Source organism: Pezoporus flaviventris, unplaced genomic scaffold (genome assembly GCF_033815535.1).
Source record: "Pezoporus flaviventris isolate CSIRO_AGI_PZ_B2104156 unplaced genomic scaffold, CSIRO_AGI_Pfla_v1 ptg000083l, whole genome shotgun sequence".
Lineage (NCBI taxonomy): Eukaryota > Metazoa > Chordata > Aves > Psittaciformes > Psittacidae > Pezoporus > Pezoporus flaviventris.
Genome location: NW_026892631.1, coordinates 6,376,476 through 6,520,654, shown reverse-complemented (window position 1 = coordinate 6,520,654; position 144,179 = coordinate 6,376,476). Strand labels below are relative to the sequence as shown.

The 144,179-nt window shown below is 41.9% G+C and overlaps 2 protein-coding genes across 5 annotated transcripts; one reads left to right on the top strand and one right to left on the bottom strand.

Moving 5' to 3' along the window:
* Positions 1-23,310: 23,310 nt before the first annotated feature.
* FBXO11 (F-box protein 11) lies at positions 23,311-99,947 on the top strand. Of its 3 annotated transcripts, none has more exons than XM_061475367.1 (23): positions 23,311-23,825; positions 63,394-63,521; positions 63,636-63,717; positions 69,547-69,688; positions 70,984-71,113; positions 72,165-72,248; positions 72,331-72,463; positions 76,527-76,633; positions 76,732-76,843; positions 81,719-81,825; positions 81,914-82,051; positions 90,843-91,060; positions 91,643-91,728; positions 91,812-91,906; positions 93,305-93,427; positions 93,532-93,617; positions 93,968-94,044; positions 94,157-94,300; positions 95,235-95,345; positions 96,474-96,581; positions 97,728-97,836; positions 98,422-98,520; positions 98,599-99,947. In XM_061475367.1, exons 1-23 carry the CDS (start codon positions 23,717-23,719, stop codon positions 98,726-98,728), a joined length of 2,658 nt encoding a protein of 885 aa, XP_061331351.1. In that variant the 5' UTR covers positions 23,311-23,716; the 3' UTR covers positions 98,729-99,947. The 3 variants fall into 3 exon arrangements, with proteins under 3 accessions (XP_061331351.1, XP_061331350.1, XP_061331352.1); XM_061475366.1 differs by having other exon boundaries at positions 69,544-69,688; XM_061475368.1 differs by lacking the exon at positions 23,311-23,825 and adding an exon at positions 29,557-29,755 and having other exon boundaries at positions 69,544-69,688.
* MSH6 (mutS homolog 6) lies at positions 99,914-115,576 on the bottom strand. 2 transcript variants are annotated; one of them, XM_061475359.1, is made up of 10 exons: positions 115,274-115,576; positions 113,496-113,698; positions 110,891-111,069; positions 105,877-108,418; positions 103,912-104,177; positions 103,301-103,418; positions 101,828-101,917; positions 100,777-100,931; positions 100,434-100,633; positions 99,914-100,085 (listed from the first exon to the last, which is right to left on the bottom strand). In XM_061475359.1, exons 1-10 carry the CDS (start codon positions 115,513-115,515, stop codon positions 100,004-100,006), a joined length of 4,077 nt encoding a protein of 1,358 aa, XP_061331343.1. In that variant the 5' UTR covers positions 115,516-115,576; the 3' UTR covers positions 99,914-100,003. The 2 variants fall into 2 exon arrangements, with proteins under 2 accessions (XP_061331343.1, XP_061331344.1); XM_061475360.1 differs by having other exon boundaries at positions 105,877-108,415; positions 115,274-115,575.
* Positions 115,577-144,179: the final 28,603 nt, after the last annotated feature.

Genomic DNA, 144,179 nt, shown 5'->3' with positions numbered 1-144,179 from the left:
TGCCTGGCTGTAGAGACAGAGCTAGCAAATCAGGAGGGTCTTATTCTTTCTGTACGTACAGACAAGGAGATTTATCGCTTAGTGGAGTATTGCCTCCGGGGTTGGAATTGGATATCTCCCCAAACTGTTACTTCATTCCACGTCCCTTTCAAGCTCCTCTTCCATGCAGAAGATTTTAGGAGGAAATGCCACTGGATTACGCAGCTGCTGTCTGCCTGGGCTGTAAATGTGCCAATTTGCATCAGCCTGTAGGCAGTGCTGAGAACAGACTGGAAGGGACTGCAGCCTTCCTCTGCTACTAGTAGCATCTTACTTGCAAATCTGAAACAACTGAAGGGAAAAGGTGCAGTAGAACTAGAGATAACCAGGTCTGACCTACTAACAAAAAATAAAAATGAATCCTTTTTTTCTTCTGAGAAAAGCATGTGTGAAACACAGCGCTCTTGAGGGATGCCCTGAAAGGTGTCAGCATGAAGCTACTGTAATCGATGGAAGAAAAATGAAGTTCACGAAGTAAAAATGTCCCTGTTTGTGCAACTGATCAGGCTGGGATCAAAAAGTGCTGAGAACAAACCTGTCACTAAACACACTGGAAACTTTTTAAAGATATATGGAAACAACACCAGTGTGGTATGAGAAAGCTGATTCATATCCTTGTTTTGCAGACAGAAATAATTTGGACTAGAAACCAAATGTAGAAATGCTGGCCAAAAATGAAGCTCTAAAGCTTTGCAGTTATCTTCTGTGTTAATAGGTAAGTAGGCATATCATTATCAAGAACCACAGAATGTTTAGAGTTGGATGTGACCTTAAAGCTCATCCAGTTCCAGCCCCTGCCATGGGCAGGGACACCTTCCACTAGACCAGGTTGTTCCAAGCCCTGTCCAACCTGGCCTTGAACACTGCCAGGGATGGGGCAGCCACAGCTTCTCTGGGCACCCTGTGCCAGTGTCTCACCACCTTTACAGGGAAGAATTTCTTCCCATTGTCTAAACTCAATCTCCCCTCTGTCAGGTTAAAGCCATTCCCCCTTGTCCTGCCCCTACAGGCCCTTGTCAAAAGCCCCTCTCCAGATTTCTTGTAGCCCCTTTAGGCACTGGAAGCTGCTCTAAGATCTCCTCTGAGCTTTCTCTTCTCCAGGCTGAACAAGCCCAGGTCTCTCAGCCTGTCTCCAGAGCAAGGGGCTCTGTTACGGGAAGCATCACCACGTAGCACCACTATAAAATTTCCTAATATTAACTTCACAGTGTGCAAGAAGGTTTTCATCTTTTACAGAGACCTGCTATCTTGCTGTTCAGTCTTTGGGTTATGCAAGGACTTTGTACCCTGGCAGACTCAGAAGAGGAGGAGGCAACGTGAACAGCCTGAAAACTGGCTGTCTGCCTTGCCTCTCATTAAATCAGTTCTGGTGTTAAGAGCTGTCTCTTGGGAACCAGACAGAGATGTCACAGTAGGATTCCTATATGAAGGGACTGCCTTGCATGTTGGCTGCACGTCCTCATTTGGGGACTGGTATATATGTGTGAATAAGGCGACTCAAATTTAGAATACTCTCAGACTTCTTTTAGGCCCAAAAGAAAGGCATAAGCCTCTGCTAGTGATGCATAGAGCACACAGATGTTAGAAGACAAGTCAACAAAACTTTAATTTACTGTCATTTACCCTTCTTAGTATGAGAGACTTTTAAAGGGTAGAGTACATGAAAAACACTGTATGTGTTCAGTGCTTCCTTAGAGGAAGGTAATAAACCCTTCAGCTACATCCTCTGTTGAACCAAGTTAGTAAAGTGTAAGATTATTTAGTAACCACTATTTTAGAGGTGCCAACCTTTGCTGAATGGTAACTACTATTATTTCAAGGCATTTCTAAGTATTTTTATCAACAATACCATGATTGCAATGTCGACTGCCCAGGGGTGCCTCACTCCTCAGTTATATGCTTCATTGCAGTTGGCATATTTGAGGAGCTAGGTGTTGAGTATCACAATCTGAGCCTAGAGGCACTTAGAATGTCTTAGCTAGTAAATTAACAAAACATCCCTGTTTTTAAATGGCTGTGTAAGTGGAGAAAAAGACTCTTGAGTTAACACTTAAAAACTTAAGTAAAGATCATACAGACTTTTTGAAGAAACTAACTTGGACAGCTGCTGCTATGATTATCTTGTGGGATTCATCAAAGGCCTGTTTGACATTCAAGTAAGTTCTTGTTTCTGGCAGCAAGAAAGAAAGAGTGTGTACTTTAAAGAAATTACAGGATTTAGAAATGAAGATGAAAGATTCACAACTATCCTGTTGTGAATCCTCTGCTCTCTCTCTGCCCTCTTCTAAACTGGAAATACTATGACAAGAGGCACAGTGGCCTCTGAGCTACTGCACAGACGGAAACGAGAAAGTTAATAGGGAAAGCACCGAATTAGAAACCTGAAAGAGAAGGATTAAAGAATGAATATTAGATCGCTTGTCAGCACAGCATTAGAGAGTCCAACTTCATCCTTTTTTCATAGGGCTACTTCTTTCACAGACCTGTGCAGCCCATTAAAGATGCCAGTACTTGCCCACCAACAACACGCAAGGTCTAAAAATTATTTCACAAACAACAGAAGTTCCTAAGGATTTGTATCTTACATCTCTCCCCCTCATCCTAACTAGATATAACTTTTCCCTGTAGCCCATTCTGTGAGTGGGACTGAGCAGAGTCCCACCCCTGCTGCTGAACAACTTCATAGCTGCTTCACAGGCATTTCTGCAGCCGAGGCACACCTAATCCTTGTGCTTACTTACATACATACATAAATGAAGAGGGTTTGTATCACATAAGCTGCCCTTCTTCCTGCCCTGGCTCTCCCCGCCAGTCATCCCATGATATCATGTAAGATCAGCTAGAAATGTCCACTACAGCTTTAGGAGGAGCATTTCAGCCTGGAGAAAGCTCTGAAGAGAGCTTATAAGAGTCTTCCAATACCTAAAGGAGGCCTACAAAAAAACTGAAGAGGCACTTTTGACAAGGGCCTGTAGGGACAGGACAAGGGGGCATGGCTTTAAACTGACAGAGAGGAGATTTTAGACTAGATACTAAGAAGAAATTGTTCCCTGTGAGGGTGGTGAGGCCTTGGCACAGGGTGCCCAGAGAAGCTGTGGCTGCCCCATCCCTGGCAGTGTTCAAGACCAGGCTGGATTGGGAGTGGAGCAACCTGGTCTAGTGGAAGGTGTCCCTGCCCATGGCAGGGGGCTGGAACTGAATATGCTTTAAGGTCCCTTCCAACCCAAACCAGTCTGGGATTCTAGCATTTTGCTCCTCAGTTATCATTCAGCAGCACTCAGACTTACAGTGTAGACCTTACTGATGCCAGGTCAGAACCTGATGCATCTTGAGCAAATGCTTACAAGTGTTGAAGACATCAGGCTCATTACTCTTGGGCTCCCATTTGTTCCCAAATATCTACCAGCAATATACAAGAGTCTTTCATTCCATATGGGGGCTGTAGGAGGTAATGCTCAAATACTACGATGAAGATAATCTAAAAATACACAGTCTGAGTAGGTTAGACTAAAACACTGATGAAGATGTTTTGGGAGATGATCCTTTTACTTGGAACTTTCACCTTAGCGTGGCAAGGATTGAGATTTTTCACTCTCTTGGACCACCTGCCTTTTCCCTGGACAAAAAGATGGATTGTGAATAGTATCTGTGGGTGAAAAATGCAAGACTGAAAGTCATGGAACATGTTCTGCTTTTTATCAGCTTATTATGCAAGTTTTATATTTAGGTTTGTGCTGGTTGTATGGCTGGGAAAGATACATTTTATAAATAAAATAATCAGAACCCACCCCAACATATTGCAATATATCTTCACCTGTTATATTCAGGCAAACTTTCTGTAGGAACAAGTTCTCACGTTCTCAGTGGATTTTAAGAAGTTGACTTTGACCTTTAAAACCAATTTTAGCTGTAAAGATATGTTGAAGCTAGACACATTAAAGACTGAGGCGGTCAGATATTGTAGTTACGAGACTGACTGGTACAATATATAGGTATCAGAAACCAATAGGATTTTCCTCTTTCTTTTCAGATCATACCAGTTTGCATTGCCTGACTTCTTGCTATAAAATTTAACTGGAGATAAAGCTCAGTCAAAACTCACTCTTACCAGAATGAATTCCAAGTGGTTTAGAAGATGGTTTCATATCCAAGAGCTTCCATTTCATCAAGCACTCTTTTCCAGAAGTAAGAGACTGAATTTTAAGTTAATTAAAAACATCAAACAAGATTCCAATGGGTTTGATTTTCTTTCACAAGACTTGATCTGCACTTCACAATTTCTGGCACTTCCCCCTACAAAAGCAATGTGTCACATCCCTGTTGTCATGCTGCACTGAGGGACTAGATAAGCAAAGCCTTGCAGTTACAAAGGGGTGGTCAACTAATCTCTAGTTCTACCTGTATGATCCTACTTGATTTACTGATGCCTGCTCCCTTAGATATCTGCTCAACTTGTTTGAATCAGCTCATTGGAAACCTAATTCTTGGCATACTATTAAAAACAAAACCAAACCAAACCAAAAACAAAAGGAAGAAGCAGAAGAGTGGAAGAAAAATGATCAGAAAAAAGGCAAAATATCTGCTCTGTACTAGTTAATCCAGCTTTCTTTTACCTTGCATTTTGTCACCACATACCTCTCATAATTACTCCCATTTTTTTTTCTTCTTTTAGTTTTACAGGGGCTGTGCAGATTGATCCAGAGGATCTCTATTTTGGATGCCATTAAGAAAGTATTATCTGCTCATTCTGACAGCTGATCTACAATAAGAAATCAGCTGTTACTGCTCTTCTCTCTTCCTCTTGGGTTCAGAAGGAAACGTGTCTCTTGAAACATCCTTATTTCAAATTTCAGAATTTTCCTTTACACCTGACATTATCACACACATTCTTGCCCTCCAAAAGAAAAAAATCCCAGGCTTATTTTTAACATCTTTGATCCAGCCTACGCTTCAATAAAGATGAAATATTGTCTCTTTAACTTTTATGCCTGGAACACATTTATACAACAGGAGAGTGCAGTAACAGAGGTGCTACAGCAAGGAGGTTAAATACCCACAGATGTGTCATGCCATGGTTAAGGCATCCAACACTTCTTTTTACGTGGGGATGTTCCTAAAGGAGTATCTTGTACTTTGGGAACACTCTTATCTATGTGATCTGAATTAATCTTCTCTTATACCACATCCTGTAATTTGTCTTTCCATGCTTTCCATTTCTTCTGCTGAAAGAGTTTCCTTGAGAATCACAGTAAGTCTTGTTTCTTTACTGTTTATCAAGGCCACTCTCTCTCGGAAGGAAAATACCATAGCAAAAATCTCCAACTCATTCACTTTTAGATCCAAGATCCACGTGGGCATCAATTTCCAAAGATAAAACCCCTTTTAAAGCATGTTTCTTACTCCCCTGGACTGACACTAGGAAATCATAGGCTGCTCAGCACAGCCTCCTGGGTTCTCTCCAGCTTTCAGCTACATCTTGCAATTGTAGGGCCTCCAGAGCTGCCACATCCATGCAGAGTCACACTCCTTCCCATCTCTAGCCCTCTGCAACAAGCCCACCCCATCGGGTCCTCATTCACTTCAGTGTGACATCCCTCCCTAGACATTCTGATACCTCAGGCTTCATCTCTGTCTATCAGGGAAGACTTCAAAGCAGTGCTGGGGTCAGAGTTCAGATCCTTCTCTGGATAAATAAAAGAAGATTGTAAATGTAGCTTAAGAGGAATGATGCAAAGCAACTGATTTCATTTTGTCAAGGAGAATGAACTATGCACAGGCTATCCAATATACAAATCACTTTAAACAATTTGCAAGGCATATTGACTCCATGCTCTTTTAGGAGGTGCTCTGAAGGATTTTAGGGAGACACTTATAGAGGAGTTGTACCTACCAGGAAACAAAGCACTGACTCATACACTAAAAGACTACAAAAGAAATATAAGCACTTCCTTACTGGAGGGAACTTTCTTCCTTTTCCTGAAAGGCAGAAATTTCAATGTGCAAAAGGATTTCTAGAGCACAAGCAAAGCCAACAACAGTAGGGTAGCTTAAATCACTACTTCCGAATCATGGAATCCATCATGGAAAGAAGTAGTTATACAAAAGAGCAGGAAAGAAAAATGTTGCAGAAAAGGAAGAGGAACACAAAAAACTAAATATTAGCTATATACACTAGTTCATTGATGAGTTCCAGCAATTAACACACAGCAACACCAGAGAGGATTACTCCTCTATAGCCAATCTTCAGAATATAAGGAGAGCTGACCAACTTCCCATATCATGACCAGACCACACAATTATCCCTTGTGCCTGGATAAAATAGAGCAAGAGCAATACAAAATATCCTGAAGGATGCCAAGATGTTCAAAGAATGTTTGCCACTTTGACAAATGGAAAGCAGCAGAGGCAAAAGGGCAGGGGATACAAGCCAGATCTGAGATAGCTGGGAAAAAAGGCTGGTATTCTCAATGATCCTTCTGAAGCCATGTGCTTACAGAAATAATAACCCGAATTCCTTGGAAAAAATTCCCTTGACTTCATGCCAATTTGCATTAATGACATTAAATCTTGTTTTGAAACCAAGGAGGTTATATAGGGTAAGGGCACAAATTGAATCCCCATTCAAGGAGATGCTTACAGTTCTCCAGAAGTAATAACACAAATACAGCTTTTACTCTTTAAACTTGACATTAATGCTAAACTAGCCCTCTTTCCACACTATTACAACTAGTTTTGTTATTAATAGTAACAGCGACTGGTAATGCAGTAGTGCCTCGAGATCTTAATTGAGATCAGTCCTATTGTGCTACTTACTTACTTCACAACACCTAAGAATATGAAACTTGCAGAATCCTCCTGCCTGCTAGCTCAGCTCTCAGAAGACAACGCAATCAAGTGATAAGAGACCAGAACACCTGAAAGACGGGAAGGGAATCAGGCAAAGGTCACATCTCATAGTTGGAAGGAAAAGCAAAATGAGGCAGTGGGCTGGATGCTTACCAGCGCCAGCTTGTGTGAGCAGCAGCAGCCCTTGAGCCCCAGTTGATTCACAGGGGCACCCTGGTGATACTTTTCCAGAGACCTGACTCTGATGAGGCTGGTTCTTTCAAAGCAAAACTTGCACAGAATTGCTGGATTTCCTGCCCATGCTTTCATTTTGTGATGTGGGCATTTATTGGCTTCCAACAGATAGCACAGCCCACCTGAACAAGCTGATCAAATTTTTACACTGATGCCTGGTAGAACATCGCTCTTCCCCTCTATTCAGTTCTGGTGAGGACCCCCCCCACCCTCGTAGTCCAGCATCCAGCCCTGGGCCCCCAACACAAGAGGTACATGGAGCTCTTGGAGCAAGTCCTGAGGAGGCCACAGAGATGCTCTGAGGGCTGGCACACCTCTGCTCTGGAGACAGGCTGAGAGAGCTGGACTGGTTCAGTCTGGAGAAGAGGTTCTGAGGAGACCTTAGAACAGCTTCCAGTGCCTAAAGCGGCTACAAGAAATCTGGAGAGGGGCTTTTGACAAGGGCCTGTAGGGACAGGACAAGGGGGAATGGCTTTAACCTGACAGAGGGGAGACTGAGATTAGACATTTGGCAGAAATTCTTCCCTGTGAGGGTGCTGAGGCCCTGGCACAGGTTGCCCAGAAAAGCTGTGGCTGCCCCATCCCTGGCAGTGTTCAAGGCCAGGTTGGATGGGGCTTGGAACAACCTGGTCTAGTGGAAGGTGTCACTACCCAGTAGCAGGGCACTGGAACTGGATGAACTTTAAGGTAACTTCCAATCCAAACCAGTCTGGGATTCTAGGAATGTGAGCCTATGGTATAGTTAATGAGAACAGCTTTGTCTGTTTTAATCCATGCATCCTCAGTTCTCTCCTGTTATAGGCAATTATTTGACACAGCCAAGCAACTTTGTCTCCTCAGCTCCAGCTGAAGGCAACGAATGCCCAGTGAGAAATACAAAAGCATGCTTGCTACAGCCCAAACATCAGTCTCTCATCTGAAGGGATTGCAAGGCACTTTCCAAGACCAGTGAAAAGCTCCACTCAGCTGTGGGAGCCTGGGAGGCAGCAGCCGGGCTGACAACTGGCACACCCTCACTGCAGAAGGATGGGCAGGTGGAAATTTCAGTCAAGGATATGAAAACAAATCCTTGTTGCTACCAAGAGTCATAAAATCTGAAGCGAATCAAGGGAGAACAAACAGGGTTTGTGCTCTTTTTTCAACCCCTGAGAGAATTTCAGCTGCTTCTTGCCTATAAAATACATGAAAATAAACTTGAACACTCTGGAACAAGTTAGAATAGATACATTTCAGAGAACCTAAATGCTACAATATTGTTAATCCCTCCCCCCCCCCCAACAAAAAAAAAAGGAGAATTTTCTAGAAAGCAGTATTTTAACATGATTAAATGATTGTTGAAGCGAGAAGCTTAATAAAAACACCAACAATGAGACACCAATACTGGTGCTGCAAAAAAAACACTAAGCCATTTCATCTAACTGTGCAGCATAGGAAACAAAGGCCTCTGAACTGCTAACAAGTTAGACCACAAACAGTAGGTTTTACTATTTAATATAATATACCACAAGAAAATTTATCACAACCGATTAGAGCCGGCATGAATGTGTGCTTGGCTTCCACAGCATAAAGCCCAAGTGCACCCCTGAGAGGGGAAATCCTTGTGCCTGTGGAAAATAACTGCGAACTTTGCCCTATGGTGAGTTTGCAAGAGGCTGACACAGGAAAAAAGAAGTGACTGGAAAGGATCTGACTGGAAACACAATAGCAGACTTAAAAGGCTTTGATAAATGAAAAGTCATTCCAAGATTAGGGTCTCATTCAAAAAAATAACAAAGACATTTTCTGGTATGTGGCTGAAAACAGATTCCATATGAAAACGCTTAGCGGAGCTTATCAATATTTTTCATTCCCAGCCCTCTTTGAATAAATGTAGCGTTTCCAAGAACAAAAACGGCATTTTTAAAACTTCCTGAAACGTAGATGCAAAAGCTACACAAGTAATGTTTTCGTTTTTCAAACCAACGATGCAGATTTTAAGCTTTTGATGTTGCAATTCCTCCACGTTTTTTCCCCTTCCATCTGACTCTATCCTGCCCTCACTTCTCATAAAAATACTACAAGCAAGGAAAAAGAAAACAACTTTCCTTGCCTGAAAACTGAACTAAGTTAGACTCAGTCGATTCAAATGTTCCAGAAGCTTTGTGGAAAATTTAGAGAAAGCACCAAGCTTTCTCAGATATCAATGAACCTTTAAATCTCTCTTCTCAGGACACATCTAAGATTTTGACCTCTGTAAAGGACTGTTGCAGATGGAATGTGTTTTCCTTTTCTAGGAAAAATACCCTGACAGAATGAAGCTGAATCAATTTTCAAAAGACAAAGCAAATAAGTGAAAACTCAAAGTTGTCTCAGGTGCCTAACATCTGTTCATGGTACAGCACATACAAATTAATAATTCATTTGTTTAACACTAAAAACACAGCTGGGAAAAAGCTATTTGTTGACACATTAGATATTAAAGCCTTGCAGCACAGAGTTAAACCGCTCGTAAGTACAGGTTTAACACCACCACGTTTCTTAGAGTCCATTAATCTGGGAGCAGAGATGGCACAAAGGCACTCTCTCATTTCACGATTCTCAGCCCAAAAACTACTACCCACTCTCTCTAGAGCAGTCTTCCTCTTACAAAGTCACTCCAGTCCAAAGGGGTAAGAGATGCTGCTGTCTAAGCTTTTTAAACTCCCATACTTCCCTTCCAAAATAAACACCAGTTGAAATCTTCCAGCCTGGGCCACTCACGCCCTGTCAAGACGAAGGCAGAAGACCATGTAGGAGAGCACCACCTAGTGACTAACTCTACAACAATATCACTGGTGGAAACCACATAAACAAATACCAAAGTTTTAATAGCAGTGTGCCACGTCCAGTTTATATTTCTATTTTTTTTTTCCCTCTTTTTCCCTTGGAGGTGTCTCATTTTGACCAAATGTTAAGTCAAGAGGCGATGTCATACAAGTTCAAAACACTGAGTTTTGGTAAAACGTACCTTTTATGTTTTAAACCAGGTAAGTCGTCTATTAGAATTTGCACTTCAAATATGCAGTGTAGGAAGCTGGGAATCCAAAACACCAAAAACTCAATTCTGCAACCATGACTCAAGTGAATAATCATGAGACATCTGTGGGACTACTTCCAGGAGTAGGAAAAGCAGCATATGTCTCAAAGTGCTTAGAGCAGGACGATTCTGCCAATTTTATCATGAATCTCCGATCTGCTGGTTGAAGCTGCAGCTTCTGGAGTCAAGTGCTTCCATGTGAATTGGAGTTTTAGCCTTAAAAGAAAAACAAATTTCTAACTCTGAAGTTCAGAGAAAAAAAAAACAACTTGGGGAAGTGTAAGACACATGAACTCCCAAAACTAGAAATCATCATGAGAAATAACACAGCCTATTTATAATCTGTTTGAATGCCACTGAGAAAGCATGGGCATGGTGTCTGGAGATAATACTGAGAGCACTCTCTAAACCTCACCCTTGGGTCCAGCAGCTGAGGAAATCAGCCTTTCAGGAAAGGCCACCACACCCAAATTCTACTGGCTTGCTCTTCTGCTATTTCTGAACAACCCCGTGCGAGAGGCTGGAAAAACAGTTCTGCATTATTCTGGAGAGGTGAGGGGATACTGACAAATCCTATTTACCTTCACAGATCAAATGTGACAACTGCAGGTAATTACAGTAGTACGGACTCATACAACTTGCAACTACAATGCATCTTCTTCAGCAGAGATGTAGCCTAAGCACATATATGGCTGCAAGATCACCATGTACTGTGTTACTCCTTTGTCCTTCCATTAAAAGAGGTAAACTAACAAGCAAATCTAATTATATGCCTTGTTTCTTCCCATTTCCACAATGATCCCAAGTCTTCTGGGATAATGGAATGAGGCAACCTGAAGTAGCAAACATTTCCTCTCCATTGTCTGAAGTCCAGCAGGTCATATGGTTGTAACATGCAATAGAAAACTTGTTTTACTGTGTTTCTGTTGGTTTTCACCATTATGTGAATGTTTCGTAGCTGTTTATGCCAGTTTGCATCCTTCAGCGGCAATTCAGCATGGCATCTAGACTGCATCTCCAAACAAAGGACTTCAGCAAGCTGATGCCCATGGCAGCTCTGGAGGTTTGCTCTTGTGGGGGGAGTCAGCAAGTCTTCCTTCTGGTCGCTTCTGAAAGCATCTTTCTTTGCTGCACTTTCCATCTGCAATCTCTTTTGTTTGCCATTAAGGTCAAGTCTGTGATTTCTGCCCACTCTGCCTGTTGCATTAGTGGCACCTGAAAGGGAAACTTTGGCTGGGAAACATTTGGTGAATTTTTAAATACCACTATTGATTTCACATTAATTTTCTTTACAAACCAGGAAAAGCTCTTAGGAGAGGTTGTAACAGCCAAGAAATATCTGACAGGTTGTTTAAAATCTACTGCCTGTAAACAGTATGATTATTTTATTTTCCTTGTAGAAAGTATAATCTTTACTGATTAGTATTGTCCACCCTGAAGCTCATGGCACAAAACTGATCACGTATTACCTGTAGCAGAAATAGACTTCTTATACAGAAGGTCTGGATATTTTGCCCAAAGCTTTTTTTTCCCTTTCCTTCAATGGCACATAATCAGAACATAATAGTTTTGCCTCTGCACCAGCCAACACCACTTCTGTAGCTTCTCTTTAAAGGCATCAAACCTGGAGAAGGGCAGATTCTTTCATGTAGGGAAACTTCTTGCCTATGAAGTCAGTTTATTTCACATCCCATAAGTCTTCTTTTGGATACAGACTGACTGCTCTTTAGTGAATAACTTTTTAGTCATTCTTTGGCCTCAGAAAATTACCTTTGAAATGTTTCATGCAAGAGTATTCATTATGAACAATTAATGTACTGAAAACGTCAGCACCTCAAGAAGGCATTATAAAAAAGATGAGTAAATTTATGTTCACACATCAAACTTCCTGTACTTTTCAGTCTTCTAAAATATATGCCTTACACTGTAGTACAATAGCTTATATGAATTTGATGACCCGCGTTGAACAATGTCAAAACTTGCCACCATAACTGTGTGTTTTAGAAAAGGAAAGCAATCATGTAAGGTTTTTTCCCCACCACTATTTTTAGGTAAGGCATCTGGCAGCTTGATAGTAATTCAAAGTACTTAAACTGGAACATCTCTTTACATATTTTTTAGTCAGAAGCCAAAAAAAATGGTTAAGAGGAAAATGCAGTCTATAGAAACATTCATGCAAAGTGAGAAAAGTCTTCTGTATCAATTGAGGGGGTGAAAGGGTTGCTTGTACCCACTTAGCCTAACAGTTTTGTTGAGTTTTATGATGAGGAATAATCCAAATACAAAACTCTTCAACTCCTCCCCTTGACATGTGTATCTTTGATTGCTTCCCTTCATTTAGCGAGGTTTAAGTCTTAAAAGTGCTTCATGTTTCGCACTACAGCGCAAAGGCTCCAGAGATGCAATGATACTGCCAGCTAATTAAACAAATCCAGGAGCAGCAGATTCTAATCTAATTTGTAGTAACATGTAACATAACAGCATGGGCCACTTCATTTGGTCTGCACTGCTGGAAGGGAGATTAGAGCATAGGTCACTCTACATGACTTGTTGCAGTGACAGGTAGAACATACTTCACTTGCCATGTCACAGCACCACACCTAGGAGAAAACAAGCAGAGAAGTTCAATGGCTGGTTCCTCCTCAGCAAGAACAAAGTCCACCAATAAACAGCAGAACCTCCAGCTCTGAGCTCTCCCAGTCATCCATCAACTTCCTTCTCTGGTTTACTGCAGTCACTCTTCCAGAACACAATACAAGTGTCACATTTTTACTTTTTTAAGGGGAGAGGCATAAGAAGGCTTGTGCTCATGAGAAAAAGGTTTGTTGATTGGGCTTAATTTTTGGCTGACAGATTATTGTGAAGTTTAATACTGAATTAATAGTATTAATTTTAGACAAAAGTCATTAGAGTACAGATCAGGGAAATAAAATGCCAGCTGTGTTTCTCTCATACACTACAATAAGGAAAACATTGTTGGAATAGATCTGTATTTCAACTCAATTATATTTGGCAGGTCAATTAGAACTGCTCATTAACTAATACAAATATTTCTTCTTTGAGTGTGCTACAATAATGGTTCTTTTCAATTTTCATCTCACAATATGAGTGATGAACAGCATGATTCTAATTAAAACCAACACCAAGCATTCCATTCCCCAATCATCATCTTCTTATGTTCCTTCACTGACTACTCTTCCACACCCCCAAAAATTTGACTCATAAGTCAGACTGCTACCTTCTTTCTCCCACACCTCACAGGTTGAGCATGGAAATAACATTACTACATAGTCCAACAGAGTGTCTTGCAATAGAACATAGCTGTCAAGACAGCCAGCCAGGCTGCCGAAACTCTGTGACTGGGATACGTACCCAGACATGTTCAGAGCTAGATCCCAGCACTGCGCTGCCACAACCCAGCACTGTCAGACATTGGCTGCTGCAACTAACATCATGTTGGCATGCAGTTTTACTACAGAACACTGAATCTCTTTATTCACTTACTACTAATAAAACGCCTAACTTCTTTTTTTCTTTTTTTTTTTTTAACAGATATGCTAATCCATACTGAAAGTTGTTCACACAAGTAGTGATATCAACAGAGATGTAAGTCTAAAAACCACCAACCTGCATCAAGATGAGCCTGGTTTTGCCAGGCAACAATAAAAGTCATTCACTGAATCACACACAACAATAAGATCATCAATTTGATAAAAAAGGAAGACAAAGATCAGCTGTTAAGAAGCAAAGATTATAAAACAAACAATAAAAGCTGAACTTACTAACTTCTAGACAGCTAGCCTACCTATCTGAAACATGCACTTGCAACAACTGCCAATAGCTTAGAGCACAGAGACATTGCTTCCCTTCATCCCATTCCTAATAGGAAAATTCTCTAAAATATTAGGCTCGTCTTGTCTTAACTCAAGTTTTCCTTCTAATCATTGGCTAACTGAGCCATGAAAACACATGATGATCTTCATTCTCCATTTTCCTCTTCTGCTTTGCTGTAAAGCAAGTCATAAAAACTTAAGCTGAGGAGCAAGAATACACGAGATTTTCAGTGACAGTAAACAGGAGTTGGTAGTACTAGACACAGACAAGTGGAGAAAAAAAGACTTTTATTTCATATATTTAAAATAGTTTTGTAATGTGTCCTTACAATAAATACATATTCACCTATGCTATATAAATTTGAGAACTAGATCACACTGATGCTCATCACCAACAGTCAGTGGAGAGGATTTTACAGTGCTATTGATTTCATTTATACACAATCTTCTGAACGGATCTGTTCTCCATCTCTGCTTGTCAGCATAAAACTGATGAGATCAAGACATTAACTTTTAGGTAACTGGGAGAGGAGAGCATTTCCATACATAGCACAGTTACCCTTTATCAGTTAATTCATGTGAATTCTTGGTTTACTGTCCTTTGCATAATGAAAAGGTCATGTATCTTTTGGTATTTATGTTCACAAACTGAGTAATACATGGTCAAGACTGGAGAATACACACCTATAGGGCATATACCACACACTCGGCTAATGCAAGCATTCAGTTCCCTTCAACTGCCAAATCATCAAGTCTTCCTCAAGGAAGCAGCCTACCACTCCACCACTGCCCTTGGCAAGCATAAACACCCATCATCTCCAGATTAGCTAGTTACTGGCAAATACATACCGAAGACTCTTTATATAGATTGTCATCCTGAAAGTGAAACAAATCAATATTCCATATAAAACAGCCTTTACTCAAAGTCCTGGAGTCTCAAGATGAGCAGGAATCAGACTAGATGGATTGAGACAGACTATGCTTCAACCAGCAATGCCACAGTGAAAGGCATTGAGGACAGTACAACAGCTGACCTACAGAGGACAAGAGAACAGAGTTCAGATCTCACCAGAGAAACAGGGTCATTGTGGAGACAAAACTGTCACAACCAAGCCTTTAACTGAGGTGATAATGATAGGATAGGAAAACGATCTAGAATAACCTAGGATGACAGCCAAGCAAAGATTCAAAAGTAGGCACCTGCAGCGTGCTACCCTGAAAATCTATTCTGTCAGCTGTCTTTAGCAAAATATTTTCTGGCACCAATTAGCTGACCCTGCTAGCTGAGGTGTAGGAATGGTTACATGTAAAACGGAGAACAAATAGAAGCAAATATGTCCCCACCGTGTGGATAACTGGAAAAAAACATGCAGCACTGGAGACAGTAATTCATAGATATTGACCTGTAAGACATTCCTTGTCTATTTATATGCCACTTGCCTTCACTTTGGAAGTCCAAAGCTCCGTGAAGCCACCAACCAACATCACCACCACGTGGCACTAAAGAGAAATGAACTGCTTAAAGTCATTAAAGTCTCTACTTGTGGGATCCCAAGTTGGTCATCTTTTAAGTACACAATGCCACCTGGTTAAACAGATAGCTCAAACAAGAAACCTAACGTGGTGCTTCAAGAGCAGCCAAACAGATGTTTCAGCATAGCAGCTACTGCTGAGAGCATTCCAGTAAAACATCTAATTAAAGATGGTTTTCACCTGAAGGCCCAGGGAAATGCTGAAGGCATGCGTCCACAATCACAGTAAGCCAATCTGTATGCAGTTCAGATTCCTTCACCACACCGGGGCAATCCTTTCTCACCACTTTTCTGTGCTAACACTTGCACATGTGCCTGAAAAATTGCTGTGCTTTCAGCTGGATTAGTCTGCAGTCAGATTATCTCCTTGATCAGCCTGTGCTGCTGCATAAATGCTAGCTGACAGAACAGAGGACAGGGTAAAGGCAGCAAGAAGATGCCTGGGAAGAGCAGGATTGCTTCTTAATAGCAATGACAGTTTAGACCCTAAGTACAAAACACTCCTCAAGACATTCAAAAACCCTTTCTAGGGAAATCTTTCAGTCACAAGGATAACTAGATATTTTCGACACACTCATTAGATAAACCATGACTGAGAAATCTGAGACTGAGATGGAGAAAATGGACCTAGACCCCTCTCTTCTAGCTGCCCAACCTAGAAGGAGCAAACTGGCAAGATACACACATACGACATGCTAAACTTTTTTCTGCATGAAGTTAATGGAAATGAGATTTCACAACCTTTCTGTATTTAAAGAACTCATCTGTAGAACAGGATATAGGTTTGGAGCAGGACATTTTAAAAGGCATTAGTCTTCCAGACAGCAAAGCAAAAGCACTGTAGTATTCCTCATATTTTCCCTTTTTCAGTGTGAAGAACTCTTTCCCACCAGTCAACACAATCAGCTGTTAGTAGGGTAAAACTGTCAGATAATACAAATAGCTCCTACACCCACCTGCTCTCACAATTTGAAGTGAAGGCAATTGTACCACATGTAGTCACATGCTTATGGAGAGACTACAGACACTTTCAGTTTCTCATCTCCAGGACTGAAAGAAATACCGCTTCTCACTGCCAACCCTCCTCTGTATGGAGATACTGAATCCTATTGAGAAGCACCCTTTGGATGCTCTACAATGCTGCCAAGTTTGACACATCGAAAATGAAGACTGGGATTTCTCATGCTCATTTCAGATTTAGCTGCTCATCATGAAGGTAAAGCAAAGTGTCCTTATCTGCTCCTGCCAATCTAGGCCTATCTTGGATAACATCAAGGAGCATGAGAGCTTTGTAAAAATGGGAAGCTCAAAATCCCACTGAGAGATTTTGAAGGAAGAACCAAAAACTTCCCTAAAGAAGCCATTTTTCTCTCTTTGCTAGGTCTAAATCTGGACCCTGGCCCTCATAAAACTCCAGCCTCTTGGTATTAAACAGCTGATTTTTCCAGTCTGTAGTATTGGATGTACTTCTTGTAAACCTCTCTCACTAGGGGCCTCAATTCATTATGTTGAAAGATCTGCTCAGGCTGTATCCTCTCCAAGGCAATATAAGCAATACACACCAGCCATATCTGGGGGCAGGAAGCCCCAGCTCTAAAAACAGAACTTGTCATATGGACACACTGCTGATGCAATGAGCAGAACAAAAAGACTCCAAGAAACAAAAATTGAGCCCAAGACAAATTTGAAACTAGAAACTAACTAATTTGGGAAATTTCCTAAATCTGAGCCACAGATTTGAGAGGAACTACAAGTGTACAGCCCAAGCTTTTTAAATCTCTGTACAGTCATGTTTGAAAAGGAGTCATGCGAAACAAACCTTTAGTGAATGACAACCACTGAGCCAAAATATTTCATTATTATATTATGTCTAGACAGATCATTGAGGAGAATCATGCTATTTTGCCAGGTCCCCAGTAAAAAGGTGTGATTTATACCCAATACACTTTAATTCATTTTAGCAATGAAGCTTTGCATCAAGGAATAAGACTTGTTTGGGCTGGAAGGGACCTTAAAGCTCATCCAGTTCCAACCCCCTGCCATGGGGGCACGGACGCCTCACACTAAACCATGTCACCCAAGGCTCTGCCTAACCCTCCACTAGACCAGGCTGTTCCAAGCCCCATCCAACCTGGCCTTGAACACTGCCAGGAATGGGGCAGCCACAGCTTCTCTGGGCAACCTGTGCCAATGCCTCATCACTCTTATAATAAAGAATTTCTTCTTAATGTCTAATCTAAATCTCCTCTCTGTCAGTTTAAAATCATTTCCCCTTGTCCTGTCACTACACATCTAAATTCAGTACAAGAGGACCAAGCCTGACAACTTCATTGGAGGACAGTGGGTATCACTGGGGAAAAAAAGGCTGAAAATATACAGTTCCACCTTCATGTCACAGATGGCATCCACACTAGCTCCTCAACATAAATTCCTGTAACTGACCATAGGCTGGTCCGCACAGTGACATCTCTGCCCCAGTGCTATCTTAAAATTGTCATCCAGGTTTCATCTCTAGTATAAGCTGTTGCTCCTGTCACTCTGAGCTCCAGCCCTCTCAACACTCCTGATTTATAACCAGGACTGAACATACCATTTTCTCAAAATTTCATTGACACAAGGGTAGCTGCTGATCCCATTTCCCACATGCTCCCATGTACAACACATCAAGCTGCTCAAGCAAGTGTGATACCAAGCCCTGCTGCAAGCCTTCTTCTGACTTCCAGGGCCCAAGAGGGTTAGACCCTATGAGACAGCCCTGCAGCAGCCACAGCTCTGTGTTAACAGCCCACAGGACCACTCTCCCCATCCAGTGCTTCCCTCCTTGCTAGGCACCCAACAATATAAAACTGGGTGCTTTTCCCATCAGTTAACATCCCTCAGATGGACAGAGGCTTCATATCCCCTCTTCCTCCTCTGAAGATACTCCCCAAAAGATCTAGAAGGCAGGTGATGTGCATATATATCCATCTGGTTTATAGCAGGACAGCCAATAACGCTTTAAAACTCAGACAGCATTCCTTCAGGGCTTTTTTTTTAGCAGTTAGCTTCATTTAAAAGAAAAAAAAACTGAGAAATGAAGTACCATTTGGGCTTCCAGAGCACTTTTGTTAGAGCAGAATCAAAATGAACATGTTAGATAAACATGCTGTAATAGTCATGTGAACTTACAGGAAACAACACACCTCTCCCCACCCTGAGGTCTTTCTTCTTTGTGCAGAAACCAGGTTGGTAGAGCAACAGAAAACATCCCAGCCACAGACATTCACCCAGAAGGCAACCCACTAAGATCAGCTAGCATCAAGCTAGATTTCGAGAGACATGGATCCCAGGTAAATGAAGGGGAGATTTAAGTCTTTTCTGTAAGAGTGGGAAGATTTAGCTGCATTATATGGGATGTAAAACACAACTAAGGAAGTCAGGGTCAGAGAAATCATAACAAAATGGCATTAATATTTGTGAGCTGCAAAGTAAGCAGGTTCAACCAGTTTTAGATATTGCTGTTTCTGAAAGGCCCACTTCTAAGCTTGAGAAACAACCCTCCGGGTTTAAGAATTTAAAGTCAGTAGTCCACATAGGATTCAGTTCTGAATCTTCAATGCAGTATTCTTAGTCCAGGGATATCTTAACAGCTTCAAAGATGGTCAGAAATAATATGCAAAAGTCTTATGCTTCTGAAAGCAGTAATGTGACACTGGAGAAAGCCTTAGATAAGGCCTCCTGTACCCCGAGTTCTATTCCTGGCCCTGTCAATAGCCTGTAAATGCTCTTGGGCAAGTCATTTCAGCCCTTTTTGCTTCAACTTTCATCTGTAAGGAGAGGGAGAGACATGTGGCTCCTTTGCGAAGCCACATGAACCGATTAAAAAGCACTATAAAAACTGACTTCTTGTCCTTCTTGGTCAAACCCATGAGCTAAAGGCACTGCAGCGGGCTTTGCATAACAAAGTGCAACAATGCCCTCAAAATGTTTCTTGTTCTCTCACAAACATTAGGAAGCAAAACTAACTTACAGTAAAGTTACTGCACATTTTCCACTTAACTGCAAGCCAGCAATGTGGGGTTTCTTTCTTCAGGTTTTTTTTTTTTCCTAATTTGCAGTTTCTGAACAATCTTTAAATAGAGCTTTAGGCCATCACGTACAAGTTGAAGTCTGTTCTTTCTTACCTTTTGTGAGCCCCTTAGAAGCAATCCACAGATCACCATTCACTAAAATCTATTATCCTACACTTTTTTTGATCAACTGTTAAAGCAATACTCGTATCCTTAGGACAAGTAAGGACCACAACTTACATGAAGCTGTCCCACATTCAAAGCATTTCTAAGAGTCTCTGAAGCAAGGCTTTTCAGGTTGCTAGTAGGTATGTACATTAAAGAGAATAAAACTGTAGATTCCTGGAGCTCACCCTGGCCAGAAGCAGCCTTGCTGACATAACAGTTTACACTGCCCCACATCCGTTTGCCAATCCTACTTATTCCATGGTCCCACCATCTCTAGTCTCTCATCTATTCTCTACTGAGACTCTAGAAAAGGACTACTTACCTGTTCCACTATCTTGATCGGATCTTTAACTGCCTTTAGAGCAAGTCAGCTCCTCTCCCCTTTGCCCTCACAAAGAGATGGCAAGCCCTGTATCAGTATTTCCTTCACTGTAACTCACACTACTTCTGTGAAGCGGCCTCATTAGCTACAAAGCTCTAACTATTCTATGTTAACACATAATTAATAAGTTATTGTTGTTATTGCTTAGCACTCTGTGGCATCCTTTCCTCCACAAAGAAGGAAGGTGATCTCTTCAAAGCAGCAGTCAACTCTCCATTTACATACAGAGAATCAAGTATCATTAGTGTTTAAATACATATACATTGAAGTTCAGTGCAGCCTAGAAGATAGTCTCAATATGATGAGCTAGCACTTGACAACTCTGCCAAAATTGCTTATGCTGTAAATGCTCCAAGCAAACTCTTTACCCAGGTCTTATGCCTCTCTGTTTATAATGTGAAGTTGTTCATGGGTCACCAAGAGGTGATTTGTGGCCAACATAACCAGTCTAGCAAGCATTTACATTGCAAACAATTATGCAAAAAAATCACAGTATAGTTTAGATCCACTTCTCACCCCCTCTCTTCCCAACTTAAATAAGGAAAAAGCTGTCTTGACAAAGGCAAACTTATATTGCCAGCATGAACTGCCCCCACATTCAGGAAAGGCTTATTAGCACATCATACAGGATAGCTTAAAGCATCTCCACAGCAGTCAATACAATGAAGCCTGAATGTTAGTTTGGACTCCCCGTGTCATTTTCATCATAGAACAGTTCTTTTCCTCCCAGAGACTGTACAGAAACAGAGGCACAGGATGGCTAAGTATAACCTTTTAAAGACTGACTTGGGAGATGACATATGGGACCTGTTGTTTTCTCACATTTTTCTCAGTTACAGTAAGTTTTGCTAGATTCTCTCCATCATGTCCTTAACACAAGTTACCCCCTTAAGGAGTTAATGACAATAAGCATTTTGTTTGGATTTTTTTTTTTTTTTGGCCAAGTGGTCATTTGGGTTCAAACTAGTTCAAGATTTTTTAAGCAAGTCTAAAGCCTGCTCTGATTAAAGTTCTCAATAAAATTTTATCCAAGTATTAGACACTTTAGATTCTTACATGTTTTAGGTGGTAATGAGCTCACCATCCATCTTGATCCTTGAACAGGTTTTCAAAGACTGAAGTGTACTAAAAGTTTGGAGTACATCAATACTGAGCAATTTCAGGTAGCCTTGTGACACTAAGAATTCATTTGCTAGATCCTGGTAAAGAAAGCACAACTAAAACGATTGCACAGAAATGCACTTAAGCTACTAAAATACTGTGTTTTAAAGATTGTGGGTTTTTAATGATGTGAAAATCCTTAGCCATGACACTAAGTTCAGCAAGGTTCTTGGGTATGGTCATTGTTCCCATTCAAGAGTTAAAGCAGTTTCACAATGCTATCAGAAGAAAAATATTTTTATGATATGTACTTGTACAGCTCTGTTCAGTACACTGGCCTGGTAATTGTTACTGATGCATAGAACAGATAGGGTTGGAAAGCACCTTAAGATCATCTAGTTCCAACCCACCTGCCATGGGCAGGGACAACTCACACTAGACAATGTCACCCAAGGCTCTGTCCAGCCTGGCCTTGAATACCACCAGGTATAGAGCATTCACAGCTTCCCTGGGCAACCCATTCCAGTGCCTCACCACCCTTAAAGGGCTTCCTCCTTATATCCAATCTAAACTTCACCTGTTTAAGTCTAAATCTGTTACCCCTTGTCCTATCATTACAGTTGCTAATGAAGAGTCCCTCCCCAGCATCCTTAACTGACAGAAACTAACCGCAGAGTGATGATATTTATTCTATGAGGTTCTTTTCACAAGTGCTTACCTTTATTATTTCTTCTCCTGCTACCAGAGGTGTTAAGAATTGCTTTTCTCAGGCACAGAAAATAATCCTCCACTGTTTCTCTAGTCATTCCTCAATGAAACAAAATACTAAGCGTAAGAAATGCTCCTTAACAGCTACTGTGAGCATTTTCATACGTTTATTTCTGGTCCAATATGAATTTAAAAGTACAATTTCACTATCATTTACTTTAGAGGAATAAACAAGTGGTTCTAAAGTGTTTTTTTTTTAAGCTGTCATTTTCTATAGTTACACCTTCATTTGTCAGCTTTCAACAAGCTCCTGCCTAATGTATTTTTAATTACAACTATTTATTTACATTTCATACCAGATAACACACTTTTGGTTCTCAGGAGCAGACACAAGCCCTAGTTCCACATATTCCACGGGGTCATTTTAAGCAGGACTACACACAAACCCACCTTTGAAGCATTAGAAGCAGGCTCCAAAGCAACCCTGTAAAGAGAGCTTCCTTACTGCTTGGGTCTTGCCATCTATTTTATTAAGTAATTTCTGTAAAAGAAGAAGAGCACAGCTAACTTCAGCTGTGGCCTAAAAGCAGAAAAATTATTAAGCACCCATATGACAAACATAATAGAGCAGGAAAAGCTTCAATCATCTTGCTTGCCCAAGGCTGGTAGTACACTGCTGCATTAGCAGAAGGTAACACTGACCAAAGAATAGGTGGATTCCCTGAGTGAAAAAATTGTTAACAACCAGCGAAGAAACAAACAGTTAGTGCACATAAACCGAAGTAGGCCAGTACCCCCTGCCCAAGGCGTCCCACGGCTGACCCCCGCTCCAGGCCGGCTACCCGGCCCACAGAGAGGCAGTGCCACCTGCCTCCCTCAGCAAACACGGCCTCACAGAGGTCCGCGGGCGATCAGGACCCGCCACGCTCCCTCTGCTGCCGGCCGGCTACCCGCGGCGGCCCCGGCGGCACTCGTGGTGCGGAGCGGCCCGTGACAGGCACCCGAGCCACCCTCACAGAGCCCGCTCCCGCCGCCTGCCGGCCCGCCCCCTTGGCCTCAAGGCGGATCCGGCGGCGCGGGGCCCTACCAGGCCCAGGCCCAGGCCCAGGCCCAGGCCCCGCGGCCGGCTCCCGCGGCTTCGCCTCACGCCCCCAGCACACGCCGCCATAGCCGCCTGCCTCACCCCACACGGCACAACCCCCCCCGCGCCCTCCGCCCCGACCCTTTATATCCTGCTCCACCACCCCACCCCGCTCCGCGCCGCTCGCCCGCCCCTCCCCACCCCGCTCCCTATAGAAGCGGTGCGGGGATTGGCTGCGCAACCGCGGGCCGGCTGTGTGGGAAGCGGTGATTGGCGGAGTGCGGCCACCAGCGGCTGCCTCCCTGTGAGTGTGTGTCTCTGGCAGTGTCAATGGCTCCTCCTGCCACGGAGCAGCGACGGGCTTGAGACGGGCAGGACCGCGGGGCTCCTTTAAGAGAGGGATTTTCGGGGGGGCTGGGGACGGGGGCCGCGGTGTGATCGTCCCCCACAGCCAGCGCTCGGGAGAGCCAGAGGCCGGCGGCTCCTCTGCCTCTCGAGCGAGCCGGCGAGGAGGCGGCAGCGGCGGGACCCGCGCCTGGAGACTCTCTCCCCCCCCCCCTCCTTCCCTGCTGCCCGCTGCTGCGAGGCGTCCGCCCCGGGGCTTCCTCCTTTCCCCCCTGTCCCCGACGAGGCACCGGTTGCCGGAGGATTCCCCCCCTCCCCTCCCGCCACCCACACGAGTCGGCAAATGAACTCGGTCCGAGCCGCCAACAGGAGACCCAGGCGAGTGTCCAGGCCGCGCCCGGTGCAGCAGCAGCAGGAGAGGAACAACGCCGCCGCCGCCGCCGGGGATCGGGGTAAGTCAGGCGCCGCCGCGCCGAGCGGGGGCCTGCGCGGGGTTTGCTGGCGGCGCGGGGCCCCGCCGCGCCCGGCCGGGCACCGGCAGGAAAAGCCTAGGCTGCTTCACCCCCTGGCTCCCGCTCAGGCCGCGCTTTGTTTGGCTTGGGCTCTGCCCCGACTCGGGGCCGCCGGGCCCTGCCGCCGAGCGGGAGGGAGGCGGGGGCTCGGCCCCTTCCCTGTCCCTGCTCCCACGCCTGCTGGGGAGGGAGGGAGCTGATCGCCACCGGCCCCCTCGGGAGCGGAACGGGGCGAACGACCCCCACCCCTCCCCGAACTCCCCGCCCCGTCCCCGGGGGCTGCGGGGAAGCCAGCCGGTGCCTCCCTGGGGGAGCGGCAAGCAGGGCCCCGGGGCCGGTGGAGGGGAGAGAAGGCGCGGGGGGAGCGGCGCCCGGGGGTCTGCGGACCTGGGGGGGGGGGGGGGGGGGGGGGGCGGTGCAGCTTGCGCCGGCACCTTCTTCACCGCCGTGGCGAAATGGTGTCCGGGGGCGGCGGCCCGGGTCTCGCCGGGCCCCGCGGCCCGCCGCGCCGCGCAATGTTTGCTGCGCAGTTCGGCTCCCGGGCTTCGGTTACAGCGCCCGGCGGGGGGGCGCAGGCCGCGGCTGATCGGCCATTTATTTAGCTCAGCAACCACCCCCGTCTGCCCCCTCCACGGCACCCGGCGGCCCCGGGCCGGCTTGAACGGAGCGGGGAGCTGCGGCCCCCAGCGCCTTAGCGCGGCCCGCCGGGTCCGCCCGCGCCGGTGGGGCTGGGGCCTAGCGTAAAAATGTTGACAATTCGGAGCTAATGGGGGAAAAGCACCATTGTCTGAGGGGATGAGGAAACGGCGAGGTGCGATCCCTCCCCGAATGGAGCCCGGGTTGCCAGTGCAGGCGTACGGGGGGGGTGGTATGCAGAGGCTGGCGGCCCCTCAGCCCTGGCTCCCATGGCTCTCGGGGGTACGATGTGCGTGTGCTCCCTCTTGTACAGGGCTGGCTTTTTTTTTTTCCCTTTTTTTTTTTTTTTTTTGAAGGCGAGATGGGGGTGGGATTGGAGGAGACATTTTGCATGTCTTATCTGGTGGATTGGATTTTAATTTTTCATGCATTCGCTGTCACAACTCTGGCATGATAAAGGAGACTGATCCGTGGTGCAGTTTTAAGATGTACAAATGTCTTTTTCAAATCAAAAAGAAAGAAAAGGGAAAAAAAAAACCAACCCGCCTTCATTGTCATCTGAATGTCTTTTGTTTGAGTATCTAGGATATCACATCGAGAATGAGGTATTTTAACTACGGAGATGCATCGTGACTAACGTTTTAGTGCGTTTTAAGCCATCAAAACATTTTAAGCGAATGAAGTAAATTTAATCTGAGAAAGTATTTTTAATTCTCCATTCCTCCCCCCGTCCCCGTCTCCGTCCCCTCCCTCCTCTTCCTTCCCCCGCCCCCTTTCCCCCCCCCCCATTGGTCAGAGCAAAGAATGTTACCCGGACCAGATTGCTGTGTATATAACCAGAGGATGTGATGTCTTTTGCCCAATTATGGGTCTTGTGTAAACCTTCCAAAATCTTCAGTAATTGTATCATTAAAATGACTTCTCTGGTATATTGACATTTAAAAATTAAATAAAAAAAAAAACACAACAAAAATAAAACCCCAAAAGAACTTCCTCCTCTCAATGACATGCACTGAGGATTTTCACCATCAGTGTTCCATATACAGAATATAGACACTCTTTTCAACCCCCCAGTTTACTTTTAAACAGATGAAAATAAAACTTCTAAAAGGCATCCGGAAAGGTGTGCTTATGGATTAAATGCTATGATTATTCAGTTTTACCTTGGATGGCTTGTCTCAGGCTGTTCGTATGTTATTAATTTGCTAAAGATACAGGCAGAAACTTTTTTTTTTCTCTTAAAATATGAGGCTGCAATTTCTTTGTATTATTCTGATGCTTTGTGGAACTCTATATTTACCTAATTTTATGTTATTTTTACACTGATCATTGCCGTCTACCAGAATATGACAAAATATTATTACAAAATCAAGCGCCACAGATTGCAGGAATTACGGATGTTTTTTCTTGCGTTTTGAAGGTCAGTTGCATTAGGTCTGACTTGCTCAGAAATGTATCAAACGGCATGAGGGTCTTTTGTCATTAGCATTACATCCGCATTTGGGTTGTCTCTAGTGCAGTTCCTATTCCTGGCTCGGAACTTCCAAGGTCTAATCCACTATATCTGGAAGCTAGTGCCAGTTTTACCTGTGACTTTGAGTGCTTTGTGCAGGGCTGTTACTGTAAAGGATGGTGAATAATGCTACTAAATTATAAACCAATATATTAGGGTTAGACTGTACCACACAAGTCAGTGGTGACTTTTTTCACCTTTATTCCCAAGCAATGTAGGTCATCGCAAAATAAGGCTGCACAAAAATGCAGTGTAAGTTACTAGGAAATGGTTTCAATTAAACTCAGATTTAAATCTGTTAAAAAAGTTACTAGATGATGTGAGTGCAGCTGTGATTAAATGAAGAAAAAATATTATTTATTATAAATTTCTTTCCTCCTTCGTATTACAGCACAGCACTTATAAGTACATATGTCATTGAATGGAATTGATAACGTAGGACGTAGTTAATCTGTGGAACTTCTTGTTTCATATCATGGAAGTAGATTGCTTAGTAAAAGGTGTACTAGGTCTTGAGGTTTATTTATTGTTTAATGCTGCATAAATACAGTGTTTTGCAACTGTGTAACAGCTGTCACGTTTTCACCACTGGGTAAAAATTGAGTTATGACTTCTGTTATTAATAAATAGATCCCTAGGAAAAAAATGGTTTTATAGAAGTCATGAAAGGGCTTAAGTGTTCCTTATAAGGGTTTTATGCATGCAAAGCTGTGATTTATACTGTCAAGCAATTCTCATTTAAATGTATTTTACATATGTAGTATGAGAAGATCTCATGAATGTATAATCATGGTATCTATATTATACATTGATAAACAGTGATTGTGTCCCTGTGATTGCAGATAACAAATTTTTCTTCCCCAAACTCACTGTGTTGTACAGGCAAGATGAGATGTCATCGGGATATACTTCCCAAGATGTTTTGCCTTATGTTCTGCTGTTCACACCTCCCTCCATCTAAATTAGCCACTCTAGCTACACTATACCATTTCTGTTTTACCTTCTCCCTCCTGATCTCTCCCCGGTCACCAATGGGGTTGGCAGTGGTTTGTTCTGTGGTTTTGGAATTCTGCATGAAGGTTACAGAATAGATGGGTCCTTTCATTTTCTTCAGGACAATGGTCTACCCAAAAGAAATCTGGACTGCGTGATGTCTCTATTTAAATATGTCTGTGTTTGCTTATAGTGCTATTTTATTTTTCTTGAGCATCCAGGTTTGGCTACGGCTTTAGGAAGAAGACAAGGTTAGGCAGTTATTTAAATAAATAAATAAAAAAAAATCTTGTCCAGAGTGCAGCTAAAACTGTCAGCCTCGGAGCTGTCACACACGATTTTATTTTTTCTTGTTCCTGTTCTCAAAATAAGAACTACATAAGTGCCTGTGCGCTGCTTTTTAACATCAGAACATTACTGGATAGGCTACTAATGAGGTTCTGCACTTTATGTCCAGTATTAAGTGCTTTTAGGATGGGATCCTGTGTAGTACTGAATGCATAGCACCATGGCAGCTGCGTTTGTCACAATCCCGTGCGTTCCTTTTACGTGATGTCCATGTGACAAGGCAGGGAACTGGCTCCCGAGCTGCCTGTGCCAAACACTTAACTGATTGCCTTTTTTTTTTTTTCCCCAGGTTGATTTTTGGACAAGTGCCGGTTACAATGGGAGGGATAACACTGAATTCCTGTGGGTGTGGTGGGACTGGCAGCTCCAGTTTAGATTGGGTTAAGTTGGGTCAATACTTTTGGAGTTGGAGCGTATTTAATACATACAGCCTATAAATCTACCTTGCAAGTCTGTTTTTCCCCCAGTCTGTCTTCCAAAGAAAACAAGACTTTCACTGTCTGTCACTCTGCAGCCTCTGAACTTGCTAGCTCATTTCAACCCCATTTGACAAAGGGGTGTGAAGTTTTTAAGTTTTGTGGAAATTATTGGCAGGGCATAGGAAGAAGACAATGAGAGAAAGACATTTCTAACTTACACTCCCTACCCATGCCAAGAAGCAGAGACCAGCTGGCCTGTCAGCACACAAGGTAATTGAATTAGTCATTTGTCTGTAGAGGGCTCCAAGTACTGAGAGAAAGAGTAGGTTAGGCTGTGTAAGACAAAAACATGTAGAAACTAAGCTCAAGTAGATTCCTTGCTCACAAGGCTTGAATTTTGTAATGTGGAGATAAATATCTCAGGAAAGTTAAAGAGTCTTTATTTGGCCCTATTTCAAGTGCATGTGTGTAAGCATGTGCATGATTATATTTATTTATTTTTATTATGTGCAACAAAATGCTTATATTGGCATGTGCTGGGCTGTAATAGTAACTGAATTAAACAACTCTTATTCTGAAGCAAATGCCCAGACTTGCATCAAAATAACTAAATTGGTTTCAGTTTTTATAGGATCATCCCTTATGGCAAGAAGACAAGAAGTCAGGCATCAGTTGCTCCAGGTGGAAAGAAATCTAATTCAGGCTTTTCTGTATTACTTGATAGAGAGTCCTGGGTTGGGAAGAGATATATTTACATACAGATATGTATTCCCTGTTTCTGCAGTGAAAAGTTTCCGGAGTCTTCCTTTCAGATAAAAGTTCAGAATCTATAAACTTGGTACTTCAAGAACAACTTCTGTTGCCCAGAGCTGGGTTCCACATCATGAGTACAAAGGAGTGTCCGGGTACTTCTGTTGTCCTTCATGTAGTATAAGTGCCTAAATTTATGCTAAAGCTTTCTCTTTGATTTGGAGAGATCAAAATCAAATGTATTTTTTCTTGCTATACACAGTAATGTTCATTGCCTGTAGTTTTAGTATATTTTGGTAATTCATAAGACTGTTAGTTTCCCAGAAGTACCAAATATTTTTTAATTCGGTTAATGTGTTTAAAAAAAAGACTTTGAGCCCGGTGGTTTGAGCCCGGTAGTTTAAGGAGAGAGGTAATAAAGCCTCATGCATCTCTCTGATGGATCTGTTTTATATATATATATATATATATATATATATATATATATATATATAAACAGAAGGTTATGCCCCTCTCCTGCTTGGGTGCTTCCCAGTTAGACTGAGGTAGACTGAGGCTGCCCAACATGTGCCAGGCTTTTACTGCAGGTGTGCAGGGCATTAAGCGTAATAAACATTATGTGCACTGGATATGGAAGATTTAATGTCTACACATAGGGTTGGAGCTCTGTGAATGCTTTGTCAGCCCATCAGCTGACTGGGAATGTCAGGCTTAGGCAGCTTGCTTTACATTGGCAGTTTCCTCACCAGCATGGCAAATCTGGTGTGGCTGGCAAGTACTGAATTGGCAGTGCCTGTGCAGAATGACTGCTGTGTGCATGTGTCTGCGTCCAGCACGATGATTCTGCACATACACACAGTGGGATCATCATAGGGGCTGGCACTGCAGCAAGCACAACTCATTTGGCCAACCCTCCAGCCTGGGTCCCTTCTGGAAGGGGAACGAGTATGCAGGTGTATTGAAATGTGGGTCACCTGTGGAAGCACTTAACTTCCTCTTGCAGCTTGTGGCTGTGAAGCATTTGGTTTGTTAGGAAGAGGAGGTAGTGTGGTTCTCTAGGATATCTAGATGTGCTGATTAAATGGATTTAGCCTTATGTATTATAACAGATGGTGTTGGAGAAGTAAATCAGGCCTGTGCATTGTGTGGACAATAAAAGCAAAGACAAGAGGAAAACATGACTGAATTAACAGGAATTGAGAAAATGAAAGGTTTGTTCAGTTGACTTTGTTGTTTCCTAATCTGTTAGTGTTTTCTGGTTGTTAAGTGCTTCTGTTTGTTTCTTGCTGATGTGTTTCTCTGTTTAGCACTTGAGTAGGAGGAGAGACATACTTGGTGATTTTTTTTTTTTTATCATTGTTCATGATATTAAGCTATAGTATCTGTATATAGCCTGGGTGATTTTTTTATTATTGTTCATGGTATTAAGCTATAGTACTTGTATACAGCCTGGGATGTTTGAGTCTTTCAGTTCTTGATTAAATGAGCGGGGGGGAAGAAAGCAAGCTAAAACATACAGTTAAATTAGAAAGCATCTATAAAAATCCTGCTTTTAAAATATATTGTTACTTTTAAAAACGACTTAAATTCTTGTGAGAAGAGTGAGATCTAGATGTACATTCTGAAGTAAAGATGATATGCTAGAGGTATCTTCCACTATTTTAAATTGTATTTCCTATTGGAAAGTTTAGTGGACTTCTTTTGAAGTGATTAAAATCTCTGAATCTGGAATACTTCTTAAAAGAAAGCTCACATAGTGGTTACTGTGGTTCTTCTCAATAACTAAGGTTTGTTGGTTATCCTGCTGCTTGTTTCTAAAATGTTGTTCATCCATATGTAGAAGCTGGGAGGACACAGACAGGCAACAAATGACCACTTGCAAACCATGCGGTTCTTCTAGGAGGCTTTTGGGGACAATTTTTTTATGCTGTCCTTTGAGATACTTCCTTCAGCTGTATTTTGACAAGATAACTAAGTAATTTCAGAGCCTGGCTGCTAGAGGAAGGGGTCATCCCATTATTTCAGCCTCTAGCCCCACATTCTTATCCCCTGCCTTGTAGCTCCCTGAAGCAGATCCCCAGGGAAACTGAGCTTCCAAAGTAATCTGAATCTGCTTGTTTAGTGCTTTGAACTAACCAACTGCAGAGTTTGATGAGTGTGTAAGAGAGGTGGTCATCAGGTACACAGCAGGGAGTGGGAGGAAGTGGGACTGCTCCTCGTCCTTGCAGGTAACCCTTAGACCAGCTTAGCTTTTGCGTGAGGCTGAAGCCTTGCACAGCGACTGGCGATGGTCCTGTCCGCTTGAGAGGAGCTCTCAAAATGTTGCCATGGCTCTGTTCCATGAGATGTGCTATGATACATACAATGAATCCTACTGTTTGTTGTAACAGAAACCTGCAGTTTCCACTTGGTTGCCAGGTTTGCTGGGTCCCTCCTGATCTTTTAAATGTGAGAGCTTAGGCACTGCTTTGTTCCAGAAGCTGGAACTGCTTGCCTAGAAATGTTGCTGGGGCTCCTAGGTTTGTTTCTGTTAAGCAGCTGTATTTTCTTGAGTCTGCTCAGTTTATTCTGCAGAAGGCTGTGGGGCTGTGGATATATCATTCCAGTGCATGCCAGGTATTACTAGTGTTCCAATGTCAAAATAATAATAGTGTTTATCATCTTGTGCAACTGGCTTTGTGTTCCAAAAACCTGATTCAGCTCTACCAGGTAAGTGCCAGTCTAGTGTCATTAGAAATTGTGTAAAGTTTTTCCTCAGTTTTTGTCCTGTTTGACTTTGTTGAGCATAGGTAGCTGTTTGGATGAGGGTTGGTTGTTTGATGATGGGTTTCGTAATTATTAGGGAAAATTGATTTTAAAAGAGTTAAACATTTTATCAGATATTGCTGTTGGGCAGGGAAGGTACTGGGGGTGAACAGTAAAAGTAGATGTGGGTTGTTCTAGCTGTAAGTCACTGTAAGTATAGACCACCTTGTGTTCCAGAGAACTCTTTAGTTCGTAGCTCCCAAACACAGCATAAAGAAACAAGTACTCCTGGGAATGAGGTTTAGAAGCAAAAGCTTGGGTTTTGCTCTACTGTGAATTGCCATTACAAGGAAAAACCAACAGCCATACTTGGAATTATTACACTTGTTTTAAATAACCACTGTCCAGACCAGCAGAAGAGCTGATTTTGCAGTCTCATGGTCATGCTTTGTGCATGCCTTTATACCAAAGGACTGGTTAACATTAATAGGTCATGTTACAGTAGCTGTTTCCTTTTGGTAGTCCCAGTTTGTAGTATTTGGAAACAGCCTGTTTACCTTAAGGGCTTTGATTTGCGGGTTCCCTTCTGTTGCTTTGTTTTTAGCTTACACATCTAGAAGTAATGGTTGGAGGGTTTAGTCTTCTTTATTTCTGTGAATAGGAATGAGTTTCAGCTGTGCAGCCAGTCAAAATTTCAGGCTATCTTCGTATTTGGACTGATTATTGCAGGATGACAGGTTACCATATGTCAGCTGATCTGTGGTATCTGATTCACAGTAATTGTTCATGTGTATGCTCTTAGCCTGTGGCAAATGGAAGGTAATTTGAGTTAGCTTGACCCTCTTTCATTACACTCTTTCAAGGCACTCCCTTCTCCACATGGATTGTTAGACCTGCTGGAGTGCCTTGGCTAAAACAATAATGCAGTTTCTGTCCCCAAGCTAGTTTGGGTGTATCTCTACAACAGCAAGATGAGGACTTCACCACAGTTTCCTCTATTGTTGCTTGTTTGAGTCTATACCTTGCTGAAGGAGGGATTACTACAAAGATGCTACCCTGAAAATCAGTCAGTTATTGCAATTGCCAGGTGTGTTTTTCTTCAGCAGAACTTAATGAAAGCTTTGTTAGCGCATTTTAAAATGCCACGAGTAAATAATTTATTTCACAGTATCCACATATAAGTGGGTTTTGCTTTGAGTTCTTTCGGAAGATGCTTGGTAGTTGAAATCATTCTAACACTGCTGTAATGCTTCTGGATGTTCTGATTCAAAGCACACTGAAATCCCAGCCAGCTGGAAGATTCCTGTTGACCACAAATGGCACTTGAATTTGATCTGAAAGATGTGGAAGGTAAAACAATTGATTTCCTTTTTAGTGCTTAGTTCTTATTTGCAGTTTGATTTTTGTGACAGTAAATACATAACTATTGGTGAACCAGAATGGATAGCTATTAAAAATCTAAAATACTACTTGAATGCATATGGAAAAATACTTTTCAGTAGTTGGATATTGCTGTCTTGTTTTGGTGTCTTGCTGAATTTCTAAGGTTTCCAAAGAGAAACTCAGAATTGCTCTTGAATCTACCTCACTTCCCTTTTCCCACAGCTAAATCTGGTTAATTAATTACTGCACTACTGATCTTATGTGTATATGACAAACAAATAAAGCTCCTTCCCCATTTTTCATTCTTATTTGGCCAGTGAATGTTTAGGAGGTATTTTGGGCAATTTACAGTTCCCAAGCCTCTTGTACTTGGGAAAGTGAGTGGAAAAGTGTGACTTTTTTCTTTCTTGAAATTCAGATCCCTTCAGACATAGTCTTGGTGCAGACATGCTGTAGTCCTTTGAGAAATAAATAGTTGTGAAAGTTTGTCAGTGTACCTTTTGTGAAAACTTAATGTTGCAGAAGCATAGGAAAGCTTATGATTTTAATAATTATTCTAAGAGCTGAGGGCAGCTCCTGTTGGAGTCCAGAGGAGGGCATGAAGATGCTCAGAGGACTGGAGCACCTCTCCTGTGAAGACAGAGTTGGGCTTGTTCGGCCTGGAGAAAATCTCTGGGGAGATATTAGAGCAGCTTCCACTACCTAAAGGGGGGCTACAAGAAATATGGTGAAGGATGTTTTACAACAGCATGTAGTGAGAGATCAAGGGGTAATGGATTTAAACTGAAATAGCTTAGATTTAGATTAGATATTAGGAAGTTCCTTACTGTGAGGGTGGTGAGACACTTACAGAGGTTGTCCAGAGATGCTGTGGCTGCCCCATCCCTGGCAGTGTTCAAGGCCAGGTTAGACAGGGCCTTGATCAACCTTGGCTAGTGGAAGTTGCCTCTGCCCATGGCAGAGGGGTTGGAACTGGCTGATATTTAAGGTCACTTCCAACCCAGACCAATCTGTGATTCTATGAAAATGGCTGCTTTGTAGCCAAATAAGCATTTCCTGACTATTGGGAAAACAAGAAACCAGAAAGATGACCCAAATGCTGTTGGGTCATCAGTTTAAATTGTGTGTAGTAGCTCTTCAAATTAATGGTTGCTATTTCCTTAAGTTGTTGCTGTCTTGAAGGAGGAAGGATAACAACTTTGTTTAGATGGTTGTTATATTAGTCTTTAGCAAGATGTGATGCTTCACCTTTCTCTGAAGATAGCAAGATCAGTGACCATCTCTTTTGGGAGAAAGGTTCTGTCCCTTCACCTTCTTCAGCAGTCATTGAAATCAGTTACTTAAACCAGAGTTTACTCTGGAATTTCACTCCATTTTGACCTGTATTGACAGCAGCTGTCCAAGTCAAGAGCAGGGAGTTGAGCTCCATCCGTTGCGACCTCAGAAGCTGCAAGACTGAAGGTCTGAGGGTGATTGCAGTATATAAAAATGAGTAGTGCATTTTCCAGCACAGGAGAGTTGTTTTATTTGCATCCATTTGGTGCTTCCTCTCTGCTTCTAACTCTCTGCAAAGCTATATAGCAATTGAATATCTAAGGGATGTGATGCAGATGGTTATTGAGAGAACCTCCCTCAACACAAGTTGTTCAGGCCTTTGGCTAGCTAAGCATCAATGGGAAGGAGAAGTGCTTTGGGCTACTCTTGCTGTCTGTATGATTAGAAGAAGAATAGGTGTGATTGTGATAATGGGTAATACCTGAATGATTTCAGGTGCCCCTTGATAATGAGTTTAGACCCTTTTGTATCTTGTGAAATTTAGCAGTGCCTGCTTCTTGATCAGTAGCTTGTGATCAACAATCTGCTGATATGCTTGACAGCATCAGTGTGGATGCTGGCCCTTGTCAAATTTTACTTTAATTTAAAAGGTTTAAGTAACTGTAAAAGGCACACCTGAGCGGGTTCAGTGGGTGTCTAATGCAGCTCTCTTCTCAAAATAAAGTCTATGTTGATGTGATGCTGGATTTCCCTTTTTGTCTAAGTAACATTTGGACAGTTGAGTTTGTTAATGTTACAAGTGTTAAATATTAGAAAGGTGAATGTATTTTATCAGTTAAAAACAAAATAACATTAATAGGTAATCTTAAAGGAAAATATTGGTCAGGCTGATGTTGAAATAAACACATTATCTTTTAAGGGCTTCTTGCTTTAGTATAGATATTAGCTATAGCTTCCAAAATACACAGGCTGAAAATAAAAAAAGCGAGTATAAAGGAAGTGTTAAGTTAATCTTTAACTTAATGGCCCCATCCCTGTCAGCATTCAAGGCCAGGCTGGACAAGGCTTGGAGGAATCCAGTCTAGTGGAAGGTGTCCCTGCCCATTGCAGGAGGTTGGAACTAGATGAGCTTTGAGGTCTTTTCCAACCCAAACCATTCCATGACTTGATGAGTTGTAAAAATGTGGGGGAAAGAAGAACAGAAAATGAATTTTAAAGCAAATTTTATTTGAAAATTTTAATATTGATACTTGGTAATCTAGTTTAAGATCCATTTCAGCATTTACCTAATTTTTCAGCCAATGTCTTTGTGGACAAATTTTCCAAGAAACTGAAGATTTGAGTGTGCACTCTGCTGTGGGTTGCTCTTATGCTGATAAAATACAGTGGAAGTTGAAAATAGGTAGTGTATGAAAAAAAAATAATTTTAACTGTTTGAAAGGCCTACCAAGCAATACCTGCCATTCACTGGTGCTGCAAGAGTGGGTTCATTGCTATGCTCCTGAGTAAATCCTAGCAGACTGACTGCATAGTTTGTTTCATTTTTTCAGTCACCTTAATGGCCAAGATCTCAGAGAGCACTAGGAACTGCTGGTGTAATGTTTTTTGTGTGTAAGATTTAGAAAAATTAAACAGTTGCATGAAGTCAAGACCAGTAGCTCAAACACTGAACAGACTGTGAAATCCTGGTGAGTTTGGCACAGTGATTTCAGACTAAATATAGTTTGGGTGCCACCTTCCTTAGCAGCAAGGTTGGACTCCAGCATTCCTCTGGACAACCACTGTTGGCAAACAGATAGTCTGTTGAAGTAGTACTGTAATGGTTGGGGAAGGCAGAAATATTCAACTGGTTTTGTCAGTTGAGTGGTAGAAATAATTACCACTTTCAACATGAGCAAGTTTTAAATAGTAAGAAAAACTGAAGAAATGTTCTGTGTTTAGTGTTTTTGTGTTGTTTTGATGTAGAGATGTAGTCACTAAAATGATGTGTATATCCTGTATGTTAAAAATTCGCTATGATTTTTCTTAAGAGATTTGTGTAGGATCCTGTTGCCAGAAAGGCTGTATTTTTCAGTAACAGAAATGTTGTGTGTGCGTTACGGTGGTTGGGGGAGCTGCTTGAGCCTGGTGAAGTTTTCTTTTGTAAGATTTCTGGGATATATTTTGTCTTCCCCCAAATTCTTCATTACTGCAGAAGTGACTGAATGTATTACCAAAAAGTAATTTTAATACCTCTAGTTTGTGAAATTGAAATGCGGTTTAAGAAAGGGGCAAAGAGGGGTAGGTCAGAATAGCAAGATTGGAGAACTTGGTACCCCCAAATCCTGCTTGTATTGAATTTGTAGTATAGTTTAAAAAAAATGAACAAAAAATAAAATGGAACAAAAGAAACCCAACACCTTTTTTATTAATACAGGTAAGTGATACCTTTCCTCTCAAGGCATGCCTCTTCCTCTTCCCCATCAGGTATTTTTCATATATGTGTAGGCAAAATTCTTCTCTATCTGTTTCTCCAAACCTAGCTGGCAAAGTCTCTCCATCTAGATAAAATTTCTGTTAGTGAGAGTCTCTGTAAAAGGCTTGATCTTGGGGGTTTAAATTAAATAAGAAGTTACATTTTTAGTGTATTTTTATTGTAAAAATATTCATGTATGTGTGCATGTTTAACTTTTTTTTTTTTTCCAGAAGAGTAACTTAGTGATTCTTTGTTTATTCTTTCAGTATTTCTGGTAAGGGTAATGCAGTGGGTGGAGTGAGGCAAAGGATCAGTTTTTACTCCAGAAGGTTCCTGAGTTGGGCTTATTCAGCCTGGAGAAGGATCAGGGGAGACCTTAGAGCAGCTTCCAGTGCCTGAACAGACTGCCAAGAAATGTGAAGAGGGACTTTTGACAAGGGCATATAGGGACAGGACAAGGGGGAATGTCTTTAAACTGGCAGAGGGGACATTAAATTAGATGTTAGGAAGAAATTCTTCCCTGTGAGGGTGGTGAGGCACTGGCACAGGTTGCCCAGAGAAGCTGTGGCTGCCCCATCCCTGGCAGTGTTCAAGGCCAGGTTGGACAGGGCTTGGAGTAACGTGGTCTAGCGGAAGGTGTCCCTGCCTGTGGCAGGGGTTTGGAACTAAATGAGCTTTTAAGGTCCCTTCCTACACAAACCAGTCTGGGATTCTATGGCTTGCTAACCTCACAGAAATCCTTATTTTTGTAGGAGTTAACTTTGGAAAGAGCTGTTCTGGCATTCAGTGATGTAAAAAGATCCTCATCAGTGCACCCAGCTTTAATCCTTCCTTTCTGCCTTAAGGTCTTACATTGGGGTTGCAGTAAGTGTGGGGAAATGTCTCTTATCCTACCATTTCTTACAGTGATTCTAGTGATGTACTGGTAAAGGATCCCCTTTGTCTTAACAATTTCAATATTTACCTTGTATAACTTTTGTGTCTTGTAGGCTGTCAGTGGTGTCTATCGGTGTCCTCCTTGCCCACCTGAGGATTCATGGAGTGCCATTGTTCTGACACCAGTGGTGGGAAATGAAAGTGTAAAGAAATGATGTGACTTGCCCAAAGTCACCAGGGCATGGGTTCGCCCCTGGTTTAAGCAGTGTAATTGCAGATGACCACCAGAAGGGATTTTTCTCACTGGTGCTTTGCTTCTTCCTTCCTGTGTTGGAAGTATCATGCTCTTAAATTGGTTTAATTTTATCATGGAACCACATCTGTTGCAAAGCACAGAACTGAACATGATGCTCTTGGGTTCCTGTGGTTGGTAGGCTAGTTTTAAGCTATGCAGTCTCTTTTCTGGACTTATTTTAATACTCAGCTAGTCCCAAGATAAAAACCGCTTGGTTGAATAGGGAGTTGTTCTCTCTTATCATTTGTCCTGTGCTCCCAGCTGATCCCTGTTCAAGGTGAGGATCACTGAACAGCTCAAGACACAGTTGCGGTGGTGTTTTAATCTTTTAGGGCGGCATATTAAGGAAAATGGGAATTGCAGTTGGCCGACTTAATTATGCTGGGCTGAAAACTGGAGCTGCTCTTGAATTGCCATGTGAGCTGTGCAGCCATCTGTCATTGGGGCAACAACTTGTGTTGTAAGGGGCAGCTGGCAGGGTTGAGGCTGGCTTCAGCTGGCAGACTTAGGGGTTTTTAATTTGCCACTGTGTGTCAGTCAGAGCCCTTATTTGTGGGTAAGGAAGAGAGTGAGGGTTGTCTTAATTGTTTGTGCAATTAACTTAAAAAATCCCAAGAGGAGCAGTGGGCATTTCTGTGAGAATAAATTACATTTCTCTAACTTGCGTTCTGTCTCCTTACGGACTATTTCTTGCGGTTTTCGGATACAGCCCTAATGTTACAGCTGTGAAGCCATAGGTGTGCTTGTGGGTGCACTGAACTATACATGTGGCACAGGAAAATAATATATTCTTACTAAAATGCAGTGTTATATTGTGAAAGCACAAATACTGAAGGAAGTAGATTGAGAGACAACCTACAGAAAGGATCATGTGGAAGATTCAAATGTTGAGATTTTGCACTAGTCCTTTAGAAACTTTATCTTACAGGCTGCTAAGTAAGGACATAGGAACTCTTAATGCTTCAATTGATATGGACACTGCTGTGAGCAGAGAGGGGAGAAAAAACACTAATAACATCATTTCATCTAGGGAAGGCTGTGTGGGTTTATGAAAGGTAATTGTTGAGAAAAACTAGTTGGAGAAAACCCTGCAGTTGGCAGTCAAACAATATATGGCTTTTAGTTTGAAATACTTCGATTTTCTTGTTTTATTGGGAGAGGGGGTAGTGTTTCCTCTCTTGGCTGGCTTTCTTGGTTTGGTTTTATTCAATACCAAGCAGGAATTGATAGGTTACTAGTTTGGGGAAGTACAGGGCATCCCAGGATGGCATTTTACATTGGCTCTTGCATAAGTCTGATTGCTGGTACTTGTTCATCCCATACAGCCAGCTAATATGCAGCAGGTAGAGGGTAGGAAGCAGCACTGCTTTAAAAATGGATTCTTAGTCCTCAGTCTGGTCTGGTGCAGGTGTTAGCCTGCTTTAACTTAAACCAGTTGCTGTCTGCTCTAAAAGGACCTTTATAAAGATGGTGATAGCTTGGTGTATGTGTGTCCTGTCCACTTCTCCCCATGCTTCTACCGCATCCAGTAGCCTAGAGATCATTAAAGGGCATAGGTGTGACTTTGTACTGTTAAAAGACACTGGTTTGGGCTCGAAGTCTGTGTAAGTATTGGTTATGCCTTTCCAGTGTTTAAAAATAATTGGTAGGGCCCTTGGCTGTTAAGGTTGGTGTCTTATGAACATGCAGTAGGACATGTCTGAAGCATCTCCTCATTTTATGTAGCACAGGAATTTTTCTATAGACCTGTCCTACATAAACCATGTAATTTGCCAGGTGAAAGCAAATTTTTGATGGGAGACTTTCATTCTTTGTTTTCAGATGTGATGGAAGCATTTGTCCTTAATTGCTTCAGTTTTCCAGGAAATTATATTTAGTTCTCTGTACTCTTAATTCTGAAAACTAGAGTTGATTTTAAAAAAAAAAATACAGTGATGTGGAATAAAATGTTATAATTGTGAGGACCAGAAAGGACATTGGCAAACTCTTGTACTCATTTATAATGGCAAAATAAAGTTCAGTGGCACTTTCAAAATTACTTCCAGTGTAATGTTTTCTGATAAAGGATTTGTCTGATGCTGTCAGTATTTTGAGTATTCAAGTCCACGATTTAGCTGCTTTGGTTTTGATCTTTACTATGGCACCACACTTCGTAATGGATGCATTAGAGACAGTTTTATGGTGGCAGCCATGGTGTCCTGTCTCAGGCAGTCCCATTGCAGGGCTGTGGAGTCCTGGTATTATTTTTTTGTTAACTTGTGTTTTGATGCACATTGGTCTCCTGTCTCTGTGGTGATGAGTGGGGAGGATGGGACAGTGGTACAACTTTTTCCTTCCCTTCTCTTTATCTCAAGTGTCTTTACAGTGAGCAACACTAGTTCACAGTAAGGTTTTGTGCGATAGAAGTTGCTCTTTACTCAAGATGTCTGCAGCTCTGTGTTTCTCCAGGGGCACCAAACCAGATCTTTTTTGGTATTTATCATTGGCAACTTGGTTGCTCTCTCTGTTGGTTCTAGTTTTCCCTTTTTAGGTTTTTCTTCCATTCCCAACAGTGTTATATATGAAGGTTTGCAGATCTTCAGCCATAGTTCATAACTTTTTATTAAGAGAGCTTCTCTCCTTTCCCATTTGTTCTCAAAACACCACAAAATATATTTTTTAAGGCTTTTTTTCTTTAGCCTAAAAATCTAAGCTGAAGTAGTCAAACTGGATTTTGTTTTTTGAAATGACTTCTTTTGTTGTGCTTTTTAAGTTTGAAGGCACTAGCTCTCAAGTGTGGAACATGATTAACAGATTTCTCAACCTGTTACGTTATCTTGCAGCTCTTCACTTTGTCTGCAGGAATGCTGACATTTTGTGACTAATAGGTAGCACCATGTATAGTGTAAATGGTTCTCACCCTTGGAATATAGGAGAGTTTGTTGTAATGAAGAATGGTTTTAGTCTTTTACCTAACTGCTGCTTTTAAAGTCTTGTTAGCATAATGCTGGTTTGTGTATGCTTAATTATATGTTTTCAACACTTTACTGCCTGGCAGTAAATCTGGGCTGAGCTCTAAATATGACTTTTACTCTCCCAGTCTAGGTTGTTATAAATGTTTAATGTTTAATTTTTTTTTTTCAGTCAGGTAACTGTGTTTAACTAATGCAGTTGATCAGAAAGTAGCTCATGTTATTGCTGTCTGCTTTGCTTAGTAGCAGATGGGAGCCCTGATATATCTGAATTGCTTCTCTGTATGTTTAATTGAAAGTAATGGGTATATATTGCTTAAAGGAGCTGTCAGCCTCTTGCATGTGAGGCCTAGAGTAGCTTGTGGAGTGTTTCTCTACGTGGTGCCTGTGTATGTGCTGCTTTGTTGTTGAGTACTATGGGCTGCTACATTGCCCACATGTCAATTGAGGTGTTAGAATGACATATACCTGTTACCTAGCGCTGGTAGAACTCTGTCTCTAGGTGTGGGAAGGGTTGGTATTGGGAAGAATGTACGAATAACAGTTCCTTCAGCTGAAACTACAGAAGTTACTAGAAAATGGGAGTTTATAAGTTTGAGTAATTCATTTCCTTCCACCCCCACTCAGGAGAATCAGAGTGTGTATTGAACACAAAAAAGTGATAACATTTTTTCTTCCTTCTAGAACTTTATTTTTACTTGTGATAAGTGTGGAGGCCCAATATATTTTTTTTTAATTATTATTATTGTTATAACCTAAACTCTGAATAGTTACTGTTGGGTTTCTTTGTTGTTGTGGTTGGTTGGTTTGAGGTTGTTTGTGTGTTTTGGTGGTTGTGTTTGGATTTTTTCTTCCCATTTCTAACTTACTATGTCTGGTATTAATCTTGCACAAGAATTTAGGCATCACTTCCTCCATGTCACAGCATGTATATTGATGATGGATTTGCTTGGCTCTGTTGGGTTGCTTGGTTCCTCCTGTTTCATATTCCCCTCTGCTATTGTATTTGGTTTTGTTGTTTTTATTGTTATAGCGGTCTTACTTTTCATGTACCTTATGTGCATACTCAGATAGCAAAAGGAGGAAACTCAAAATCAAATGCTCCGTGCAAGTGGGGCAGATGCAGAAAAGACTCGGGGCATCTATTCCCAGCTGTGTCTACAGAGATTAGTGACTGTCAGGAGGGAGAGGTTTATAAACTTTGCAATTAAGAATGGAGGAGAATCAAGTGCAAGTAAGTGTCCTCACTCAAGACAGGGGTCTTGTCCTGCAGCCTTTTTCAGTCCTTAAGTGAACAACCAGATGTAGGAATCTCAACCTCACCTGGAGAAGTCTGGTTTGTGGTCAAAAAGCGGAAGTAACTTGGGGATTGGGTGTATCCTAGTGAGGGATAGAAATGCAAACACAATTTGATGAAGAGGAAAAAGCAGAGATGATCTTAGTAGGGGCTTGTATTGTTGTTATTGATGGGTGGGTAAAGGCTACATGGATCAAGCTTCCTCAAGAAGGAACTGAAAGGGGAGTCTTTCAAAAGGGTGGATGGTGTTCTGAAGTGTATTTCTTTGCCTAAATGATTAGGAAGGCAAGTCATGTTTGAATAGGTACTATACACTGGAGAATTGTGCTGTGAAGGCGGCATCCTCTCATTTGTGCTTTATGCCTTAAACTTTGTGAAATATTTGGGAACCAGCCATAGCTGCTGTGGATTAACTTCAGAATGGTGAGACATGTTGCATGCTGAAAGTTAGTATTTTAAAGAATTATTATTAAAATCTGTATTCTGTGTAAAATAGTAACAATTACATGTGAATAGTTTGCTTCAAGTAATATACTGTCACTTTAGTATAAAATGTTTACTCAACCTATAAAATAGGAGCAGGGTTTTTTTTAGTTAGTCGTAATTTGAGAGGAAATATTTCAAGAATTAATCTGACAGTTGTTTAGAATGCATCTTCAGACAATTTTTATGGCTGTGTTGAGCATGAGTATAGCAAACGTGGCTCACACTCCCATGTGCTGAACCAAAGTACAGGGGAAACATGGCAGAACTCAGTGCGCTTGTAGAATGTCCTTGATACATGTTAGAACGCTTAGAATATTCCAGTTCTGTTAGTGGAAACCCGAACAATGATCTAAGGATGCTGTTCTGGATGGAATATAATTAAGGGTTGACATATAATTCAACCATTGTTCAGTGGAGGAAAGCATCTACTTCTTTAGTAGGCTGTGTTCATGACCCATGTGGCATATGTTGAGTGCACACAATATATTTTACTTGATAAATCGTGAGCATTCAAAACATGTTTTTAAACATAAAAAATAGAGCATAACAGACTAAATGAACGTAGTTGTGTCATGGGGCTTTTTATGCTTTTAAATATATGTACTGTACATTCTGCATGCATAAGATTATTGGGATCTGTTCTACTTAGGTTGCACTCCAGACTCTTGCTATCCTGTGATGGGCATTGGTCTGCTGAGAAAGCGGATTCGGCTTATGGAGTTGGCTGTGTAAAAGGTAGTACCACGGGTCTGTAGATGCTCTGCATGCAAGGTTTTCCTCTAGGAAGGCTTAAGAGAAGCTCTCTTCAAGGTGAAAATGCCAGATGGTCAATAAAACCCTCTTGCCTCTAGAAGCGATGGTTAGTACAGGGTTAGGGCTGAATTGTTGGCTCTGACTAGTGTTCCTTCAAGCATTGCATATCTCTGGAATCAAATTATGCAGGAAAGGTAAAAGCATAGGAGCAGAATGGGTGCGCTCTGACTCTTCTTGGTATTTAAGATTCTTTCTCTTCTGTTATCTAGTATCTGCATCCTACTTGTAACAGAGGCCTTGAACGTTCCTCCACCAGAGACAGAATCTTCTAGAAGTCCTTTGAGAATGTGAGATAAATGTGGAATTTTTTTAATTTTTTTTTTTCCCTTAGGAATGTTTCTGGAAATTTTTTTTTTTTATCCTTTGAAAACTTTGAAAACATGAGAGGTGGCTGCTAACAGAAATAAGTCTTTGGTGATACCCTAGCTTTGTTTACTTGTTATTTTCTGGTTATGACTGGACACTTTCAACTGCCATAGTATTTTCCCAGATGTCTTGGGTTCAGCAGTAAGTGTCATTTTCTCAGTCTCAGTAGCTGGTGCAGTGCTGTGTTTCGGACTTTTTGCCTGGGAACAGTGCTGATAACACCAATGTTTTCAGTTGCTGCTCAGTAATGTTTACTCTGACCAAGGACTTTCTGAGTCTCATGCTCTGCCAGGGAGGAGGGGAAGCTGTGAGGAAGCAGACAGGACACCTGATCCAAACTGACCAAAGAGGTATTCCATACCACAGCACATCACGCCCAGTATATAAACTGGGGGCAGTTACCCGGAAGGACTAGATCGCTGCTCAGATCGGGCTGGGTGTTGGTTGGTGGGTGGTGAGCAGTTGTATTCTCTTCCCTTGTTATTTCCCTTATCATTATTATTATTGGTGGTAGCAGCAGTGGTTTGTGTTACACCTTAGTTACTGGACTGTTCTTATCTCAACCCGTGGGAGTTACATTTTTTCGATTCTCTTCCCCATCCCTCCAGGAGCGGGGAGAGGAAGAAGGGGTGGGGAGTGATTGAGCGATTCGTAGTTCTGATTTACTGACTAGGCTTAAACCGTGACACCAGAATGTCGCTGTAGATAGTGCAGTATGCCTGTCTGCTACTAGTGTCTCTATCAACTGGAGATAAAGATTCATTCCATCATAGTTCAGGCTCTGACCTGTTTCTCATCATCGTGCCTGTATCAGAAATCCAGACAGCACTGATGTGAAATAAGTCACTGGCTGTTAAGTATTCCACTTCAAAGATAGCAGTCTGATTTGATGTCAGGCTTCACAGTTTTTTCAGTCATGGTTTGACTGATGCACCAAAATTTCTTTGTGTTCCTTACTTGTTAGTCATCAATGGTGGCATATGCTCTGACATCTGGGGGGGGGGAAGAAATACTGTCAGCCAGCTACTGTATGGTGCCAGGGTTCTTCAAGGTGTAATCTGTATTTCGAAGTAGCCTGCCTTCCAGCCATGCTGGCTGGAAGGCTTAGGCTTCACAGGGTTGGAATAATGGCCACTTGTCCAGCCCCTGCTTGGGAGCATAGGGAAGCCATGGGCTGTGTGTTTTTGTCACAAGTTGAATTGTTTTCCGGAGACCTTTGGGGGGTGGTGTGTTTCTGAAATGTATGCTTGTGTGGCATCAAGATGCTTTTGTTATCTTTGAGGTGGAGGGAAAAGGTGGCCATTCTATCAGAATGTCAGTTGCACAGTAGTGAGTGTTACTGTATAGTTTGCAAGTTCAGTAAAGAAAAACATGGGATAAGTGTGATTAATGAAATTAAGGACTTTTGCTACTGAATTGATTTCCTAAGCGTTAGCACAAGCTAAAGCAATTCAGATCAAACATTAGAAGGCGTAGTTCACTAAATACTCCCTTACTGTCATCAGCAGTTTTCAGTGCTATTTAAATTCAAAGGAGTTCATAGGAAATACTTAAATTCTATCCCTCCTGTATAGTGGTGATGTCTGAAAGAAGCAGCAATTGAAAGAATATAAGCAGCAATGTCTTTTAAACCCTCCCCACCTCCTTTTGGAAGACATTACTCACTTGTGTGCTTGTGAGTCAGGTAGAGTATGTTGAGATGGGAGCAGCCAGTTTTGGCTTGGCTTCATCAGTTTCAAGCACGTCTTTGAGAGCAGAGTTCTTAAACTGTGTGGCCATCATCCCAAATGATCAACTAGGGGAAGCGATGGCCTCAAGCAAGCCAGCAGGGACAGAGATGTGTGAAAGTTGTTCACATAACCCCAAAATACTGCACATCCAATATGCAGGTGTAAGCCTGAGTGAAAACTAACTCAGCATGATTATTTTCTGTGTTTTCCTGTTCTAGTCTTGCTTGCAACCATGTCCATGAGCTCTTCAGGGTAAGTTTGGGTTCCCCCCCTGCTTTAAGTGTTTGAAGTAACTAACTTGGCTGTGTCTCCAGTGCTGCTGCAAATCAACAGCAGTGAAACAACTGAGTAGTTTACAAGTGTGTTGGTTTGGAAAGTTCAGAACAGGTGAAACGGATAGGCTGATTTGCTGAAGGAAACTGAACCCAAGCTGATGATGATGATCACAGAAAACAGAGCCAGGAAAACAAATTCAGTTTTCTGGTGTTACACAACAGTCTCAGTGCAGCAGGTAGATTCATTAGTTAGAGATTTGTTAATTTGAGATCATGCTTTGTAAGGGGGTGTGACTGTGTGTGGCTGCACTTTGAGCAAATTGACTGTAATTCAGAGTGAAGGTGTAGGAGGGTGAATATATTATTACTGTTTTTCTCTAGCTGGTGTGTTCTAGCAGGTGAGTTTTTCTGTGTCTTCTTGCACACTTCAGTTCACAGTTGCAAAGATCCCTGAAACCATGAATTGGCAGAGTAGAACCTCTTTTTTTTTTTTTCAGAAACTATGAGCCTAAAACAATAACATGGGAAAAGAATGAATTCTGTCTTTGTACCAGGAGGGTATTTGCAGAATTGTACAAGATGGTGTACAGTAGTAGTGTAAGTATTTCCTTGATGAAAGATGGGGACAGAGATATTATTTTGAAGTCCACCCTTAAGTACATAGAACTTCTAAGTCAAGTACATCATCCGTCCTGGCACAAACAGAAATGACTGGAAGAGCACAAGATTGTGATGGGAAGAGAGCATAGGGACTGCAGTGGGAGAGCTTGGTGCGCACAGACCAGGGGTATGTGCCTGATGAGACTGTAAGCCCCTCCTCAGGTCACTGTGTCTGAGGAGGCTTTACTTCTGAACAGGGATGGGGGTTATTACAGCTCTGTGCCCACCCTAGCACTTGATTGTGAAATCTTAATTATTTTAAAGAAGATCTGTTGGATGTCTTGGGCTTTGTCTTGCTTTTTCTCACCCTCTAGTACTAAGGGATAAATCTCTTCCTATACGTCTGTAATAAAAGCTTTTATTTTTGTTATGACCAAGTTTGAGCAGTATAAATTTGATCACAGGGCTAGGCAGCAGTTTCTTTATTTCTGTGTGCCTGTCTTTATGCATCACTTTGAGATTGCCCTCTTCTCTGGTGTTGATTTTGTGGGTTTTTTTTTTCCCCTGTAGATAAAATTCAAGAAATAGAAAGTGATGTTTTGATGAGTTACTCATCAGCATTCAATTTTGTAAAAAGGTTGCTACTACTCTGAAGTAGCTTTTTGTTACAAATAACTCATCAGTTGCTAGTCCTGTAGCTGTTATTAAATAAACAGTGTGTTTGTAAAGGCTTGGTGATGTTTCACTTGCCTGGTCAAGTGTGTAGAAGTACCTTATGTTTTACAGCCTAACTCATGGTCAGAATGTTTGGTGTATTTTTCCCCTCAAACCTCTGGACCAGGAAGATGATGAAACTGGGTCTAACACTTGGGAAGGAATGAGGTAATGCATATGAGTTTCTATAACTGCAGAACGCTTTAACAAGTTAAATTTTAGTACTTTTAATAAAATCTTTAAATTGCTGTGCTGAGGATGTTTTGGTTTAACCCAAAATAGTCTTCTTATTCCTTCATAGTAGGTTTCTTGCTGACAAAATATATTTTGATACAGATTCTTTGTTTAACATAGCTTGCCAGTGTAGAAAATACCCATGCTTATGCAGCAGTGTAAGCTGTATGGTGACTATGGCTGGTCTTTCAAAACATTGTGATATTAGGATAGGATTTTTCGATGTGTGGAGTACTCAGGAGAGTGAAAATGGGCTGAGGTTTTCAAGACTCTAAGGTACTACGAATTTCTGTTTTATAACAAAGCATTCCTTTTGTCAAAGCAGTTGAACTGGAGCTACAGTGTACTAGCAAGACATGTAATAGGAAACCTGGATGCTGAATACTTAATCTTGATAGGTGCAGCGGAAGTAGGAGAGCTGTTACCTGCCTGATGAGAATGCTGGAGTCAAGCAATGAAGGAATTGCTCTCTGATGGCACCTTCTCCCTTTGCTGACTGTGTGGGAAGTCTGGGCTCCTAACTTGGGTCACCTTCCAAAATGGACAGAACAGCTATTTGAGCTGATCTTTTGCTTATTGTCCTGTTTTAGCTCTAATAAGCCATAACTAGCAAAACCATGGCTGCCTTGAAAACGCTTGGATGCTCTACAAACTCTTCAGACAACCTCTGAGTTCTCAGCCATCCTTGGAGCAAAAAACCAAGTCTCCTTACGTTCACATGGATTCTTTTTTTTTTTTTTTTTTTTCCTGATGTTCTTCCAGTATTTAAATGTTTTCTCAAGTTATTTGTGTGGAGCTGTAAGCTAAGGGAAATTTTGCAGTGCTTTGGGCCAAGAAAAAGTCTTTATTTTATATGATACTTGAGCAGTTTGTCCTCCAGAAGAGATGATTATCTATAAGATTAGCTGTCATACAGAGCTTATCTGCAGGTTCGTTAGCCATCTTGCTTGTAATGTGATGTTCCTTCTTGATGTTAATACTCTACATCCTTAAAAGGTTGCAGGAATAAAACCAAATGACCTAAACCCCACAATGAATTAATGCTATAAGCGGCAGCCCTCTTCAACTGAGGTATTGCGACTGACCTAGTCTGTTGACGTACTAAGTAAAATTAGTTTGGCCAAATGAGAGTTTTTTCTTTCCTGGTGGATCAGTGTGTGTGGAAGTGTTCCAGGGCTGTACACCCATGACTCTTTATTTATACATATATCAGAATTGTCTGCAGGAGAACACTGTGCGCCTTGACAGCTATGAATGTGCAAACAGCTGCAGTTTTATTCTGTATGTGTGTGTTTAACTTTTCATCAATACTAAGAAGTATACTAAAAGGGACAGGATAGACCTGTGTAGGCTTGTTGGGAATAGGGGGATAGAGAGGGAGTCAACACTAGTTATGGGATGGAGAGGAACCTCTGCATGAGGCAGCTGCACTGGGAAGTCTTTTAGTATTCTCTAATCAGTCTTTTTGCACCTTATTTTCCCAGAGAAGCTGTGGCTGCCCCATCCCTGGCAGTGTTCAAGGCCAGGTTGGATGGGGCTTGGAGCAACCTGGTCTAGTGGAAGGTGTCCCTCCCCATGGCAGGGGGTTGGCACTAAATGAGCTTTTAAGGTCCCTTCCAACCCAAACCAGTCTGGGATTCTATCAAACCTAGGCAAAATAATCCGAAAAGGACTTTAGTGACTCAGGCTTTTTCTGTACGTATTTTGTCTACAGACTCTTCAATGTCTTGTTCTTTAAATACCCTGCTTTGTGTGTATGCCTGAGAGAAAATACCTGAGGCAGACGGGTAGTCATTGAACTATCTGTACATGAAAAGACAAGCTGCTTATGAAGATGGTCAGTTTTCTAGATAATCTTTATTTTTTTGGCCTGGTGATAAAAACCAATATTTCTTCCCCATAAAGCCTCTTTAGATCCTTGTGGCCTTCTGGTCCTTTTCTATGGCCATTTCAGTCTGTATCTTAATGACTTACAACACGGAATTACTGTGTATAGTGCAGGGCTTCTAGAGTCTGGAAGGGGCTGAGTTATTGGTCCCTTTCTCTTACCACACCATTTCCCCATGCCTTTTGTTGCATATGTTCAAGCAGTTTTCACAGTTAATGCACATTATTTTAAAATAGAAATTTACCATCCTGAAGCATGACAAATTATAGGGAATTTGTAGGAGTGTGGTGGCTCAGGATTTCAAAAAGGATATGGAATAAATGACAAAGAACTGTTCTATCTGGTCTTAAAATGGATGAATATCCACAACTATGGAAACTAAACAAAATAGGAGTTTAGGTGCATGAGAAGGAGGACCTGTCTAAGAAAAGGGAAAGTTAAGGATTCTGCTGTAAGTACAGAGAAAGACTGAACATAGAAGGCAGTTGAAAGAGGAAAAAATAACCCTGTTGAAAACTTTCAGCGCTTTCCTCTGGACGTTTTACAGTATGAAAAATTAGTAGTTCCTCTCCATTTTGTGACTTAAGCCTGCTCTCAGGTAACCAAGCTTACACTGCCTACTTTATTGTCTCAGTGTTCTTCAGTAGAAACTTGAAATGCAAATAGCAAGCAGCTCCTTTATTTGGGGTGGGGAAAAGAATGTAAAATACTTATTTTCTTTTATCTTTTTTTTTAAGATAGTGTTTCCAGATTTTTTAGTAAAACAGACCTTTAGCCAGGTTTGCACTATGAGAAAAATAGTTGAGAGATGCTGAGAAAAAGCTAGATTTGATTAATTTATTTTAAATGAAATTGTGAGTGGTTGAAAACATCAAGATACAGGGCATCATCTGCAGAGTTTTAAACTTGAAAGCATTGGCTGCAAACATTGCTCAGTTTGGAAGCTCTTAAATGAAGCTGCCATCACATTTTACTTGAGAATCTCAGTGAAAAAATGTAGCTGCAATTAACATAATTAGTTGCCAGAAGATATAATTGATAGCCAAATGCACTGATATTTGCCCTCCACCTCCACACACACCTTAGCAGTTGCAGCTGCTGTTTTAGTCTGAGTTTTGTTAAAAACAGTTCCTGTGTCAAAATCAGTTGTTATGTCTTAAAAATGTATTTTTTATGAAGTTCAAATGCCCTTAAATGTTTATGTAAACTTGTGTAAGAGCTCCTCACAGTGAAATGACAGTGTTAATAGACTATACTAATGGAAATTTAATAGCTACTTGAGAAAAGCTTTTAGAAGTTCATTGATGCAGCATCTTACGTGTGATACTGCTTTTATAGGTAAAAATACATGATCAGGCTGCATCTGATAGCATGTTTTCATTGCAGTTGAAAATGTGAAACTTAAAACTAGGTGAGTGCTGGCTTATGAAGTGCAGTGGAATGGTCTGGGTAACTAACGTGTATAGAACTTGCAGTGTTTAGGTTTTAAATAAGTATGCATCTTCAAAAAAACATAGTTTTACAAAAGTTCTGTTTAGAAGGAGAGAAAGAAAGAAACAACAAAGGTAAAAACCTGGATTAATATAGCAAAACAGTCATTTGGTTTTCTAATAAAAATAGGAATGTAATTTTTCTCCTCGCCCTCCAGATGTCCAAGAGTAGTAACTGCTGGATTGGGGTGCTTAGGAGATCCTTACTCTATAGGGCATGGAAGAGCAAAGTATCCTCCCTGTGCTGCAATTGCCTTGAACATACAATACAAAACATTGTTTCCATCTTTCTTAATGCTTGTTTTGTAACACATTGGTGTTACAAAAACCTGAAGGGGGCCTACAAGAAATCTGGAGAGGGACTTTTGACAAAGGCCTGTAGGGACAGGACCAGGGGGAATGGCTTTAACCTGACAGAGGAGAGACTGAGATTAGCCATTAGGGAGAAATTACTCTCTGTGAGGGTGCTGAGGCCCTGGCACAGGTTGCCCAGAGAAGCTGTGGCAGCCCCATCCCTGGCAGTGTTCAAGGCCAGGCTGGAAGGGGCTTGGAGCAACCTGGTCTAGTGGAAGGTGTCCCTGCCCGTGGCAGGGGGTTGGAACTGGATGAGCTTTAAGGTCCTTTCCAACCCAGACCATTCTATGATTAAAATCAGACAGTTGTGTTCTTCCAGTAAGTATTTATATAATGTATTAATATTTTAAAACTTGGTAGAAACCCACTTTAGTCTTATTTTCCAGAGAAGAAGGTTTGGATATGGGTAGTTGCCCTCCATATAGGGCTTACTTTACTTTTGTTCTCGAAGCAGCTTGGGTTTAGGTAGTCTATTGGCCCTTAGTACTATGGTATTTGGTGTTGGTATCAGCTTTTTATTTTTACTGTAGCTCTTAACCAATTTAGATTTCAGTCAGAAGTTACCTGCTACACTAGCGCTTGAGTCTGATGGCAAGTTTCGTAACCCATCTTAATAACATACGTGCTGGCAAAGTAATGAGTAACAAAGCATTTTTTCCCCCCACACCCTGACAATGCTTGCTTATAGTTCCACACACTATTTTCTCACAGTCATTTCCCTGAAGCTAAACAGAGCCATGCTTTCCTGCTCTTGTCAGGCACTTTGGAGTTGGTAATTCAAGTAATAGAATATTAGGAACAGTCATTTAGAAAGCTTTTCAGGGTAAGTAATGATAAGTGTGTCTTGGTGCATGCAAACCTTGCCACAGTTAGTCTTGTTAATTCCGCCTTATTACAAAGTACGTTAGATCCAGCATACTTTGGACTGATCAAGGACAATAAATGCGTGCTTTCTTTTTTGATGTGCACATATTTTGGCATAATTATCATTGAACAGCCTTGCTAAAAGGTAGTGTAAATATGTACTGCAATAGGGAGGTTGTCTTTTTGGTGAATAGAAGAACAGGTTTTTTTCTCTTCAGTCTGTAGTGTGTTGGAGTTTTCAGTTTACTGTTGCTAGTCACATTGTTGATATGGTGGCAGTTGACATGGCGTCGTTTCATGGTTGGGGGTGGGTATTGTTTGGTTTTGGGTGTTTTCTTTGTTGTGTTTTTGTTAGCTGTAATATTTGAAAAAGTATTTACATTTGTAGTACTTGGGCAGGAGGAGAAAGTGGCATATGTATTTAATGTCATTGTAACAGTAAGATAGGAGAAATAGCTGAAAGAGGTAGCAGAATTCTTATTTTACCTTTTGCAATTCGGTTATCTTTTCCTGGTGACATTCTCTTGGAGGTTGAAAGTTTTGAGTATTGGCTCCAGGTGTGTTTTCCTCCCAGCTGTCTGTCAAATTTAAAGCCAAGCTTTTTGCCTCTGGATTGTTTGGTCTGCTGCTTCCTAATCTAATGACTGGTGTAAAGTGCCGCTGCAGCTGAAAGTAACTTGAAAACTTTGCTTGGACAGTATGTATTTCATAGAATCCCAGACTGGTTTGGGTTGGAAGGGACCTTAAAGCTCATCCAGTTCCAACCCCCTGCCACAGGCAGGGACACCTTCCACTAGACCAAGTTGCTTCAAGCCCCATCCAACCTGGCCTTGAACACTGCCAGGGATGGGGCAGCCACAGCTTCTCTGGGCACCCTGTGCCAGGGCCTCAGCACCCTCACAGGGAAGAACTTCCTAACATCTCATCTCAGTCTCCCCTCTGTCAGTTTAAAGCCATTCCCCCTTGTCCTGTCCCTACAGGCCCTTGTCAAAAGCCCCTCTCCAGGTTCCTTGTAGGCCCATTCAGGCACGGGAAGCTGCTCTAAGCTTTCCCTCGAGCCTTCTGTTCTCCAGGCTGAACCAGCCCAGCTCTCTCAGCCTGTCTCCATAGCAGAGGTGCTTCAGCCCTTGAAGCATCTCTGTGGCCTCCTCTGGACTTGCTCCAACAGCTCCACATCCCTCTTGGGTTGCGGCCCCAGAGCTGGATGCAAGACTGCAGGGTGTGAGGGGGAGGGATGTGTCTCACCAGAACAGAGTGTAGGGGGAGAATTCCCTCCCTTGATTTGTCCATCTATTCTAGTTTTCTCCAAAGAAACTATGCTTTGTAGTCTGTTGGCTTGTATTGTTTCTAAAGGCTATGACAAAGTGTTATCTAGGATCTCTGAAAAAAATGAAGAATCAAACAAAGATTCGCTTGGTGATCCTCTGTTTTCCAAGTTACATTAAATCATGCAAAGTTCTTAAGTTGATGGTTTCTGGTTCTTGATTGCTATTATTTTTCTTCCTCTGTAACGTAGTAGTAGGATACAGAAAGAGGTGAATGACAGCCAAACCCAGGAAGCTCTAAAGTACTGTTAAAGTACTTTTTCTTCCTCTTGCTTCTTTCTTGGAGGAAATAATACTGACTGTACCCCCTCAACCCCCACAACAGAAAGAACTCTCTGGCCTTTCATCTTGTTGCCTTTTTTTTTCCACCTTAGGTTTTTGTCACTGGAAGGTAGATCTGTGACTGCCTTTCCTTGTTAAGATTGTCATTTCTAACTCTTAATTCTGGTGAACCTCACAAAATTCCTAGTTTAGTATATCAAAACTGCTCCTTGACATAACTAGGTTCCAGTTGGTCCAATGTGTTGATAGATGTCAGTCGTTTCTGATGTAGAGTCCGTAGAAGGCAGATGGCTTTGCATGGCAAGTATCTCCAAATCTGCTACTACTCTTAGTAGCGAGAGAGACATTATACTTTTTTCTTTTCTGCCTGTGTTACAACAGTGCTCTGCAGATGTTGCTTATGGCAGAAAAATCTGTGGGAAGCTTTCATTTCCTGAAAAATTGGTGAAATGATTGTGCCCTGAAATTGTTTTATGGGAGTTAGGCTTGAATAGCTGCAATAGGGTTTAGTCATAATGAGACTTGTAGCTATGTGGGTTGTTTCATTACACACACTTTGCTGTCCTTTCAAAGGGAGCCATGTTTCTCTTAGCTTCCCATGCATCACAGAAAATAAAATCCCTGCAAATGGTTACAGACCATAGAAAATTTGAAATGTAAATTGTAGATGCGTTGAAATAAATCTCTGCATTCTCACTGAATTCACTCATTTCTGTACTGTGGGTTCCCCCTACCCCCCCCCCCTTTCTTTTTCCTTTTTTTCAGTTACTAGAAACTCTACCAGAGAGAAAATAAGTGTCATGCTCATTCTTTAGTTCCAGCAGTGCTAAAGGCAGTTACTCATGTAGGATGAGATTAGACTGAAATAACTGCCGCTGGAAGTTAATAAAACCAGGAATTTAGAAACTTCTAATTCATTCTTTTTGGAGTTCACTAGTATCAAGAATATCCAGACTTACTCTAATTAAAGAATGTAAGCTTTCTACTTCATAGCTTGGCTACTCTCTGCTTATTAGAAATAATCTATACTCACAAATATCTCCTATTTATTTTACATATGCTAGCTATGACATTTTTCTCAGGAAAAAAATGTTATCTAGCCTGAGCCAGCCTGTCAGACAAGATGGAAATACCAGTTTGCCTTAATGGCTATTCCATAAAACTAATTTACTTAATTGTCCCAGCTGACCCCAGCCAGCATCTGCCCTATTGCCAGTACATAAGGTTTGGAGGCTGGTTTTCATCCCGTCAACGTTCGGCCTTTTTACAAACAGCATAGTTGATCAGGAACATCTTTCTGGTCAATTGTGATACAGAATAAAATGGGAATATTTGAACCTTTTACAGTGAGTTTTTATTGTTGTCACTGGCTACATTCTTCTAATGAGGTGGAAATTCATAGACTCACAGACTGGTTTGGGTTGGAAGGGACCTTAAAGCTCATTCAGTTCCAACCCTCTGCCACAGGCAGGGACACCTTCCACTAGACCAGGTGGCTCCAAGCCCCATCCAACCTGGCCTTGAACACTGCCAGGGATGGGGCAGCCACAGCTTCTCTGGGCACCCTGTGCCAGGGCCTCGGCACCCTCACAGAGAAGAAATTTTTCCTCTAATCTTTATCTGATCTAAAGCTACCCTCTGTCATCTTAAAGCCCTTAAATTTGGGGTGTTTCAGCCAAAGAGGGGGATGACCTTTGAAACTGGTAACCCAACTGCTCTAACAAATGAAGTGATATGACCAGGTAGAAATTTTAATTAAATAGGTCCTAGTTGGAAACTTGAGTTAGTATTCAGAATAGATGGAATAAGTATTTCATCTATTGTGTGGAATAAATCAGTTTGTAGTAATAAAGTCTATTTTCTTTAGTATCATTCTAATGTAATAAGAAATGTAATGAGAAAAGGCTCTTAAATACTCAATATTCCTGAGCCTTTAAAATCTACTTGGTCAGCTTTTTAATTGTAGCATCAAGAAATCATGCAGCAAGGCTACAGCTTTGGGAGTATTGCTTTATTAATGAGGAATGCACCCAAAAAGGGATCCTTGTGCCTTCTCAGTGAAAGCTTGGCAGAGCAGGAGTCAAGCTGCCTATTAAGCAGGAAGGGAAATTCTCTTAATCAAATGCTTGCAAAGCAGCCACCTGGAAATTTGTTTATTGGTTTGCTTAATGGTATAGATGATGCCGTAATACTGTATCATCAGTTTGGGAAAACAGGATAGTTTAGAAAAAAAGACAAAGGAATAAAACTATATTCTCATTCTAGTGTATTGGAACCAGTGTTTGAAACATGCTGATGCTGATTCTTAGAGCTGCTTATTTGGAGGAAAAAAGATATTTTTTCTTCCCTCTCTGAGTTAGTTAACAAGTAGCTCAAGCATGCAGTACTTGCACAGTTCTTCTGTATGTCTAATAAAAATGTGCATGTTAATGTATTTTTTATTTTTAGGAGTGCTGTCTTTAACATGGTGTTCAGTACCTCTTTTGGAAAAGAAGCTAGAATTTTTCATGAAATCCTAGTTATCACTTTCTGCTCCTGGCTTCTGAAAAGGAAAATGGGAGTCGTGTGTAACTAATGTTCACACATGGTTTTTGTGCTAGATAGTTTTAGACTATGAACTCCCTAGTGAAGGAGGTTGAGATGAGAGTTGCTGCTTGTGATGGTTGATAGTTTTTAAAGAAATATAGCTGGGAACAAGGTTTGGGCTTGCAGCCAGTTTATCTTTCACAGTTGTCTCCTTTCACTCCCTGTCTGCTTTGTGCCAGCTCTAAGAACTGAAGCTTTGCCTTGTGTATATGAGCTGTATAAGCATGATTTTGAGGGTGCTGGCTGACCTGACAGACCTTTGAGGCAGTGTATTCTCTCCAGATTTGGGTGACCTATGTGAGGATGCTGTAATGGGATTCACAATGTGCTGAGGGGAAAAAAGATCAGATTCTTAGATAAAAGTTGATTTCCATTGGATCTGAAGAATAACACAAATAATCTGAACCTTAAGAAGCTCTCTATGTAGATAAAAGGAGTAATTAATGTGCTTCTTATAGAAAATAAATCTAAACATGTTGTAAAACTAACATGAGCTTTTGAGCAAATACAGATAGAGTTGAGCATCAGATCTATTCTTGTTCTTTTTAGGCCATCGTAACTGCATGACCTATTTCCAAAGAATAATAAGCTGTCTCATTTGGGTAAATTCTGCTTAAAAGCTGAAAATGCATATTCCAGAAAAGTGCTGTTTGAGTCCTGGCGAGTGTGTGTTTGTTGTTTCTTTTGCTTTATACAAATACAGAGACTTTTAGCTTAAAGCATAATTATTTCTTTTTTCACTCAAATAAGAAACAACTTCAATGCAGGAAAAATTCTAGGTATTCCACATCTTGTTTCTCAAGTAAACCATTACAAATTACAGTAAGTTTGCATAATGTTATAATCTTCAGTTTATTATCAGTGAGAAATGGTATGTATATTTAAAATACTCTAGTAGTCAGTAATAGTTATTGTGTCTAGTTCTTGCTTCCCAGAAGGCAGAATCTCTTTATTCCATATGGTGTTCAGTAAGTCTGATCCTCTGTAGTCTTTAAGCATGCATTTTTAATGTTAGGTCTGTCCCCTTTCCAAACTGAAAGCCTGCTTCTCTGAGTGGAGAGCTGTCTCTGAATGTTTCTTGCCGGGTCTCTTCCGGTTCCCAACAGCCTTGACTCCTGTCTGAGATTAATCCTTCTTGTTGACCTGTGCCATCAGAAGCTTGCAGAAACACCACCTCTTAGATTTTTATCTTTGTGAGTCAAGCTGCTTTGGATACTGCTTGGAAAATACTGCAAAATTTCTTTCCATGGTGATAATTAAAATGTATTATGATATTTATTAAAGTCTCTTTCATGCTAGTAGTAGGCAAGTTTGCATCTACTTCTTGTTTTAATACCAATTTTTCATTAACATTAAACATGAAATGAAGACAATTGCTGTGTATGTGCGTCTTGTTTGTGGGGGGTGGGTCTTGGGGTTTTGGGGTTGTTTTGAAGACCACCTTGGGGAAATGGAACTTGACAGTGAAAGACCACCAAAACACTCTTGCCCGTAGGACATGTTGGTTCTGGGCTCAGTGAACTTCGTATGTCATCTTCCTCAGTTTGAGTTGTTTGGGGAATGTTTTTGGGGTTTTTTGGGGGACGTGAGGGTGGTGTTCCTAGCTCTAGTGGCTTTCTCTCTATAGAGATAATCAGCTTTCAAGAGAAAATGGTCTCTGCTTTCAAAAGCAGCCTGCCATCTATAATTTAAACTAACCTTTCTAATGCTGCGCTGAATCAATGGGAAAGTTTCTACTAGTGGGAGAAACTTCTTGCTCTGAGACAAGGAGAAAAATGTACCATTTCTATGTTCAGTGTCTTTCAGGCTTTGTTACTGTATCTGCTTTTAAGCCTCAGCCACTTGTTAGGAGTGTTTGCGAGGACATAGAATGAGTGTCAGTCACACCATTGATGCATACATTTATTTAACAGCTCACTCCCAGAGATTTTGCTGCTTAAAGAAAAATGGTGGGTGGGTGTATTCTCCTTCGGGTTTGGGTTGACAATTTGTTACGGAGATGTCTATGTTCTTGCAGTTACTGTATGTGCAAATTCAGAACTCCTGCCTTGCATTCCTGTTCTGTAAATTATTTTGCCTTTGTTGCTATCTCTTTTGTGTATACTTTTCCACTCAAATTTGTGTTGTCTGTTCTGCTCCTTTCCAATTTTAAGCTAATCCAGCAGTGAGGTAGTTGGAGCTGTCATCTCACAGGTTGGCAGTATGCCTTACCCATGGTTTGCCAAATGCATGGCAAGATTTCCTCTACCCAAAGCAACTGAGCTGGATCAGCTCACATTTTGGTTGCATTTATCAGATCTTCTTCTCATTATGAAGATGGACAGTGTTGGTACTTCTTTTTTGTCTTGATAGTTTATTATTTCATTTCCAAATTGCACCAGTTCTTCTTAAGACACTGTATCATGAACTCTTGTTACTGTTTAAATTCGTTTGATAGGCAAGATCTTTGTTCAGATAGGTTCAATATGGGTTCATTTTGTTTTTCAGAGGTCTCCTAGGACCTACTCCCAATTTGCTAAGGATTTCTCTATTTTAAAACTAGTTACATTTCTCACCATTTTATTTCCCCAATCTGCAGGAATAATCCCAGTGCTGTGCCTGTTTGGGAATACCTGCCGCCCCCAACATTTTGCATCTCTGGACTTTTGATTTTTGGTGTGTTTCCCCTACCCCATTTTGGGAAGATACAGAAAAACAGCACAAAAAAGTGAAATTACTGTGTTGCAACTGATTAAACTCTACTAATTATCCTTGAAACCCTCTTTTTTTTTTTTTTTTTCTTCTTTTTTTCTGGTAAGAGTGTATTGGGGTCGGGGTGTGTGTGTGTTAAATACTTTTTTTTTTTTCCCCAAGCTTTTTATTAGCCTTATTTCTTCATGACAGCCATCATTAATATGTAAGACTCCTTTTGGAAATACTATCTGAACATGTGTCAAGTAGAAGTAAAACCACATGCACATGTGTTTTGTTGAGAAGATGGTGTGGACATGATCAAGCTTTTCACCTGTGCGTGTGTGTGTATATATATATTTTAAATTATTTTGGCAGTCTGTTGTCACTCTTCCATAACTTACAGTCTCTTCACGGAACAGAATAAAGTTAATTTTATACTCTTTGTCCTACACACTTGAAAGTAGAGACTCACATAGCATTTGTGGAAATGCAAGACTCTCTTGCTTATAGCAGTTGACAGAGTGGCAGGTTAATCTCATTTTTCTTTTCCTCCTGGAAGTATTTGTGCGTACAAGTCTTTTGTGGGTGTTAAAACTTGTGCTGTTATGGGTCAGGTTTCATGAGCTGTTTTGAAGTATCAAGATACTTCTTAAATTATTTAGGTTTGACCTGTCAGTATCATTAAGGTTTTAATTTTCAAGAAACATGATTTTGCTTGAAATAATTTTATCTTACTAGGTAATATAATTGGTGTAAAACATTCAGGTAAACATTGATTTGAGAGCAGATTTAGCTTAATTTAATATCTTAAAACCTGCAAATGTGTTGACTTGGGTAAAGCTGTGACAGCATTTGGCAGTCATTTCAGCAGGTGTTTGTATGAGGATATTAACATGACGCACACTCCTCCAAATTTGTTTATTGACTTGAATACTTCTACCATCAATAAATGTGATTATAATGCCTCTTATTTGTGTTAGATGTAGTAGCTGATACAGTTGCGCTTTAAAACCGGGTTTTCCAAAACATGTTTGAGGCACTGAGGTTCTGTATTTTAAAGTTGGTTTCTCTACTTCAAAGCAAACGTGTTTGTTATGTGAGTGTTTTTTAGGGAAGGATTTTCAAAATTCAGCTGGTGGAGTTCTCAAGTCTGTTTTGAGTGTTGCCAGGTTGCTTGCTTAGGGAAAGGTAATGTGCAGTCTTCAGGAAATAGTACGTTCTGAGAAGTACTTATCTCAAAGCTGGTATTGTAGCTGTTGAGTCTGTTCAGACCTTACAGTGTGGAGCATCTGGAAGGCTAAAACCAAGCACCAAGACTGCTTCTGTAACAGATTACTTAAAACTCCTGGCTTTCCTGATAGTGTTTCATTTCACAGTAACTACAAAGGCCACGTATCAGTTGTTAATGGCCCTGAAATGTTCTAAATCTATGCAGGAGCTGGTCAGTCCCTCGAAGGTGTAGCTGCTGATGAGAAAGAAGTCATCTAACTTGCCTGAGTCTGCTTATCATTTCCTAGCCATGAAATTATGTGTGTGCAATTAGAAGGCTTAGGCAGGGCCAGGCTGGGTGGAAGCTTTTGGTTCCTAAGGCACTTTTCTCCCCATGAGCCGCTCTCATGTTATGTGAGCCGCTGTCATGATATGTTCCCTGGTGCCTCCAGGCCAGCTTTGCTCAGTGGTGATGGGCACCTTGGCACATGTGTGTGCCCTGGGCACCCTTCTGCTTCCTGCCTGCTGCATGGATTTGTACTTTCCCTCAGTGCCCTTCTCTCATCTTTTTTGCCATTCAATGGAGAAAAAGATGACTTTAATTCTTTGGATAACTGCTGTGAATTTGAGTGAATGTGTACATATCCCTGAATGTCATCTGTGTTTGAAAAGTGATCTTCAAGTGGGACTCCTGCCATCCTCACAAATCCACTGCAAGAAAATGAATACATTTCTTTTCTGCTTAGCTAGTCCTTCAGTGTTTCAGCCAAACTGACCTTTACTTCCATTTTCCCCCACAGGCTTCTGCCTTGTCTTTCCAGCAGTAGTATGTTTTGTCCTTGGTTGCCTCCATGGGTTTACTTCTAAAGACCTGACTGGGGTTTGTCTCTGCCCTTTTCATCGCCTATCAAGGGATCAAAATTCTGTCCTTTGATTTATTTCTTTTCTTCCTCCTATTTTCTTTGCTTTTGCTGTGTTTCATGTGGCAATTCTGAACTATTGTACTGACCATTCAGAAGGGGGTGGGGAGCTGTCCTTTTGTGTCTTAATGCAAAACAGGAGAAAAAGCGTAAGGTAGGACACTGAAAATCCCTGAGTAGCATGCTTCTGGGGGTAGTAACAGCAGAAATCACAATTGTTGTATCGGATATTAAATAGACATGAGGGGTGAGAAGTGGATACGTGCTGCAGTGTTCGGGTGCTTTGCTGTCAGACAGCCTTGCTGCTGGTGGTGTCTGCCTGTATTCCTCATGGTGGGGCCCACCTCGAACCCTGCCCTGGTTTCAGCTGTAACAGTTATTTTTCCTCCCAGTAGCTGATGCACGGCTGTGTTTTTGACTTTAGTCTGAGAACAATGCTGATAACACACCAGTGTTTTAGTTGCTGGTAAGTTATGCTTACTCTGATCAAGGACTCTTCAGTCTCATGCTCTGCCAGTGAGGAGGGGCACAAGAAGCCGGGAAGGAGCAGAGACAGGACACCTGACCTGAACTAGCCAAAGGGGTATTCCATACTACAGCATGTCATGCCCAGTATATAAGCCAAGGGAGTCACCCAGAAGGGACCGTTTGCTGCTCGGGTAGGTCTGGGCATCAGTCAGGAGGTGGTGAGCAGTTGTATTGTGCATTACTTGTGTTTTCTGGGCTTTCATTTATTCTCTTGTTGTTTCCTATTATAATCGTTATTGTTGGTATTCTTTCTTTTATTCTTTAGTTATTAAACTCTTCTCATCTCAACCTGTGGGGTTTACATTCTTTCGATTCTCCTCCCCATCCCTCCTGGGGGGGTGAGTGAGTGGCTGCATGGTGGTGATTTACCAGCTGGGTTTAAACTGTGACAGACCCACTGCTCCTTTTCTGCCCTGATGCATGAGGGAAAGCTGGGAACTCTTCTGTAGCACTTTCTCTCTTCTATCTGCTGGTATCTTGTTAAATTGTTCATGTGCTTTTGACAGGCAGGTAAAATTAGGTAACTGAATTGTGAGTATACAATGGGTCTGCTCTGGGGTCAGTAGCCTTCCACAGGTGTGCGATGCCAGTGCTGGACCAGGCACTTCTTAACAGGAAAATGCACTGCAGTTCCTTTATCACTGTCCTGTAAGTTTTTTCCATAACGCATAAATACTTTGCCTTCATAGGCAGAGAAATGCTGAGATGCTAGTGAGGCACGTCATGTATGTAGCAGACAAGGAGAGGGCGAGTGAGCTAGCTTCTAGCTGAAGTTACAGAGGTTGCCTCTGTTATTTTAAGAGAGTGGTGGCTTTTTGGTAAAAGTTTAACAGTTCACTTCTGTCCTTAAATCCTGTGCTATTGCTGCAGAAGGGGTAGAGGGGTGGTGGTTCTTCCCAGTTGTGTGGTCTTGTCCCCTCCTTGCAGAGAGCAGGAGTAGCTGCTGAGCTGGCTGAAGGCTGATCATGGAGGTGCTTCTGGCAGGGCTGGTTTTCAGGGGGATTAAGGAGCTGATGACGCTCTCCTAGATTGCCCTGAGCTGACTGTGTGAAGTGGCACACGTGCCACGAGCTAACTTCATCCTTTCACCAGCTTCTGTCATCTATTTAGATGTCCTGGCAGTCTTTATGATGAGAAATTTGGACCAGAAAAGAGCAGGACACTGGAATAGCTTTTTCTTCAGAATTTTGTTGGTTAGCTGTCACAGATGTAGCAGCTTGAGCTATGATGGCATGCATCCCATGTAAATGAAGTGGTTTATAATTTATGTCAAAGCTCACCCCCTCCCAACAAAACAACCCATAGGAAAATCATGATATTGGGATCATGACGGGGACCTGTAGAAGTTTTAAAATGGCTTATATTTGTGGTTTTTAACCAGACTGGTTTAATATTTGAAGGATAGAGGGGTTTATGGGGGGGCGGTGTTATTGGTTTGGTGTGGTTTTTAGTGTTTACATCTGTCTCCACTGAAATATATTCAAGAAAACTGTTTACTGAATGGTATCGCTTTTCTGGCTATCACTTTTACATCATACATATCAAACGAATAAAAAACTGCTTATTCACCACACTTCCTGCACTTTTTGGTGGGGTGTAATTTTTGTTAACTTTTAAGGGTTTGGAGAAAATACACTGTTTTACAGCATAATTTAGGTAAACGGACTGTTTGTATTTAAAGCTGTCTCCATTTTACAGAAGCATTTGTATGCTGGCCTAGGCTATTCCTGAAATGTTTGGGGAAAATGCTGCCTTGAGTTTTGTACTAAATGCTGTGTTTACTAAAGGCTTTCTTGATAACACCTGGTTAATAATTAAAGCTCCAGTGTTCCTGGTTATGCTGGTAGTGTTAGGTCAAAAATTTGAGGTGATGAGGTTATGGAATTAGCACAGTGAGTGCAAGCACGTGCTTGCAGAGAAACTGAAAGCCTAGGTTTTGGGGGGGGGGGGGGGGATGTGTGTTTGGTGGTTTGAGGTTTTTTGAGCAGCTTTTGGTATAGCTGCTGTGTACATATGAGAAGTTATTTCATGTGTACTTTCTCATGTAATTTTATGTATGCTGTGTATATATTCTGATTTCCCTGCGCTCCCCACCAAAAGTCCTCCGTGCTCCAGCACTACTTCCCCGTGCTTCTGGCTGGATGTCTATATCTGAAAAGTTCTGTAGCCTTTTTCTGGTATAAACCAAAACTTCAATCCCAATTGGCAAATTCTCTTTTTTTTTTCTGTTGACAGATGATGATGTACCTGCAGATATGGTTGCAGAAGAATCAGGTCCTGGTGCACAAAATAGTCCATACCAACTTCGCAGAAAAACTCTTCTACCTAAAAGAACAGCTTGCCCTACAAAGAGCAGCATGGAGGTAACTTGCTTGTTTGATTTTATATAATTGTAAAGTAAACCTTACTGGTTTAAGAACAGCAAGAACGGTACTTTTCATAAGCCACCTGATGATTGAACTGATTCTTATTTATAGGGTGCCTCCACTTCAGCTACTGAAAACTTTGGTCACCGAGCTAAACGTGCAAGAGTATCTGGAAAGTCCCAGGATTTATCAGGTAATAACTTTTTATACAATAAAGGGGGTGGGGAAGAAGGGGTGGAGACATCACTTAACTTCACACACCCACAAACCACCCCCAAACTTAGATTTCCTGTCTGCCCTCCAACCAAGAAACAGCAGTGAAAAAACAACTGCAAACTTGTTCTGAACTTCAAACTTGGAAGGATGAATTTAATCTAATATTTAGAATCTGATCCTTCAGTCTGGCATGTTGCAGGCACGTTGGTTTGGGTTTTTTTGATTTTGTTCTGGTTTTGTTTGGGTTTTTTTTCTCCTTGGAATGCTGTGTAGATGTATCCAACCTACTGTTAGAAGCAGTAATGCTGCAGTGGTGCAGCACTCTGACTAGGCGTATTTACTGTTTCTCATGTTGATGTATTGTTCCAGTATATTGTTTAGAGATAGTTTCAGTGTGTCATTAGAGCACCTAATTGTGGAGAGAGGGAGAGAATTTATGTGTGCTTGTAAGTAAAAAAAAATTACACATACTTACTGATAGATACTAATATATATGTACATTGTATAATAAGCACATATGTGCAGTACATGCGTATATAATTATATTGTGTGTGTGCATGCACATATATATATTTATACACACACACACACATACATAGACATACATACCCTACTTGTTCTCTTTTTTTTCTGCATCATTTTTTCAGTCTCCGTTTCTTTTTGTCTCCTGACACACTCTTTAGTTCCAGGAGATCTGCTGTCACTCTTCCCTGGAAAATCAACACCAGCTCTTGCAAACTCCCATTGATGTGGTTTCTGTTGCTTTTCTTGTTTGTTGTGTTGGAGGTTTTGATTGTTTGTTTGTTTAGGGTTTTTTGGTTTTTAGTCCATGTCTCCCTTAACTTTGTGAATTAAAACTGAGCAGCTGGCACAAGGCTTTGGTCCATTTTGATTGCTTCTGTTAAAGTCTGTTCTTTCTGGCTTCTCACCCTCTCCATAGCTTAGATTTTCTCTTTCAAGCCCCCCATTAACTCTTATCATTTCAGCAGCTGTTCAAGAATCATTTCATCTCAGATTTATATCCTTGAAACAACCAGAACTAGCTGAACATCAACCTGTGCCATTCTACTTACAGTTTCATTTCCTGATTTGATACCTGAAGCCTTGTGCAAACTCGCCTTGTCATAGACTCAGTTTCTCTTGCTAGTTCTTAGGGTTTTTTTTCAAGGTCATTCACTTTTGATGTGTTCTTCCTTATGCTTGTACTCATGTTCTTGCTTTAGAGAAGGTATGTGATTTGACTCCTGTGGTACAAATTACAGGATGAAAGACATTGATTTCCAAAGGAATTCTCCATGTTGTGACTGCACATTCCTTTTGTTACATTCTTGAGTTCATGTGGGGAAAGATTGTGGGGGCTTCTCCAACATGGAAGTACCAGAGGAATTGTAATCAATGATTTATTTTTATTGTACTTTTAAGATTGTATTCAAACCAGTTGCAGTCTAACAAGAGTGTCCTTCTTAACCCATTTTCTATTAATCTCTTTCCCCGTATGAAGGATGGTTATTTTTTATTTTCCCAATTAAGTTCCAGAAGTAATCTTCTAAATTTGTACAGGTATTGATTGCAGTGAGATTTCCCCATACACACACAGTTTTTGTTAGCATAGATAATGATAGCTGTTGTGACTGAGTTGTAAGCATGAGACTTTCTGGATTGCCACCAGTGGAGATTGTATATTGTCATCTGGAACATATAGCTGCTTTTTTCAGAACTGTGGATGAAATGAAAGCGTGGGATTAGAAACACAGGATCGTGTTGGTGGAGAACCGTTCCTTCTCACATGGACTCTGAGTTAAGGAAAATTTGGGTGGAAATGAAAGGAGAGATGGAGTCAGTTAGTTTCCAACTGGATTGGAGCCAGTAGCTGGAAAAACAGAAGACTATTCCTTATTTTAGTACTGATTTCAGAATTACTGCTGCTGAGAGTTGCCATTTCAAATTGTAAGGGGCGGGGGGGAGATATCAGTCTCTGATACTGTCACAAAGAACACATTAGAATTTTGAAATACTGATGTGGTTTTTTTTCCTACCATTTGCAGCTCTGTCCTGTGATGGGCAACAAGTTCTTCAGTCCTGAGACAGAAAGATCAGTGAATATACAAGAATCTTGATGGGAAAGCAACACATAGAAATACAGGAAAGAGAAATTTTAGAATACAAAAAAATACAGAAACCAAAAATTTAGTCAAGAAATAGATATGATGGAGCTGTGCTGCTTGCATCACAGCTGACTGGTAAACCTCCAAAGTCAGCATTTGTTACATCTGTAGAAAGCATTTACAGCATTTAGATCTTATTGATCCAAATATTTGTTTCATATGCTAATATAGTATTTATTGATTTACAGAAAGATTGCAATTCTCTACACTCTGACAGTTTCCTTACATTATCTCAACTGTAAATATATGCTTCTGCTTACTGGGATATTTCAGTCTTCACTGCCACTTGTCATTCTAATCCAGGGTTTTAATCATTTGATGTACTCATCCTTTTTGTTTATTACTGTGTAGGTTCCTTCCTCTCTTGCTTTAAGATCACTATATTTGCATAACCATTTTATACTGGGCAGTTCTTGCAGACTTAACCATCTTTGGCAGGCTTCAGTTCAGAGATGATTTCTTTCTTTTCTCTGAACTACAGAGTTTCAGTAGATACTGAGAACCCTGAGTTACTGGATCACTCATCGATTATTCTGTGCATTAGATACATGCACTGCTCATAGGTCATAGAACTTAATGCCTTTCAAATTTATATTTTTCTTTTCCTATTGATTTATTCAGGTATTTTTCCCAAGAATACTGCATGCTGTATTTTCTGACATATTTCTACTTCTTAATAAGAAAGTATTTTTACTAAGTGCCTTCTTATGGAACAAAAGCTGTTTGTCTCAATCTTCTCCATTAAAATGGACATAAAAGTTACCACTACAAGATATAACTTACAGTTTGGGTTTCATGAATGGCATTCTTGGTCTTTGTACAAAGAAGGTAATTAGCTTTCAGGCAGCTTTTTCTGCACTTTGTCTTGGTATTACTGTCACGAATTTCTGTCTGTTAAATGGTCAGGATTGAAACTGAATTAACTTCACGCATATCCTGTGGAAAAAGAATGACATAACCGGTTGTGGTTCTGATTTTCAGTTATCTAGTATATTAGCACTTTATCATAAATCATAAATAGTTCAACTGTTAGCATCTGTTAGGGCAAAGGTAAAGATTGGTGATTTTATTTTTATTCTTGTCTATTTTCAGCACTTGGGAAACTGACAATTTTATTATTATTTTTTAAAAGTAAGAATATGCATTTATATGTGTTTAACCTTCACCTTGTCAATGGCCATAAAACTGTCAGGAGTAGCAGCACATAAAAGCTTCTGATTTGATGGCCAGATAAATGTTTAAACCATTTTGGCTTATTTTCGTAAACTGGCTTCGACAGATTATGGAAAGACACCCAAAAGGTGAAGTGTGAATGTATAAAAGAAAAGCGTGACATTCTCTCTTGGACCCAGGTGGTATTCAGGACTTCACATTAAGAAGCAAATTAGTTTTTTGTCAAATGATACTGGAGAATTCTACCTAGTAATCACTGTATCGGTGGTTTGAGTGGAGGAATCTTAAATCAGCTACTGCTTCTGAATTGATTAGAAGGGCAGTTTCAGTCCCTCATTTCTGTGGATTTTGGATAAAGGTGGGTTAGGATAGCAAGCACCTCTAAAATCGTTGTCTTCCTTTTGCAAGCAGAGCCTAGGCTTCCAAGTAAATACAATTCAAAAAATTGCTGGGTTTGAGAGACCTTATTCTGGCTTTATCTTTCTATTTATTATAATTGAAGAAGTTTTTTGGCACTTACAAGGTTAGTCCCTACTCTTTGTTGTAAGGAAACGCATCTGGGTTTCAATTTCTCTCTTGAGATGGGGCCTAGATACCATGAACCCCACTGAGCTGTGGGGGGCATTACACTAGTGAACTTCCCCTTCAATAAAAGAATAATCAAGGTCCTAACATATATAAACTTAAAGGAAGAAAAATTTCTGCAGTTCATTTCGGAAAGTAACTGAGTGTCTTGGGAAGATCAGATTGTATGCCTCAGGGGTTTGTGCGTTAAAAGGAGAAGACAGGTTGTGGAAGGCTTTAAGGATTTGCTGCCTTGCATTCACAGTATCACATTTCAGCTTGTGAGACAGTAGAAGACTGTATCTCCACATCGACCTGGAAAGCTACTGGAAAAAGATGAATTCAGAAGGAATGTCCAATTAATCCTGTTACACATTTCAAGGGTTATTAGGACTGTAGAATGAATTGCTGCTGCTTGTTTGACACAGGGAAGAACCTTTATATCTTCAGTGGAAAAGGACCTTTTAAAGCTAGCATTGATCATGTGCATAATACTTTTTTGGTGATACCCAGCCATGCTCACCTCGTGGACTCCTGGTATATGGTCCCCAGACTTTGGGCTCCTCAGGTGTCTCTTGAGCACGAGGCCTTTGCAGACTACTTGCTCTTTATTCATTTTGCTGACTTCCTGTCTTCAGTCTGGCTTGTTAGATCCTGAAGGGAACTGTCTTTGCCAGTTTCTGGGCGTTCATTCCTGTATCCTTCCTTGTGCTAACACTTCTGTAGCTTGCAGTGAGCTACAACAAGGAGCTGATCCAGAAAAAAAATAGTTTAGGTGGATAAGGATGAGGAAAAAAGGAATCTGTTTTACTCTGCCATGGTCAGGGCTGCCATCTTAAAAGATACTTTGGGAGCTCATAGCTGTGGGCATGTGGAATAGTGACCCTCATGCCTTTTGTACAGTGTAGCTTTTTGTTGAAGTGGGCTGTACCTATAGCTTATGACTGTAAGATGTATTACTGTTGAGAGCAGTCATCATCAGTCCATTAGATAAATGCCCTCCTAACATCTTAGGGGAAATCAGTATTTGTGAATCACCCAGGTGATGCTTGTATAATGTATCTTGTACATGTACCACCAAGGTGATGCTTGTACAATGTATCTTTGTACATGTACCACCAAGGGAGTTCAAGGGTCTTGGGAGAACACAAACTGCAGATGGGGTTTCCCTATATGAACTCTCATATGTAGAGCATGCATGTGCCCAAGAGCAGGGGTTTAACAAAGCACACTCACGTTGCCACACAATACAGGAACAGTTTCCTCAGACCTCTCTCAGGACATACATCTGGCAAGGCTAATGCTGCTTCTGGCTTGGATTTTTCATTTTAAAAGAGGGCGTAAATGGGAGTAGGTGGAAGAAGGAGACTTGAACTGTTGCTGGCTACTGGTTTCCTGCATCCCAAAAGATGTTCTCTTTCCTTATGTGCACTGAGGGAGAAAAGGAGATTTTACTAGTAGCTTTTTGAGATAGTCACTATTTCTGAGTAAATTCTTTTGTGTTTGAAAGCATTTGCAGAGATGTTGATGTTGGGATTAATTATTGTTGTTGCTATTGTCACAACAAAGCTAATAGTGAGGAGCCAGTAAATCTGGAACATACACAGTAGCCTTCTTAATGTCTGCCATTGTATGCACATTGATTCCTTCAATAGAAAAGGTGGACTAAGCATTTTTGAAAGAGGAAGACTGTAATTTCTACTTGAATCCAGAGTCAACTGTTTGCCTCTTTTATGCCTTAGCTTTAGATGAAAATACACTTCAAAAATCAAAAAAAGCTGCTTTGAGGCTGTTGGTATTTTAAATGGGAATCTTTCAGATGGCATGTTGATGATCTGGTTTAGTCAGAATTTGGGCTGGTTAAATATGTCAATGATCTTACATCGATTACTGTTCATTAGCAGCACCTGCAGAGCAGTATCTTCAGGAGAAGTTGCCAGATGAAGTGGTTCTAAAGATCTTCTCCTACCTGCTAGAGCAGGATCTCTGTAGAGCAGCTTGTGTGTGTAAACGCTTCAGTGAGCTGGCTAATGATCCCATTTTGTGGTAAGTGAAATGCTATTGCTCATTATCTTGAGGAAAAACTAGATGTGCTGCATGAAATGTCAGTACAATAGAAAAATTGATATGTTGGTTGCAATTAGCTGATATAAAGCCAATTGTATTTTAATACGTCTGGCTTCAGTGTTATTTGTAACTTAGGAATGTCTGGTTATCTGTGTGAAGCAGTAAAACTTTTATTTCTCTTGTAGTGTAGATACTAGTTAAATAATGACTGTCGTAAAAATCAGTGAGGCATTCCTTCAGTAGCCACTTTCCTTCTTCCCCCCTCTTTAACCTTCTTCAGGCTTCTGCGGGTATTGTGTTGCTGCAGAAGAATCAACACATTTCTTAATGTTACATGCAAGTTTTGCCTAGTGTTACTTAGATTGCTTGTTTGGTTTGGTTTAATAATTGGATACTCAGACTGGTTCTTCCCCCATATGAATCCATCTTACCCATGGGTTATTGAGAGCTTGGAGAAATGGGATCTGAATTAATATTTTTTTTATAAGGGAAAAATTAACACCTGTTTCTTAGCCTTTTATTTTTATAAAGAATAAGATTTTAAGAATAAGAATAAAATTTCAATATAACATGGCAAAAATGCCTTCCTCCCCACCCCCTTCTCTCTTTTCTCTCTTACTGTCCTAAAGACAGTTTTGGAGATGTCTTGTCAGATGAATTACAACTACTGAGATTCAGTGCCATCCTGTAAGTCTGGTCTTAATATCAGCAGGCTCAGGCACCGCTATTATTTGTATTCTGGCACTAATCGAAAGAGTCCAGTTGCTGTGTGCTATTTTCTTCTTTCTAAGCTACTGTAATGTGTCCACTAATGAACTTTTTGGAATACAGGGCATAAGTTTGTGAATGCATCGTTATTTTTTTTCCAGCTTTTTTTGGCAAGGTGAGAAGAGGTGGTGATACAAGTTTTGTTGTTCTTATGCTACTAGCTTTTCTAAGTCTTAAAGTAATGCTGAAATTAATGTACAATTAGAATATGATTTCTCCAGTGTAACTAACTAGTTAAGTTTCTCCATGGCAATTACATATTGAGAACTCTTCTGCTTGGATCGTGAAATACGTGCCAGGATTTTTCTTAGAAGTACACAGAAGTTGGTCTAACAGGCAAAAACAATGTTTTGGAAGCATTTGGTAGTGATCTTGGTCAAATTTACTGTCACAAACTGGCAAATACTGTTGAGAAAACCCAGTTTTTAACATTTGATGTAGATATTAAAGCAGAATAGTAGTCAGAAATATGCTAATTTTCTTTTCTGCTTGACGCTTCTGCTCAGGAAAAGATTGTATATGGAAGTATTTGAGTACACTCGTCCCATGATGCATCCTGAACCTGGAAAATTTTATCAGATTAATCCAGAAGAATATGAACATCCAAATCCCTGGAAAGAAAGCTTTCAGCAACTGGTAACAGTAGCATTCATTTATATTCCAATTTAAAGATGGTTTATACAAGAACCCCAGCTTTTGAAATATGGCTGATTAACAGTAATGATTTCAAGTTTAGTCTTTAAGTTGATGGGACTGAGGTGGTAGGGAGAGATTCTTGTGTTATGCAATAGGGGGATATCTGAAGTTATTTCATGGTTTGAGGCACACTTTAGGGGGAGACACATCACGGTAAAGTGGAGCACTTGAACATCCAGCTCTTCTATGTCTTCCTCATGTTTTACATTACTGAAATTTTGTGGAAGAGATTGTCATGGTCTGTGGTTTGCAAATAAACTTTGAATATATTGTTGCTGTCATATATTACTAAACTAGTGTGCGTGCTGGTTGTCAGATTCATATGCATTCCGTAGTAAACCAAACAGTATATTGATAATATCACTTAGGCTTAAATAGGGATTTACAGCTGATGTGGCTGGATCTGAACAAGTTACCTTTAAGGCATGTGATTGAACCTCCAGTCCAAAGTCTCAAAGGTATTGTAAAGATGGCTTGGTGTAATATCTGAAAAACATAAATAAGGGAAATATGTATCCAGGTGCGTATATTATACAATGCTATGTGTGACTGGTTAGTAAAATTCTGAAGCTTGTTGAGGGCAAGGTTCTTCATTCTGTACTGCATCAAAAGTGAAGGTATAGGATTCTTTTTCCTTTGCCATAGAATTGTAGTTTGTTTTTTGTGGCAAGCTGCTAGAAAATCAAAAGATGGAAATAAGAACATCTGCTGTGGAGCAGATAAGGTACAAGAGGCTTTTTAGTCACCTCAGAGGCTTGTGGTTATGTAAGTAGGTTAGCTTCTTGGCTTAGTCAATCACTTAGGCTCAGACTTTTTGTGATGTTGCCATTTCAAACTGAGCGCCTAATATGGGAGGTCAGAATACTATCCTTAGTCCCTGGAACAAACTGATACCAGCAAATGGCTTATGAATTAGGGAATTAGTAGATCTCTTGTTTGTGGACTCAGATCCACCTGTCTGCAAGCTTATAAACTATTTTCCTTGTTTCAGTACAAAGGAGCACATGTAAAGCCAGGTTTTGCTGAACACTTCTACAGTAATCCTGCGAGATACAAAGGAAGAGAAAACATGTTGGTATGTTTCTAAAGCAGTTGTTAAGAATATTTCTATATCTTTGCATAGATACTTCCCTGTAAACCTGTCCTTTTTCTTCTAGTATTATGATACTATTGAAGATGCTCTTGGTGGAGTTCAAGAAGCTCATTTTGATGGTCTTATCTTTGTTCACTCTGGTATATATACTGATGAATGGATATATATAGAATCTCCAATCACCATGATCGGTGCAGGTATTTAATCTTTGTCTCAAAGTATGACTTGTGTTAATTATAACCTTAATTACAAAGATATTCTGGTTTATTAAATATCCAGTATAAATGCTCATCTTTCTTCATCAGCTTAATAAGTATTTTCTGTACAAGTGTCACAAACTAAAAGGTAGGTGATGCTTCAGATTGAAGTACCATTGTCTGTGTGTTAGTTCTTGGAATAACTTATTTACCGTTTTATTTCATTAGGATTAAAAAATGAATTTGTCAGGAAGTATACTGAGTTACATGGCTGCAGTTGAAATTTTCAGGTGGCTCTTATGAAATTTGTTTATATATAACCTATCGCCCAAGTAGAATCCAGCAGTGGGAGCAAGCTGAAATTAGTATCTGTCCCATTTTCTTCAGCATCTTAATTTCATCTTGAGGAAGGAAATGAGAGCATCCAGCAGAAAGATTCTGAGACAGGAAGTTCTTTTCTCTGTTCTCCTCCACAAAGGAGAACCTTTGTGGAAAAGGAAGTGAGACTTTTGGAATAGGAAAGATTTAGGAAGTTGGTGTAAGCTAATACATCTGGATAAAAAATGTGGTGCTTGTGGAGCTGTCTGCTTTTCCTGTCCCCACTCTGAGCATGGTAATCCCAGTAGCATGATAGCATGGTAAGAATTTCAACTGTCTTAATGTCTGGTACACACCTAATTTAAGGGTTCTCAGACCTCTTGCTCCTGTGGTAACCTGAAAGTTATTTTGCTCCCTGCTTTTTCTGAGATACTGTCTGTCTGGGTTGGGGTTTTTTTGTTTATGTGGGGTTTATTTGAGATGGTGTGTTGCTTTTTGTGGGGTTTGGGGGTGTTGTTTGTGAGGATTTTGTTGGGTTTTACTTGGTTTTTGTTTCTTCCAAGTCCCTCTTTTCAGGTATCTATCTGTTCTGAATACCAGCTGCTTTGTTCTTCAGCAAGCTTATTCTGGCACTTGCCTGAGTTTCACAGCCTTGGCAGCAAGAACAGTTTTGAGCAATGCAGTCAGATTGTTCCAGTGTTAGCCTTAAAACTTGTCCCTGCAGATCTGCAAGGTGCAGCTGTGTTAGTGTGTTAGTTTGTCAGTTCATGACTACATTTCTGAAGCTCATATCCTAAACTTCCCTACTTACAGTGCTTTGATTTGTGCTGTGGAGACATTTTGGAGCACAAACTGGATTCCTTTTGGGTGAGACTAATGTGAGACATGTTCCTGGAATACTCTTATTGCTCTCTAGTAGTTGGTGTACATTCAGTGAGAAGGACCAGGCTAGGACTTGTCCAAAGTCAGTGTCTCTTCTACCCTCCCTGTCCTGCAACACATGTGGTGTGGGTCTGACCCACAGGACTACTTCACTCTGTAGTGCCACTCCTGTCATGCTGCAGTGCTTCCTAATGCAGACGTGGCCTTAGGCAAATAACAAAATAACCCCAGCATCTGTTTTCAGATGACAGTTATAGATGCCAGTACAAACAGGGCAAGTTGTATTCCTGAAGTGCTTAAAAATCCAGAAGAAACTGGATCAGCACTGACCTAGGATATAAAATTTCTCTATTACTTCATGGAACTTGAAACGACATGTTTGATATCTGGTTGAACTCCTACATGTTCTCAGGCTCCTTTTAAGTTTTGAAAGGCCCTCTGCTTTCTCTTCCACTGGAATTAATTAAGTTATTCAGGAAAAACAGCTATTTTAACTACAATTCTTTAAAAGCAAGGGATCTGCATTGTGTATTTTTGTAACAGAAGAGCTGTCTTGGGGAGCAAAACCTCCAAGAGGAATCCAGAAATGCTAGATGTATTTATATTTGTTTCTGGCACTGCTGACTCTTCACTTCCTCAGATTTTCTCCACTGAATGGTGAGTGACATTGTAGAGGGAGTCAATTTTCATTTGTCTGGAAAAGAAAACAAATTAAAGTGAACCACTAAGACTTGGAGAACTTCCTCTTCTCTCTTCACTCTGGCATGCTTTTCAGAATGGTGGGATTAAGGCAGTACCAAATCTCTCCGCAGTTCTACTCAAATGTCTTTAATAGTTTCTTCTGCTGACCTCTGAAGAAGCACACTATTAGAAATGGAGTTTTGCATACCTCGAGCTTTCAAAAAGCTTCTGCTTTCTCATATTAGTAAAAGTGTTCTTGCAGAATAATGCCTGGTATTCTTGGTTTGTTGTTCTATTGAAATTTGGGGTTATTTATTTCTTTAATACGTAGGGTGTCAGATTGCTACAGGAATACAAGCCTTACATGGAGTGCTTGTCTCATTCTAGATACAGTCTCTCATCTTAATAACTGAGTTTCAGCAGTTGTACTGACACGTGTCCTGATCTGAGAATCTTTATTGAATATGTGTGTTTCCTGTATTTTTGGGGGACACAGATTTCATTTCTCTCCCCCCCTTTATTTTCCATTTGACTTAAATAACATGCAAGTGAAAAAGGGATTATCAAAGGATGTTCTAAGCAAGAAATAAAAACACTAAAAACAATTAGAAGGATTATGGTAGTTTTAAAGGTAGAAAAATCTAAAATCAAGACTGTCATAATTAGGTGTATTTCTTACTTTTGAGTGCCAGAGAACTTTCATATGCCTGAACTTTAAGTGTCTGTTGTGCATCTTTGAATAGAAAATTACATTTTAGTCTAGTTTAGGGCTTTGTTCTTCGCTGTAGATGTTACAGCCTGCAAAATCTAGAAGGGTCTCTGTGTTTTTTGCCTGATATGATTGAAGAGGGGCACAACTGTTTTCTTCAGAAGCTACTTATTTTTCTGTTAATGCACAGAAAAGTGAAATTGTTCTATTCTTTTTGAGGAATAGAAGAATTCTGAGGCAACACCCAGTTAATTTTTAATTCTTTAGGTAGTTCCTTATTACATGTTTTCTGTTGAATTATTTCTAGTGCGAAGTGAATAGTGGTATGAAGCAGAGCTAGACTACCTTAAAATATTTGCAGCACTGCAGTAATGAAAGCAGAGATCTGCCTTTTAGATAGTGAGAACAAGCTGGATAATGATGTAAATGTTGCTTCATTCTGACTGGCACCTTTCTGCCCGAGTGATAAAGAACGGGACATACCACTTGTCTGTTGACACTAGTACAAACAACAGAAAGATACCTGCTCGTGAGAAATCCTGTGTGTGGGCTCTTCAATAAAATACAGAGTTTAGGGTAAATAGCTGGTCACATTTACATTGGTGAGTCTCAAGTTGGGAATGATTGAAAATTGCTATCAGGTAATTTATCTGCTATAATATTTTTACATTTCACATATTGGGGAAGGCTTCTTCTGGCTTGCATATTTAATGTGCAGTTTTAAATCAAACTACCTTGCTTGTGAATGAGTATTGTTGAATTTTTACTGATGTGAGACCGTTACCTTGTGCTCCCTCTTCTGGCTGTTGCATACCAATGTCAACGTTTCCTTCCTTTGAATTAAAGATAAAGAATAGAGCAAAGCCTGCTATTAATACAGGAAATCAAATTGCAGATCGTGGGAACTTGCAAAGAGACCACTTGGAAACCTTCTGTACATTCAAAAGTATAGTTCAATCTAATTTTGTAAGATTTTCCTTCTAAAGAATGAGGATATCAATTCAAAACTCCGAATCTTACATTTGAGGAGGATGGGGAGGTCAGTTGTAGGTCATGGGCAGATTCCTAAGTAGTTCTTTAAATTGCTTCAAATTAGTTTTGGAATGTATGTATTTAGCTTTTATTAAAGGGTGTAGAGTACCAAAATAAATTGAACTTAGTAACAGAATTACAGTGCCTCTAGGCTGGTATCCATGTTTAAATTGGTAATTCAGTTTGTGATAAAGAGTAGCCAAAACTAGCTCTGTACAAGAGGTTTTTCTCCTGGTACTAGATACTAAATTGGTGCAGGATTGTCTTAGACTAGTTTCTTCATTGTCTTCGAAACTTTGTTTTAAGGTTTTTCTGACAAGAAGACTATTTATGTGCCAGGAATACTGTTTTTTTCCTTTGTTGTTGTGGACAAAATCTGTAACTCTTAAGGATTTCTTTTCAGTGGCATAAACTGAGACTTAATAAATGTTGTCTTTACAGCGCCTGGAAAAGTAGCAGATAAAGTTATAATAGAAAACACTAGAGATTCCACCTTCGTTTTTATGGAGGGTTCTGAAGATGCCTATGTTGGATATATGACAATCAGGGTAAGAATCCCAAACTTCAGCAGAGCTCTCAATCATCTCATTTTCATGCCTGTGCAGTTAAATAAATGGTACATTGTTGTGTTGTCTTCCTTTTTCAGTTCAACCCTGATGACAAATCTGCTCAGCACCACAATGCACACCACTGCTTAGAGATCACCGTGAACTGCAGCCCAATTATAGATCACTGTATTATTCGAAGTACTTGTACGGGTTAGTGGGCTTTTTATTGTTTGTTATTAACACTGTGTTTCAAGTTCCCAGACTAACCAGGGCAGTAGCACACAAATCGATTGTGATCATTCTTGCAACAGTTCATTTTTTGATGCAGGTGTTTAATACAGGTCTGCAAGCAGTTTTTGTGTGGAAATGGTGTTATTACAGTGACTGCTTTGCATCTAAGACCTTTGTGATAATTTATACTTGGTCTTTTTTTTTATGAGTTCGGGCTCTGGGCAGTTAGTTTAAAATGTGAAAAGTGACAGTTCATATAAACTTACCTGGTTCTGACATAAATACAGTTGTAGCTGCCAGGAGAGAGCATTTGAAGGGGGCACACATGGGACTTTCACATTAGGTTCATTGTAATATGCGCTATTCGGTTTGATGGCATGAAACAATCATGAGCTGTAACTGCTAAGTTCACTTTCCTGTCAAGAGTGGAATGATTCAACATACTCAACATACGAGTTTCTATACAGGCAGAAGAAATGCAGTGTGGAAAGTTAGACTCATTTCACCATCTGAGATAATAAAGAATTTATACCGCCTGATTAGGAAAACATTGGCAGTCCAGATTCAGGAAAGAAAGGGTTAGAGACAGTGGAAGTAAGGGGCTGGGTGGCATTTCAGTCATTTGGCAGGAGGACATGGCAATTGACAGTCACTGCATGCACAACATGGCAAGTTTAATGGATTTGAACACAACCAGATGAAATGGATTTGAAGTGTGAGAAAGAAGAGGTACGGGAGAATTAAAGTACCGACTCTTTGCATGGAAATGGCAATATGAACTTTATATACCCAAGTTCAGCTAGTGAAATGGAGTGGATCAACATAGCAGGCTGTGTGTAAAGGTTAACATAGCTCAACATAGAGGGAAGACAACAAAGGAGATCATCACTGAGATAACAAACCCTACACTTCTCTGGTATGAACTTTGGAGGGGGGAATTCTGAAGGGAACTGTAAAAAGAATGGTGGAAAGACATCTCATCTGTGCCTTGCAGAGGGAGATATGCTCTTTCTTGGAGGTTTCAGGCTATCGACTACACTTTCGGTCAAGGCAGCTCTGTGCTTCGAATTGCCATCTGTTCTATTGGAGGCATAACAGCTAATATGCAAAAGTGCTAAAAAAAGAGGAACAAAGGACAGCTAGCTGCTCTCAGTATCTTGAGTTCTTTATTTAATTCTAAATACTGGGAAATTGAAGTATACAAGGAAATGCATACTATTGGTTCCTATGTATCAATACTGGAGACCCTGATAACAAATGAGAAGAATTAAACTCATTTCTTGGATCACATTCAGCTTCATTATAAAAGGAGTTTGAAGAGCTGCATGGCTTCATATTGAAACATGTGCTTATAGACAAGCTAGTAGGTCCTGATGTTTTTGTGAAAATTGTTTATCAAAATTAAGCTTTGATTAATTTTTTCATGCCCACTTCATTATGGAAGACTATTTCTGAGAATTTTGGATTTTTTGTCTCTTAAGTACTCTGGATTTCTGAATGTTTGCTGCATTGAATTATTGCTCTTCTTCTCCAAAATTAAAATTTCTGGTCCAGTTTGGAGGCTGTGTGTAGGCTGTACTATCATCACATATTGATTATTAATTTACATTGACTTTTTTAATCCTACCAAGCCTTGCTCTAACCTACTCAGGAAGTACTGGGTGCGTGTAAAAAGGGAAGAAGAATGGCAGCCTGCCAGAAAGGCTGTTTCCAATGCCATCTCTGAAGTATTGATCCATAAGCATTCACAATTTTCTAGCACATGCTTGATACCCTTCCTGTAGACCTGCAAATTGCATTAAAGCACATTTTTACACTGATATATGTAATACGGGAAGATTTGAGCTATGTAAGTACCAGTGCCTTGCCAGTCCAAAACATCTTTGAAATACTACTGAATAAAGTTTTAAATGCATAGTTTAAGTGGAAGATACTGAGTCTAGAGGTTCTGTTGCTTCTACTGGAGAAGAAATCTGTATTAGTCCTCACCTTGACAGATAAAAGTAGTAGTGGATGGCAGTGTGCCTTTTTTTTTTCCTAAGTATTGCTTAAGTGTGTGCAATCATTATATTCTAAGTAAACAAAATAAAGCTTAAACTAGTAATACATGTGCTTGGTATTCTAAAAGGACCAGTTTCACATGATCAGTAATAAAGACCAGTTGAAGTGAGTCAGAATACAGATTGCTTTCATTTAAATAAGCAAAATGTGAGGGAGGAGTGATGTCAGCACACCACACCAGGAAAGTGTGGGACACCACCAACACACATACACCCCCTGCTACGCACACTCCAACAAAGTACTCTTCCTACCCCCTCAGGAGAACTTGATAAACAAGACAAGATCTAACGTCTGTCTAGAAGAAACTGCTTCTGTCTTAACTTGGGAAACAAAGCGAGTGAGAGCAGGGATGCTAATCCATCAAAGAACAGAAGAATTTGAATGGCAAAGTATTGTGTAACTTTTGTTCCATATTTAATGAGAATAGGCAGGAATGATAAATGTGTTCATACCCTAGAGGGATAATGAAATATGTTCCACTCTTGACAGTAACCGTGGCTGAGGTTAAACAGCTGTAAAAAAAGACATTCTAAAATGATGCAGGAGTTTAGAAAGAACTGGCCAAGAAATCTTCTGGGCTCCTATTACGTATCAACAGTAACTTGAAACCCGGGTGAGATGGTGTATGTCCTAAGGTGGAGAACAGTGGCACGGGGGAGATTAAGAGGGATGAAGTATGGCAGGTAGTTCTGCTTACTGCTCCTGTGTAGGATAAAGAGGTAGTAAAATTTAGAACTGAAAAAAGCTCGTGTATTTACATCAAGTTATAATGGTTACATCACACAATCAGCAGTTTTGATGACTGACTTTGACTAAAAGAAGGTAGCAGTCCTGGTATGATTGCATACATCCTTGAAAAATACTTGACTGCGGTGTATTGTGCCTTAAGAGATTAGAGATTCACAGAATTACCAGATTAAATAGATGAAAAATACTTTCAGGGTAAATTTAAATGGCTTTTTTTGTGGCTGTTTCAAAGGTGGCTTCTTGACTTTAAGCCATTTATCAGTGGCTTCCAGAGAAGAAATAAAATGCATATTGATGAGGCTTGTAGACAATGAAGACTTATGGCTGAGGGTATCTAAATAACCAGGAGTATGTGTTGCTGCCTTTTTGGAAGGTATCCTCTCAAACAATATTCACGTTACTGTGAATAAGTGTGAAGGCTGTTATATGCAGAACTTGATTTTATTCCTAGTTTTGAAGGATAAATCTCTCCTGCAAAGCTGGAGAATCTTGGGAAAAGCTTAAAGAGTTGTGGGTAAAGATCTAAATATGAGCCCTCCTGTAGTTAATTGGCTAAAAGAAGTGATGTGAATCTTAGTTGCACCAGTGGGAATACTGAGCAGAAGTAGAGAGACCGAATTACGCCTCTGCTTAGTCCTGCTTCAGAGTAAAGTGCTCTTCCCTTGTGTCCATAGCAACATGTGGAAAATTTAGAAACAGTTCCATGAAAAGTCCTTAAAGCAGAAAAATGCGTTTGTCATGAAAAACATACTGACTGCAATTTGTGACTTGCATCAAGGAGAAGGCTGAAGGACTAAATTGCTTGCACTAAATACGTACATGCATTGGGCATGGCGTACACGAGTATAAAGAGAACCAGGAGCCGGGTACTAAAGCTAGAGGAATTCAGATAAGCAATTAAAAAGGACATTAACAGGATAGCAACCCTGTCACCAGCTATTAAGCTTTATGGTGGTTTCTCAGTTGTTGGAAATGCTCAAATCAAAATTAAATGTGTTTCTAAAAGATACACACTGAAGTTCCTGTTACTAGAATTGAAGTAGGAATTAATTCAGGGAATCATTATAGATTGTATTATTCATAAGGTCAGACTTGACAATCAAAATAATTTCTTTAGGATTAAAAAAAAACCCTCTGTAAATGAGTCTATGAATTATTAAAGCACAGTCTTTGTGGTTCTGTGCTAGAAGGTAATATGAAAACTGACTAATAGAGCATGTACTGGCTTGCTTATGTAGTAATGTTTAATTGTGGATAAGGTGTGTGTTAAGTAGGCCAGATAAACCAGGATGAGCTCTGACCTTTCTGAAATCACCATGAATCCACAATTTGTTTTTAGCGGCTGTAGAATTTCATGTTTTCTTATTTGATGGAGTTCAGGGAATTGAGCTGACCTGATGAAGCCTTAAGCAGTTCGAGTCCTTGATGCCTACAAAGGGTTTATTTTCTGGGTGATGGTATGGTAGCTAAAATGATCCAAGGAGCTTTGTAATTCAGCTGGCAAGAGACCTGTTGGTTTCTGATGCGTATGTAGTTTTATACTCGCGATTGTGTTGTTTGTATCCTGCTCATCTTTAGATAGACAGTGTGTCTTTGTATGCTACAGAAATACTATTTGTTTGGGCTCTTGGAATTACGGGGTTAGGAAAATTTGAAGGGAAGTAAAGTAAGGGAGTAAATACAGGATTTTACTGTGTTTCTGTTGTCCTTTGATGTGAACAGTCAGTATAGAGTCAGCCTAACATAGAGAAATAAGTGAGTGACAACTGTCATAAGCATGAATCAATATATAAACTGTTGTCCATTCTGGCAGTCATATACAGGTGCCCCTTGCAGAGGGATTTTAAACCAGTTCCTACCTCGGTTTCTGCCTCTGCAAGATGATGACATGTGTTTTCTGCCTGTGGTTTGCAGTGCTTTGGCGCTGTGCATGCCGAGTCCTTTTGAAATACCAGTTCACACTAACTTTTCTTGCAAAAGCACTGCCAGACTATTTATAAATACACTCTGCTTTGAAGCTATGGTAACTGTGCTGTTTTCTTCCAGTTGGCTCTGCAGTATGTGTTAGTGGCCAAGGAGCTTGTCCTACTATTAAACACTGTAACATCAGCGACTGTGAAAATGTTGGACTTTACATTACAGACCATGCGCAGGTATTTTTCAGTATCAGTTTCTTTACTCTGATAAAATGGTTTGCTACCGGCCTTGATTCCTGTTTTAATTTCCATCTTTATTTCCTAGGGAATATATGAGGACAATGAGATCTCCAATAACGCATTAGCAGGGATTTGGGTTAAAAACCATGGAAATCCCATTATCAGACGGAATCACATTCACCATGGACGTGATGTTGGCGTTTTCACTTTTGACCATGGCATGGTAACGTACCTGTTTTCCTTTGAAGAAAGAAATATAGATGCTGCATAGCTGATTTTCCCTGTCATTGAAGAAAGGTTCAAAAAAGATGCTTTTACATGTGACAGGTATTTTAAAATATGCCTACTGTTCTCTTACCCTTCAGTGGATAACTCCACTTTAAAGACATTATTAGCTGAAAGAGGTTTAAGAAAGGGTTTTGCAGCTGATTGGCAGCCTGTTACATCAAATTATGTTACAGTGACAAAATACCTCTTGAAATAGGATGTAAATGGTGGGCTTACATTTACACTATCACTGCATTCCTTTTTCTTTGAAACAGAATGAAAAATAAGGTGCTAGATTTAAAAATGAACTAAAATGCTCTGTGGAGTCTTAGTCTTATTTTCACATTAAATCTCAAACAGGGTATGTCCAGCTTCTTTGGGAAGAAGACTTGTCTAGCATGGAGTTATACTGGAATTTTAACATGGAATTTCCTTGCAGAATTCAGGCCTTCTTCCATAAAAAATGTTTTGGGTTTTGTTTTTTTTTTTCCTGTGGGATGAAGGCGATAAGTTCTGTGTAGCAGTAAAGTAGCAAGTAATGACTTTGCATAGCCCTTGAAATAAATTTTGCCACTGAAATTATTGTTATTATTATTATTATTCCCTGAAATTGGTCAAGGCCAGGTTGGACAGGGCTCGAAGGACAGGGTTGTTACCTGGTCTAGTGGAAGATGTCCCTGCCTGTGGCAGCAGATTGGAACTGTATGATCTTTAAGGTCCCTTCCAACCCAAACCATTCTATGATTCTGTGCTTTTATTTGCTGATATATTTTAGGGTAATATTGTGCATGTCATCTAACAGTGCCAAATCATTGTTTTTCCTGCTTGAATGACAAAGTCCCAGCTCCCTCCACCCAGCTGGCAAAAATTAGTGGTTTTCTTCTAGTCACTGTTAATATGACAGATCTTTAAGGATGCTTTCCATAGAGTACAACAGCTCTTGGTTCTCAGGTCTAAGAAATCATGAAAGGAAGGTGAGAGACTGACATGTCTGAGTCAAGACCTGCTGGTCAAAATAAAGGCAAGAAGGAGATGTACGGGCAGTGGAAGCAAGGACCAGTATCCTGGGAAGAGTACAGGGACTCTGCCCAGTTGACCTCAGGGATGGACTCAGGAAGTCCAAGGCACAGATGGAGCTGAGCTTGGCAAGGGATGCAGAGAATAAGATTGGCTTCTACAGGTATGTCTGCCAGTAAAGGAAGGTCAAAGAAAGCGTATCCCCTCAATAAGCAGAACTGTCAAACTGGTAACAACAGACAAGGAAGGAGAAGGCTGAGGTACTCAACTATTTACCTCAGTCTTCACTGGCATCCTCTCTTCCCGCACCTCTCAAGTGGATGGACTGGGGAGCAAAGTCCCTCCCACTGTAAAAGAAAACAAGGTTTGTGATCATCTGAGGAACTGGAACATACGTAAGTCTATGGGACCTGATGAGATGCATCCCAGAGTCCTGGGAGAATATGCTGGTGTAGTTGCCAAGCCACTCTCCATGATATTTGAGAAGCCCTTGCAGTCGGGTGAATTCCCTGTGACTGGGAAAGGGGAAACATTGCACCCATTTTTAAAAAGGCTAAAAGGAGGAGCCTGGGAACTGCCAGCCTGCCAGCCTCACCTCTGTGCCTGGGAAGATGATGGAACAGATCCTCCTAGAAGTTACACTGAGGCATATGGAGGATAGAAGAGTGATTCAAGACAGCCAGCATGGCTTCACTAAGGGCAGGTCCTGCCTGACCAACCTAGTGGCCTCCTATGGTGGAGTGACTACATCAGTGGACAAGGGAAGAGCTACACATCATCCACAACATTGTCTACCATAAGACATCCTCATCTCCACTCTGGTGGGAGGGTTGTTTGGTGGATGAGGAATTGGTTGGATAGTTGCATCCAGAGGGCACAGGTTAATGGCTTGACATCTAGATGGAGATTAGTGACAAGTGGTATCCTTCAGGGGTCTGCATTGGAGCAAGTACTGTTTAATATCTTCACCAATGACATGGTGGAATCGAGTGCACCCTCGGCAAGCTTGAGATGACACCAAGCCGAGTGGTGCAGTTGATGCACCTAAGGGATGGGATGCTATCCAGAGGGAGCTGGACAAGGTTGAGAAGCGGGCCCATGTGAATTTTAACAAGGCCAAGAGAAAGGTCCTGTACCTGGGTCGGAACAACCCCTGGTATCAGTACAGGCTGGGGGATGGAGGGCTTGAGAGAAGCCCTGACGAGACGGATTTGGGGTTACTAGCGGATGAAGGGCTCGACATGACCCAGCAGTGTGTGCTTTCAGTCCAGAAACGTATGCCAGGCCACATCAAAAGAAGTGTGGCCAGCAGGAGGTGATTCTGCCCTCCAGGTCTCATGACAACTCACCTGCAGTGCTGCATCCAGCTCTCGAGTCCTCAGGATAGGAAAGAAATGCACCTGTTGGAGCAGATCCAGAGGAGTCTGCAAAGTTAGAGGGCTGGAACACCTCTCCTGTGAGGAAAGGCTGAGAAAGCTGGGCTTTTTCAGCCTGGAGAAGGTCCAGGGAAACCTTATTACAGCCTTTTAATACTTAAAATAGGCTTATAAAAAGATGGGGACAAACCACAGCAAGGGTCTTTTGTGCTAGGACAAGGGAGGATGTCTTTAAACTAAAAGAGGGGAAATTGAGACTGTATATAAGGGAGAATTTTTTTATGATGAGAGTGGTGAAACATTGGAAGAGGTTTCCCAGAGAGGTGGTGCCCCACCTCTGGAAACATTCAGGGTCAAGTTGCATGGGGCTCTGGGCAATCTGATCTAGTTGAAGATGTCCCTGCTCATTGTAGGGGGGAGGGTTGAACTGATACCGCAGAATTTGATTATCTTGCCAAAGTTGTTGGATACTGCAGGACATGGATTGCCTATGACTTTGGTGATAGGGAATAACAAACTGTATTGTTAGTTGCTTTGGAGGTTTTACTTCTAAAGGTGCTGTAGGTAAATAGGAACCTCTTTGGTGCTGTGCTGCTGCTGTAATGAAAAACTCAGTGTAACAGACTTGATATCAGAACACTGCTAAGAATGAGGTCAACCAAACCATTGCATGTTTCATGTACTCTGGGAGCATATTCCCCTCCCTGCATTTTGGTCCTAGCCTTACTTCCTGACACTTCTAGTCTAGCTATGGCTAAATACATGCTAGGCCTGTTCTTTGGCAAGACCACTATACTTAGACCTATGCTAATGTTATATCCACAGATGTTCTTCGTGAGTAAATGTCTTCTATCATCTAAGTAGTTTTGCTGGTAGATTGTACTTATTCCCTGAGAAAGATAAGTAATACTTGTAAAAATGCAAGCATTAGCCAATAATGGCTTAGACTAGCTGAGAAAGATGAGTCCCAAGTCACACTTCTGCAGGCGTAGCTTGGGTGTAGACTGGACTTCTGTTCTCTCATTTCAGTTTTCTCACTTTTTATCATCTGACCTTTGGAATCACTGTTCCTTATGTATCCCTCATGTATTCCATCTTGCTGTCACCACCCCTTACCCCCCCCCCCCCCCCCCCCAAACCAGCTTGTTCAGAGATCTAACTACAGCAAACATTAATTTCAAACTTAGTCATCCGATGTTTGCTCCGAGGAAACTGTAGCTCACCATTTTGAAGTAATGTTATTCCTAAATAAAATGTTTATTAATTCAGGTACTAAATTGCTTTAGCTTCCCTACTGAACTTCTACATCAGGGTTTTCTACAGTGTGTTATGTGTTGGGGGACTGTTGATTAAGTCTCAGATGCCTGTTGAATAGAATAATAATTTCTCGTAATAAGGCATTCCTTTGGGGAAATAAATTTCCATAATTTTGATGAATGATTAATGCAATTATAGCTAATACATAACATAGCAAAGCTTTCTGGGAAGAGGAAGAAGAGAAGCAGCTGGTTTTTAAAGATCAACATTTTTAGCCCTGACTGGGTGATTTTAGGTGCACTAAATTGTGGATCTTTTTTTTCCCTTTGGTGTCTTCCTTCCCTTGTAAGTACTTGTTCTATTGCTTTAGTTCTAACCCAGACCTGGTTGGGTTCCTGATGAGTGTTGGCAGGCTAGAAAGAGAAAATCCACTGTGGATAAAATCTAGTGAGGCTTTTGTCCCTACTACTGTAGATGTTGTTTGGCTATTTTGCAAAGAGCAGTGTCAACATAAGATGTTGTGTCTTTGTTTTACATTATCTCATTGTCTGGACGCTGCCACTGCCTCATTTAAGCTATATTGTACAAGCCCTCCTATGTAGATCCCTGCACCCCTCCAAGGCTTATACAGGCTCAAAACATTGATGAAGTTATTTAAGCTACAGACAACTGGTAAAGGAGCGTGCTTCAATAACTCCTGGAGGGAAGATGTCTGTATGCTTGAGGGTTAATTGGAAAGTCTGGCTAGGAGCTGCTTCTTGGTGTAAGCACTGAAGTATAAATATTAAATATGTGAGTATTGAAATATTAAAAAATTAAAAAGCCAGACTGAATTCACTTGATTAATTTTAGATACGAGTGTATTTGAACCGTTTTCTTACCAGTGGAATGCCTGTTCCAATGCTGTGATCAGTGTGATAGCACAAGCAAAATGAAATAGAAATAAATGTTTCCTTTTTGTTTAAAGGAAACACTAACACATTAAAGAGAACATGTGAGTAATATGTCTCAGCTGCAAAAATTAATGAAACCTTTCTTAGTCATAAAGTCCTTTGAAAGATTCCCCCCTCCCCTTCCATCTCAAAATCTTCTTTTGGCAGTGTCCTCTGTTCTGCATCACACTAGTGATGAAGTTGATGAGATGGCATCATTGGCAGTATTTACACCCTCTTTGAGTGACATGGTATCCTTCAGATACAAATGCTACATATCTAAACAAAATCATGAATTTTCTGTGTTCACTTCTCTCACTTCCCTTCTGTTATTTTTGAGGGTGGCTTTTTTTCCCCCGTTGCTTGTGACTGTGAAGTGGGATAAGTACATTCCAGTGCCAAATTCCTGGCCTACACGTTCTTTTCCCGTGGGTTTCTGTGCTGGAGTGCTGCCTTTGAAAGGTTCAGGAGTGCTTTGTTTTTCAGTTTCATGCTCTCAGACTATTCTTTGTGTTTGGATACTTGTAGAAACTTCACCTCTTATTTCTAAACTGGCAATCTTCTGACGTTTGCCTTCATGCTTGTGCCAAACATTTAGCAAGCAGGCATCAACACTGCATTGGCAGCCCTCAGTGCCCTGCACTGACCTCTCGTGCCAGTTGCCTAAGACAAGTTAGAAGCATTTGTCATAAATTGTATTTAGTAGTTGTATGCAAGCAGCAGAGGAGTTCCAGTTTATCGTAAGAGTAAGCGTAGTTTTACAGTTTAAAGCTGAGAGGCATTACACTTGTTCAGCCTGGAGAAGAGAAGGCTCCAGGGAGACCTTAGAGCAGCTTCCAGTGCCTAAAGGGGCCAACAAGAAATCTGGAGAGGGACTTTTTACAAAAACATGTAGTGACAGGACAAGGGGGAATGGCTTTAAGCTGCCAGAGAGAAGATTGAGGTGAAACATTAGGCAGAAATTCTTCCTTATGAGGGTGCTGAGCTGCTGTCACAGAGATCCCAGAGAAGCTGTGGCTCCCCCATCCCTGGCAGTGTTCAAGGCCAGGTTGGATGGGGCTTGGAGCAACCTGGTCTAGTGGAAGGTGTCCTTGCCCATGGCAGGGGGTTGGGACTGGATGAGCTTTAAGGTCCCTTCCAACCCAAACCATTCCGGGATTCTATGAATTACACCTGCAGATAGTGTTCAGACATGGTCTCAACAACTGCAGAATTACAGTGGTTTTAACTGAATCGGCTCAAGGTCAGCAGTTCAGCTTAAGCTGACCCTGCATGAGGTGGACTAGGCTTTTTAATGCAGTTTCTCCTTATTAATATTGAATGTTATAGCATTTTACCTCTCAGAAAGCCTTGACTTTCTGACCCGGCATTCAGTCTTATTGGGAAATCTGAGATATAGATTTATATTTTTTAGTTCTGCTAAACTTTTGAGGAGCATTTCCTTCACAGAAGCTTACAGCAAGTTCTGTTTCTACTCAATCAGCAGTCCTACTTTTTTAGGAAGGTGGAAAGCAATAACTTTGAAGGCTCCGTTTTCTGTTTTCTGATGAAATTAAACTTGTACTGTGCTGTCAGGTGATGTTACGGTATTCTGGGCCTTAGTGGCAGAGTACAGTTCATGTACAGATACTTCTGTTCCTCTCTGAAGTTGAGTATTATGTAGATACACTGGGACAGAAGCAAAGGAGCCTTCTTTCTCTTCTACTTCATTTCCAAGCAAGTTTAAAGGTTACACAGTGTATGTACTGTTTTCAAGAGTTAAAAGGATTTCTTGCATGTCTTCTTACTGTTAAATAACAGTGCTTGCTGAAGCTTGCAGAGATGTTGCTGACCACATGATAAAATCTCTGCTGGTTTGCAACCTGACATGGAATCTGAAACGGCTGTGGTGAAGCACATCTGAAATACCTCTTCTTCATCATGTTGCTGTAGTCGCAACATACTTGGCACTCAAGGGGAAGATGATATGTGAAGTAATTAAAAAGATACTAAACCAAGTATAGTAATACTTTAATTGAAATGATATATTCCATTAAGAGGATTAAGCTCTATACCGAATAGTCGTATTACTTAAGTTTCTCTGAAGGCTTCATTTTAAGTGAAAATGAGGACAAGGAAGCGGTTCCTTTTGGGATAAGAAGTCCCAAAGGCTGCCTGTTGACAGGAAGGTGTGTTTCTGAGATCTCCTTTAGATTCCCCTGTCTCTCTGAAAACATCTTGACTCACTCTGAAGAAATCTAATCCTAAATCCTTGAAGAAAATACTTCCTGGATATTTACAGAAAGTAGATTGTTTCCTTTCCATTTTGTTTTATTTGTCTCCCGGAGGGGCCTGGGGAGCGAAGCTGTGCACACTGATAGTATGTTTTTTTGAGCATGTTTAATCAATGCACTGTCTTCCCTGGCTGCAGTCCTCAAAGCAGGAAGAAGTGCCTGCTGCCTTGATTTCCTCATTGAACTTTATGTATGTATATCTGCTTGTTTGTAATCCAGATACGTTTGATGAAATCCCTTAGCAATACTGCCCCACAGCACATAAGTAAGAGTGCTTTCTCCTTAAGCTGGCAGTAACTTGAGTAATTCCTGGGTGGTAGGTAGCAGAAACTCCAGGACTGAGGTGCTTTTGGTTGTAGGTCATGTGAGTACAAACGCTGGAATCCAGCTACACTGAGCAGTAGGAGGAGTTGTGCTTTTCTTGTAGTTTGTAAGTAAAACAAACCTCACAATTAGCAAGACTAAGTAACCAACTGAAGTGGCTACAGGAGAAACAGTATTCAGGCAAGATGCCTATGAGGTTGTAAAAGACCAATGGAAGTTGGGCCCCTTTCCTTTTCAGTCAGATGTTTTACCTATACACATTACCAGTTCAGTAAACATCTAATCTTTTGCATCATGAGGACTGATAATGCTAAAACTGTGGCTGGAATCATACAGGTAGTTTATACTATAGATATCTATCTCTCTCTGCTCTACAAAGCCATCTAGGAGAAAAGGAAAAAGTAAGATTGATTCATGTTGGTTTTCAGCTGTATGTTCTTGGATGTAAGGAACAGTGTAGTTTTGTTGGTTGTCAGCAGCAGAGTAGTGCTCTGAATGTCACATGTGCTGCTTTTGGTCTTGCTCTCCGCAGCTGCCTGCTGGAGATGGTCTGGGTTAGAGCTTTCCAGAACTTGCATCCAAGCCATCCACAAATTAAAACACATTGCTTAGTGATTGTCCACCATCTCCAATAAGAGATGCTTCTTCTTTTTCAGTTGTTCCGTTTCTCTTCTTTCAGTTGGGAAAAATGGGCATATGATCCCATTAAAATTCACCTCAAAGAATAGGTTGAATTTTAGTATCAAAGTGTTCCAAAACGGTGTCAGAAAAATGGTCTGCCATTTGCCAGATGAATTTTCAGATGGACCAGTTCTTGATGCTGCTACGCGAGTGCTTGTTGGCATGGCAGAAGGAGCATGGCCAGGATGGCTTTGTGGGACATCTTCTTGTCTTTTTTCTTCATAGCTATAGGATTTTTGTAAAGCCTTTGTTCAAATACAGTGTTGGTGTAGGCCTGCTATTACTGCTGCAGTGTCTAAATGGAAGTGTGCACCCTTTTGAAAAGGGTGAGCTGGGGGGAAACTTTACCAGTTGGTTGTTCAGACCAGTCCAGCCCTGGAAAAACTACTCCCACATCCACATGTATTTATTCTGACCAGTTATTTCAAATAAATTTAGAAGACTTTTTTTACTAAATCAATCATATTCTTACCAAATATATATGGTTCTGAGTTTGAAAATAAGTAGGTAGTCTTCCCATAGCAGTGTCCTTTTCATATAAAGCCTGTGGGCTTTATGGGCTTTGATAGGAGTCTGATCCTTAGGAGCTGCTAAGGAAACCTGACATTCAGTCCTCTTTGAGGTGGCATATCCAGAGTTGCCATTTTTTTCTTGGTATTCCATAGATAGTAATAAATAGCAATGCAAACACAGTGTCTTTGAAACACTTACCTTTTTTTAGAGGGGGAAAAAGTAACTAGCTATGTAAGTATTTACGTATTGTCAGTTTTGGCACTGTCTTCTTTTAAATGAGGATTGTATTTAGAGGGGAGGGAGGGTAAGGAATAGCCTTAATTTTAACAAGGACTTTTAAAGGAAACTGCATTTTTGTGTGTGTGTGTTTTAAGGGTTATTTTGAAAGCTGCAACATACACAGAAACAGGATAGCAGGTTTTGAAGTGAAAGCGTATGCCAACCCTACAGTAGTTCGGTGTGAAATACATCACGGCCAGACTGGAGGAATCTATGTTCATGAAAAAGGAAGAGGACAATTCATTGAGAACAAAATCTATGCAAACAACTTTGCAGGTGTTTGGATTACCTCAAACAGTGACCCAACAATAAGGTAATTTTTTTTCCTCATTGATGTTTTGTTACTTGGAAGAAGAGATTAGATGGGGATGGGAAAAGAGCAATTTTATGTCATTTATTTGTTATTTCATTTATTATTGGGTTCAGACTTTAAAAGAGAAGACTTAGGTTATATATAAGGAAGAAGTTCTTTACCTGAGATTGGTGTGGCCCTGGCAAAGGTTGCCCAAAGAAGCTGTGGCTGCCCCATCGCTGGCAGTGTTCAAGGCCACACTGGATGGGGCTTGGAGCAGCCTGGTCCAGTGTGAGGTGTCCCTGCCTGTGGCAGGCGGTTGGAACTGGATGAGCTTAAGGTCCTTTCCAACCCAGACCACCCTATAATTTGATTTATAATGAAGTGAAAGTACTTTTGTATATGTATGAAAGTAAAATTGCTGTCTTGTGTTTGGTTGAACTGCATTTTTAATTTGCATGTATACTTGGAAGTATGTAGTTCTCAAAGCAACAGACCATAAATTTTCTTTTTTAAATCTGACTGTTGTACAGTCCTAGGCACTACATACCTGTGTACACTGTATTATAATAATTTCATAATGTGGATACTTCTGTTTCTTAGGGGCAATGCAATTTTTAATGGGAATCAAGGTGGTGTTTATATCTTTGGTGATGGAAGAGGCCTTATTGAAGGAAATGACATTTATGGTAAGATGATTTGCTTATTGCCTCTTGAATTCTGAGCCAAACCAGTGCATAAGTTGTCTGAAATAACATCTTTTTGTTAACAGGTAATGCATTAGCAGGAATACAGATTCGAACAAACAGCTGTCCCATAGTTCGACACAACAAGATTCATGATGGTCAGCATGGTGGAATTTATGTAGTGAGTATTACCTACAAGCAGGCATACAACTTTGTTTCCTCTTCGTATCAAGGTTGGGAAAGGGTGCTCTGTAAATGTTTGATTGTATTTACAATGACTAAAGTTCTTACGTTATAAACTAGGTTAATTCTAATAGACTGAAGGTGGTGCTGACATTTAAAAGGATGTCACTAAATTATTACAGAGTAAAATGTGTAAAATTGGATGATGACAGAATTTCACCATTCCTTGGTTAAAAGCTTTTTAAAGGCTTAGTGTTCATAGCAGATTGTCATTATTTAAGAAAATAGACATCTGTTTAGCTCTTTTGGAGTTTAATGTGCTTATCGCTATCCTCAGAAAATACTTGGGGTTTGCCTTCAGGATGCTATACATTGCAACTGCTGTATGGTCCTGTATTGTAAAAAGGAGGAATCAAGTGCAGTTCCCAACATGTGCAAGGGCTCTGCTAACTGAACTGAAAGAGCTGTCAGGTTCTCCTAAGCAATATCAGACTTTGAGAGAGAATTTGCCCATCTTTCTACCAAAAGTTACCTGTGATTCAGCTGATGATTCAAGTGTGCAGCTTCATCTGTTCGTTCTGTAAATCTAACCAGAACAGATTACCCTGACCCTGCTTTACTTTTAAGCACAGCACATGGTAAAGATACCTTGAGAGACATGTCAATTTTTTGTTGGCCTGGTGGATAGGGCTGGCTGTAGGTTTATGTGCTGGGTGCCATAGCTTTCATCAGATATGGCACTGGGGTGGTGCTTTTTCTACCAGCAGCTTGCAGAGGTTTGCAAAGATTACTGCAGACCCTTGAGATCATTGAATCACTGAATGGGTTGGGTTGGAACGGACATTAAAGCTCTCATCCAGTTCCAACCCCTGCCACAGGCAGGGACACCTTCCACTAGACCAGGTTGCTCCAAGCCCCGTCCAACCTGGCCTTGAACACTGCCAGGGATGGGGCAGCCACAGCTTCTCTGGGCACCCTGTGTCAGGGCCTCAGCACCCTCACAGGGAAGAATTTCTTCCTAATGTCTCATCTCAATCTCCCCTCTGCCAGGTTAAAGCCATTCCCCCTGGTCCTGTCCCTGCAGGCCCTTGTCAAAAGCCCCTCTCCAGATTTCATGTAGGCCCCTGTTAGGTACTGGAAGAATGTTACAGGGTCTCCCTGGAGCCTTTTCTTTGCCAGGCTGAGCAAGGCCAAGATACAATGATTTACATGCAGAGTGGTCTTTGTTTCATGGCAAACATTCAGCATCATGACATGCTGTTACTAAAAAATAATACTCAAAAAAGAATTACTTTTCTATGGTAAAGAATACATACTGGGGAGGGATGGGTACAGCCAGGAAAACAGTATTGGCTGTTGGCAGATTATCTCAACTCTGAAACTGTCTTGTGTTCAGCATGAAAAAGGACAAGGTGTAATTGAGGAAAACGAAGTTTACAGCAATACTTTGGCTGGAGTCTGGGTGACAACAGGGAGCACTCCAGTCTTGAGGAGAAACAGAATACACAGTGGGAAACAAGTGAGTGTTGCTCTGTGGCTACAAAGGGACCACTGAGGATAAAGTTCTTTTGTGTTTTCATACTTCATACTTTGGGATTAATAATTTAATTCTCGATGTACTAGGTTGGAGTTTATTTTTATGACAATGGACACGGCGTTTTAGAAGACAATGACATCTATAACCACATGTACTCAGGGGTCCAGATAAGGTAAAGTGTATTCTGGTTTGACATCAAAACAGATGTGGCTTGTTTTGTGCTCTTCTGTGCCTTTTTAACTGTCCTTGCACTCCTGTTTCTAAAAATAACTGTTTTGGAAATCCAGTATGTCTGAATACCTTCTGCTTCAGCTTAAAAAACCGTTCTGCCGTTATAATAGCTAGGATGTTGAATAGAATGTGTGGCCCTTGAAATCTGTAAAGCTAAAATATAATTGCTTGCTTGGAAATAACTCTATTTTAGTAAGATTTTTAAGCAGCAGGATCTATGGGGCACTTCTTTAGAGGTGTTCTAAACACTGGGAAACAGTAACCTGTTTTACATGACTTTTTGCTCTCTAGAACTGGAAGCAACCCCAAAATCAGACGCAACAAGATCTGGGGTGGTCAGAATGGTGGTATTCTTGTCTATAATTCTGGTAGGTTTGTTTTTCACGTTTATCCAGAACTGTTCATGTTTTGCAATATTACCTTTTCCCATTTATTATCCTTTTTGATTTTATTTTTTTTCCACCCTTCCTTCAATTTTAGGGCTTGGATTTATAGAAGACAATGAGATTTTTGATAATGCAATGGCTGGTGTATGGATTAAAACAGACAGTAATCCTACACTAAGAAGAAATAAAATCCATGATGGAAGAGATGGAGGCATCTGTATATTTAATGGGGGAAGAGGTAGTTTTTTCCCTTACTGTGGCATATACTGAATATTCTGGATAAGAGTTACAGATTAAGCAGTGTCCTTTTGAAAGTGCTCTTTAGAAACCTATCTCTCACCTTCTGAAGTAATGAAGTAGTTACAATGAACATAATATGGGTGCTTTTTAGACTTAATTACCACTAATACTGAAATCTGTGGGAGACAGAGGTAATTAATCTCATCCAAGATGACTGTTGGATTGCTGCTTAGGGCAGTCCTTTTATGTCATCTGCTTTTGCTTTGCTATTTGACTGAAAGACAGTATTTAATTCAAGCCATATAGCCAAAATACTGCATCTGAACAGTTCAGGTTCAGCCAGTATCAAAGGTTTACTGGGGGGGGGTGGTGGTGGTGATGGTGTAAAAGTAAAAACACATCTCCCAGGAGGTATATTTGTAAACTTAGAAGTGGTCCTCCTCTGAAATCCCCTGCTGACTGTTGTGTGTCCCAATACCAGATTCTGATGTTTTGTAGGCAATCACTTGCTGTAAATGAGCTTTAGTTTCAAGTTAAGCACTTTAAGGTAAACCTGTCCTGCAGTAACAAAACTGCAAGTTAAGCCTTGCTTTGGCAGGCTGCTCCTTCTAGAAGACAAGAACAGAAAGGTGTTAGAAAAATGGAAGAAACCTTTGAGAAGTGTAAAGACTTAGTTTTTCCCCAAAAGTAAACCAGGGTTTTCTGTAATGGTGCATATGATCCCAAATTCTATCTGTATGCTGAAAAAATACATGGTTATGCACTGAGGATCACTTTAAACTTGTCTTGCTAGCTTCACTGCCGGTGGGTATTCCCCAAATGAAAGGTATTAGCAGGGTGATGATACACGAGATGTTTTGCAAGTACTTCACAGGATGGTGACTGGTAAGGAAATGTTAACAAGCTCCAGTGTGGTGTTTGGTCTGTCACAGGTCTCCTGGAAGAGAACGATATCTTCAGGAATGCTCAAGCTGGTGTTCTTATCAGCACCAACAGCCACCCTGTACTAAGGAAAAACCGAATATTTGATGGATTTGCTGCAGGTTTGTGTTGTTCAGATCAAGTCTTGAAGTGTTAGAGCTTAAGAGCAAGCTCCTCACAAAGCTAACACAGAGATTGTCTACCCCACAGTACTGAGGGATTTTATCAGAGATTGGGGATATCCTTCTGTGTATTCTAGAAATCATTTCAGAACTGTAGCCAGAATATCTTTACAGCAGCCTCTGGAATTCCTGGATGTTGAGGAACAGCACATGTTCTGCTTCTCATTTGTCTGGGAAATACTTTTTTCATTATTTTCCTTTAGAAGTAATTGAGGAAGCTATCTAGAGCATATTAGTAGCTGATCTGCTGGATGTCAGTTTGAATATTTTATCAGTGCTTTAAAAGGTTGGAAACAGCAAATAGATGTTTTAAAGAGATCTGAATTTTACATCTCGAGTTCAACTTTCTCACTCCACAAAGTTGAAAAATGAATAAAATGAGCATTCCTTACTCCAAAAGAGATGAGGAATGTTTGGTAGCGATTTTTGTGCAGTTTGCTGTTTAATGGTTGCAGTTCCATCCGTTTTCCATTCCAACTAAATTTGCATTCTTGAGTTTTCTCCCATCTTTCTTTCAGAAGAAGGAAGTTTTCTGAGAAGAGCCTCTAAAGGTGGTGTTTCAGTGTGGTGGGGGGGAAGGATAGGTTGCTGTCAAGAGCAGTCCTGGACAAATGACTTGGAAGACACAGGTTACAGATAAAAGCTGAGATTTAAAGAAATGAATTTTAGCTTACCCATCTTTAGAACTTTCTTTTTTCAAAGATACTCTAAGAAGGGTAAGGTATGTGCACAAGAACTTTCAGATCTACATGAAGATGACAGCTTTAAGCATCCAAAAATCATATCCCTCTTGAAAATACACAGTCACAATGCTGTTTTATTATCACATAAAGTAATAATGTATTGTTACGGCCAGCTGTAATGGATGTAGTGGAAGTATATGAACCTCAGCTTTATAGCAAATGACAGTGTAATTTCCAGCTGTGTAAGTTTCCTTTTTCCCCCTGAGTTTATGAGGGTTAAAAAAACCCCAGCCAAGTACAGATCATGGTAAGAGGTACAAATGCACAATCACGAAGGGTTTAACTTTCCCCCTTTCTTCTTTTCTCTTCCCCTGACCCAACAAAGGTATTGAAATAACAAATCACGCAACTGCAACGTTAGAAGGCAATCAGATTTTCAACAACCGCTTTGGAGGTTTATTTCTTGCATCTGGTGTCAATGTCACAATGAAAGGTGAGCCTGAGCCCTCGCTGGTTGGGTTTGTTCGCTTTGCAGGTTTTAATTTGCTACTGGGTTTGGGGTTTACCATGCCATTCTTTTTACCATTTCTGGCTCAGGTCTGGTAGTTGACACCAAGAGTTTCAGCTGAAGGTGATGAGCAATAACTTCAGTTACTGGGTCTAAAAATCTAAGATAGCTTTAGACAAAAGCAAGTTAAGGTTCATATATCAGAGCTCTGTTATTAGCTCTCTGTTTCTGAGCTGGGTACTGTACTTTGGGCCACCTCAAATTTCAATTAGCAGAATGGCAATTCCTTTGTCATATATCTGAATGCAAGTGTCCAGCAAAGAAGCATGTCTCACTTGGCTTTTAGGACCTAAAAACATGAATACTCACAATCTCAAATCCCTTTTTTCAGAAAACAGGAACAGATTGCATGCATAAAACTCCCATGTATAGTGGGGAAGTGTGCATGAGACAAGATCCTCTTGGAGGAGATTGGAATGATGGTTTCAATGACAGGCAGCTCCAGGAGGTTATTCTAGAAGAAAAAGGTTTGGTTTGCAGTGTTTTTACCCACTTGGCTGTACTTTATCTCCTTTAGACCACATAAACATGAGCTCTGGCTCCCTGCTTCACAGCCCCTGGGCTTGCCAACTGCATCACTCAGCACTGTGATGCCACTGGAGCAGACAAAACTAGTTTGAGAGGCACTTTGGGACATGGCAGAAGATCTAGTAGAATAACAGGATTATGAAATTCACTGTGCCTTGGACACGTCTTTTAAAAGCTGGAGTGGTCAGACCAAATTCCCACATTTCCTGCGTTCTAAGGGATGTGTTGAAAGTCCTTAGGGTCATCAAGAGGCTTTCAAATGTTCAGATTTCAGACTTCTCAAAAGAAGACTTCATCCTGAGAGGAAGGCTTCTTTCTAAGCATTAATTCACGGATCAGTTCACAGAGAGTATTTAAAGGAAGGCTGATCAGGTATTTTATGCAATGCGTGCAAAAAGGAAGAGTCTGTCTGGTCAAGGAGTGCACTGCAGTCTTTGGGCATCTGTCTTCTAACCTGGCATGGAAGATTTGATATGCTTCAGTGCCAAAACTAAACCAGAGTTATCTATCCAGGTATGATTGACTTTGTTTCCCCCCCAACAGATAACAAAATAATGAACAATCAAGATGCCATAGAAAAAGCTGTCAGTAGAGGCCAGTGTTTATATAAGATATCCAGTTACACCAGCTACCCGATGCATGACTTCTACAGGTAACGGGTTTTTTTTTCCATTGCCTACAGCCAGGTTTTCAAATAAACGCAATTTCTCTTATACTAAGACCCCTAAAACAGTTGCCATGTGTCTGGTAGCACATAGATGCATGCTCTTCCTCAGCTGCAACAGATGAGGATTAAGCAAGTTCTCACTGTCATAGAATTCTAGGATGGCTTGAGTCAGAAGAGACCTTAAAGCTCATCTAGTCTCAACCCCCTTCCACAGGCAGGGACTCCTTCCACTAGAGCAGCTTGCTCCAAGCCCCTGTGTCCAGCCTGGCCTTGAACACTGCCAGGGATGGGGCACCCACAGCTTCTCTGGGCACCCTGTGCCAGCGCCTCAGCACCCTCACAGGGAAGAATTTCTACCTGATGTCTCATCTAAATCAGTTTAAAGCCATTCCCCCTTGTCCTGTCCATACGTGCCCTTGTCAGAAGTCCCTCTCCAGGTTTCTTTAGGCCCAAGCAGTCCTTCCCTGTCTGTCTTTCTCTCAGCCCTGTTCTGCCCCTAGATGCTCCCCCAGCACTTCACTCAAGCACACCCCTTTTTGACCTGTGCTTAAATGTGATGTTTCCCTTCAGATGTCACACCTGTAACACCACGGACCGCAATGCCATATGCGTGAACTGCATTAAGAAGTGCCATCAAGGACATGACGTAGAATTCATTAGACACGATAGGTATGTTCTGGGCACGTCCTCTGAGCTGTTTGGACAGTGCAAGTACCGGAGGAATTAAAGAGCTGTCTCTCGTTGCAGGTTTTTCTGTGACTGTGGTGCTGGAACACTGTCCAATCCCTGTACGCTTGCTGGAGAGCCTACACATGATACAGACACACTATATGACTCTGCTCCACCTATAGAATCCAATACATTGCAGCACAACTGAATTCCTTTCAGAAAGCAAGTCCTGCCATTCGAATAGCATAACTGTTCAAACCTTTTTTTTGGAGGAAGTTACACTTGCCCATTTCTGCAGAAAGACACTGTGTTAAAGCGGATGTGTGAGGTGTTGACACTATGGAGCTCAACCTACCAAAAAAGAAAGTGGCAATATGTTGACTCAGGATAACAGAACTGGGCGTTTTAGCATTACTGTGTAAAACAAAGACTTTGAAGGGACAGAAGTGAAGAAAAAAAATAAGCTGCAATTTTGTACAGATACCAACTTCTGAAAGCTGGTGTTTTTACAAGTAGCATTGAAGCGCAGTCCAATTTGCAGTAGTACTATTCTGTAGACAAGCAGCATTCTTTGTTGCTGCCTTTATGGACATGGGTACCAATTGCTTTTGTAACATGGTAAAAAAAAAATGTGAGCTAGCACTTCTGCATTTCTTTTGATTTTTTTTAACATTTATTCAGATTGAGAAATATGAGTTTAATGCTTTAATCTCATGTAGTTTGTTTCTAATTTCAAGCAAAAAAAAAAATCTTATTGTACTTGAATGTGTCCTGTTTTGTTAGCACACCTAGACTTGCTGTAACTGTACTCATGTCCCAGTATGTACGTTCTTTCTATGAAAGAGAAAACACTAATCTTAAATTATATCCAGCAATTTTTCTGGTGTCCTCCGAAGTTAGAATAATCTCCTTCCCTGCCCCAGCAATAGTCTGTACTCAAACCACCCTAACAAAGAAGAAAAGAGCGAGTGTTTTAATGAGACTTCCTAGACTATAATGCACTATAAAACAAAGTACCCACGTAACTAAGTTTTGTGAAAGAAATTTTACTATGTTTTAAAGTACACGGTAGAAAGTCTCCTCAAAACAGTCTTGTATTTTACTCTGTTCATAGTTTTTTTTGAACAGTCTCGGACATTACTTAACCTGCTGGAAATCACAGCAATTTCCTGCTCTAATGAAGCTGAGACAAGTATATATACAGCCCTATCCAGTTTCATAGCTTTTTTCCATTTATGTGTATTGGTGACAGTGGGTAATCAACAGCCTGAAAGTGTATGCATGTACCATAACATCTAGACTTAATATATTGTGGAGTACTCAATAACCATTATGTAGAGGGTAGGTAAGAATTAAAGGGTTTAATTTCCTAGGAAAGACAATGGAAAAATGGTCATTTTTAAAAAATAAAGTTTATTAGATCATAACGTTGTCTGATACCAACTTTTTTTGAGAAGTCACCACTCCAAAGCCACTTGGGTCCTTACAGATGGTTGATCATAGTGGTAAGTTTCTGAACGGCGTTTCCATCCCTCACTGCACCGTCCACCACCAGGCACAGGTACCTGAGGGAGATCAGAGTCAGCTTTACTGCATGCAGATGCTTAAACCTCCCTCGCACCGCCTTAGGGGACGCAGATGCCATCCTGTGTCTGGTATAAAGCTGCTCAACTCCCAGACACCTCTATGCAAATTCAGCTCTGAGCCCTGGAGACTAGCAGGGGCTTCAAATACCACATTACTCAGCATATCTGCCCTTCAGTACGCCCTGACTGCTGGTGAAGTACATTTGATACTCACAGAGTAACTGCTCCCTCTGTTGTTAAGGCTGTCAGCAAAAGCCACCACCCAAAGTTTAAGATGGATGCCTGCTAAGCAATGCAGGACTTCTAACAGGGAAACTAAGGCCTTACCTGAATACTCTCAGTGACATGGTCATTCTTTCAAACTCCTTTGCTTTTCTGTGCCCCTTCTGAATAACTTCCTCTGGAATATCGGCCAGTCTCGCTGCATTGAAGCCATAGCTCTTCGGACACGCTCCTTCAGTGAACTTGTACAGGAACGTGATTGTTTCCTGGCTTGGATCCTCACTCTCATTTTCAACCATACATGCCTAGAAAGAGTAAGTGTGTGTAAGGGTTCATGTGTTTAGGTAACCGTCACATCCTTTCCTCCAGGTGACTCTGGGCAGAGGAGAGCAGGACGGCAGGGATAAGGCAAAACCCCACGCCTCAGTGGCCCCACCATCACACCTACCATGTGCCCCAGGCGCACAGCCACGTTGTGCGCGTGGTCCTCCACCAGTGAATGGTAGTGGGTGGAGAACAGGGTCCGGCACTTGATCTTCTCTGCAAGCTCCTTCACAACTGCACTGGCTATAGCTGTTCCGTCAAAAGTAGCTGTGCCTCTGCCTGGAGGAACAAGAGTGGCAAAGTGAACTCAGTGTTCACCCTTAATTGTTCAGATTAAAAAACTGCAGGAAAGATGCTTTTCTAAAGGCAAATGCAACACACTGTTTGCCATCTATTACAGAATCAGAATGGGTTGAGAAGGGACCTTAAAGCTTATCTGGTTCCAAACCCCTGCCATGGGCAGGGACACCTTCCACTAGACCAGGTTGCTCCAAGCCCCATCCAACCTGGCCTTGAACACTGCCAGGGATGGGGCAGCCACAGCTTCTCTGGGCACCCTGTGCCAGGGCCTCAGCACCCTCACAGGGAAGAATTTCTTCCTAATGTCTCATCTCAATCTCCCGTCTGTTAAGTTAAAGCCATTTCCCCCTGTGCTGTCCCTACAGGTCCTTACAGAAAGTCCCTGTCCAGATTTCTTGTAGGCCAAGGCACAAACCTGCCCTATCAGTTTATGTTGTTTCCCTTCCTCCCTGCTGTGTGGAAGATTGACAACAGCAGCGAGTGGTGACAGCCACCAGCCTCAGCATGAAGTGACCCTGAGTATTTGTCCTGTGACAATCCCACTCTTCCACACTGTAGAAAATGACATTTCTTCTCTCTTGAGACTTGCTACTGGCTTGCTCGAGGTTTGCTGCAAGTAATCATCCAAAGGAAAGCAGGAAACTCAGCTAGAAATAGGCTAATAATGACTTACTTGAGGATGGAAGGTGGGGCATTAGGTCCAAGGGCATCCAAGAAGTGTGTTTTGGGAGAATTACATGGATACTGACCAGTTAAACATTGGGAGCATTATGGTAAAATGGCCCCTGGGTTCTTGGTTGTCATTTAGACAGCTGAACAACCTTGACAATAACTTTAACCTTCAGTTTCCATCTATTATAACACAGACTGATTACCCAGTTCATCCACAAGAACAAGGGAGTGCTCTGTTGCATGCTGGAGAATGCTGGAAGTCTCACTCAATTCAACGAAGAAGGTACTTTCACCTATAAAAGAAATGATAAAAAACACACCATGAAGTAGGCAAAGGTCTGAAAACCACAACTAAACCCTCATTTAAGCTGCACTAAAATCTTGATCAAGCTGAAATGAAACTTGACAGCAAACTGAAGATAAACAGAAGCATAAAGCTGCTTTTTTTCCAGCATGAAAACAGTCTCCATTTGCCAGGAAAAAAAAAGCAGGTTTTGGTTCCTTAAGTGTTCAGGCATTGGCACAAGTACAGTTAATTAAGTTTTAGGACACCTCATCTCTCTACTTTTAACATCACTGGTTAGATATATCAGCTGGACAAAAAGGGGCACGAAGGGTACAAGATGGGGAGAATCTTTGTGCTCCTAGGCAGGCCCAAGGTGTGTGGCCTTTCACTGTGAAAAAAGCAAGCAGAAAAGCTTAAAAGAGACTTAAGAGACCAGACTTACTGGTCTGGTTGTTGATATCATCAGGTAATTAATTATTCAGATAACTGATACTCATAGGTACTCGAAGTATGGCAAAAGAAACAGACCCCTGCTAAGGACTGAACATCCCTGGGTAATATGAAGCCTGAAATTTAGACCTGAAATTGTTCTTTAGCAGCTCACGAGCAGAAGCACACAATTATTCAGAGCCTTGCACGTGATAAATCCACATGCATAAAGTCCAGAGTTACTAGTGCTTTGGAGGGTTCATTCCAAATAACCACACGCAGCAGCAATTAATATAACTTCAGAGCAAACGAGTATTTACTTCCTGTACTTGTGCTGCATGAGCACTACTGAGCTCAAACCTAAGTTTTTCAACATGAGTTATTAAGCAGCAATCCGATTTTCTGCATTAAAGAAATTCCCATGTTCTTAACAGTATTTAGGAATAACCATTTATTCTCTTTAGAAAATAAACCCATAAAAATCACACCAGTAAGTAAAAAATGCTATTACTTAACATTTAATTCACAAAAGTCCTGTTGACATCCATTACAAAGTGGCTGCCATGGGAAGTACAGAAACAAATCCTCTACAACAGCTGCCTGCACATCACTGTCCTATTCCAGAACACTTGGAAAAAGATACCTATGTAAGTAGAACACAATCAGCTCTGCACTATCCAGAAAGATATTCCTTAGACTTGCACCCAGGTGGAAGGCAGGCGTTAAAACTCATTAAAAAGTGATCATATGTGTCTGTCAAATGTAACAGAGGGCAAGCACATCAAACAAATGAAGGATAACCGCAGCCCTGGTTCTACTCTGAGCAATGAGAGACAACTAATGGTGCTCAGCTCTCTCTGCAAAATCAACAGATGACCCCTTTCCACTTGCCGCTCAGAGCAAGGAAAGCAGCTCCCTCCTTGGCAAGAACACTGTGGAGAGCTGGATTTCAGCCACTTACCTGACATAATCCTGTCTGAGGCACCAAGCCTCGTGAACACTCTGTCAATCGGTGTCAGCCTGCAGACCTCAGCAGGTACGTAGCATCCCAGTTGAGCCATTATAGCCAGGAGACCAGCCTGCAGAACAAACATGAAAACAGTCACATGTGCTTGGAGCTTCAGCTCCACACAGAGGGAATGAGACTCTATTCCCCCTAAAACAAAGGCTGGAGTACATAAACTTCCTACTGTTTTAACAGCTCCAAGTTGTCACAGCAAGCAGTGTTTATAAAGCAAACTCCCTGTTGCTTTCACAGTTGCTGCTGCTCCCTATTTTCATCTAGTTTACCTGCAGAAGCATCTTCTCCCAGATGATACCAAGTCCTGGATATGGATAAGGCTACTTGGAAGAGAGAAAAGATACTCTACTACTTTTTTCCCCCCTCACTCAAGTAGAAAATCCACTATCTAAACATGGGCATTTTCTACCACGTTATACTTTGTCCTTGCACTGCACACCCTGAAGACCACTCATGGACCTCCTCTGACAGTTATAAACAGTCAAGTCATGCTATTCCTTTATGCAAAACACAGACGTACTCTGCAACATCCCATGTCAATAGACCATCACCTGTCTCATGAGCGTAGATTTGCCACCCATATTCGGGCCAGTTACTAAGACACAGGAAGCTTCACTACTGCCATCTTCATCTTTGCTGCCTATCACGATGTCATTAGGAATGAAATCATCCCCAAAGAAAGTTTTTGTAATGCATGGATGGCGTGAATTTTTAAGTTCCAGGAAGGGAGGAGCACTATCCACAGGCAGTAGAATTACAGGTCGGCACAGTGGTCCATCACCGTCTTGACTGTAGTTAGCGAGGGAAATCAAGACATCTATAAGATTAAGAGAAATTCCAGTAAGTCACACTTTCACCTTTCCTTATTCATTCACTGGAATGCATTTACTCATTCAATAGCATTTTTGTAAACACCATTTTCTGTTTCATTTTCCTGGTAAGGAAAACACCCAGGAAGTCCTCCAGAACAAATAAAAGGTGAGGATACTCACAGTGTCTTTCCTCATCCCTTCCACATTCCTGATGATGTCAGATTAAAAATCCTCCCCTCTAACTTGTAATTTACAAGTCTTTAAAATCCACACCATTTCACTTCAAAAGTTACTTTCTTTAGCATGCGTGTTTTAACATGTACGTTAAAACAACTACTTTCTTCTACTGCTTTAATTCAGAACAAGGTGAGCAAAGAGAAAATCAGCTTCTGTGCCAATGAAAAACTTGGAGAATCATAATACTGCTTGCAAGTCGTCAGGATAAATGTACAACTATTAAAATTGTGTTGGCCTTGCAGAAAGCAGCAGCAGAGCCCCCTCAGCTAGCCTGGCTCTGCAGTTCTAAAAGCCGATTGCCTACAAAATGGGACTGTGCTATGTGATTTTAGAGACTTCATCTACACAGATTACAGCTGCCTCCCTCTCTGCCTCTCCTCTACCCAGCCCTGGCTGGCACTGCAGTGTGGCTGCTGTGACTGCTTCCCAGCTCTCCCAGACCACTCGGAGAATCCATTCCCAGACAACGCTCCCTCCCTCCCTCCTCTCCACCTCTCCTCCATTTTCTGCCCTAGTGGCATTCAGAGAGTGCTTTCATTTTTCCCTGGAACAAAGACATCCCAGAGTGCCTCACACTAGCAGAGAATTCACGGTACAGAGTATGCCAGTCCTGAGAAAGGAACAGAGGCGACTGTCTCACCCCAGAAATTTAAGGAACATTTTGGGAAGTCTTTCTACTCAATGACCTTCTTCAAGGCAGTGACAATGACCACATTTTTATTTTTAAAGGCTGCTGGAAAAGGACAGGATTCTTCCCCTCTCCTCCACTGAGACCCCCCCCTGAAGTTCTGCATCCAGCTCTGGGGGCAACAACACAAGAGGAACATGGAACTGTTGGAGCAAGCCCAGAGAGATGCTCCGAGGGTGGTGAAGCTCTGGCACAGGGTGCCCAGAGAAGCTGTGGCTGCCCCATCCCCAGCAGTTTTCAAGGCCAGGTTGGACACAGGGGCTTGGAGCAACCTGGTCTAGTGGAAGGTGTCCTTGCGTGTGGCTGGGGGCTGGAACTGGGTGAGCTTTAACGTCCCTTCCAACCCAAACCACTCAGTTATGCTATAAAAGCAACCTGCTCAGATGGAAAGGAGGTGACTAGCAGGTCAGATTTTGTTACCTCCACCTGCATCACTGTCTTCACTTATAAGAATCTACCAATCCATACATAAGTATCCCAAAAACAGTGAGAGACCCTCCAGGCTATGCTGAGCTGTGAGAAATCCTCAGCTGCACCCCTAGAGAGGCACAACAGAAGGAAGATCTTGCACACGTGAAGACCCAGCAACTGCCATTTACCAACCAGCAGGAAACAAGTGATTGCTGACAGTTATCAATGTCTTACCGAAATCAGAGCTTTTAAACTACAGACTAAGCGCTGGCACTGAGCCCTTTTTGCTTACCCAGATGAGATTTCATCATTTACCAAAGAAGCCAATGGTTTCTTTGTGGTATGTCAAAAAGAAGACGAGCTCTTACCTAACACAGCAATGCACTCCACAGCTGTGTGCCAGTCCTTGCTGTTCTTGTCAAAGTTGTAAAACAAGCGCCTCATACAGTCCTTCAGTGCCGCATCTCGGCGCTCTTCAGCATTAACCATTGCAGCCAGCATCTTCTCGATCTCCTTGGTCCAGTAACGTTTGTACCCCTTCCTGCTTGACTTCAGCTCATATTCCTCAGGCAATTTCCGTGATACCACACTTTCTGGTATCTCCATTTGGTATCGGTTTTTGCCTGCCCCCCAGTACAGCACAGATTTGAACCCAAGCAGTTTGCGTTGCTTATCCAGGTACTTCTGAAGTTCTTCCTCAACAGCTTTAATATCCTGCAGTGCTTTGTCATAATCAGGGTCAAAACCTGCCTTTGGAGTAATCACCCCTGTCTTTCGAGCCTGGTTATGATCAAAAGCAGTATCCCACCTTTTAAGCTCAGCACTCAAGTCTGGGAAGCGGCCGTCTGGGTTTTTGTCTTTGCGGGTGACCAGCTGCTTAAGGACTTTAGACTTGAAGTCACTGGCACTTTCTTCCATGCCATCGACAATTTCACTCATGACTTTAAACCCCTCCAGTGCAGACAAGAAGTCAGCAATCTTTTTCTTGCTGTATTTGATCTCTTCATAGAAGACGGCCCTGCTGTCAGGATGGCTCTGGCTTTTAAGCGGTGATCCAATGCTGTGAATTTTGCTGAGCAGCCTTTCGAGGTCAGGCAGTTTCTTCAGGTGCTCGCTAACCTCAGACATTTTATCTGGCACTGCCAGAAGGTCCTCAACAGCATCCAAACGATCGTTGATGGATTTCGGATTGCAAAGTGGAGCGCAGAGCCACTGCTTCAGGAGGCGCTTCCCAAATGGCGTACAACAAGAATCGATCCTCTCCAACAAAGTACCTTCTGTGGTTCCATTGGTTCCGTTCTGCAGGACTTCCAAGTTCATCAGGGTGACTCCATCCAGCACCATCCGCTGGTCGGTTTTGGCAAAGAAACTACTTGGCCTCGTTTTTGCAGTGTCAATATCCACAGGGATATACTCCTCAAAGTCCGCCAGCGATAACAGCTCCTGATCAATCAGGCATTTTTTCAGATAGAAGACACATCCCCCAAGAGCTGACAAAGCTAATTCACTGTTCTCCCCAGGAGTTAATCCCAGAGAGTCACTCTCTGAAGTCAGAGATTTGATTACAGAGGGCAGAGAACATCCATTTTCGGAGTTCTCGTTCTCCTTGAAATATCCTTCCTCGAGAAGGACTTTTAGTGTTTTAGATGCATTCCAGAACTGGGAACCAGAGATCAGCCCTTCCTGAATGCAAGAAAGAAGCGAGCCCTTCAGTATCTTCTGTGTGTCCACAGACAGGTTCCCCTTCTCATACAGTACCTGCACGGGAGTGTAATGTGCTACTAAAGTCCTAAACCTTGAACAGTGCCGATCATCCGAGAACTGGCCAACATAGAACTTCCCCACCGACGTGTCAACAAAGCAGACCCCATAAACACGCTGTCCAGAGGAGTCTTCTTTCTCCTTCACGCACAGCAGGTATTTGTTATGGTTCTCGGAGGGATCACAGTCCATGATGCTGTAAGTCTGAGTTCCTTTGGTGATGATTCTGCAGATCTCGCGGCGTACAACCTTGTCGAACTTTGTCGGGTGGGCCATTGACTTGTAGCGCGCTTCCATCATTTCTGGAGTTTCTGTTTGCTCCACACGGGCTACCTTGTAGCCTTTCTGCACCAGGACATCACAGAATCTGCCAAACGCAATTTCTGGAAACCCTGAATGTGCCCAAGTCCCCTTCATAAAGATCAGGCCCAGCTCGTTCACACCAGTGACTGCATCCATGTGGTACAACTCATAGAATTTTCCAACTTTGTAGAAGATCACAGCATCAAAGTTCTGACTTTTCAGCTGCCACCACCTCCGCATCCCTGGTGTGCACTTGTTGAGATAGTCCTCAGGTACATACAGAGTGCAGGGGTCGTAATCGGGGTCGTTCTGCCACCTCCTGCGCGCATCTTTCTTTTTCCCTTCCTGCAGCCAGTCAAGCTTCTCGTGCTCCCACGCTGCGAAGCCACTGTTCCCTCCACTGCAAGCAGCTGCTTGAGAGTCAAAATTCTCAGGTGCTGCAAATGATGTCAGCTTAGACTTAGCTTCTAAAGAAACCGTTGCTGCTATTTTGGGCGTTTCAGAACATTCATTTTCTAAGCTGCTCCTTTTAGCAGGCTTGTTTCTCTGCCTTCTCTTTCGTTTAGAAGGGACTTTGATGGGACTTTCTGCAACACTCTCTGCATCTGTCCCCACGTCAGTAGATTCATTTTCATCCACCCCACTGCTAGCTTCCTCGCTGCTTGCTGTATCTTTCACATCAGGCTTGAACTCTTCGTCAGAGCCATCGTGCTCACTGTCAGAATCCAACACTCTTCTTCTCTTGGTTTTTACAGCACCTTCACCGGTCATTACTCGCTTATTACTCTTCACATCCTCCTCACTATCACGGTCATCACTGTTGCCTGAGGCACTTCCACTCATCTGCTGGGAACATAAGATTATTTTACCGAAAGAAAATTCTGGCTACAAAGTAAAGTATTGCTGCTGCTAAAAGAAGTGAAAAAACGTGCAACTTATGCAGTAGCTGTGATATTTCAAGTAAGAGACAGTAAGAGCCACAACCAATTCTGTTTACCTTCACAGAACTTATTCCCTTGCATAAGTAACTGCTACCAGCCAGTGGCATAATTACTCCTCTCTGTATTCTTTACAGCCTCATTCAGTACTTTGCATAAGTGATGCACTGATGAACAAAACATTTAAAGTGGACAAAAGCCATATGGTACATTAAATCTGGTACTAGCCTATATAAGCTTTGACCACAGGTTTGGATTTTGGGGGTTATTTTGTGGGGAGTTTTTTTGGGTTTGTTTTGGTTTTTTGTTGTGGTGGTGGTGGTGTGTTTGTTTTGTGGTCTTAGTTAACTACCTATTTCCACCCACAAACATACTACCTTGTAGTAACCTTCAAGAAGGTCATGTGTGTGTGTAGGGGAAAGAAAATTATTTGCCTCTATTTGCCTTTTCAGGCTGAAACTTCAAGAACTCCAGCACCAATGCTGGAGAAAACCAGCATTGAAGGGACTACCAAGAGTCCAACTGTCAAGTGCTAGTGCCCACTGCACTGTTGCCACAAACAAAGTGCTTGGAATGGCATCTGTCCCTTGGGGCAACGTCACACTGGAGAAAGAATAGATGGGCCATGCTGACAGAGGAGGTAAGAGAAACCACTATCCCATTAACAGTTTCTTCATACCATTCGCACGCAAAGAGTTGTGGTCAATGGCTCAATGTCCAGCTGGAGACCAGTACCAAGTGGTGTCCCTCAGGGATCGGTGTTGGGACCGGTCTTGTTCAACATCTTTGTCAGTGACATGGACAACGAGATTGAGTGCACCCTCAGCATCAATGGCTCAATGTCCAGCTGGAGACCAGTACCGAGTGGTGTCCCTCAGGGATCGGTGTTGGGACCGGTCTTGTTCAACATCTTTGTCAGTGACATGGACAACGAGATTGAGTGCACCCTCAGCAAGTTTGCCCATGACACCAAGCTGTGTGGTTCGGTTGATACCCTGGAGGGAAGGAATGCCATCCAGAGGGACCTTGACACACTTGTGAGGTGGGCTGATGCCAACCTCATGAAGTTTAACCATGACAAGTGCAAGGTCCTACACCTGGGTTGGAGCAATCCCAGGCACAGCTACAGGTTGGGCAGAGAAGAGATTCAGAGCAGCCCTGCAGAGAAGGACTTGGGGGTGTTGGTCCATGAGAAAATGAACATGAGCCAGCTTCAGTGTGCACTTGCAGCCCAGAAAGCCAACCGTATCCTAGGCTGCATCAAAAGGAGCGTGACCAGCAGGTCCAAGGAGGTGATCCTGCCCCTCTACTCTGCTCTTGTGAGACCTCACTTGGAGTATTGTGTGCAGTTCTGGTGTCCTCAGCATAAAAAGGACATGGAACTGTTGGAACAAGTCCAGAGGAGGCCACGAGGATGATCAGGGGACTGGAGCACCTCCTGTATGAAGACAGGCTGAGAAAGTTGGGGCTGTTCAGCCTGGAGAAGAAAAGGCTGCGTGGAGACCTCAGAGCGGCCTTCCAGTATCTGAAGGGGGCCTATAGGGATGCTGGGGAGGGACTCTTCATTAGGGACTGTAGCGATAGGGCAAGGGGTAATGGGTTAAAACTTAAACAAGGGAAGTTTAGATCAGATATAAGGAGGAAATTCTTTCCTGTTAGAGTGGTGAGGCACTGGAATGGGTTGCCCAGGGAGGCTGTGAATGCTCCATCCCTGGCAGTGTTCAAGGCCAGGTTGGACAGAGCCTTGGGTGACATGGTTTAGTGTGAGGTGTCTCTGCCCATGGCAGGGGGGTTGGAACTGGATGGTCTTAAGGTCCTTTCCAACCCTAACTGTTCTATGATTCTATGACTCCTTTTCAAAGAAATCTATTCCAGTGCATATGGTGGTACTGAAATATTTGAATCATTCACTATACAAGGTGAATACAATACAATAAAAGATCTTTTAGTTACCTGACCAACAGACTAGTGTTAACAGTACAAGAATTTGAATTCTAATGCTACTCTACAAGAAGAGGGCAAGCTCCAAAACTCCATTTTAACACCTTAATACTTAAAAAAATCAAAAATTTCTATATCACAGCAAATTAAAACTTCAGATTGATCTTAAGGGGAGCTTGGAAGATGAATAGCAGATAGAGAAGATAAAAAGATGCAGCACAAAAAAAGCATGAGTGAGAAAGTGGGTCACCTGAATTACCCAAGGAGTATGAAGAGACAGAGAAGTTAAGTAGCTTCTGAGGTCAGTCCTCAGCACACAGAACACCAGAGAGATTTTAGACTTGTCTCTCCAGCTAGATACTCCACACTTAGTTCCAAAAGACAGCTTCTAAGTTCTAGCACTATCTCTGAAAATGACAGCAAGAAAGAAAAATTTTACCTCCATTTCCTCTTCTTCCTCATCCTCCTCTGTGTCTGAAGGCTCATTGCATACTGCCAGTTTAAGTCGCTTAGTCTTATCTTTATTCATTGCATTGTCTGCTAGCACCATTGCTCTTTTAATTTCAGGCTTTGCACTGTAGAACATACCACCCTTCAGTGCCTCCACATCTGATGAACCTGTAAAACCACAAATAACTTGTCAGAAACTGAAGTTAGTCTAGCATTCAGCCAGCCCTTTAGTTATTGTTCACACTTCACTTTGAAACATATTCAGACAACTCGTAGTTACCTAATATTTGGTGGTTACCAGTCATTTCCACCATGTCTTAAATATTCATTCAGCCTTATAAGTATCCCTAGAGAAAGTATAACCACTCACAAACAAAATGACTGCCTCATACATGAACACCTGAAGAATTGCTTCTACTTCTGTAGCTCATTACCACACCTGAATACTTCTAACCTGAGCACTAAACACCCTCACACTAACTATAGTTACTACTGAAAAGTAACACTTTATACCAGCAATGCAGCAGCCCTGACTGAGGCCACATAGCTATTTTAGCAGTGATAGGCAAGTTCAGCCACAAAATTATCTTCAAGTTACGGCCGTCAGTCATCTATGACAGGCCCTTTGGCTAAAGCTCTGCTGGCTGTTCAAACTGCTCCTGTAAGTGCAGCAAGGCCCAACACCAGCCAGATTAAGTGCATATCAGTCACACTGCCAATTCGCCTGACACTGCAGTGTATCAAGCAAAGCCTGCTATTAATAACTGCACTATCCCCTCATCCTCTTTCATATCCCTTGAGCACCATAGTTCCTCCTTCCACTACCTGTACATAAACACAAAGTCAACTAGTCTACAGATTGATTTCTAGAAAGGGTCCCCAAAGATGCTGAAATTCATCTTCACAGAACCACAGAATGGTTTGGGTTGAAAGGGACCTTAAAGATTGCCCAGTTCAAACCCTGCCATGGGCAGGGACACCTCCCACTAGACTAGGCTGGCTCAAAGCCCCTTCCAACCTGGCCTTGAACTCTGCCAGGGATGGGAGTTTTCATCATAAACAACAGGCTATTACACGCTTCAGATCTTAATGCAATGCTCAAAATATGAATCATATACATAATGTATTATGTATTCAATCTGAATACATAATACAAGAAAAAAGGACATTAGAGTACAGATGGGGAGAGGTGATCCCTTTTTCTGTTCCTCCTGAATGTAACTGGCTGCATACAACAGTAGGATCTGCTTGAATATGTTCTCTTGTGAATCCCTTTACACTTCAGCTCTAAATCAACAGCAGACAAAAGGCAGCTGAGTTGTAGGAGGCCAACTACCTCAGAAATGAGCCAAACAGAATTCTCTCTCACATTCATTTCTTTGAGCTTGCAGTAGCAAAGCACTGAGTTACAAGTAGCTGCTTCTACAGCACGACTGCAACACATTAGCGAACCAGATCTCCATTTTGGGTTTGCAAATGAACTGAGACAACCTAAATATATCGCGTGTTTAATACTGGCAATATAACAATGGCAGAAGAAAAATATCATCATATAATTTAATTGCATTCTCGAGTGTAACTCCACCTCTTGCATGCCCAACTGTTACAAGTCTAGCCCCCCACTGTCTCTACATATTCAGTTACAAACAATAACCCTGTGTAAGAAACTTCTCCATTTTCTTATCCAAAGATTCCAAAACTCTTACTTTGTATATAAAGATGCTTTTTGTCCAAATTTAAAAGCAAATCATGTCCTTTAAATACTTTTACTCTGTTCTGCATTAACCATATTTCTTACAGATAGACCCTGTGTTTCTGTGCCTGAAAGTTCTGAACACTTCTGTTCTGCAACTTTCTTTTGGCAAGGAGATCAATTTCCTTACCTGCATTTGCTCCTAAGATGTTATAAGACACTTGGTTCTTTTAAAACACCTCCAGGAAAGATACATACAAACCCTGGACCAATTCCCTTGTGTTAAATTATGCTAACACTTCTGGTAATAACATTACCATTTTAAATTAAACTAACTATGCCTTAAGTGCAGTACATTTAAGTATCAACAAGCCAAAAAATAACATGACTACATGATCACAAAACGGAACTGATTTGTAAAAATAAAGAAACTGTTTAAATTCAGTTATTTCACTGCATCATAAGCAAATCTATAGTATATCAAAAATACTGTACTATACCTAAAGCATTTGTTGGAATAACAAGATGGCAGCACACTGATTTACACAAAATAGCTTTCAGCATCACCAGAATTACAAAACAAGAGGAAAACAGATCTTGATTATTAATAAGGTGAGATTTATTATGCAAAATGTTGGTTTAATTCTTGATGACATTTGGTTTTCTTTAGTTAGCCAAATCATTTCTTCAATATGACAAGCACCAAGTCTGCTCTGTAACAACAAGCACTACCCTAACAAAGTTGCATATTTTATCAACAAAACTGTACTACATAGCTTAAAAGAAATAATGTCACAGTAGAATTGATTTTAGTAACCTAACCATATCCTACACCTCATGCTTATTTTCCCAAAGCAAGTGGCTTATTTCCATTTCAGAAAGTTCTATTTATATCTCTTACCTTTATATGGCCGCAGATACTTCATGCTGACCCAGCCCCTCGTAGGGCTGTCATCAAAAAACTGTACATGGACACGAGTGGATTTCCCTTTTCCTCTGACTATTGTTTTTTCAGTTGGATGGTTGTATATGAGACATGGCCACCAGGGATAACCTTCCATCTTGGCCCAGACCAGGTCACCAGGTGAATACTCACAGGAGACACTGCAGAGACAACAGATGTGTAATGTAAGGAACACAAACACCTAAAACAGTTCTCTTCATAAACATAACTGCACACTGCTTCCAAGCAGCTTGCCCTCTAAACATCCTGGAAGGCTCCCACGTGGTATGACCTGGATTATATAGTCTTGCTATACCACCCCCAAACAAGTTTTTGGATTTGCTCCTCCAAGTTCTCCTGGATCCCCACTGAAACAGACCTTTACAGTCACAGAGAACTGGCTGAGGTTGGAAAGCACCTCTGGAGGTCATCTTTTCCAACCACCCTACTCAAGCGGGGCCACCTAGAGCCATATGTAACCAGATTCTTAGTGTCTGTTACCCCTTCTTATGGGAAGCAGCCCACTTAAGGGTGGGGAAGAGAAAGCAACTGGGGCCAATCAGACATTAAAACAAAACACTGCAGACTATGTATTATGAATCATGAACCCACATGACAAGTTTTCCTGCAGAAACTAATTCTCAAGAGGGCACCTAAATGAAATTAGTGTCATTTAAGGAAAACCCTCAAGCTACAAAAAGAATAAATAAACTGTCTACCCTGCAAAGCACTTGATGCAGCTTTTATTTGCCTTCTCCTCCTCCCCAAGGATTTCAACCCAGCCACTGCCACACTCTACCACTGATGGCCGGGGGCATCCCTACAGCCTGTAGCCAAACAGTGACACTGATTAGGCTGAAGAGAGTCCAGGGAAGTGCCACAGGGATGATTCAAGGGCTAGGCACACGTGAGAGAGCTGGGTTTGTTCAGCCTGGAGAAAAGAAGGCTCAGAGGAAACTTTATCACCATATGCCACTATTTAAAGGGTGGCTATAAAGAAGATGGAGACTCCCTTTTTACCAAGGGTCACACAGGAAAGACAAGGGGTGATGAGGACAAGTTACTGCTGGGGAGATTCCAATTGGACACAAGAGGAAACTTGTTCACAGGGAGAACTATCAGGCATTGGAATAACGTCCCCGGGGAAGGGGTGGATTACACAACACTGGATACTTTAAAGGCTCGGCTGGATAGGGCGCTGGGCCGCCAATCTAGAAAAGTTGGACCACAGGATCCTTGGGGTCACTTCCGACCTTAAGTGCCCGCAATTCTATGACACTCATTTCAACGGCACTTGGGACACTTGTGATACGGCCCTGACAGAAGACAGGCGGTACGGAAAGAACGTATTTCAACCCGGCAAAGACTCCCAACAGGACCAGACCCGCTCTGCGCGGATGTCGGCGTTATCCCGCCCTGCCTGGACACACGCTGGGCGCACTGCGTATGTGTGCATGCATACACACACACAGCAGCACCTTCCGGCGCTTCCTACCGCGCAGCGAGGCTCGCTGCGAACCGGCCCCTGGTCCGCACCGGGAAGGCCCCAGCAGGCCCAGGGCCCGCCGGGCTGCCACGGTCTCCCGGTGGGAAGGTGGAGGCGGACGGACACCGGCGGCCCCAAGGGGTCCCGCTCCAAAAGCCACCCTCTCTCCCCGCCCGCAACGGGCCGCGCGTTGCCGCTTTGCCCCCCTGCAGGCCTCGGCCCCGCGGCCTGCTCTCCCCCCGCCGCTTACCCGTGCGCCTCGGCGGCCGTGCCGTCCCCTCCGCCCTTCTTCCCCGTCTCCTTGCGCAGGACCGCTGTGCCGTTGCTCGCCTCGGCGGCGGCGGTGGCCTCACACCCATTCTGCTCCCCCGAAGAGCGGCGGCGGGTCCCCGCGCCGGCCTCTGGCGGGGCCGGGACCGGGGCCGGGGCCGACCCCGGCGGCGCCGGCGCGGCCTTGGTGAAGAAACGCAGCAGAGTGCTCTGGCGAGACATGGCCACGGCGGGAAGCGCGGCCCGCCGACAGCGCGCCAAACCCGCCACCGCCCGCCCCGGCCCTGGGCGTGCCCGCCACCGCCCCGCCTCTCCCAGCTGCCGCCGGCGGGAAACGGGAAGGGGATTGTGGTGGTACCGGTGTGCGCCTGGCGCCCGGAGAGGCTCCTGATGCCCGCCCCGCTTTCTCTCTCCCCGCGGCGCTTCAGGCTCCGCCGTGAGGCAGCGTCCCGGCCTCGGTATCTCACAGCGAGGCCTGGCCTGAATAACCACAGCCCGTCAAGCCCCGTGCTTGTCCGCGGGGAGGCCGCGGTGCTTGCTCCTGATGGGGCCTTCCCAGAGAAACACCCTCCGCGAAGGAGAAGCCGTGGCGCCTGCGCTTGCTCTGTCAGCTTTAACCTGATAAAGGACAGATTTAGATGAGACATTAGGAAGAAATTGTGAGGGTGCTGAGGCACAGGGTGTCCAGAGAAGCTGTGGCTGCCCCATCCCTGGCAGTGTTCAAGGCCAGGATGGATGGGGCTTGGAGCAACCTGGTCTAGTGGAAGGTGTCCCTGCCTGTGGCAGAGGGTTGGAACTGGATGAGCTTTAAGGTCCCTTCCAACCTAAACCAGTCTGGGATTCTGTAAGATTCAGAGAAAAATCATTTACTGACACAAGATGTCTGTTAGCACAGCTTTTTCTTTCACTAAAATTGTGGCTTACTATCGCAAGCCAAAACTTCCCCTTACAGTTCAGCATTAACTGCAGCCAAACACGTCCCAGGAGAGCTTCCACCGTCGAGTTAAAAAGATGGAGCTGCAAGGCAGGGATTTGACCACGAGAGGTCACGCAAACCCAGACAATACCGGAGGATTTTAAAATCGTGTTCCTACTAAAAGCATTATTTCCGTTTAATTTCAAAGCATATTTTCCACTTAATTTACCGTCTCTAGCTTTCATCTAGAATCCGATGCATCCTCAGGGACATACACCTCAAACTGGAGTAGAAAAACAACTGAGCTTTGATTGCTGAGAATAGTCCAGGGTATTATAGGGCATGTAGTGACAGGACAAGGAGGGGTGGCTTTAAGAGAGTTAGATTTAGATTAGACATCAGGGAAAAAATCTTTACTATGAGGGTTGTGAGGCGCCGGCACAGGGTGCCCAGAGAAGCTGTGGCTGCCCCATCCCTGGCAGTGTTCAAGGCCAGGTTGGACACGGGCTTGGAGCAACCTGCTCTAGTGGAAGGTGTCCCTGTCCATGGCAGGGGATTGGAACTGGAGGAGGTTTAAGGTCCCTTCCAACACAAACCAATCTGTGATTCTATCTGTCTGTCTGCCTGTCTAAATATATAAAACACGCAGGTGTATCATCTGAAACAAATCATCTGGAAACACTTCCTTAGCAGCCTCCTCAAAGCCCCTGGCACATCAACACATGCCTCTGGTTTTAAGTAGACAGCCAGGGCTGGTCTCCCACTCATGTTACTGCATGTAACTGTGACCTGTGTGAGGGAGTAAGTGAATGCAGTGTGCGATAAGTCCCTTGTTATTAATAACAGACTAATAAAAGGCTATCTAATAAATACTGGTGCTCCAGCCCTCTGATCATCTTTGTGCTGTCCTCTGCGCTCGCTCAAGCAGGGCCATGTTCCTCTTGTGTTGGGGATACATGCATGGATGGATAGATAAGCAGGTAGATAGATAGATAGATAGATAGAGAGAGAGAGAGAGAGAGAGAGATAGATAGAGAGATAGATAGATAGATAGATAGATAGATAATCTTGTAGTTTCACATATATAGCAGCCTTCTGGGATGCAGCCTGGGTTGAACAACCTGTGGTTGACGCTAGTGGATTTGGACAGCTTTGGCAGTGTCCCACTGTTCATTGTTTCTGGTGGGTTCAGCAGGACTGCTGGTCTCTGGATCTTATCAGTTCTTGGCAGACCACATGTGCTACCGCTTGGCATGCTTTTTCCTGCTCTTCAGCCAGCTGTTTTCTCCATCCACACACATGCCTGGAGAGCTGTTCACACATGCTCATACAGAGGGGGCTTTTATGGCATGGTCTTCAGTTTCTCTCCAGTAAAATACATTATTCTACTTGGTTTTCTACCAGTCACAGCAGGGGAGGTTATAGAATAATTAAAACATGAAAGTTTTGAAGTTGTTTGGTAAAAGGTGATGTGACTGAAAACATTATAAACAACTCTGTCCTACCCCCTCTTTTTAGTATCCCCTTTCAAAGACAAAACCATAGGGAATTGTTAAGTTGCTGTAGTGCAGACTTTACACTAAGCTCAGCTGAACACCAAAAAGCGCTGTATTTTTCTTCATTCTTTTCCTCCCTCTCCCCCTGCCAATGCATACGCAAATACTCCCACACAGCCTTCAACTGTTCTTTTTAGCTCCCTAAGTGGTTCTGAACAATTTCCATTATAGAAACACTGGAAATGGCAAGGATTTGGCTTTTTTCAAGACAATATCTCTAAATTTTTGAAACCAAAACAACTTTGGATAAATGTTGCTATACTAAATCATACAGTACCTCTCTACAGCTAATACAGAAAAGGGTAATGGACTGCTCTTGATGGTGGAGCAGGATTCAAGAGCTAGCTTGCAATGCAGTGACTCTCCACTATGCCTAGGCTTTCCTTTAAAGTTAAGAATTAATAATTTCTATTTTATTAGATGCTGGAACAAGAAAAATGCTAACCGGGTAATTTTAAGGTCTTTCTGGAAAAATGAAATAATGATATATAGCATTGAAATAAGGATATATAGGAAACAACAGAAAAGCAAAGTACACTTGAGGCCAGGTGCCTGGTTTTTTATCGGCTCTAGTGTTTGCTGTCTCTCATATTCTTTGCAAGAAACATTTGACAGGAAGGAAGAGTCATTCCTCAGGTGAGGGATCTTGTTCTTGAAGTTGCCAGGTGCAGCAAAGAGCAAACTGGTGACGCTTAGGTAGCAGCAGGACCTACTGGTCAAGCTTCCTTTGGTGCAACCCAGGACATAGTTGGTTTCTGCACACTGCCAGGTCATGAGGAGCTTCTTGTCAGCCAACATCCCAAGTCCTTCTCCTTAGAACTCCTCTCAATTCCTTCATCCTCATCCTCCAGCCTGTATTGATACTGAGGATTGTCCCAGCTCTGGTGCAGGACTCTGCACTTAGCCTCGTTGAACTTCATGAAGTTCACATGGGCACACCTCTCAAGCCTATCCAGGTCTCTCTGGATGGCATCCCTTCCCTGCAGTGTGTCCAGCACACAGCTGGTGTTGACTGCAAGCTTGCTGAGGGTGTACTTGATTCCACTATGTCATTGCTGAAGTTACTAAATACTATTGGTCCCAATCCAGACCCTTGAGAGGACACCACCCATTACTGATTTCCTCTTGGACATTCAATTGTGTGGGCAGAGCAGGGTCCTGGTAACCACAACAGCCCCAGCAGGGCAAGGGGGTCGATCAGATACAAAGGTCCATCGAGGAGGTTCACCATGGTAACAAACTTTTAAAAGCTCTTCAGGCAAAATTTGCTAAAGCATTAGCAAAAGAGCTGTATCTATGATAGTTAATGTCAGGAGCAGTCTGGGAAATTTCACTTTGGTGGATGTTTAAGCTGCAAGATACGTGCTCTCCTCCTCTTTTTGTGTCTGCTGAGCATAGTAACAAATTTGCCTTCCAGAGCTAACAGAAAGCTCTTAAAGTCAGGAAAAATACCTTTGGCTGTTATAGGTAGGATGTTTTTCTTTTTGAACAAAACTAAGATTTTCTTATTCCAATATTCCGCAGTTGTCCCAGTGCGACAAATGTGACAATTTTTACTTTTCCCTTTTAGTATAGCCCCATTTTCTAAAATTTTTTTAAAATCTTTTTATTTTCACTTTTTGCCACAAAATATTACTACGGAGGAAGATTGTGAGTCTTAACTGGTTTTTCAGGGCTGCTGCAAATACCCATTATCTCTATCAAAACCAAGTGAAGTAACTCTGGCGTGCATATAGCTTAATGGGGAGTGGAAAGAAGACTCTACTTCTTCATTCAATAAATGTCCTTTCTCTGAGTTTGACTTGAGCTGCTTTTATACCCATAGAGGTGAGATGGTCAGAAGTAACCTTAAAGTAGTACTAACTGCTTTATGGGCTTTACTGGGTGACAAAGGGAACCAGCCCAGTCTCAGATTGTGAGGTGGAACAATCTTCAGGTATAGTTTCATCATACTGATGTAGATGGGACTGAAGACAATGTTGACCTATCCCAGAAATTGTCCTAAGGAGAATTTAAGCACAAGGTGGGTGCTGTAAATAAGGTAATCAGTGAAAAGCTGAGTTTTAAGGAAAATATGACCATGACAAAATGGTAATGACTGCTAAGGTCATTCTGACCTAAATATAATTGATCTGGTAGGCTGGTGAAAAAACAGCCTGATATACTAATTGTATGCAGGCTTAGATAAAGGAATATGTGAGGGTGTTGTAAAAGTGTGTTTAGAGGGCACTTTTCCCCCAGTGCTAAGTTTACCACTTCTCAGTTCCCTCCTCATCATTCAGCATGCTTAAAGGGCTAAGCATGAATATGAAAGTAAGAGTAAGTTCTTAACCCAATTACAGAACAATGAGCTACTGTTTTTTCAGGACTGTTTTTTCAGTAGCTCATTGTTCTGTAATTAGATTAAGAAACCACCTTCAGTTTAGTTACAGAAGATAATTCATTTCCCCTTTGCTTGCTTATTGCATGTATGCAGATATGCAGCTTCCTTGTACCAGTTTGAGAGGAGCTTGTATGTCGGCAAGAAATGAAGCAAGAGATGCGTGTTCATTTAGTGTCCCTTTAATTACAGACTCTGTGACTAAAACCTTTTTACTGTTTTTCTTATATGACAAAGCAGCAAAATAAGAGATGAAAATGTTAAGACTTCTGAATAAATGACATTTTAGGATGTTTTCCTTTAGCTTTCTTTTAGCCTCCTTTTAGCTGCACATCTGAAGTGAAATGACAGTTGCTGGAATGGTACATAGCAGAACTACCAGAAACGAGTTCAAAAATCAAGAAAAGTCTAAACGTAATTGATTCACAACCAAAACCGCACACAGACTGCATCTCCAATTCAAATGTTCCTCGGGTGATACAGTATAGATCTGAACACAATAATAGAATGTCTCCAAACCCTGGAGATTTTCAAGGCCAGGTTGGACAGGGCTTTGAGTAACCTGGTCTAGTGGAAGGTGTCCCTGCCCATGCAGTGGGGTTGGAACTGGGTGAGCTTTAAGGTCCCTTTCAAAGTAAAGCATTCTGTGATTCTATGATTCTATGGACTAGAAAGGAAAAATAAAAAAAGCAGGATACAAAAGAAAAATGGGCCAGGTCTGAAGACCATCAAACTCCCCCCCATGGTTCCATCCTGCTCCCACAGAGCAGGAACATTCATCTGCTGATTTTGTTGGTTTCAAGATGCTCCTGCTTTTTGAAGGTGTAGTAGCCACCCACAGTTCTCCTGCTTCCTGCCTTCTGCTTTATTGTGCCTCTATTAATAGTATGAACACTTGTGGGCTTGATGATACAGTTTAATAATTTCAATTTGCAAAGAAAAATTAACTCATAAATCCAGAAAAAAACCCAACTGTAATCAGTCTGACCTGCATAGCGCCGAGCATTGGATTTCCATGATTTGATCCACATTTAGGTTAGATAATCTCTTGTGGAAAACAAACAGTTTTGATTTAAAGGTTTATGAAAGACAGATCATGGCAATGGTCTGTTAACTAAGTACCTTGCAGCTGTCCAGGCAAACATATAAACACAAATTTGAATTGGATGGATTGGCTTAAGCGAGTTCCATTTTTTTATCCCACCACTGAATGAGCAAATCAGTGTTGCAAAAAGAAAGTATTAGTAATTTGCATGGCTGATGTTCCCTCACTTCAGAGATCTCACCTGTCACCACTGATGATGGGTGAGAGCGGCAAAGGGAAAGCAGCCTGCTGGTGATGAGCAAGTACAGTCACTGCTTGGAGAATTAATTCAGTTCTGCATTCCTGCCAGACACTGCTCGGAGAGCCAAAAGAAGATTGGTTCCTACTAATTAAAATGTGAGGGAAAATAGAGAAGAGGCTTCTTGTTTTCCTTCTTAAATTTCTAACTTTGCTCTTCATGGGCAGCTAATCTACTGCTGAGTGACATCTGCACTAAATCTGGGAGATGTCTTCTGGAAGCTGTTTCTCTGAAGGGGCAGACTGGGTCAAGGATGAGGTGACCTGAGATGAGGTGGTCTGTTCTGCTCTGACACAATACTTTGAGTTTCACACTGGAGGAGTGTTGTGCATGCTGGATCCATCCCCTGATCCTCAGGGGGATCCCCTGAGATCCTTAGATCTCAGCTGATGACTGATAATGAGAGAGCTGTAGCTGAGCTATGAATCTTTGCTGAATGAGTATTCTTTTGCTAATAACCTGTCATCTTACTGGGAATTAATAGCTCCATCCCTGGCAGCTTTCAAGGCCAGGTTGGATGAGGGTTTGAGCAACGAGGTCCAGTGGAAGCTGTTCCTGCCCATGGCAGGTGGGATAGAAATAGATGACCTTTAAGGTCTCTTCCAGCCCAAACCAGTCTGTGATTCTATGATTAGAACTACTGCTCTGAGCCCTTTTTTCTTTTGCTGACTTAATGCAGATGCTGTGAGAGGTCTTTTTCCTGAAGTTTGTGTTTTGTTAGCAGCTTTATGTAGATTTACTTATAAAGTATGCATACATTGAGTTTGTGACAGTCAACAGTTGATTGATTGAAGTGAATCTAGAGATTGAATTTCCCCATAACAGCCAGGTTAGTGCTTGTAAAGTAGCACAAAGGGCAAAGGGTCTGAGGCACCCACAACATGAATTCAGATGTTTAGCAAGAGTTTGTTTTCGTGAAAATCACTGATGTACTCTTGTGGCTGCACTAGAGCGCTGTTTCAATATACATTGCGCTAACCTAGTAGCTTACACTTTAAGATGCTTCTATTTTAGAACACTGGTTTTTTAATGTAGCTTGGTTTTCACTATCACTTTATATTTAAGCAGCCAGCGTTGGGAGGCACATAACATGAAGCTTCCAGGGAGACAGGGCTTGGTGAAACAAGCTCAGGACCCTTTCCCTAGTTACCTCCTGGTTTTTGCTGTTTACGCCATCTTTCTTTCACATGTTGGAGATACAAGGTTTCCTGTTCTTTTATGTTTTCTATCAGCCTTCCTTTTCTCTACAGGCGTCTCCAGTCCCTGCCAACAACTCCCCTGGATGCTAGTTTTCTTTTCTTTCTCTCAGAGAACGGTGCTAATCTTGTATGCTCCACCACGGTGCTGTTCAAAACTGACATACATAAAGGCAATGTTATGCTGTAAAATGTTGATCTGTAGGCGGTTATCAGTCTGACCTCATTCCCCTCCTAGTTTCTACAAAGCTTTGATTGCCATAACTGAACAGAAACAGCAACAAAACCCTGCAGACAAATACCCCTGTGTCTGGGTATAAAGTCCAGTTCATTATTTTTTGATACTGCTTTAAAATTAGAGAAAAATATTGTCAAAGCATCAAAGAATACAACCAGCACTGCTCTTCTACTGGGTACCTAATAGTTACCATTGAAATCCCTTGCTAGTGTAATTGGTTTGGTTCACAGGTTTTTGCTGATAAGTTACATTATAAGCTGCAATCTCCTATTGTACTCGTTAAAAGAACATAAACATCCATTAAATGTATCTGATGGTGTGCTAGTTCATACAATGTGGCAGCTAAGGATGCTCAGGAACCGGCGAGGCAAGGAGTGATATAGGACGATTTGCCTATTTTACAGAATTATTAGATATATTATTAGCTGGCACCCAAACCTTGGAGAGGCAGGGAATTTCAAACTAAATGCATTTCAGGTAAGGACAAAGGTGTATCTTCAGAAATTACAGGTGGTGCCAAATACACTAATTCTTACCATAGATCAGGCTCTAAAACTTTTCCCTTCTCAAGCAAGTTTCTATTTTAATTAAAAAAAAACCAAACCCTAAATGCTAAGATTTATTGATATCTAAAATAGGCATCCTATATAACGGCATCCTTCACCCCTTCCTTTAATTGCCTGCTAAAGCCAACAATCCAGTCATGAGCCAGTGACAACTGTATCGTGGAACCACACAGCCCTGCACTGCTGATCACAGTGGGACTTGATGCATCCCTGGTGGTCTGCACTGAGCAAACACATTATTTGATGCTGTATTTTTAGGTTCACTGAAGAATTTTGTTCTGTTTTCCTGTGGAGAATTTGGAAGAGATGTGCATAAGACTTTTTACCAGGATGGAGCAGGTATTCTGCTCTGTGGAGTTGTGGAGAGGATGTCCAGCCAGTCCACATGTGCTCATCATGACCCTGACATTCAATCACCCCTTTGTGTCATCCAGAGCACATGCAGGCTGGTCATAGCAGGTCCCCCTCCTCAAATACTGGATGACCCTCTTGGTATTCTTCCTTATCCAAGGGCTTCCTATGTTGCCTTGCTCTGCAGAACCAAGTCCAACTAAAACTTATGTTAGAACCTTGATGGGTGTTAAAAACTGATGGACATCACCTATATTCATTTTATGAGTAACACAGGAGTCAAAACCTATAAAGTAAGTAGTTCTGATTTTAAAGGGACGCTGGAAAAGTGCATGGGTTTAGAGGCTTTTGCCAAATTGTTGTGGGATAATAATCCACCTCTGAACAGAACTGCTGTAGCCATGGGTGGTAAGTATCTTTCCTATGCAACTCTCTAACCTGTGAACTGTGATTTTCATCAGAAATACGGGTTCGTGTGCCTGTGCCAGACAGAAAATGTCAGTATTGCTCAGGCTGTAGCACTGGCATTTCCACAGATTTGACACTGAGCATTGTCAAACATGTGAAAGGTTAGACTGGTTGCACAGCACGTCTGCTATCAGTGCTGCGTGAACTTCGGAAGTCAAAGCTTCTAGCTGTGCCATACATTCATGCATAATTTAAACAACAATCTCTATCACTAAATTTGACTTTTCTACAGGGTTTCCAGGAGACAGAGTCTCATTTTACACACCACCTTTTCATTACTGGGTTGGTTGTTTTTTTTTTGTCTCATATTTAATGGTCTTCTTTTTGACACATTCTATTTTCTTATAGTTTCAGGAAGGTAACTTCAGCAGGAAGACTCCCACATCATTGCTTGACTTGTCTATTACCATCTATCTTCAAAAATCCAGCATTCATAGTAATAACACAGTGCAGCTTTTGTACTAATAGAAGTACACCTAAATAATTTTCACTTGTCTTGGAGCATCTGCTATTTCCTCCCACATTCTTCCTTAAATCTTAACACAGGGTCTCTCAAAGAAAACCCTGTTTCATAGTTAAAGTAGCTCGTCGAATTGGTACACTTTTTAAACACACTTCCAATCAATGGGAAATGCACTTCACGATTTTGAAACAGCTCTGTATTGGAAAATATACTAAATCATTGAGGTATCATTTGTTCATTTTCTGGGTAAAGTACCTGCTCACTGCCTTTTTCTCTCCCCTCAGGCTGTGCCTTAACTTACCTCTCATTACAGCTGGGCAGCACTTGCAGTGGGGATTCATAATTTTAGACTAAACTCTTGAAACAGATGGCCCCATATTTTTTTGGTGAGGACGGCTGAACTCCTTTAGTATCTAATTTAAGTAAAAGCTGTGAGCTGACAGCAGACTTATGCTATGCTGCCAGCTTAAGGCATTAAAAAAATAACAAGTTTTCAAAATGTAATGAACTTTGCAATTTGCCGTGTGGTTTTTCAGCTCTGAGTGGTCTCATTTTCAAATATTTCTCTGGAAGGATGAAAGCTACGAAGCTGCCTTCCTGTCACATAAACCCCTTAAATCCTCATGTAACCCTGGGGACTTGGAAACCTGGGTTTCACAAAAAGCATCCTGTGTTGTGAATTTCATGGGGAAGAAAGCTGGGACTTCCAGCTGAGAACACAAACAGGGCAGTTCTGCATCCTCACTGAAGTGCATCTGGTGTGTTTGCCCGTGGCTATGTGCACATAGACACATGGTGCTGAATTCAGGAAGCTGTCTTTCCTGCAGTGATCATCTTTCCAGCAGCATATGAAGGGTAGTCCATTTTCATGAACTGTCCACTGGAAAGGATAAAGTACCTGCTAGTAGGCAGGGAGAGTCTAAGGGGCTAAGCTGGACATCTAATGGGCCCAGCTGGAGTGGTTGAAAATGGCACAAGAACTATGTACTCACAGTCATCTACCAGCTGGACATCACCTTCCACATCTGCTTCAGATGGAGGTGACCATGTGAAAACTTCAGTGCCAATTAATTCCACTGCAAAGTTAGACATGAGCTCAAATCACAGATGCTCACTGACATTGCAAAGGTACAAAGGAATAACACAGCGTTGCTCTGCCGCCGAGAGACCGCGTAGTGACGGGCACAAGCACCACAGTCACTCCAGGGGTCTGCAAAGTAAATGTAAATTTACATCTTGGTTTTGAGTAAGAATAGTATTCTGCTTGGAATAAATGCAAATTTCCATCCAACCAATTCCCACACCAGATCTAAATGTGGTCCCCAGTCCTCAGTAATTTGTTTCTACTCAATTAACTGAGAGCAGACTAGCTTTGTGTAGCACAGGTGTGACAGGTCACACTGGTGTCTCACCACATTGAGACAGGGCAGGTGCAGGAGCACTGATCAGCTCCATGGTCCCCAGCATTCTTCCTCTCGTGGTTGTGTTGGTGGCAGGAGACGGTCAACACTTAGCTTTCATGGTGTGAGTGCGCTGTAATAAATGCAGCATCAGGACACCAAACCAGTTTCTTTTGAGGCTGGCAGTGCATTTTTCTCCACTTTAAAGATTTTACGGCAATGGTTGATGCTGTGGTCAGAAAAAAAGTCTCGTCTGAGAGTTGATGTTTTTCTCTCCAAGGAGAGAAAAAAAAAGATACTTGAAAAAGGAGTAGTCAATGGAAGCAGGAGGAAAAGGAATCTTAAAAGATGTGAGACTGTATCTGGGGACCTTCTGGAAGAACATTCCACTTCCTTAAGGCACCTCCCTGCCTTAAAATGAGCTATAAGGCTCCAGCTGCACCTGAATCTGTTTTGGTGGAGTGTTTTGTCTTTCTGCCAGCTCTACTATATGAAATGACTTGTATCTTCCTGTCTTACTCTAGAAAATCCTAAAGCTATTTCTTACTGAGTCAAATGTATTACCGTAAACTTTGGGGTTGGCTGGTTTTATTTGAAAGGACTGTTTCTTTTTTCTTATAGCCACACCATAGAACCCTGCCAGAGACCAGCAACACCATCTAGGATACCGCAGTAGAGGGAGCCACATCATCATCATTCTTAAGTGCATTGCACTTACCTTGCTTCTCTGTGAACACCTGTCAGCCAAATCAACTCTTGCATGGGTAGGAAACTATTTACAGGAAGAAACACGTGTACTGAATGCTCAGGTCTCCTCCATCACTGTAAAGGACCAATTTATTTAACCAATACAGAGTTGTCCAGTAAGAAACATAATCAAAGAGGAAAGTTGGTACACAGAACCCCACCCAAAGAGGGTTTATTCTGTGAGCTGGTTGTGGGTGACTTTGCCTCAGCTAACAGATTAGATAGTTTTCAACTACCTTCCAGCAATGTTGTGTTTACCTGAATACGTGTGTCTGCTGCAGTGACCCCAGCTCTGAAGTAAAAGGAGTAACTGCAGGAGTACGTAACATGCTTTGTGTTGGTTTCATGATAGCGCTTTTTCAGTTAACCTCTTACCTTCCAGTAATATGAGGTTCTGTGCGTTAGGACACTGGATACCCCTATGTGTTTCATTTAGGAAGACAAATCAAAAGGAACAACCTCATTAGAAAAAAAAATCCTAACTCCAGGTGCTAAAGGTTTAGCATTCTTTCCTGTTAGGGTGGTGAGGCACTGGAATGGGTTGCCCAGGGAGGTCGTGATTGCTCCATCCCTGGCAGTGTTCAAGACCAGGTTGGACGAAGCCTTGGGTGAGATGGTTTAGTGTGAGGTGTCCCTGCCCATGGCAGGGGGGTTGGAACTGGATGATCTTAAGGTCCTTTCCAACCCTAACTATTCTATGATTCTATCACCACCAGGCATTATTGTCTTTGACTGCAACTGTGACAGGCTAATACAATATTACTCACAGCGTTGTTACAACAGAAAGAGCAAATGTTTCAGTTACTTGCTGAATCTTGACCTGATAGGATTTTTAGGAAAACAAAGATATATATATATATATATATATATATATATATATATATATATAAAATGTTCAAGAGCCAGACTTGTAAAAGTATTTAAAGATCAAAGAAGGGTCAAATGGTACTTTCTCCTATCTGTATGTATCTGTTACTTAAAGGGCTTCTTATAAGGCTGCCCACACACTTCTGTATATGGGGTTAGGCTTACATGTTTTTAAGTTGTACTTGGAGGGGTTTTACTACAGTTATTTTTTATTACCTTGAAATAAGCATCTTGTAAAAACAGATTGCAGAATGTCATTGCTTCAGCACTTTCTATTTTTTCATGTTGTTTTTATAATATTTGATGTCATTGCTGTTCAGTTTTGACTTTTGCTTAATGTATAGAATGGACTAATTTGTTTCAAATGGGATGGAGGAAGTATATTTTCCTAACATCAAAAGTAAAATTGAGTTCAGATCACTTCAGCTTTCTGGGGTTTATGTTTGACAGTCAGACAGACTGGACCCAAGATGGTTATTTTACTTCTAAAGGGCAAAGAAAATAATTTGTTTTTAAAAATTAAATGAAGCCAACAGATTGTAACTGCATCCTAAGTGGTATATCAGATATGGAAACAAAAAGCTTAAATCACTGAGTCTCATACTGCATATTGAGGGCATAGTGTTTGTTTGTGTATATATTGAGGATATAGAGTTTGTTTATATTTCGATGACCTTGCTATCATTTAAAAATAATTACTAGATATGCATTGAACCTATCTTTTACAGTAGATTACTGCTAGAAAAGTGTTACAGAATCATGTAGAATTGTATTTGCTTATACCCCTACATAAAACACTGAGACTACAGGATCTGGTTAGGTCATTGCTCATTATTTCCCCTCTTCCAGAGCTTTTGCTAAGTTAAAGCAACAAAAATCCAGTAATATTGCAAGTTTTGTAACCTTTGGAGTCATTTGAAAAATGGAACAAAGCTTTAATTCGAGATCACTTTTTAGGAAAATCCCAAGATTACATAATATTGTAAAGAAGTATGCAGGGGGGCATCCCTTTTGTAGTTGGTTGTATTTTCAAATCCTGCCTGTAAGTGTATTAGTAGTAGGTTCCTATAAATGTTTTTCATTTTTGCCATGCTGAAATTGTCTTTTTCCCAGCTTATATATTTTTGACAGCCTTAACTTTTTGTCCCCACTTTCCTTAGTGCTGTTGGTCTTGGAGAAAGGCGGGGGGCCTGTTTATATTTGTACTGTTGAACAGATCTCCAAACTTCTGTGTGATAAATGCTCCCCAACCAACAAGAAAGATCTTTATTTTAATGTATTTTGAGTAAGTAAAAATGAGATGATCATTCAGTTTGAACTGTAGACCAAGGTAACAGGGGAAAAAAACTGAAGTTAGGAGAAATTCTGCTTTACTGATAAATGATATTCTCTGCGTTTGCTAAGTTATGAATTAACCATGCATATGCATTATTAAATTCTAAGAATACATCACCGGCATGTAAATTTCCCTCAGGTATGTGGTTAGAGCACTAAGTGCCTGCATTCGTCTTTTGGAAGAGTGATTCAGAGTTGATTACGATTTCACCCTGTGCAAATCCCCCTTCTGGCTGACCTTTTGGTCTGCAAGCTGGCAGATAACCTTTAGTAATTCAGACACCTAAGAGGTTAAAAGTAAAAATTATTGAAAGATGGATGTAATATGAGGCATATTCAGAGGTGACATGCTTAGTTAAGCCTTTTCAGATGTAAAGACAGGAAAACACATATTTGTCCAGCTTCTTCCTTTCTTCAGATTTCACTTTGGAAAATGCTCTGAGCTACCAAGATACAAAATGCAGCTTGAATGAGGCTCTGTCACTTACTTTCTGCTAGCAGATACATCACGTGGGAGGGAACCTGGAGAAACTGTGGCTGCCCCATCCCTGGCTGTGCTCAAGGCCAGGTTGGATGGGGCTTGGAGCAACCTGCTCTAGTGGAAGGTGTCCCTGCCCATGGCAGGGGGTTGGAACTGGATGAGCTTTAAGGTCCTTTCCAACCCCAACCAGTCTGGGATTCTGATTCTATTCCTTTCACAGTGCAACCTGAGGAATAAAAGCATATTATTTAAAGGTGCTTCTAAATCTGAGGCTAAATGATAAGTGTACTTCGTTCTTGTATAGTAACTCTCTATGCTGATGATTGGCAAGGGCAAGGATGATTTGATGAATTATAGGAAAGATTGCTAGTGGACATTATAAACATATTTTTGACAAGACTCCTCATGAAAAGCTATTAAATTTCCATGGGACTGGAGGAAAGACCTGATTACGGGATAAGAGCAAAAGGAAGGGCGAAACAGTCACTCTTCAGGGCAAAGAAAGGTCAGTAGTAGTCTCTCTGGAACTGGATGTGAAGTTGGTTTTGTTCATCATCTTCGTCGGTGACCTGGAGAGGGCGGCAGACAGTAAAATCACTACGTTTATGGAGATGAGCAGTCAAATGATGATGAGGAACTGCGTGAGGGGTTAAAAAGGTGGCAGGTATGCTTCAGTGCAGATGGGAGTATAGTTACTGTATCTAAGTTGTGCTTACGTGATATTGAGCTCAAAACAGGCAGTTAGGGCAGCTGGAAAAGGGCTCCTGCAGCCATCACTGGAGGTCACTGAAGTCATTGACTCAGTGCACAGCAGCAGCTGGAAAAGCATCAAAACACCATGAGGGCACTATCAGAAAAACAGACAGCACCTCAGGGCCACCGCAGGGACCATGGCAAACCCACATCTTGTGCCCTGCGTGCAGGCAGGGCTGGTCCTGGGCACCTCAGCGTGGGCATGACTTTTTCAAAAGAGGGAGCCATTGCTTTTGCACAGAAAGACCAAAAAGGCTGCTGCTGTTTTGTGTGAAGAGGGAAAGGAAGAGCAGGATATAACTGAGGTTTACAAAGTCACTGTAAGCTGAATAGGGAACTGTGGTTGTTCACCACATCTTGCAGTGTGAGAGCTGAGGGTCAGTTGATGAAACTAGTAGGAGATAGGTTTAAAAGAGATGAAAAGTGTACTTGTTGTGGTTTAAGCCCAGTCAGCAGCCCAGAACCATGCTCACTCCCCCTCTTTCATCCCCCCACTCCCGGAGGGATGAGGAGGAGAATCAAAGGCATGTAACTCCCACAGGCTGAGGTAAGAACAGTCCAGTAACTAAGGTATAACACAAATCACTGCTGCTACCACCAATAATAATAATGATAAGGGAAATAACAAGGGGAGAGAATACAACTGCTCACCACCCGCCAACTGATACCCAGCCTGACCTGAGCAGTGATCTCGTCCTTCCGGGTAACTGCCCCCAGTTTATATACTGGGCATGACGTGCTGTGGTATGGAATACCTCTTTGGTTAGTCTGGGTCAGGTGTCCTGTCTCTGCTTCCTCCTGGCTTCCTCTCCTCCCTGGCAGAGCACAAGACTCAGAAAGTCCTTGGTCAGAGGAAACATTACTGAGCAACAACTAAAAACATCGGTGTTATCAGCATTGTTCTCAGGCACAGCACTGCACCAGCTACTGAGAAGGAGAAAAAATGACTGCTACTGCTGAACCCAGAACAGTACTGCTCTACATAGAATCATAGAATGGTTTGGGCTGGAAAGGACCTTAATATCATCTAGTTCTAACCCACTGCCATGGGCAGAGGTACATAGCAAGGTCTGAACTTCCGGAACTTGCTGTCCTACATCATTGTGGCTCTGATGATCTCAGCAAGCTCAAAAAAAGGCACAGGCAAACTGTCTTCAGCTCCATCAGCAGATACAAAAAGGACATACTCTAACAGTTGTGGATACTGAGGGGTTCAGCTGCTCTCCTTACATGGCCTCTCCTATTGCCTGTGCTGGAAACAAAGCTTTTGGTCTGGATGGTCCCATCAGGAATGTTTTTCTACACTTATATGCCTAATTTTTAGTCAAGTATGGGCTGATCAGTTCCTGCAGCACTAACAGTATCTTAGCAGAGCCGTCACTACAGCTCAGTGTGGGTTCAGTACCATATTAATGGGGTTTACAAGTAGGGAGGAGAATAGAGTTTGCAGTTTCTTACCTTCACAGGGCTCTGACACTGAGCTGGGCACAGTCTAACATTTTCTCCTGTTGCCTTTATTTTATAGGAGTGAGAACAAGCGTTTTACTGAGCTGATGTGTGAAAGTCACAGAATGTCAGTGGCAGTCCCTTCTGTGGTGCTTTTTTAAATACAGAATAAACTGAGAATTAGGGAAGACACACTCCTGTCTGAGTCACGAGCCCTCTCCAAATGACAGCTCAAACTGTACCGTGCTGGGAAGGCTTGTAACTGTGGAAGCCAGTTTGAAAAGTCCTTATTTCTTAAGGAATAACAATGAATAATTCCAGTGGAAAGGGATTGGGCTGGCACAAGACACCACCCCCCTTCATGGTGTAAAAGCCGTACCACAATGTCAGATGCTTTGACTGACTATGGGGTGCCAGTACTGCCTGCAGGAGATAAAAGCAAGTATGTATTGAGGGCACAATAACATGGAAAACTAAGCTGCCGAGTCTTTATGTAAGACATCCAAAACTAATCCACAAGTGTGTGGAGAAGGGCAAAAAATACTAGGGTTTATGATGAGAAATACATGTCAAAGGCTTAGCGATCTAATACGCCTCGCTTTTCCACTGCAAAGCTTTTCCTGAGAGTTCTGGAACACGAAGCCAGGCGCTGCTGCCAATTCTGCAGCCACAGGGGGCTCCCAAGTCATGAAAAAAAGCTCTTTATTCCATTAACTTCTTTCGATCTATAGGATTACAGTGCTGAGAACTGGCTCGGTGCTCAGCACCCTCCCACAATTCAACTGGCTGTTGAGAGAACAGTCACCAGTTGTTTTACCCACCAAAACAGATATCTCGGAGAGCATCACAACTGCAAGGCTTCCTACTCAAGTGACCCCTCAAAGTCTCACCCCAGCACATCCATTCCCACTCCTCTGTGCTGAGTGAAACGAGGGATTTCACAGTTTATTGACAGAGCTGTGAGATCCACACTCAGGCAGACAAAAGGCAGGATTGCTTTGCAGAATCGAGCTGCATCTTAGGATGGAAATATTGATCTGGTAAAAGGAGTAAGAGGTTTCTTATAGCTTTAAAAGTAAAAAAATAAATCAGAAAGCCTACACCTGAGTTGCACCCGGAGCAGCCCATGCAGCACAGATCAATGCCAAAGACTCCTTTGGAGCAGGTCCTTGATTATGAGCAAACCACTGCATTTTGCAGTCTCTTCCATGGGGACTCGAAGCTTGTATTGCTGCAGATCCTTGTTGCTCCACTGATACACAGTACAGATGGTTTATACATCTGAAACAGATTCTGTCTCATTTTGGTTTTTTTTTTCCTCTTAACCTTTTCTTCTTCATTTCCTATTCTTCCAAACTGGTGCACTTTCACTCCCAGTCTGTTTGCAGTTTTTACGTGGCACAATCTGCTCTTTGTTATAGTAGTAAAAATCTGGCGGTGTTGGGTTGATGGAAGTTTAGCTGGTCAGAAGTGTTCTCCCAGCAGCTGAGCTGGGTTATCTGGGTGACCATGACCAGATAGACCCTTGGATGGATGCTGCTGCCCATGCCGTAGTGCTGATTTTGGATCTGTTGGAAGGGTTGTGCATTCAGTGACTCCCTAAAGTTAGATAACACAACTCAAATCTGGATGTTCAGTTACGCCTGCAGATCTTGGAGAGGCAGCAACATCGAGGAGGAGGTGGTGAGGAGCAGCTTCAACAGTAACCTTTTACCCAACTGGAGCTACAACAGCAAATCTGGCTATGGCCTACGCTGCTCGTTTCCCTTCTTTCTGCTTTTGAACATCTTTCTCTTTCAGCTTCTGCTCTTCAGAAATGTAGCCACAGAAATGGGGCTAATGAGAGAGAAGTGAAAATAAGTAGAAATACATACACAGAGAGATGTATTTCTGTTCCTGTTTGTATTCCAAATGCTTTACCATGACTTCTTCCCTCAGTTCTATTTTCTTTTAACTCCATGTGAAGGTTTTCTTTATCTGCTATCCAATAGTATACCAAAGGTTATATTAAGTTCACTGTGGGATGGAGGTTTCAGTCAGTTAAATGTCATGGTGACTTCTAGTAAACCAGAAACATGCATTTTTTTAGTCCCATGAGAATACACTGTCAGATGACAAATATCAAACCAACTACTGTTAGTTGATTAGCAGCCCAGCAATTAAAACAGCTTTGCCCAAAGGGGGGGGGGGGGGGGAGAAGTGCTTCAATAAAAACCACTTAAAAGCCTTTATTAATTACAGAAATGCTTAAATGATTTAGCAGATGAAAATAGTAACAAGTACCAAAAGGCCAGATGATGCCTCCAGTTATACCATGTAAGTGAGTTTTAAAAATGGAGATGAGCCAGCTCTGTAAAGCAGGCTGGTAACGTTATGGCTCAAAGGGAAGAATGGGCTTCATTAATTCTAGTTTTCTGCTTTTTTTCTGTTTCTAGCTGTAACTGCATAATTGTTCAACTGTTTCCTGACAGATTCAGCTCTTCCTGTTATCCCCAAGTGTGCTTCCAGGGCTCTTTACAGAGGAAAATAACAGTTTACCAAGCTATGCAACATTCATGAATTTTCAACATTACTTTGCTTTACATCCCCATGTTACATCCTCTTATTGACATTCCCAATATACAGTGGCTGGAATAAGATAATTCAGAGCCCATACTTATTGTGCATGAGCCTTCCATAGCTCCATAGTGTCCTTCTGCCATAGTCCTACTTAACCAGCGAAAGTAGCAGTGGAAAATAGGAACCTGTTCTTTTTTTTAAGAGAAGAAGGAAGGATAACCTGTAATCTCCATAAATTTGCAAGGCACAGTGTCTTGGTGAGTAGGCAGGGCTTACCACAATGGTCTGTTCCTGCCTTTTCACTGCTCTTTGCAAGGGTGGCTGTCACTAGCTTTGCTGGGACCGTGGGTTCAGGGATAAATATAAAGATGCATACCGGAGTTCACACTCTAGAGCACATTTCAGGCTCTCAAGCATATCACATTGCATCAGTGTCTTTAGAGCTCTTGTTTCAGGCCCTCAGGCAGATGACAGTGCATCAACTCCTATTTTAAAGCTTTTCTTCTTTTAAAGCTTTCTGTAAGGGCAAGGAACTTGCATTTTTCTTTTTTATGAAAATGCGGATTCTGATGTAATTATATGGCACTGTGAGCCAAAGCCCAAAATAACTGTATTATACTGCCTCGGCCATAAAATTACTGAAGGATTTACAATATTCCCTAAATGTTCCTAAAGAGGAGCAATGCTACTAGCACAAGAGCTAACATTATTGTAAGTCATTTAAACAGCACAGGGGTTACAAAACTGCGGAGTCTCCCACATGTATTGCACTGTCTCAGCTCAGGCTGGAGAGGTGGGTCAGTGTAAGCCTCATGAAGTTCAACAAGGCCAAGTGCAAGGTCCTGAAGCTGGATAGGAGCAAACCCAAGCCCAGGTACAGGCTGGGCAGAGGAGAGATCGAAGGCAGCACCGAAGAGAAGGACTTGGGGGTGTTGGTTGATCAGAAGCTCCCCATGACCTGGCAGTGTGTGCTTGAGCCCTGAAACCAACCGTGTCCAGGGCTGCATCAAGAGGAGCGTGAGCAACAGATTGAAGGAGGGGATTTTCCCACTCAACTCCACTCTCATGAAAGTCCTGCATCCAGCTCTGGGTCCTAACACAGGAGGGATGTGGAGCTGCTGGAGTGAGTCCAGAGGAGGCCATGGAGAGGCTCCGAGGGCTGGAGCAGCTCTGCTATGGAGACAGGCTGAGAGAGCTGGGCTGGTTCAACCTGGAGAACAGAAGGCTCCTTAAGGGAGACCTTAGAGCAGCTTCCAGTGCCTAAAGGGGCTATAGGAAATCTGGAGAGGGGCTTTTGACAAGGGCCTTTAGGGACAGGACAAGGGGGAATGACTTTAACCTGACAGAGGGGAGACTGAGATTAAATATCAGGAAGAAATTTCTTCATTATGAGAGTAGTGAGACACTGGCACAGGGCGCCCAGAGAAGCTGTGGCTGCCCCATCCCTGGCAGTGTTCAAGGCCAGGTTGGATGGGGCTTGGAGCAACCTGGTCTAGTGGAAGGTGTCCCTGCCCATGGCAGGGGGCTGGAACTGGATGAGCTTTAAGATCCCTTCCAACCAACGACTCTATGATTCTATTAAGCGTTTCAATTCAAGGTACCCCAGACTGGCAGCTGTGGGGTGATCCCTTCTTTACAGGGTAAGTTTCTTAGGGAAGCTGATGGGCCACTTTCCTTCCCTGCTCTGTGACAACATTATGGGAAAAAGAGCGATGCCATTATAGAAAACCCGAGCCTTTCTTTGCAGTATGAGATGGAGACTTTGATGGCCTGAGTGGTGCCTGCTCACCAGTGCCAGGAGTTCAACCTCCCGGCGTGTTTAGTGAAGGAAGAGATCAGAGGTTTCTAGGAACACAATATTCACTCTCCCCTGGTTTTCCATGATGCTGACAAATGCTGCTCCACATCAAGGAAGCACCCACCAGAAGTATGCTGTTCAAGTGTTGCAAGTGGAAGGACTCTAGTTCTTTCCGGTTCAATCCTGTGTGCTGACAGTCTGGCTCTGCCAAAACTGGTGTTCAGATTCTTAAACTATTATCTTTATTTTACACTGCATTGCACAGAGTAATTTCAGCTTAATTATTTCTGGGACGTGGGTGAAAGAACTTGTAAAAGGCAATATGCAATATATCAAACAAGGTAGATTGTTCATCACCTAAAAGAAGAAATATCAATTACATGGGTGGGAAAAGTGATTTGGTTTAATATTTTACAGAGCAGGTCTAATTCTCTTAATACTTAACGTTTATGGAAGCAGCTTTGAAACAATAATTTCCCTCTGTAGTAAGTCTCTGATACTTGCTTCCATTTTATTATCTGCTAAGAAGGAATTACTGGCTAGGTCTTTTCATAGTTTAATTCACAATATGGTTCAAGCTATGCTTTTTGTAAGGCTGCTGCACTACTTTTGCCTAAGTATTTTAGAGACAGAGGTGGTAGCCAGTCTGTGTCAGACAAAGCAAATAAATGCAGAGACAGAGAGGATCCCTCATTCTTGGATTTTCTAAGCTTGGCTTATATTCCCCAAGCAGAATTTGAATAGCATCATAATAAAGCAGAATTTGCTGGTTGGACACGATGGAATGTGTAATGGGAATAAATCACATCCATCAAAAAAAAAGAGTGAGCACCAGCAAACAACACTGAAATTGCTCTCAGAGAGTTATTAGCATGAATTGATAGATCAAGAGAATATGATTGCATGCACCTCATACCTCTTAGCCCTTCATTGCATTTAATTAAATCAGGCGTTTAAGAGCTCACAATACCTTCTCAGATTCTCAGATAGCTGCTGCATGAGTTCTAATAAGCCTGAGCTCATACGTAATTTATTGAGGTTAGTTCTTACTCTTGCCAAAACCTTCAAAACTCACAGAAATATTCTAGTAATGATTTCTAGCAGTGGGCAGCTCTTCACTGTCTGAAACCTGTGCGATGGTCATGAATAATCTGGTTTGATTTGTGACTTTCAGTGTTACATTTGCCTGTCTTGCCCAACGGGGTCTTTTTCCAACCTGTAAATACGTTGAGATCCAGGGGCAAAAAGATTTCCAGAGGCACCTTGTACTGAAATATCGAGATTCTACCTTATGAAAACTGAGCAGGGAGCTGTAACCATGAGTCCCCTCCCTCAGCCTTTGTTTATAACATTTCCAGTGTCAGAGCTGGACCTTGTGCAAGCAGAGCAGGAGAAAATCGATTTTGAAATACAGTATGAGCTGGTGCAAAGCCCTTTGGACACAGCACATAATACGAAAGGATTTTATGCTTTCAGGAGACAGAAGAACTATTGAGATCTGCAAATCCTGCACATTCACCCAGCTATCTGCTCGCAGGAGGATGGTGGATACCCATCATGCTCTCAGCATGGTGCTGGGACATGGCTGGACCCAAGAGCTCTGCAGCCCTTTGGGGTCTCGCAGTTGCAGATTGCATACCTGTAAGGGTTATGATTCTTCTGATCAGCTTTTATCTTACTACAATAGATCTTTTGATTTTCAGGGAAATTTAGTTTAACTTCTCCCAATTAATTTCTTTCCCTGTAAACTGTTACAGGGTAAAGCTACTTTTCCCCCTCTTTGATTTTCAGTGTTCAGTGTTATTTCAGGATTTTTTCACCACCAAGTGCTTTAAAACACCAATGGTAGCACTGTTGGTCTACGAGAAGCACTGAGGGTAATAAAAGAAAGAAAATGCTTTATCAAACAGACCTGGAAGAACAGACAATTAAAAACTGGCCAAGTGTTTTAATGAAATAATACTTCAGGTCTCCCTTGAGAGCCTAGGATGAATTTCAACCAGCTGTGGTTTTGGTTACTCATGAATTTAAACAGCATGAAGAGGCTTTGAGGAATCTTAATGCATTAGCCCCTGTCATCCCAAATGTCTGTTTTCCACTGCAGGATGATTATTATCCTGTTTACCCCCCAGTGTTCACTCACTTATTATCTGGCATCCTTTCCTCATGATTCTGTCCTCTTTGCCTGATTTTCTTCCTCCTACAGAGTAAACCTAAGCACAGTCCTTATATACGATTTGCCTCTGTTTCTTAAAGTTAGTTTGATAAAAGCATGCTTAATGTGTGCAGTAAACTGTTTTTACAAAACATTATTTTAGCTTTACTTTTTTAGAGGATTTTTATAAATGTGCCCATTTTGGTGCTTTATGTTGCTTGCCTTTGTTCTCTTCTCACCTCTGCAGTCAGTGTGTTTGCTTAGCACGGCTTGGTCTCTGCCTATACATAATGTACCACTGTCTTTCAGTGGCTTCAAACCTTTACCTTTAAAAATCATGGACCCTCAGAGATAGAGAATGGCTTTCAGTGGGGGAAATATCACTGGAAACTGAAGGGTTTTGTCAACAGAAGAGGTGCAACACTGATTAAAATCTGTCATATACTCTTGTATCCTTGGGCCTCAGCCCTGACCTTACAGGTTAGAATTTGCAGCTAATGGACCGCAAGATAACTTTTGATTTTCCCAAGGTATCTACAGGTGACTAGCTCATGGCCCATGCCAGGAACTGTCAGTCTCTCAGCCTTTACAGGGGCTAATGGCTCACAGACACATGACTTTCCACTGTAGGAATATGGTATTTTAAACTACTGTTCTCTTGTCCATCCAAATTCTTATCCCATCAATTGAATGCACATCCATTAATCCACAAAACACACATGGTGAAAGATTACTTTCCTTCTGCTTCCTTTGCCGAATCAAGTCCATTTGTCTTATCCTTGCAGGCTCTGGACAGTTTAATGAAGTGTTGACATGTACTAATGATAGGCAGAAAACTGCAGCAGTTCTGTTCACAGGATCACTGTTCCCTCATTTCAGGTTGAGGAGATCAGCATACTGTAGACAGGATTTTAAACTACTATGGGCAAAATGCAGGACATTTTGAAGCAGGCTCTTCAGAATTTTTGAGCACTGAGAAATGGAATTAATATACTGCAGGGATTTTAGACATTTTTTATCATATACAATTAGTCACCTACGAGGAAAAGCAGCAATGAGTGCACGAGGCAATAGGGGTCTGCAGTACCTTCCAGAAGAGTTAAAACATCAGTTGAAGTCCTGAGGTTTTCTCAGTCTGATTTGTCATCGAATTAAGTAGGTTGGAAAAGACCTTTAAGATGAATCAAGTCCAACCATTACCCAGAACTGCCAAGACCGTCACTATTCCAGCCAGTTTGGAGGGCTTTGCCAGCTACAATGAAAGCAAATTATAAGCATAAGGAGCATCATTATCAAAATAAATAGCTGGATGGGCTAAATTGTGCTGCTTCTCGTAGCTGCAAATGCAGCATATGCCAATCCCAAACTTGTGTAAACTCCTTGCCACACAAAGATCGGTTACAGACTGGTTTTGGATCAATGTCAGAAAATGTAGACTTTGATAATACGTACCTTTTTGACCAAGGATTGATCTATCAGGTGCAATTTTATGTAAGAATTCCAGTTTTCTGTGGAATTTGGCTGAATTCAAACATTCAGGAGTTACTTGGATGGCAGGTAAAATGGGTTTATATTGAGAATTAGAAGTTAGTGGGAGAGTTTTCTCAGTAACCTTTGAGGAAGGTTTCCTCCTCCTTGGAGGAGTCTTTGTCCACACAGAATTGCCCATAGGAAGCAGCTTTCTTTTTATGCACTGCCAGGGAAGTGCTTGTGCTGCAATTACAGAGCTCAGATTAAGCAATAAGGCAGATTAAAGTCCTGATTCATGTGAAGAAGCTTATGTCCCCGCGCAATTTTGGCTTGCTCTTTGTATTTGTGAAGAGTGGAAACTCCATAGCCTAACCACAAAAAGATTGTGTGGCACTTAATCAGGATTGCAAAGGTAGTTTGCAACTTTCCTTCAATCAGTGTCTTTGCAGACAGTGTCCAGCAGAGCAGTGTGGCTTGGAGATGATTATCAGCAGTCACTTATGGACACCCCACACTTACAGAAACACCATTGTACTTTGCAAGGCATGAGAGAGCACATCCCCTCCTCCTATTCTACTGCCAGAAGCAAACTTGGCTTACCTTCCCACTCTGGTTACCAGAGCAAAGTGGAGGCCTGCAAGGTGTAGGACTTAGATCAAGGGAAAACGATACTGCTAAGGTGGGTTTGCTTTACCAGGCCTCCCACCTGAAGAGTCAAAAGTCACCTAGTTAGCCACTGCAAGTGATGCTTTAGGAAGCACGAAGAGTTCATCCCCATGCATTATTGCTGCTGGGATGGAGTGACTCATCTCCCTCAAATCCGTACAGGAGTTCTGCCCTCGTGGAAGCATCCAGGATGAAGAAATCTGGTGCTGTAACTTATTAGAAGTCTTTGGAAGAAGCCCTGCCCTGCCTTCCTGACAGTCTTCATTTACCATAAGATGATATTCACTAGAAGGGGATGTCAAAAGAAGGTCAAGTGTTTTACCATACTGTGGGGGTGACACACATTGGTGAGTAAGAGGCAGCATGCACAAACTTAGAGCAGCAGAAGCTCTGCAAGTACTGTGCACTTTTCCTCTTCTATATGACAATATTGTCCCTGATAATAAATGCACTCAGCTCCTCCTCCATATCTGCTCTCCTACTCTGAGTTCTCTTCTTTCTAGCTTTCCTATGGATGATGCTTTTCTTCCCTTTCCCAAAAGCCCATGTTTCTTACACGCTGACCTACTTCAGTGCCTTCACAATGGAGCTGAAGACTTTTACAGTCTATTACACCTTTTAGGAAGCTTTGAAAAATAGCTTTGAGAATTAAAATGCAATTGCATTGTAGTACTTAATTGTCTGATTCTTCCCCAGCACTCCTTGACCAGGACATACTTGACAGGTGACATCCAATGTAGTCATAGAATCATTTAAGTTGCAAAAGACCCTTAAGATCATCGAGTCTAACTGTCAACATAACACCACCAGGTCCACCACTAAATCATATCCCTGAGCACCACATCTAGACGTCCTTTAAATACCTCAAGGGATGATGACTCAACCACCGCCCTGGGCAGCCTGTTCCAATGCCTGATCGCCATTTTGGTGAAGACATTGTTCCTAATATCCAGTCTAAACCTCCTCTGGTTCAGCTTGAGGCTGTTTCATCTTGTCCAGTCACTTGTTATTTGGGAGAAGAGACCAGCCACCTCCTGACTCCATCCTCTTTTCAGGTAGTTGTTGAGAGAGATAAGGTCCTCATGTGTCTCTTGTAGTGAGGGGCCCAGAACTGAACACAGGATTGGAGGTGCAGCCTCACCAGTGCCCAGTACGGGGGACAACCACTGCCCTGGTCCTGCTGGCCACACTATTGCTGATACAGGCCAGATGCTGTTGACCTTTTTGGCTGCCTGGGCACAAGCTGCTCATGATCAGCTGCCATCAATCAGCACCCCCAGGTCCTTTTCCACCAGGCAGCTTTCCAGTCACTCTTCCCAAGCCTGCAGTGCTGCATGGGGTTGGTGTGACCCAAGTGCAGGACCCAGCACATAGCCAGTAAACTAGCGTTACAAAGGAATATATCTTTCTAAAGAAATCTTATACACCACAAATGCTGAGAAAATACTTAAAGAGAAAATGGAGTAAAAAGAGAAAGTGGAGTTTCATTTCATCAGCCTCTGATAAATTTACCTGATGGAAGCTGATTTCAGTGTGATGCACCTATGAACAGGATTTGGTATCAAATGCACTGATATGGATTTACTGCTTAGACCCAGAGAGGATGATTTCAGGAAACGCCTGCTGTGGGGCCTCCTGCTCTTTTAAGGATATGTGGCCACAAAGCACTGACTGAAGCAGGTTTTTCTCTCACTTCTCTCCTTCTAACTGCCCAATGTATTTTTAGCAATATGTCTCTCTGGCCCTGCCAGCTTCATTCTTTGTGAGATCCTAATAAGCACTGGCTATTGCGCTGGGACTGCAGTGTCTGCTTTCAGGCTGATTCTGCTTGTCTGCTAGAGCCTGACTACAGGGAAATGCAACACGCCATCTCAGTGGCAGGTTGACAGTTGTTCAAGCTCTTCTTGAACCTGATTCAGACAGAGCTTACCAGTGGGACTGCTTGCACCGTTCCTGCCAGTAAGGAGAACCTGACGTGTTACTTGCACCATGGGCCAGATCCCTCCTGGGCATTCATCTCCTGTGCAGTGTGGTTCTACTGCTTTCCCCTGAGAAGACAAATGGTAGGGTCATAGCCAGGGCAGAGCAAGAAAAGTATGAACCCTTGTCGTGGTTTAAACCCAGTCAGGTAATTCGTTCGCTCACTTCCCCCCCTTTCTTGCCCTCCCCCTGCTCTAGGAGGGATGGAGAGGAGAATCGAAAAGAATGCAACTCCCACGGGTTGAGATAAGAACAGTTTAGTAACTAAGGTATAACACAAATCACTACTGCTACCACCAATGATAATAATGATAAAGGAAATAACAAGGGAACAGAATACAACACCTCAGCACCAGCTGACTGATAACTCGGCCCCCAAGCCCGACCAAGCTCTGACCGATACCTCCTCCAACCCTGCAGTCTCCCAGCCCTTCCGGCTAACTCCCAGTTACATCCTGGGCATGACGTGCTGTGGTATGGAATACCTCTTTGGTCAGTTTGAGTCAGGTGTCCTGTCTCTGCTTCCTCCCAGCTTCCCCTCCCCCCTGGCAGAGCATGAGGCTCACAAAGTCCTTGGCCAAACCAAAACATCAGTGTTATCAGCTCTGTTCCCGAGCTGAAAGTCAAAACACTGCACTGCACCAGCTACCAAGAAGGAGAAAAATGACTGCTACTGCTGAACCCAGGACAACCCTCCACCTGTGTGAGGGGTATCAAGGGGAGCTTCTAATCAAGCCAGAACTTCTGTAGCTCCTGCTGCAGATGCTGACTACGCAGCAGGCTTCTTCACTGCAGAGTTCAGGCTGCTGATAAATTGTTCTCTCTCTGCATGTGCCATCACTACCGGAGCTGATCATGGGTTCAGGAGGAGCAGAAATGTTGTTTGCAAGCTATTTAACTCGCTGCTCACAGCCTCCCATTTGTCAAAGGTACGTAACAGTAAGTTCACAGTATACAGCCAGAACAAGAGGTGGCCGAAGGTGCCCTCAGATAGTACTTCTTTCTCTGTGCCCAGTGCTTTTGTGGAGTTCGCTTCCTGCTGAAGCTTTCACTTTGATTGCTGTAATCTCACCTATTTCACGGTTTGATGTCACATCTGGAGGCAGGCAAATCAAAGAGAATCAGCAGAGCTCTGGAAAACCTCAGGTGGCAAAGGTGGAAGTCTGAGTCACATAAATGGGTAGGCAAAGTAGGCCAGGGAATCACAGAAGCAGAGAACATCTCAAGTTGGAAGGGACCCGTAAGCGTCATCAAATCCAACTTCCGAAAAGGGGAGGGGACCTTATTGCTCTCTGCAGCTACCTGAAGGGAAGTTGTAGTGAGGTGAGTGTCTGTCTCTTCTCCCAGGTAACAAGGGATAGGACAAGAGGAAAAAGCCCAAGCTGCACCAGGGAGGTTTAGACTGGATATTTGGAACAATTTCTTCACAGAGAGGGTGCTCAAGCATTGGAACAGGCTCCCCAGGGCAGTGGTAGCACCACCATCCTTGGCAGTGTTCACAGACTCTGTAGATGAGGCCCTCAGTCGTATGGTTTAGCGGTGGCCTTGGCAGTGCTGAGGTAGTGGTTGGACTTCATGATCTTAGAGGTCTTTTCCAACCTTGTTGATCCTATCTTCCTTTGAAAGAGAAGAAATGCAGATAGTTTGGCATTTGTGACAGATTTCCACATGCAAAAAGCAGGATCCAGACTCACATCCACCAACAGGCAGTTGGGTGCCAGGTATTTGTCTTTGAGCACCGACTGAGTGCCC

Excerpts from the sequence above, each read along its gene's own strand:
- MSH6 (XM_061475359.1), bottom strand. The coding sequence starts at position 115,515 with ATGTCTCGCCAGAGCACTCTGCTGCGTTTCTTCACCAAGGCCGCGCCG. Across the intron at positions 100,932-101,827 it reads TGTTCTTGTGGATGAACTGG|GCAGAGGCACAGCTACTTTT; the intron begins GTAATCAGTCTG and ends TTGTTCCTCCAG. Across the intron at positions 100,086-100,433 it reads ATGTCACTGAGAGTATTCAG|GTACCTGTGCCTGGTGGTGG; the intron begins GTAAGGCCTTAG and ends GATCTCCCTCAG.
- FBXO11 (XM_061475366.1), top strand. The coding sequence starts at position 23,717 with ATGAACTCGGTCCGAGCCGCCAACAGGAGACCCAGGCGAGTGTCCAGG. Across the intron at positions 63,718-69,543 it reads AAAGTCCCAGGATTTATCAG|CAGCACCTGCAGAGCAGTAT; the intron begins GTAATAACTTTT and ends ACTGTTCATTAG. Across the intron at positions 82,052-90,842 it reads TCACTTTTGACCATGGCATG|GGTTATTTTGAAAGCTGCAA; the intron begins GTAACGTACCTG and ends GTGTGTTTTAAG.